General features: G+C 34.0%; 2 protein-coding genes across 2 annotated transcripts; one reads left to right on the top strand and one right to left on the bottom strand.

Moving 5' to 3' along the window:
- Positions 1-75,179: 75,179 nt before the first annotated feature.
- On the bottom strand, positions 75,180-114,065 carry LOC139521112 (uncharacterized). The gene is made up of 25 exons (XM_071314410.1): positions 113,684-114,065; positions 107,408-107,616; positions 106,804-106,899; positions 104,553-104,655; positions 102,468-102,666; positions 102,042-102,231; positions 101,280-101,375; positions 100,793-101,010; positions 100,245-100,362; positions 97,072-98,245; positions 96,106-96,195; positions 95,100-95,408; positions 94,520-94,680; positions 93,896-94,042; positions 93,068-93,201; positions 92,638-92,770; positions 91,697-91,812; positions 91,086-91,242; positions 85,119-85,244; positions 83,612-83,775; positions 82,571-82,676; positions 81,187-81,327; positions 80,129-80,268; positions 78,619-78,783; positions 75,180-77,786 (listed from the first exon to the last, which is right to left on the bottom strand). Exons 1-25 carry the CDS (start codon positions 113,805-113,807, stop codon positions 77,681-77,683), a joined length of 4,722 nt encoding a protein of 1,573 aa, XP_071170511.1. The 5' UTR covers positions 113,808-114,065; the 3' UTR covers positions 75,180-77,680.
- Positions 114,066-118,734: 4,669 nt separating this feature from the next.
- LOC139521110 (serine/threonine-protein phosphatase 2A 55 kDa regulatory subunit B alpha isoform-like) lies at positions 118,735-131,570 on the top strand. Its single transcript, XM_071314409.1, has 8 exons — positions 118,735-118,933; positions 119,054-119,125; positions 121,981-122,078; positions 123,133-123,298; positions 123,913-124,203; positions 124,642-124,806; positions 128,327-128,588; positions 129,370-131,570. The coding sequence occupies exons 1-8, from the start codon at positions 118,927-118,929 to the stop codon at positions 129,644-129,646; spliced, it is 1,338 nt and encodes a 445-aa protein (XP_071170510.1). The 5' UTR covers positions 118,735-118,926; the 3' UTR covers positions 129,647-131,570.
- The last annotated feature ends 12,609 nt before the right edge of the window (positions 131,571-144,179 follow it).

Genomic DNA, 144,179 nt, shown 5'->3' with positions numbered 1-144,179 from the left:
CTCTGAGTAAAAGTTGCAGGAAATGTACTTTATTGCGTGTTGATTGTGAGAATGGCTTGGGCAAACTGGTTTTCAAACGGCAGTGCGTTGTGTAGGTTTGCTATGTTTTGCGTTGAAACAAACGGTATAGTTTTTGGATTTAAAGTGTGCGTTCTAGTACTTTAGTATTTGATTCAATGTGACGGGACTGCAGGATTTTGGACATTTGTATGAACTTATGTACGTGTCAAATCAAGATTATTATATTAACCGAAAATTCATCTGAATGAAATAATCTAATTTACCACATCTTCCGGTTCCGTTAACTTTAGAATTTGTTCATTAAAGTCCTAAAACAATGTTTGTGTTTGTACAAGTTTTCCTAGTGTTGTAATGACTTCTACTTGATCGAATTTTGTATTCTCCTTTGTTTCATCTAATCTTAGGTATACCTTGAACTACACGTATTTTGCGACTGACTATCTGAACAACGGAACCGAAATTACGTTAGTGATTGCGAAAAGCAGATTAGCGCAAGTGAAAACCCTTACATAACCGCAACTAGAACTTATGGCCGCAGTTATTGGAACTAGACTAGCTTTTCATGTAAAATCGACCTTCTAATGTAAAAACGTGGCTTTCTGGTCGGATAGCTGTATAGTATTGCACTGGTTAAATCATCGAAACTGTTTAAACGATTTATTGTGAATCGAGCGCGAGGAATAACAAAATCTACAAAATCAGCATTAATGGAGATATTGCCCAAAAGAATGCAACCCAACCAATCTCTTAACACGAGGAATTGACGTCGATCAATACATCGATAGTGTCCTTTAAAAAAAGACAGAATTAGTTAACGGTATTGACAATTACAGAAAAAAAACGAAGACGAGGAATTTCTAAACAATGAAGTTCATACTGATCACTATGATATCAGTAACGTTATAGACAATTGGATATATTGAAATTTTCAGGAAAGTGATTTGAGTAACTGCTTACGTTCAGCGGTTCATATTTAACTACCAATATACCGATATACCAAACATCTGAGATAAAAACACAAGGCAATATCCTAGCACTAGACAATTGTGACTCTTCATAGATGACGGTAGCTTTTTGAGATGCAATGGAAGGATTCACAGCGAAATCATTTTAGAGAATACCAAATTTCCGTATTTATTACCTGCGAATCATTTACTTACCAAACTGATAGTGACAGACGCACACGAGCGTTCACTTAATTCTGACTCAATGCTACGCTTACTTACGTATTACAATCGTATTGGGTACCGATACTTAGACAATATGTTAAGGAGTAATTGATCAAGTTTTCGCTGTTGTTAATCATTGTAATGTTACGTAAGTGTCACGTGTTGACAATAGAGTCAAAATAGATATACATACATTCTATTCACTTTTGTTATTATTAGCTATATAGTTGTCCGATGTAACCTCTTAACGATATTGGTGTCAAGTGAACCTCTTAACGATATTGGTGTCAAGTGACCAGGATGAATTTACAGCTGAAATCGATACTAGCAGGACATAGTAGTGCCGTCTCCGGAATATTCCAGAAATTCGACGAAAAATGGGGAGAGCGGCACAAAACTTGTTGATTCCAATAACCTTCGAAACAGAAATCGTTAACTCTGATGATTATTTATTTAATTTAGAAAAAAAATACAGCCAATAGCAAAATGTATCTAAGTACAAACATCAACGCTAAACACAAATGCCACAAGTTCGCAACATCACGCAAACGTACATGAATGCATAATTTTACATACCTTCATACAAGAGCTTACGTTATTTTTTACGACAAAATTGAAACATATGTACGTGGTTTAGAATCCCTTGGTCAGACAGAGAATACATATGACCCATTATTGGTCCCTATCATATTGAAAAAGTTACCGGGGACGTACGCATAAATCTTACAAGACACCATGAATCAAATAGTTGGCAATTAAATGAACTACTACATATACTATCTCAAGAACTCAACATTATGGAGAGAGGCAATTCCTCTGATCATACGGAAACTTAAACCATTACAGCAGCATGTCACACCAATGCAAAGGTACGTACAAAATAAATCAACACAAATAAACGTAAAATCATGTGTACTTTTGTAACGAATCACATTTTCCTGTTAATTGCACTAAGATAATTGATCAAACAGCAAATATTTCTGTTGTTAAACAGCATCGTTTATGTTTTAACTGTCTTTGACCCCCAATATAGCTGATTGCAAATCACACAAAAGTTGCAGGAAATGTAAAATAAAGCAGCATACTAGTTTATGCATAGACGAGGTTAAAAAGATGAAAAACAGAGTAACACTAATGAATATATTACTAGTAACACAATTCAGTAAACACAACACAACGCGAAGAAAACGGGTACAGTTCTTCACTCACAGACACAGACTAAAAACTGTCGTAGCGCAAGTAAGTTCGGGCATTCAATGTACTTACACAAACACATTATTTGACAAGGGCGCACAGATGCCCTCATCACAGAAAAATAAGCTACAGAGCTTGATTTGACAATTACCAGACAGAAGACCATAAACTTGTCAGGATTTTGTGACACAAGTGATGGCACAGACAACGGCAAATTACCTATCAACGTTTTGATTGTACCAGAAATAGCTGTACCAATGAAGACTTATGTACGTAATATAACAAATTTAAAGTATTTGTTTGGCTTGAAATTAGACCATCCGGTCTCACATGACCCAATGGTTGAAGATTCTCTATTGAATTATATCTAATTCGATTATTACTGGTCAATTGTCGATGATAGAATAGTATGAGGAACAGGACCTACTACCGTCAAGTCGGAAATCCGTAACCTTCTGTCCGGCACAATCAATTGAATACCTGCAAATCCAGATCACACACTTACGTCAATGATGAACATATTAGTAGGTCACAGAGTTGAAGAGTAGAACTTTTATAATGGAGAAATTTATGGAAGTTGAAGCTGCTAGTATAAGTAATAGTGACAACAAATCTGAAAACAGACAATTCCAAGATGTATATAAATCAAATGGTAGAGGTTACCATATGAAAACATAAAGATATGTTGATAAGTTACCTTGTAAGGAGGAACACCACACCTTACTAGACAACAGAAGTATTGAATAACGGAAAACAAAAAATGTCATTAAGCGTCTTAATCGTAAACTTACACTTTTACAGAAAAACGGAAAAATTATTAATGAACAAGAAAAACGTAGATTTATCGAGAGAGTTGATGAACGATCAGCCAAAACAATTGTTCATTCCATACCGCACCATAATTTCCGTAAAAAGTCGTCAACCACGCCAATCAGAATTGTATTTGACTGTAGCTGCAAACCTTCACCTATTAATCTAAGCTTAAATGATTGTTTGATGGATCTTTGGCCAAACTTTAATGATTTAACCGGATTTTTTCTCCGATTTAGAATGCACAAATACGCCGTCTCGACAGGTATAGAAAAAGCCTTACTTATTATGGGCTGGATGAAGAGGATCGTGATGTTACCAGATTCTCTTATGCTTAGTAACCCGGATGACCCAAATAGTCAACTAACCGCAAACAGATTCAAGTCAGTATAATTTGGAGCAACTTTCTCTCCGTTTATCCTAAATGCTGTTATACGTAAACATTTGACTGCAATTCAACAGACTGGACAGCAATGTTAAAGAAATACTTTTATGTTGACAATATCATATAGAGCTTTAATTAACAAAGAGCTTTGTTAGACTTCTTCCATGCATCACGTTTAGTATTTGTAAATGATTTGTATGATGCGAGAGCATAAGGAATTGAACATTTATCAAAATCATCATGTAACCGAGAAGCTTAATCCTTATGGAACAATTTTGTTCGGTGGATGGTGAGAGAGATTGAGAGGAATAACGAAAAACTGAATTAAACGAGCACATATGGACAATAAAACACTCAACACGATAATGACTGAAGTAGAACGTTTACTCAGTGATCGCCCACTAACATACGTTTCATCGGATCAAACGCGGACGACGAACCCCTTACTCCGTCACATTTATTATATTGAAAACGGACCAAGACGCTACCGTATAACGGCCTTAAAGACTGTAGTTTACAACCAGGAACCAAAGACCCTACGCATGAACCAGTAACTGGCTAGACAATCGAAGTTTCTTTCATTAATTCTTAAAAACTACATAAAAAGATGGAAGCAGGAATACATAAATTCGCTTAGGAAATATTACCGATACACAGATCGAAACACATAGAACATTAACGTCGGAAATATGTAGTTCAGATTCAGGACTATGTATCTAGAGTAAATTGGACTTTGGCGATCAGTGACAATTTTTTTTACGGCAAAGATGGACTTACACGATCAGCCATAATTCGAACAAAAACTGGTTTGATATCTAGACCAATCATCAAACTTGAATTCTTTGGAACTTGAAAATATAGCAGCTCAGAGTGAGGAAAAGACGAAAATAAAAACATAGACTAACATGTGTTAAATATAAATCGTGAAAAGTTAAATGATAACGTGTGATTAGCATATGGACATTAAAATGAATTTAAACCGTGGGCTGTTAAATATTTTACATATAAATTTAAAATTTTACTAGTAATTTATTTTATTAATAATTAATGTTGTGATCACTTTCATTTATTTTAAAGTAATTCATGTGCGGCCCAAGTATGTTAAGAGCAAAATCACAAACGCAACGTTCTCGCTGCCCATATTCATTGTAACATGTGTGACATGTTGACATTAGAGCTTGAATAAAAAGAATTATTCACACGAGTCATTATATCAGAGGGAGAGGTATCCATTGCCTCAAAAATGACAAAAATCTTTAATGCCCTAGACTCGTACGACTTAGCCAGGAAAGGATAAGGTTGGTACCTTTATATATCACAAAGTCGAAATGAACTATTGCCAGCTGGCCAAACCAAGACATTTTCCACATGGGTCATGACACAAGAGGTATATGTAGTAGTTGTATAATGGCCCATAGTACTTATGTCCTAGACCCGTACAAGTTTGTCAGGAGGGGATAACAAGGGTTGTGGTACTCCGATTCATCACGAAGTCGAAAAAAACTATTGCCGGATGGCCAAATTAAGAAATTCTCCATGTGGGTCATTATATCAGAGGAAGAAATAGGAATTGCCTCTAAAATGACCCATACTACTATACCCTAGACCGTACGACCTAGTCAGCAAAGAGAAAGATGGGCACCTTTATATATCTCAAAGTCGGATTGAACTATTGACGACTTGTCAAACTAAAAGATTCTCCTCGTGGACCATGATACAGAGGTTAAGGTACTAATTACCTTTAAAATGACCAGCAAGTAAAAGTATGTTTGAATATTTTGATATACAAGAGTACTTCCCTTACCCTTTTCCTACCAATACGTACGGATCTATGATATACGATACATGGGCCTTTTTAGAGAAAACACCTACGCTAATCTTTTTGTTAGCCCACAAGGAGAATCTCTTAGTTTGGTCTTTGTGATATACAAGAGTACTTCCCTTTGCTGTTCAACAGGTACGGGTCTAGGACATAAGAACCATGGGTAATTTTCGAGGCAACATTATTCCATACATCTGATATGTTTGACAACGCAATCAGGGTTAGTGCTATGGCCCATATTAAAGGCAATGGCTACCTCTACCTCTGCTAATATGGTCCACGTTAAGATTATCTTAGTCGGTCAGCTGGCAATATTTCATTTTGACTTCGTTGTACACCGGGATACTATATCCCCCTTTAAACCGTCTGCTGACAAATTTGCACAGGTCTAGGGCATGATTGTTATGGGCCATTTTAGAGGAAATGCCTACCTCTAACACTGGTATAATGGCCCACGTGGAGAATCTCTTAGTTTGGCCAGCCGGCAATAGTTCAGTTCGAATTCGTTGTATCCGGGATACCATATCCCCCCATTTGAACCCTCTACTGACAAATTCGTACGGATCTAGGGTTTATTTTTATGGGCCATTTTAAAGGCAATAAGTACCTCTTCCTCTGGTATCATTCCCCACGTGGAGAATCTCTTCGTTTGGCCAGCCGGCAATAGTTCATTTTCGAGTTTGTGATAAACCAGGGTACCCCCTTATCCTTTCCTGACTAACTCGTACGGGTCTAGGGCATACGTGCTCTGAGCCATTTTATAGGCAATACCAACCTCTACCTCTGGTATGATGGTTGATGTGGAGAATCTCTTAGTTTGGCCAGCCGGCAATAGTTCAGTTCGAATTCGTTGTAAACCGGAATACCATATCCCCCCTTTTAACCCTCTACTGACAAACTCGTACGGGTCTAGGGTACAAGTGCTCAGAGCCATTTTAAAGGCAATAAGTACCTCTTCCTGTGGTATCATTGCCCACGTGGAGAATCTCTTCGTTTGGTCAGCCGGCAATAGTTCATTTTCGAATTTGTGATATACCAGGGTACCCCCCTTATCCTTTCAAGACTAACTCGTACGGGTCTAGGGCATAAGTGCTATGGGCCATTTTATAGGCCATACCAACCTCTACCTCTGGTATGATGGTCGATGTGGTGAATCTCTTATTTTGGCCAGCCGACAATAGTTCAGTTCGAATTCGTTGTAAACCGGAATACCATATTCCCCCTTTTAACCCTCTACTGACAAACTCGTATGGGTCTAGGGTACCAGTGCTATGGGCCATTTTAAAGGCAATAAGTACATCTTCCTCTGGTATCATTGCCCACGTGGAGAATCTCTTCGTTTGGCCAGCCTGCAATAGTTCATTTTCGAATTTGTGATAAACCGGGGTACCCCCCTTATCCTTTTCTGACTAACTCGTACGGGTCTAGGGCATAAGTGCTATGGGCCATTTTAGAGGCAATACCAACCTCTACCTCTGGTATAATGGCCGATGTGGAGAATCTCTTAGTTTGGCCAGCCGGCAATAGTTCAGTTCGAATTCGTTGTATCCGGGATACCATATCCCCCCTTTGAACCCTCTACTGACAAACTCGTACGGGTCTAGGGTATAAGTGCTATGGGCCATTTTAAAGGCAATAAGTACCTCTTCCTCTGGTATCATTGCCCACGTGGAGAATCTCTTTGTTTGGCCAGCCGGCAATAGTTCATTTTCGAATTTGTGATATACCAGGGTACCCCCTTATCCTTTTCTGACTAACTCGTACGGGTCAAGGGCATAAGTGCTATGGGACATTTTAGAGGCAATACCAACCTCTACCTCTGGTATAATGGCCGATGTTGAGAATCTCTTAGTTTGGCCAGCCGGCAATAGTTCAGTTCGAATTCGTTGTATCCGGGATACCATATCCCCCCTTTACACCCTCTACTGACAAACTCGTACGGGTCTAGGGTATAAGTGCTATGGGCCATTTTAAAGGCAATAAGTACCTCTTCCTCTGGTATCATTGCCCACGTGGAGAATCTCTTTGTTTGGCCAGCCGGCAATAGTTCATTTTCGAATTTGTGATATACCAGGGTACCCCCTTATCCTTTTCTGACTAACTCGTACGGGTCAAGGGCATAAGTGCTATGGGACATTTTAGAGGCAATACCAACCTCTACCTCTGGTATAATGGCCGATGTGGAGAATCTCTTAGTTTGGCCAGCCGGCAATAGTTCAGTTCGAATTCGTTGTATCCGGGATACCATATCCCCCTTTGAACCCTCTACTGACAAACTCGTACGGGTCTAGGCTATAAGTGCTATGGGCCATTTTAAAGGCAATAAGTGCCTCTTCCTCTGGTATCATTGCCCACGTGGAGAATCTCTTCGTTTGGCCAGCCGGCAATAGTTCATTTTCGAATTTGTGATATACCAGGGTACCCCCTTATCCTTTTAACACTAACTCGTACGGGTCTAGGGCATAAGTGCTATGGGCCATTTAAGAGGCAATACCAACCTCTACCTCTGGTATAATGGCCGATGTGGAGAATCTCTTAGTTTGGCCAGCCGGCAATAGTTCAGTTCGAATTCGTTGTATCCGGGATACCATATCCCCCCTTTGAACCCTCTACTGACAAACTCGTACGGGTCTAGGCTATAAGTGCTATGGGCCATTTTAAAGGCAATAAGTACCTCTTCCTCTGGTATTATTGCCCACGTGGAGAATCTCTTCGTTTGGCCAGCCGGCAATAGTTCATTTTCGAATTTGTGATATACCAGGGTACCCCCTTATCCTTTTAACACTAACTCGTACGGGTCTAGGGCATAAGTGCTATGGGCCATTTTAGAGGCAATACCAACCTCTACCTCTGGTATAATGGCCGATGTGGAGAATCTCTTAGTTTGGCCAGCCGGCAATAGTTCAGTTCGAATTCGTTGTATCCGGGATACCATATCCCCCCTTTACACCCTCTACTGACAAACTCGTACGGGTCTAGGGTATAAGTGCTATGGGCCATTTTAAAGGCAATAAGTACCTCTTCCTCTGGTATCATTGCCCAAGTGGAGAATCTCTTCGTTTGGCCAGCCGGCAATAGTTCATTTTCGAATTTGTGATATACCAGGGTACCCCCTTATCCTTTTCTGACTAACTCGTACGGGTCTAGGGCATAAGTGCTATGGGCCATTTTAGAGGCAATACCAACCTCTACCTCTGGTATAATGGCCGATGTGGAGAATCTCTTAGTTTGGCCAGCCGGCAATAGTTCAGTTCGAATTCGTTGTATCCGGGATACCATATCCCCCCTTTGAACCCTCTACTGACAAACTCGTACGGGTCTAGGGTATAAGTGCTATGGGCCATTTTAAAGGCAATAAGTACCTCTTCCTCTGGTATCATTGCCCACGTGGAGAATCTCTTCGTTTGGCCAGCCGGCAATAGTTCATTTTCGAATTTGTGATATACCAGGGTACCCCCTTATCCTTTTCTGACTAACTCGTACGGGTCTAGGGCATAAGTGCTATGGGCCATTTTAGAGGCAATACCAACCTCTACCTCTGGTATAATGGCCGATGTGGAGAATCTCTTAGTTTGGCCAGCCGGCAATAGTTCAGTTCGAATTCGTTGTATCCGGGATACCATATCCCCCCTTTACACCCTCTACTGACAAACTCGTACGGGTCTAGGGTATAAGTGCTATGGGCCATTTTAAAGGCAATAAGTACCTCTTCCTCTGGTATCATTGCCCAAGTGGAGAATCTCTTCGTTTGGCCAGCCGGCAATAGTTCATTTTCGAATTTGTGATATACCAGGGTACCCCCTTATCCTTTTCTGACTAACTCGTACGGGTCTAGGGCATAAGTGCTATGGGCCATTTTAGAGGCAATACCAACCTCTACCTCTGGTATAATGGCCGATGTGGAGAATCTCTTAGTTTGGCCAGCCGGCAATAGTTCAGTTCGAATTCGTTGTATCCGGGATACCATATCCCCCCTTTGAACCCTCTACTGACAAACTCGTACGGGTCTAGGGTATAAGTGCTATGGGCCATTTTAAAGGCAATAAGTACCTCTTCCTCTGGTATCATTGCCCACGTGGAGAATCTCTTCGTTTGGCCAGCCGGCAATAGTTCATTTTCGAATTTGTGATATACCAGGGTACCCCCTTATCCTTTTCTGACTAACTCGTACGGGTCTAGGGCATAAGTGCTATGGGCCATTTTAGAGGCAATACCAACCTCTACCTCTGGTATAATGGCCGATGTGGAGAATCTCTTAGTTTGGCCAGCCGGCAATAGTTCAGTTCGAATTCGTTGTATCCGGGATACCATATCCCCCCTTTACACCCTCTACTGACAAACTCGTACGGGTCTAGGGTATAAGTGCTATGGGCCATTTTAAAGGCAATAAGTACCTCTTCCTCTGGTATCATTGCCCAAGTGGAGAATCTCTTCGTTTGGCCAGCCGGCAATAGTTCATTTTCGAATTTGTGATATACCAGGGTACCCCCTTATCCTTTTCTGACTAACTCGTACGGGTCTAGGGCATAAGTGCTATGGGCCATTTTAGAGGCAATACCAACCTCTACCTCTGGTATAATGGCCGATGTGGAGAATCTCTTAGTTTGGCCAGCCGGCAATAGTTCAGTTCGAATTCGTTGTATCCGGGATACCATATCCCCCCTTTGAACCCTCTACTGACAAACTCGTACGGGTCTAGGGTATAAGTGCTATGGGCCATTTTAAAGGCAATAAGTACCTCTTCCTCTGGTATCATTGCCCACGTGGAGAATCTCTTCGTTTGGCCAGCCGGCAATAGTTCATTTTCGAATTTGTGATATACCAGGGTACCCCCTTATCCTTTTCTGACTAACTCGTACGGGTCTAGGGCATAAGTGCAATGGGCCATTTTAGAGGCAATACCAACCTCTACCTCTGGTATAATGGCCGATGTGGAGAATCTCTTAGTTTGGCCAGCCGGCAATAGTTCAGTTCGAATTCGTTGTATCCGGGATACCATATCCCCCCTTTACACCCTCTACTGACAAACTCGTACGGGTCTAGGGTATAAGTGCTATGGGCCATTTTAAAGGCAATAAGTACCTCTTCCTCTGGTATCATTGCCCAAGTGGAGAATCTCTTCGTTTGGCCAGCCGGCAATAGTTCATTTTCGAATTTGTGATATACCAGGGTACCCCCTTATCCTTTTCTGACTAACTCGTACGGGTCTAGGGCATAAGTGCTATGGGCCATTTTAGAGGCAATACCAACCTCTACCTCTGGTATAATGGCCGATGTGGAGAATCTCTTAGTTTGGCCAGCCGGCAATAGTTCAGTTCGAATTCGTTGTATCCGGGATACCATATCCCCCCTTTGAACCCTCTACTGACAAACTCGTACGGGTCTAGGGTATAAGTGCTATGGGCCATTTTAAAGGCAATAAGTACCTCTTCCTCTGGTATCATTGCCCACGTGGAGAATCTCTTCGTTTGGCCAGCCGGCAATAGTTCATTTTCGAATTTGTGATATACCAGGGTACCCCCTTATCCTTTTCTGACTAACTCGTACGGGTCTAGGGCATAAGTGCTATGGGCCATTTTAGAGGCAATACCAACCTCTACCTCTGGTATAATGGCCGATGTGGAGAATCTCTTAGTTTGGCCAGCCGGCAATAGTTCAGTTCGAATTCGTTGTATCCGGGATACCATATCCCCCCTTTACACCCTCTACTGACAAACTCGTACGGGTCTAGGGTATAAGTGCTATGGGCCATTTTAAAGGCAATAAGTACCTCTTCCTCTGGTATCATTGCCCAAGTGGAGAATCTCTTCGTTTGGCCAGCCGGCAATAGTTCATTTTCGAATTTGTGATATACCAGGGTACCCCCTTATCCTTTTCTGACTAACTCGTACGGGTCTAGGGCATAAGTGCTATGGGCCATTTTAGAGGCAATACCAACCTCTACCTCTGGTATAATGGCCGATGTGGAGAATCTCTTAGTTTGGCCAGCCGGCAATAGTTCAGTTCGAATTCGTTGTATCCGGGATACCATATCCCCCCTTTGAACCCTCTACTGACAAACTCGTACGGGTCTAGGGTATAAGTGCTATGGGCCATTTTAAAGGCAATAAGTACCTCTTCCTCTGGTATCATTGCCCACGTGGAGAATCTCTTCGTTTGGCCAGCCGGCAATAGTTCATTTTCGAATTTGTGATATACCAGGGTACCCCCTTATCCTTTTCTGACTAACTCGTACGGGTCTAGGGCATAAGTGCTTTGGGCCATTTTAGAGGCAATACCAACCTCTACCTCTGGTATAATGGCCGATGTGGAGAATCTCTTAGTTTGGCCAGCCGGCAATAGTTCAGTTCGAATTCGTTGTATCCGGGATACCATATCCCCCCTTTACACCCTCTACTGACAAACTCGTACGGGTCTAGGGTATAAGTGCTATGGGCCATTTTAAAGGCAATAAGTACCTCTTCCTCTGGTATCATTGCCCAAGTGGAGAATCTCTTCGTTTGGCCAGCCGGCAATAGTTCATTTTCGAATTTGTGATATACCAGGGTACCCCCTTATCCTTTTCTGACTAACTCGTACGGGTCTAGGGCATAAGTGCTATGGGCCATTTTAGAGGCAATACCAACCTCTACCTCTGGTATAATGGCCGATGTGGAGAATCTCTTAGTTTGGCCAGCCGGCAATAGTTCAGTTCGAATTCGTTGTATCCGGGATACCATATCCCCCCTTTGAACCCTCTACTGACAAACTCGTACGGGTCTAGGGTATAAGTGCTATGGGCCATTTTAAAGGCAATAAGTACCTCTTCCTCTGGTATCATTGCCCACGTGGAGAATCTCTTCGTTTGGCCAGCCGGCAATAGTTCATTTTCGAATTTGTGATATACCAGGGTACCCCCTTATCCTTTTCTGACTAACTCGTACGGGTCTAGGGCATAAGTGCTATGGGCCATTTTAGAGGCAATACCAACCTCTACCTCTGGTATAATGGCCGATGTGGAGAATCTCTTAGTTTGGCCAGCCGGCAATAGTTCAGTTCGAATTCGTTGTATCCGGGATACCATATCCCCCCTTTACACCCTCTACTGACAAACTCGTACGGGTCTAGGGTATAAGTGCTATGGGCCATTTTAAAGGCAATAAGTACCTCTTCCTCTGGTATCATTGCCCAAGTGGAGAATCTCTTCGTTTGGCCAGCCGGCAATAGTTCATTTTCGAATTTGTGATATACCAGGGTACCCCCTTATCCTTTTCTGACTAACTCGTACGGGTCTAGGGCATAAGTGCTATGGGCCATTTTAGAGGCAATACCAACCTCTACCTCTGGTATAATGGCCGATGTGGAGAATCTCTTAGTTTGGCCAGCCGGCAATAGTTCAGTTCGAATTCGTTGTATCCGGGATACCATATCCCCCCTTTGAACCCTCTACTGACAAACTCGTACGGGTCTAGGGTATAAGTGCAATACCAACCTCTACCTCTGGTATAATGGCCGATGTGGAGAATCTCTTAGTTTGGCCAGCCGGCAATAGTTCAGTTCGAATTCGTTGTATCCGGGATACCATATCCCCCCTTTACACCCTCTACTGACAAACTCGTACGGGTCTAGGGTATAAGTGCTATGGGCCATTTTAAAGGCAATAAGTACCTCTTCCTCTGGTATCATTGCCCAAGTGGAGAATCTCTTCGTTTGGCCAGCCGGCAATAGTTCATTTTCGAATTTGTGATATACCAGGGTACCCCCTTATCCTTTTCTGACTAACTCGTACGGGTCTAGGGCATAAGTGCTATGGGCCATTTTAGAGGCAATACCAACCTCTACCTCTGGTATAATGGCCGATGTGGAGAATCTCTTAGTTTGGCCAGCCGGCAATAGTTCAGTTCGAATTCGTTGTATCCGGGATACCATATCCCCCCTTTACACCCTCTACTGACAAACTCGTACGGGTCTAGGGTATAAGTGCTATGGGCCATTTTAAAGGCAATAAGTACCTCTTCCTCTGGTATCATTGCCCAAGTGGAGAATCTCTTCGTTTGGCCAGCCGGCAATAGTTCATTTTCGAATTTGTGATATACCAGGGTACCCCCTTATCCTTTTCTGACTAACTCGTACGGGTCTAGGGCATAAGTGCTATGGGCCATTTTAGAGGCAATACCAACCTCTACCTCTGGTATAATGGCCGATGTGGAGAATCTCTTAGTTTGGCCAGCCGGCAATAGTTCAGTTCGAATTCGTTGTATCCGGGATACCATATCCCCCCTTTGAACCCTCTACTGACAAACTCGTACGGGTCTAGGGTATAAGTGCAATACCAACCTCTACCTCTGGTATAATGGCCGATGTGGAGAATCTCTTAGTTTGGCCAGCCGGCAATAGTTCAGTTCGAATTCGTTGTATCCGGGATACCATATCCCCCCTTTACACCCTCTACTGACAAACTCGTACGGGTCTAGGGTATAAGTGCTATGGGCCATTTTAAAGGCAATAAGTACCTCTTCCTCTGGTATCATTGCCCAAGTGGAGAATCTCTTCGTTTGGCCAGCCGGCAATAGTTCATTTTCGAATTTGTGATATACCAGAGTACCCCCTTATCCTTTTCTGACTAACTCGTACGGGTCTAGGGCATAAGTGCTATGGGCCATTTTAGAGGCAATACCAACCTCTACCTCTGGTATAATGGCCGATGTGGAGAATCTCTTAGTTTGGCCAGCCGGCAATAGTTCAGTTCGAATTCGTTGTATCCGGGATACCATATCCCCCCTTTGAACCCTCTACTGACAAACTCGTACGGGTCTAGGGTATAAGTGCTATGGGCCATTTTAAAGGCAATAAGTACCTCTTCCTCTGGTATCATTGCCCAAGTGGAGAATCTCTTCGTTTGGCCAGCCGGCAATAGTTCATTTTCGAATTTGTGATATACCAGGGTACCCCCTTATCCTTTTCTGACTAACTCGTACGGGTCTAGGGCATAAGTGCTATGGGCCATTTTAGAGGCAATACCAACCTCTACCTCTGGTATAATGGCCGATGTGGAGAATCTCTTAGTTTGGCCAGCCGGCAATAGTTCAGTTCGAATTCGTTGTATCCGGGATACCATATCCCCCCTTTGAACCCTCTACTGACAAACTCGTACGGGTCTAGGGTATAAGTGCTATGGGCCATTTTAAAGGCAATAAGTACCTCTTCCTCTGGTATCATTGCCCACGTGGAGAATCTCTTCGTTTGGCCAGCCGGCAATAGTTCATTTTCGAATTTGTGATATACCAGGGTACCCCCTTATCCTTTTCTGACTAACTCGTACGGGTCTAGGGCATAAGTGCTATGGGCCATTTTAGAGGCAATACCAACCTCTACCTCTGGTATAATGGCCGATGTGGAGAATCTCTTAGTTTGGCCAGCCGGCAATAGTTCAGTTCGAATTCGTTGTATCCGGGATACCATATCCCCCCTTTACACCCTCTACTGACAAACTCGTACGGGTCTAGGGTATAAGTGCTATGGGCCATTTTAAAGGCAATAAGTACCTCTTCCTCTGGTATCATTGCCCAAGTGGAGAATCTCTTCGTTTGGCCAGCCGGCAATAGTTCATTTTCGAATTTGTGATATACCAGGGTACCCCCTTATCCTTTTCTGACTAACTCGTACGGGTCTAGGGCATAAGTGCTATGGGCCATTTTAGAGGCAATACCAACCTCTACCTCTGGTATAATGGCCGATGTGGAGAATCTCTTAGTTTGGCCAGCCGGCAATAGTTCAGTTCGAATTCGTTGTATCCGGGATACCATATCCCCCCTTTGAACCCTCTACTGACAAACTCGTACGGGTCTAGGGTATAAGTGCAATACCAACCTCTACCTCTGGTATAATGGCCGATGTGGAGAATCTCTTAGTTTGGCCAGCCGGCAATAGTTCAGTTCGAATTCGTTGTATCCGGGATACCATATCCCCCCTTTACACCCTCTACTGACAAACTCGTACGGGTCTAGGGTATAAGTGCTATGGGCCATTTTAAAGGCAATAAGTACCTCTTCCTCTGGTATCATTGCCCAAGTGGAGAATCTCTTCGTTTGGCCAGCCGGCAATAGTTCATTTTCGAATTTGTGATATACCAGAGTACCCCCTTATCCTTTTCTGACTAACTCGTACGGGTCTAGGGCATAAGTGCTATGGGCCATTTTAGAGGCAATACCAACCTCTACCTCTGGTATAATGGCCGATGTGGAGAATCTCTTAGTTTGGCCAGCCGGCAATAGTTCAGTTCGAATTCGTTGTATCCGGGATACCATATCCCCCCTTTGAACCCTCTACTGACAAACTCGTACGGGTCTAGGGTATAAGTGCTATGGGCCATTTTAAAGGCAATAAGTACCTCTTCCTCTGGTATCATTGCCCAAGTGGAGAATCTCTTCGTTTGGCCAGCCGGCAATAGTTCATTTTCGAATTTGTGATATACCAGGGTACCCCCTTATCCTTTTCTGACTAACTCGTACGGGTCTAGGGCATAAGTGCTATGGGCCATTTTAGAGGCAATACCAACCTCTACCTCTGGTATAATGGCCGATGTGGAGAATCTCTTAGTTTGGCCAGCCGGCAATAGTTCAGTTCGAATTCGTTGTATCCGGGATACCATATCCCCCCTTTGAACCCTCTACTGACAAACTCGTACGGGTCTAGGGTATAAGTGCAATACCAACCTCTACCTCTGGTATAATGGCCGATGTGGAGAATCTCTTAGTTTGGCCAGCCGGCAATAGTTCAGTTCGAATTCGTTGTATCCGGGATACCATATCCCCCCTTTACACCCTCTACTGACAAACTCGTACGGGTCTAGGGTATAAGTGCTATGGGCCATTTTAAAGGCAATAAGTACCTCTTCCTCTGGTATCATTGCCCAAGTGGAGAATCTCTTCGTTTGGCCAGCCGGCAATAGTTCATTTTCGAATTTGTGATATACCAGAGTACCCCCTTATCCTTTTCTGACTAACTCGTACGGGTCTAGGGCATAAGTGCTATGGGCCATTTTAGAGGCAATACCAACCTCTACCTCTGGTATAATGGCCGATGTGGAGAATCTCTTAGTTTGGCCAGCCGGCAATAGTTCAGTTCGAATTCGTTGTATCCGGGATACCATATCCCCCCTTTGAACCCTCTACTGACAAACTCGTACGGGTCTAGGGTATAAGTGCTATGGGCCATTTTAAAGGCAATAAGTACCTCTTCCTCTGGTATCATTGCCCAAGTGGAGAATCTCTTCGTTTGGCCAGCCGGCAATAGTTCATTTTCGAATTTGTGATATACCAGGGTACCCCCTTATCCTTTTCTGACTAACTCGTACGGGTCTAGGGCATAAGTGCTATGGGCCATTTTAGAGGCAATACCAACCTCTACCTCTGGTATAATGGCCGATGTGGAGAATCTCTTAGTTTGGCCAGCCGGCAATAGTTCAGTTCGAATTCGTTGTATCCGGGATACCATATCCCCCCTTTGAACCCTCTACTGACAAACTCGTACGGGTCTAGGGTATAAGTGCAATACCAACCTCTACCTCTGGTATAATGGCCGATGTGGAGAATCTCTTAGTTTGGCCAGCCGGCAATAGTTCAGTTCGAATTCGTTGTATCCGGGATACCATATCCCCCCTTTACACCCTCTACTGACAAACTCGTACGGGTCTAGGGTATAAGTGCTATGGGCCATTTTAAAGGCAATAAGTACCTCTTCCTCTGGTATCATTGCCCAAGTGGAGAATCTCTTCGTTTGGCCAGCCGGCAATAGTTCATTTTCGAATTTGTGATATACCAGAGTACCCCCTTATCCTTTTCTGACTAACTCGTACGGGTCTAGGGCATAAGTGCTATGGGCCATTTTAGAGGCAATACCAACCTCTACCTCTGGTATAATGGCCGATGTGGAGAATCTCTTAGTTTGGCCAGCCGGCAATAGTTCAGTTCGAATTCGTTGTATCCGGGATACCATATCCCCCCTTTGAACCCTCTACTGACAAACTCGTACGGGTCTAGGGTATAAGTGCTATGGGCCATTTTAAAGGCAATAAGTACCTCTTCCTCTGGTATCATTGCCCAAGTGGAGAATCTCTTCGTTTGGCCAGCCGGCAATAGTTCATTTTCGAATTTGTGATATACCAGGGTACCCCCTTATCCTTTTCTGACTAACTCGTACGGGTCTAGGGCATAAGTGCTATGGGACATTTTAGAGGCAATTAAATGGACTGGTAATGTTGAGATTAAAGACTCTTATTGATCTCCGTAATTTTGAAGAATTATGTCATTGAAATAGTAATTGACAGTTTCTATTTTTCTGTTTATTATATTCCTTCAACAAACTATGTTTCTTGTTTTTCTGATCTTTTTAATTGTGTGATACTATCGTATGTATTGTATATTTTAGTTTTAGAATTGGACTATATTTGTAGACAACGAACAGATTATGGAATGCCCATATGACAATTAATTCCATTTAATTACCCTATATTTAATCATCTTGTTTTAATTACTATAGTTTACATTGATTCAATAATAACAACATTTTAATGTTCATAATTGTTTTGTGTTGTGTGAGGCAATGCAATTAAACTTTTCATTTACTTTCATTTTAAATGACGCGGACCTTGCAGAAGACACCTATTGGCTTACTATTTCCTAATTACTTTATATTGCTATAAATAGCATAACCATATTGGATATTAACAGCAAAAGTTATTTTATTGTCACAATCTAATAACTACCCAAAACATTTCATCGAACGCGGTTTTGATCTCATGAATATTATTGACGGCTAGCATCATGAATATTAACGCCGGCTAGATCCACACTAGTGTCACACAGACACACTACAGTTTCGAAAAGTACTGTTAAATTTATTACACTGTCAGTAGAGGTCTCAAATTATCACACACACAAATGTACACATGGACATAGTTCTCTCATTAGCAGAAATAGTTCTGTAGAAGAACACATCTGTTTGGACGTTCTTCAATCATGGTTATCTTGCTTGCAACCACAGTAATCCTTCACAGCTCGATGGATTTCATTTATACCGTATGTGTTCTACTCCAATAGATCTATGGAATTTTAAGCTTAACATGCCGTGGAAAAAAGCCGACCAAAATTTGTATAATCATACATGCCATATTAATTAACAATATTTGCTGATACTAGCCAAAGGTTTTCATTCAACTTATTGAAGTTTTATCTTCATTTATATAAGTTCCGATTGCATGAATGGAAAAATGGATCATGGGACAGAGTAGCAACAGTACGGCCATAAATGTAGCTCTGCGTATTGTCATAAATGTATATACCTAGCAGAGCATAGCAAGCTTGTCTGGTGTGATGTTGCGTTGATTCTTTAACGTGTATAGAGATTAGCAGTCTCGAAATAATACCCTAGATCAAACGACAAACATGCAGATATTTAGAAAAAACCTGGCCATAAGTTTAAATTTTGACTGGTTTTAGAATGCTGCAAGCTTTCTGTTCGCTGAATCAGTGTTCATTTAATTTCGTGTGCTGGTAGAAAATACAAATGTTTTCATAAGCTAATTTTAAGATAATTCAGAATTTAAAAAATAATGCTTTTCAAGATTTCTATGTGATTTTTTTAAGTATAATATAATCTTGAATAATGCGTATTTCTTTAGAAAGCTCTCACTGAATAGAAACCGATGTAAAAGACCCGTTATTCATCTGCGTATTATTCTATTTCAATATAAAATATCCCGGTTATGTATCCCTGATCACAATAAATCAGTCACCAAGTTAATGGTTTACATGAAACGTAATGCACGATATGCATTAACACGATAAGTAATATTAAACCAGATGACTTCAGTAAAACATTCGACGTTAATCTGGCACTAATCGAACTGGCCTTGGCTAATAAATCAAGGTTATCAAATTTATCGAACTGGCCTTGAACAATGACACAAGCTTAAGTTTATCGTAAACTTGTATGTCATGCATGTCATGAATAGCAATAGAAAAGCATTGATTAGACAGGCTAAAGAATTTTAATACCAATCTATATGTTCTAAAAAATTTGAATAGAATAAAACTAAAAGTTGATTTTTCCAGTCTTCGTGCATACTTGGATTTTTTTTTATTGCATATCATAAAACTGAGAATGGAAATGGGGAATGTGTCAAAGAGACAACAACCCGACCATAGAACAGACAACATCAGAAGATCACCAACAGGTCTTCAATGCAGCGAGAAATTTCCGCACCCGGAGGCGTCCTTCAGCTGGCCCCTAAACAAATATATATACTAGTTCAGTGATAATGAATTTTTATCATAACTTACTTTCTTTGACCTTGATATGCCTGATGGTACATATGGCAAGGACAAGTTTTGCATTTTTTATAGATAAAGCGTTTTATAGATAAAGCGTTGATGTAGTATATATATATATAGATAGATTTAGTAATAAGGAGATGTGGTATGTCGCCAATGGGACATTTTCCAACGAAGGACGAGGATGTAATCAACGAAAGGGCTTCAACAGAAAGCAAAACCAATTGCGTAGAGTAATTTACCAAAGGCACAGATATCACAAAATGGGAAACAATTCAAAATAGAAAACCAACATGCCACAACTGTCAATACTTGAACCAACATCACAGTAAATCACAATAGTGAAGACTATTCATCAACTGTTTGGTTTGTGATAAGAGCAATAAACAAAAACGCATCAGACAAACAGTAACAAACAGCAACTACTGAACAACAGGGTACTGACTTTGGTAATATAGAATGTAGCAGAGTAAACCATGTGTGTAATTGCTCCACACTAGACTCTCTTAGTCTTAGAACAAAGCAAAAAAGACCACACCATAAAAAAAAAACACAAACAAAAACAAAAAACAAACAAAAACAAACAAAAATCAACAAAAAACTAGCACACTGACCAAAAAAGCTAAATAAGGATCCTAAATATACAGAGTAAGTTTGCTTCTGTATTAAGTGATTTGTATTGTATCTGAATAAGGAACACATTATTAGTTTAATTGTCAACTAATAAACAAACACGTCTGTTAAAATGTTTAGTCTTAGCTTATGATTTGATTGACTATTTACACAACGATTAACTATTCCATGGTCTACTCAGAAAACAACTGTACTCTTGGTTGTTGGTGTCGTGCTTTCGAGATACCCTTGTAACAAACAATGTTGGTTGATTAAATCCTACATAAATATCTGGACATTCTGCACTCCTTGGAATATATTATTCCATCAGCCATGTTCTTCCTATTTAATTGTCACGAAGATAAGCATTGTACCAGATATCGAGTAAAGACCTTCAGCACTAACTAATCTCATAGTTCGTGCACATTGAACCAGATATCGGGTAAAGATCTGCGGCACTTCAAAGTTCGTGGACCGACTTTGACTTACAATATTAACAATAAGAATAATGATATCTATGGAGTTAGTATACATCACTGTGGACAGCAACCCAACGACACAGAATATTTAGGATACAAGGACTATTATTAATGCCTCATCAGATATCGGTTATACGAACACGAGACAGGAACACTCAGACACAATACGCAAACAGACATATAACAACCAACATACGACCTGGAATGATGAATTATTGTAAACAAATGATAAATTTTAAAACAGAACTGACATAAATAATACTTATCCATTTGACCTCAACAAAAATATTTGATTTTATCAACTGTATTCTAAGCATAAGCACAACTATATATAATTGCACGAAATTGTAAACATAGATTTCAAATAGATGTAAATTTAATTTTACTTTAGTATTGCTTGATATTTCAGAACAGTCGTCATTTTAAGTCTCCCTTTCACCAAGGGTACTCAACTCGACATCATTTGTTTTAATTAAAGGCGAAGAAGTTTTTTAGATGGACAAACTATTCAATATTTTTGTATACATAAAGTTACAACGATTTAGTTCTCACTGACTGAATGATTAAACATTGTTATTTCTACTCTTCGGATGACGGTTTTTTTTTCTTTCGCTCACGACAGTAAAAAAAACTGTTACAAGGTTAGCTTTGATTTTTTTTTCTCGGAGACACAACTTAAATACAGATATGGTTGACTAACCTAGTTTGACCTATTTTTCTTCGCATTTTTAAATACCTGACGTGGAACTTTTCCACAAAGTATTTAATATTCTCAATATTGACCTAAATGTACTTGTTCTGTCCATTAACATGAATGAAGAAGTATAGAAGTAGACCATGTAATGCTAACTCCTGGAAAAGAATGACAAGACATCCTGACGACATTTATACTGCAGAGAAACATCCTGACGACATTTATACTGCAGAGAAGTTAACTCCTGGAGAAGAATGACAAGACATCCTGACGACATTTATACTGCAGAGAAGTTAACTCCTGGAAAAGAATGACAAGACATCCTGACGACATTTATACTGCAGAGAAACATCCTGACGACATTTATACTGCAGAGAAGTTAACTCCTGGAGAAGAATGACAAGACATCCTGACGACATTTATACTGCAGAGAAGTTAACTCCTGGAGAAGAATGACAAGACATCCTGACGACATTTATACTGCAGAGAAGTTAACTCCTGGAAAAGAATGACAAGACATCCTGACGACATTTATACTGCAGAGAAACATCCTGACGACATTTATACTGCAGAGAAGTTAACTCCTGGAGAAGAATGACAAGACATCCTGACGAGATTTATACTGCAGAGAAGTTAACTCCTGGAGAAGAATGACAAGACATCCTGACGACATTTATACTGCAGAGAAACATCCTGACGACATTTATACTGCAGAGAAGTTAACTCCTGGAGAAGAATGACAAGACATCCTGACGACATTTATACTGCAGAGAAACATCCTGACGACATTTATACTGCAGAGAAGTTAACTCCTGGAGAAGAATGACAAGACATCCTGACGACATTTATACTGCAGAGAAGTTAACCCATGGAGAAGAATGACAAGACATCCTGACGACATTTATACTGCAGAGAAGTTAACTCCTGGAAAAGAATGACAAGACATCCTGACGACATTTATACTGCAGAGAAGTTAACTCCTGGAAAAGAATGACAAGACATCCTGACGACATTTATACTGCAGAGAAGCTAACTCCTGGAGAAGAATGACAAGACATCCTGACGACATTTATACTGCAGAGAAGTTAACTCCTGGAAAAGAATGACAAGACATCCTGACGACATTTATACTGCAGAGAAGTTAACTCCTGGAAAAGAATGACAAGACATCCTGACGACATTTATACTGCAGAGAAGTTAACTCCTGGAAAAGAATGACAAGACATCCTGACGACATTTATACTGCAGAGAAGTTAACTCCTGGAAAAGAATGACAAGACATCCTGACGACATTTATACTGCAGAGAAGCTAACTCCTGGAGAAGAATGACAAGACATCCTGACGACATTTATACTGCAGAGAAGTTAACTCCTGGAAAAGAATGACAAGACATCCTGACGACATTTATACTGCAGAGAGGCTAACTCCTGGAGAAGAATGACAAGACATCCTGACGACATTTATACTGCAGAGAAGTTAACTCCTGGAGAAGAATGACAAGACATCTTGTCGACATTTATACTGCAGAGAAATTAACTCCTGGAGAAGAATGACAAGACATCCTGACGACATTTATACTGCAGAGAAGCTAACTCCTGTAGAAGAATGACAAGACATCCTGACGACATTTATACTGCAGAGAAGTTAACTCCTAAAGAAAAATAACAAGACATCCTGACAACATTTATACTGCAGAGAAGTTAACTCCTGGAGAAGAATGACAAGACATCCTGACGACATTTATACTGCAGAGAAGTTAACTCCTGGAGAAGAATGACAAGATTTATACTGCAGAGAAGTTAACTCCTGGAGAAGAATGACAAGACATCCTGACGACATTTATACTGCAGAGAAGTTAACTCCTGGAGAAGAATGACAAGACATCTTGTCGACATTTATACTGCAGAGAAATTAACTCCTGGAGAAGAATGACAAGACATCCTGACGACATTTATACTGCAGAGAAGCTAACTCCTGTAGAAGAATGACAAGACATCCTGACGACATTTATACTGCAGAGAAGTTAACTCCTAAAGAAAAATAACAAGACATCCTGACAACATTTATACTGCAGAGAAGTTAACTCCTGGAGAAGAATGACAAGACATCCTGACGACATTTATACTGCAGAGAAGCTAACTCCTGGAGAAGAATGACAAGACATCCTGACGACATTTATACTGCAGAGATTTCGTTACTTACTAACTCCTAGAGAAGAATGACAAGACATCCTGACGACATTAATACTGCAGAGAATTCGTTACTTACTAACTCATGGAGAAGAATGACAAGACATCTTGACGACATTAAAACTGCAGAGAATTCGTTACTTACTAACTCCTAGAGAAGAATGACAAGACATCCTGACGACATTAATACTGCAGAGAATTCGTTACTTACTAACTCCTGGAGAAGAATGACAAGACATCCTGACGAGATTTATACTGCAGAGAATTCGTTACTTACTAACTCCTGGAGAAGAATGACAAGACATCCTGACGACATTTATACTGCAGAGAAGCTAACTCCTGGAGAAGAATGACAAGACATCCTGACGACATGTATACTGCAGAGAATTCGTTACTTACTTACTCCTGGAGAAGAATGACAAGACATCCTGAAGACATTTATACTGCAGAGAATTCATTACTTACTAACTCCTGGAGAAGAATGACAAGACATCCTGACGACATTTATACTGCAGAGAAACTAACTCTCCTGGAGAAGAATGACAAGACATCCTGACGACATTTATACTGCAGAGAAGCTAACTCCTGTAGAAGAATGACAAGACATCCTGACGACATTTATACTGCAGAGAAGCTAACTCCTGGAGAAGAATGACAAGACATCCTGACGACATTTATACTGCAGAGAATTCGTTACTTACTAACTCCTGGAGAAGAATGACAAGACATCCTGACGACATTTATACTGCAGAGAAGCTAACTCCTGGAGAAGAATGACCAGACATCCTGACGACATTTATACTGCAGAAAAGCTAACTCCTGGAGAAGAATGACAAGACATCCTGACGACATTTATACTGCAGAGAATCTAACTCATGGAGAAGAATGACAAGACATCCTGACGAAATTTATACTGCAGATAATTCGATAATCCGTTCACATTTACCTTGCATGAAAGTAAAATACATAGTAATGTAAATTTTGTATACCCTTTCGTGAATTTGATGAGTATATATATGGATGCCTTTTGTTTTGGCGTGTCGGTTTCATTCATTTGTTTTCCACGGTCTGTTGACATGTCTATAGGCTCTCTGTAATCATTGTAATGATTTGATGATGTACTGAATGATGACAGAACGTCAGGTAGTGGACTAAGATACAGGTACTAGTATTAGAAAAGTGAAACAAAATATACCAAAGGGGCATTCAAACTCATTAGTCGAAAACAAACTGATAATTTGTCATGGCAAAAAACTAAGGACAAGCACAACATAGAACAATAAAGACTGAGCAATACGAACACCGCTTCATAAGTGTGTAATGGCCATTATAAATTCTATCAGCTAAATTATTGTGTTCTATTTGTATGATGATTGTATTGCTCTTTACTAACACTGTTTTCAAAAAAATTTAAAATCTTTTAAGATTTAAGAAATACATGTGTGCCTGAATTTCAGACCAAAAGGTCACACACTCATCTTATCTTTTTTTAACAAATTTTACCGTCTTTAGTTACAATTGTTATTACTAGATTTATTATTATCTTATCAATAAATAATGCCACTATATTCTTGTCCAAAATCTAATTTCTAATCTGAAACTTAGTCTCATTAAAAAAACATGTAAAAAGTCAAATCATAAAAAACTCCGAGGAAAAATTCAAAACGGAAAGTCCCCAATCAAATGGAAAAATCAAAAGCTCATACACATCAAACGAATGGAAAACAATTTTCATATTCCTGACTTGGTAGGGGCATTTTGTTTAGTAGATAACGGTTGATTTAACCTCGTTTAATAGCTGGCTAAACCTCTCACTTGTATAACAGTCGCATACAATTATATGCTATTGACAACGATGAGTGAACAAAACAAACAGATACAATTGATAAAAATGTAAAACAATAGGGGTACAACAGTCAACATTGTGTTATTATCTTAATCACTATAAAACAAACATTGGCACAATAATACAATGACGGGATGTAAATGTGCAGAGCCACAGCATGTGTATCAAAGAAACATGCAGACAAATCACATTTTTTTTTATAGCAAAAAGGAAAGATAACAATACAAAAATTATCATGACATAGAACAATAACACAATGATGGGATGTATAAGTCATAGCAACGTCATATGTAAATATAAACACAAAAAGGCATATAGACAAAGCATATTAGCAAAAATGGAACTAATTTGGGTTTAAAGTTGCCGTTTCACACCTCAATTCTTTTTTTATTCATGTATTCAAATAGTAATTGTAATTGCAATACAACAGTCTCTCTTTCAATCGAAAGCATTAGGCGCCATATAAAAATTCAGAGATTTTTTGTGATTATCATTTGTCTTACCTGCATTTAAATTAAACTAAGATCTTTATAATTACATATTTTTCAGTTACTTCTTAGAACAAAGAAACGCGAAACTACAGAATAATGCAAAGAACTGAAAAAAAGACGATAATCAATTAAGATAATAATACACCGATGACAGGCGTGTATAGAACACATGTCGATTCAAATACCAATCTTGATTTGCTGATAGTACTTATAAATACATATGAGCTTACTTTTATCGAAAGTTTCTCAATATTGTTGTTTTCGATTTAAGTTTTATTAAAATCATACAAGATATATAGCATTAAGAATTCAGCTTATTATGAAACACCGACATAATCTGTACTTCTTGACTGCTGCTTGAAATTATTTCCGTTCGAATGTCAAGGTTCCTGGCAGTGACTCAGTGTCTAACTTTCTTAGTGAAGTGCTTTATAGGTGTTTGTGTTTCATCATTGTAGTTTTAAGATGTTTATCGTATCAAACTACAAAACATAATTCAGCAAAAACTTTGCGGTTAACTCCCACATGAGGTAATCAAGATAACTTTAAACTGACTGACGTATTACAAGAAAATATGTAACAGGTGCGATGACTGTACGTGCCTGTGATGTCATCATAAAGATATTAATTGTTTCGTAGAGCAATCGGCAATTTCCGGGTACTTACGGGGAATGCAACGCAAGGAACCATATCTTTAACTATTTGTGGTTATATTACTCATGTATTGTTACTTTAAATATACCTTTTATTGTACAAATACACCTTGACAATTACTATTTTAATCAATACCCGTAGGTGTAACCGGCTAGACCTTGACTTTTCAACTTTTTAAGAAACTAAAAATATAATTCCAGAAACAGATAAATTATCTTAATTCTGTTGAATTTCAAAGTGATATACTGATGATTAATCTAAAACAAAACGGTGCAAATCGGAAAACACCCCTGATTAGAAAACACCCCTAATGAGGAAGGAGAATGGGAAAATGTATATCAGGTAAAAAAAAATACAGACATGACTTTCCCATGAACTATTATTACCAACACCGTTCTTGCCAGTTCTAAGAAACGTTTGATTACAGATTTTTGACTCCAAACATCGCAAACACTCTTGTCGCAGTCTATAACCTTTACAGAGCAAGTAAAAGCAAACATTAGCATTTATACTTCTCCTTAGAAAAAGAGTCTAGTTTAGAATCACCCAACACATGCGACTGAAGAATGAGTTGGAATGATTTTACATCAAGTAACAACTGATAAACTAATTCAATGTTTTTGTCAGTGAAAAAATGACGGAAATCAGAAAATAACAATTCCTAAACTGAAAACAAAACATCGGCACAGTGACTCTCATCAGATTGAAGTGTATATCAGTCTTAAAAAGCATCCTTCATATATGTACTGAACCCTACAAATAGTCATGTGCAAAATGAAGCATAGATCTAAAACGAGAGATACTATATATATACAATTCGGTAGTTTAGTAGTCAATGTGTCGGTACTGCCATGTTTTGGAACGTTGTTCCTAACTTTTGTGTGACATATTATCATGAAAATAAGGTTCCAACTCCCCAATTGGAAGTTGTACTTATTTGGATTAGTTGAATACTTTTGTGTGTCCTTTTAGTCATATAGCTCTACGCGTGTTTCTGTGCTTAAATACATTATTTGTTTTCAAATTGTTGTCTTGAAGCTTTAATTATTACTTTGCGGATAAAAAAAAATCAATTTTATTCTTTAAACTAATGATGTGCTTAATCAGCAACATGAGCCGGAATTCTATCCAAATAAGTAGAAACTAAAATAAGAAAGGAAATGTAAAGTCTACAAGGCAAACAGAGACTCAGAGATATTAAAGAAATAAGCTGTGATTAAAAGATACGAAAAGCATACAAATAAAGAAGAACAAAAACAAAAGAATACGCTGTCTTAAACAGTTACTGTGTATTTGTTACAGTCTTTTAATGAGATATTGACAACACTTTATATTAACATTCTGTTTGAATAAGAAAAAAAGCTGATCATGCATATTAATCACAGAATTATTCAACTCGATGCATCATTGTGTTATCAAATACATAATTAAACAATTATGCTATTTTAAAATATCGACAAAGAATATTTTGTCTCGGATTACATAAGTTATTTATAGATCATTCTGTGGTTTTCGGTACACCCACATATGTTGTTGTTTTTGGAGATATAGTGGGATGACGTGATTGCGGCATGTATGTTAGTACCAAAATGTGTGATGATGATGTATAATTATGATGTCATTCACTTAAATCACATGATGACGTATACTTTAACCGAACAAGGCAGTGTCAGGTACTTCAATTATGGTCATTTAATGTTATAAATATTCAATACCTCTAGTTTACCCTTTGCAAAATTAGATTATTGTTATAACTAATTGAAAAAAATGATGGTATTAGAATATAAACTTTGTACAATATGTACAAGTCACACCTTAATTTGCTGCAGACGTAATAATCAATGTGTCAGCTATTTGTTTGTTGAAGGGGGGAAATGTGGATAGTCAAATATATCATATAGATGAGAAAGCCAAAAAGCATTTTCAAGTTGACAATGAGTTTTTTTGTTTGTTTTCTTCTTCTTCTAGGATTCAAATGCTTTATAGGTATCCATCCATCATTGACTTTCAAAAGTTTTGGTCTTAGCATTCATAGCGAAGATTAATCAAGAAAAGCCCATGAAATCGGACGAACGAAAGGTTGAATTCGTTTATATTATATGTAATCTTTATATTTACATTCACATTTCTAGATTTGAAGTTGAATAACTTTTAAACTGTTGAATAAACTATTTGTTTTTGTTGCACTTAAGTTCTGTTATTCCGTTGTTTTCCCCTTATAGGTGTAATACCACCAAATCATGGTACGTCACATCTGGTTGTATACGAAAATATACGGAAAAAATATACCCTTGGATTTGACAGTTGTAGGTAATTAATCCTACATTTTATTGCAGTAGAAGATTGCTGTGTCATAAACATATGTCTTGGGTATTTCAAAGCACCATTATTTTTTTATTTTGGGATTTCTACAGAATATTTTGTAATATTGAGGTTACATGGTAACTAAACCTTGTACACTGATAAAATAAGGGGATAAATTTGATTGGTTAACTTCCAGTGATGGTTATTTTCTTATATGCAATGAAATGTTATGTGAATTTTTTTCTATAGTACTGGACAGGATAAAACTTTACTCATGCCAAGTATTTCTTTATTTGAAACAAAGATAAATTCTTCAGATTTTTTTTTTAAAAGTGCAAATTTAACAAAGACTAATAGGGAAAAATCAATGGTGGTATTACACCTATAGGTGAAGTAATTCCCTGAGTTTTAGTTTGTAACCCTGATTTGTTTTCTTTGAAACGATTTTGACCCTATGAACAGCGGTATACTATTGTTGCCTTTATTTAGTTACATTTTGCATCAAACAAGAAAAAAATGATATTGCTGATTAAAAGCATTTTCCTGAGTCAATGCCACTGTCGATGAAAGTTTCGTCTCGAGAGTATCACCAGCCAAGTAATCCGAACTTTTGTTGATTTTCTGTAAATTTCCTGTACATGATGTTGAATTATCATAGATTGCGTTAGCGGTATTTGGAATACCATTTCGGAACTTTGGTTTATAATGCTCTTCAACTTTGTTCATGATTTTACCTTTCAAAAGATTTGATTCAAGCGCAATTGCTGAGTTTAATTTAGAGAAAGCGCGATCTGACGTACCATACTATAAGCCTGGTATCTTTGATGACTTTAATTGTGTCGCAAATATTTAAATGCACTTTTTTGCCTCAACTGTAAAGGATAAGACTAGTGACAATTTATAAAAAAAGACAGAAGATCAAAAGTCAATACTAATATTGGATATTGATACTTATCTCCTTTGCTACAAGCGGTAATGCAAATTGTAACACTATCTGATAATGACGCTTATATTATTTTTAATATAATTGCGACGTTTCATGGTTTATACACCACTAACGTCAAAAAGATCACCATGTACCACTGAATATCACACCATATCATAATACAGATCTATGGGATCATCCTCACAATCATAAACAAATAAAACAGGTATGATTTTATCAAATAATCCTCCTTGGGGGAGATAAGTATATCAAGGCTTGCGTCGAATATTAAATCAACGTCACCGCCACTTCTCCTTTTCGTCATAGTAGACGATACAAGTTCTGACCTATATTTCGTCATGGTAATCATTGATAAGTATAGTTTAATTTTTGAGTAAACATTATGATTGGCATGTAGCAACCTTAATTTGTCAACCATTTTTATTCCCCCATATTTTCTAAAGGTTTTTCAGTGAATTCATTTAGACACCAAACATTTGAAAGTTGTTATAAATTGGCAGGAAGTTTTAAATACACATAAATGACAGAAAGCAGGTGAAAACCATACCAATGCTTATGTTATGTTAAGACTTGCTTGGGTTTTGAACGGATGTTTGAGAGGTTAATGAATTTATTGAAAAGGTTGCATTTCACATGACAGTATGATAAAGCCTATAAGACTTAGGAACATAATAGCTATTGACAAACAAAAAATAGCCAAGAACAAATTTCAAACAGCAGTTCACAAAATACATATTAGAGAACAAAACATTAAGCTAGCCTTTAGTATCCCATTAAAGGAGTGATTTGTGGATATTATCTGCGGCTACAACAATACTGTTCAAGGTAGTTAGTGAGTTATTTATTGAATTGGCGTTTGAATAAGAAAGCGCTGACTATAAATTGTAATTCATAAATCTTGATGCATCATCATTTTTTGTCAGATACAAGTTTAAACAATATAATTTTTAAATTTCGACAATGTTTATTTAATCGTAGACTACCAAGCTATTCAGAGTTCATTCTGTGGTTTTGGTAAACTGTTTTATGGTTTACACCCACCTGTATTTTTCTGGGTTGATAGAGTGGGCTGACGTGACTTTGGTATGTATGTAAGTAACTAAACATATGGTGATGATTTTTAATGATGATGTCAAAACTTCAATTACAAGATGACGTGTTTTTGTACTGAATTAAGCTTAAAACAAAAAAAATCACAAATATTGGATGTAAACGTAATGTAAATGTCATAGCCTCATTGAGTTTTACGTAATACGTTATTTGTTGTAATTTCAATATTTCTTTTTTATTACAAGGTCTATGAAAAGTAGTGATTTGCCATAATTAACATGGCTTTTTTTGCTATTTGTTATTTACAAAAAAATGAACTTTCCAAATCGACTTGTTTAGCAGGATTCAAGATACATTCAAAATAAAAGCCAAAATGTTCCGAAAGCCAAAACCAAATCATATTTCAAGCTACAGGATATTTGTTTTAAAGAATTCATGTTATATAATATCTATCATTAAAAATTATGACACATAGTTGAAGAACAACCTCCTACCAGCAGTATTTATCAAGTGGACGGGTGGAACAAGTTAGTGTGTGCGACATCTGTTATCTGTATTATTGTTTGCTTACAGTTCGTATATAAAAAGTAAAATCACAAAAAATCTGAGCTCCGAGGAAAGCCCCTAATCAAATAGCAAAATAAAACGCTCAAACACATCAAACGAATGGATAACAACTGTCATATTCCTGACTTAGTACAGGCATTTTCTTATGTAAAAAATGCTAGATTGTACCTGGTTCTATAGCTAGCTAAACCTCTCACTTGCTTTACAGTCGCATCAAATTCCATTATATTGACAACGATGCGTGAGCAAAACAAACAGACATAATAGATAGAAATGTCAAAAATAGGGGTAAAGCAGTCTACACTGTGCTAATCACTATACAAATAAACCAAATATGTAACAAAAAAGCACAAAAAGGCATATATCAAAGTTTGCTATGCAGAATTATAATGAAATATAGGCAATGAGCTCTTTCAATCATAAGTTCTTATACAACTAAAATCCATTAAAACACAGGATATACAGAATGTTAAAATAATATTTGTGATTCATTTTAAATAAATTGATATGGGCTGTTTTTTCATTTGCTGAGGGACTTTCCGTTTAAAATTTTCGGTATTTCTATTTTGTTATCTTGCTTTTTGGTTGTCCCTTCAAAGGCTTACTTCGAAGCTTGCATCGAATACCATAATCCTCGCTTAAAGTTGTAGTTCGGACTAGAAATACGGATTGAAACATAAAGAAATAAGAAAATAATACCTCTTGATTCCTTTCAAATAAGATTCAAACTAATTTGTATTTGATTATGGGATTTATTTTAACAAATTGATTTCAATGGCATGTGTATAAAACAACAAACAATTGTGCAATCTGAAACTTTTCAAGTTAAAAACATAATAATTCAAAGCTCTAAAAAAATTATGATTTGCGAGTGCACTTTTACTTGGATCTATCACAGTACACAATTTATTCAATTGTGAATGCTAGATTGACACATGAAGATGTGCAGTCTCATTCCTGCTTATAGTATTAAAAGGACAGTTGTGTGGTTGGCAGGCATCGCACATGGCATGAGGTAAATGTCTCTTTATCTTTAATAAAAGCTTTACTAAAAGTGCACGACAAATATAACATTCGAAAGCCTGAATGAAAGGAACTTTAAATATGCTTCAGAAATATAACAAAAGAAAAAGTGCAAAGGAACTTTCAGACGGTTTGTATTTTTAAAAATCAACTCCCCCTTTTCATATGTACAACCTTGACCAATATCTACAGCTCGTATTCGCATACAACAATTAATCAAATCTGTCAACTATATATTTATAACTGATAAAAAAAGTGCAATTTTACTCCTACTTTGTTTGATAAAATCATGTCCCCCAAGTGGTCTGACGTAATATGTGCAAGCTTTGGCTATAGAATATAGGTCAAATATAGTAAAATGAGATCTCTTTTCTCCAATGTCACTACTCAACCTATAGTATTGTAGATACTATAGGATACTAAGTAAATAGACAATTTATAAGGATTTAAAATGATAAATATAAATACAGAACTAAGCGTACTCTTTGTAGATAAACGTTGATATGACTATAGTTTCAAATACAGAATTTTAAATATTTATACTTGTGAATATTGTTAGGCGTCAGTATTGAATACAATGCATTGCGACGAGTACCCGAGAACTCTATTATCGTTCGAGAGTATTGAGTATTGTATAACAAAATGATGTTCGACTTTTTAGTTTCATGTTATGGCATTGTCAAAATTTATAACACACATTTCGTAAGTTGTCCGTTTATGAATTTATAAATTATTCCGAATCTTGGGTGTAAGTTCCTTCAGTCAAAGTTGACTGTTGATGGATTTGGCTATTAGCGTTAGGTCAATTTTTGTTAGATAGTTCTTTAACTGTATCTAACTTTTTTTTAGAACGCTACTTAGAGATTCAGGCAATTATCAATGGTAGTGAAAATGAGAGATGTCAACTCGGTGAAGAAGTACTAATCATACTTGTCGGCTTAACCGTACAATCCTCGGGAACTCGATCGGGAAAATATAAACTCAATTATGTGTATTTTACATATATATTATAGGTCTTTGTCTTATGGCATTCATTGTTATCCAGAACTATTTTTCAGACAGTAGACATTTATTATTTTCTCTGCCAAACAGTTGTGGCGGAATTTACTAATGCGCATCGAAAGCTGCTCTCGTGCATTTCAAACTACTTTTCAATGGGAATTATAATAAACAATTGACCGCACAAATTTCGAAAAGAAAATTCAATTTCATGTTATTTTAACAGGAAACCGATTTGTCGAGGGTCATGAAGGCATTCAATATTCGGTACTACCGAGCAATTCTCGAGTTGTCAAGTTGACATCCTAAGAAAATTCCGTTTCATATGTTTTTGCAAATTTTCGATTAATTAAAGCCCAGAAATCGTAATAACATTTGTTTGTGTTTCCATTTTTAAGTTATTTACTGCACGATCACTCGTTTATCGCTCGGTAAACCAAGGATTATCAGGTAGGTATTTCATCAGATGACGTCCCTAAAAATTTAAAGGGAACAAACAATCTGTAATTTGCCTTTCCTTCAATAAAAAATCTGTATTTCATGCATTGACGTTTGATTATGATGATAACGTGCAAATTGGCCTGTTCGTTATGCACGTTGTGCAAACATCTACAATCTTGACATACGTTACAGTTAAATATGTCTATCAAATAGAAGTGGTAAAAACTTTAATCAGGTTCTGACTACGTACTGTGGCTTTAATAGGCATGTTTTATAGTTAAACTAATACGTTTCTGTTGATATTGACACTAATGGATAACTTTAAAATATGTAGACTATCTACGACAAATGTGACAATATCGGCATAACTGAAATATATAGTCCAAATGCACATCTGGTGCACTGAAATATATAGTCCAAATGCACATCTGGTGCACTGAAATATATAGTCCAAATGCACATCTGGTGCACTGAAATATATAGTCCAAATGCACATCTGGTGCACTGAAATATATAGTCCAAATGCACATCTGGTGCACTGAAATATATAGTCCAAATGCACATCTGGTGCACTGAAATATATAGTCCAAATGCACATCTGGTGCACTGAAATTGGCAGCTGCCACAAACACTGTGAGTATAGTCAAAGATAGTTTTAAGGTAGCACAATACAAAGATTTTTCATCCCCAATCAGACACCTTTAAACTGATGTAATTCCACTCATCTTTCTTTAAATTTTATAAATGAGGTACCAAAAGAAAGAAGGATTAATCTTTCAAATTATGATAATTTCATTATGACATAATTATTACATAATTAATTGTTATGTAATAAGTTACCATATTGTGATGTCCATACTTGAATGAATTTAGCTTCTTTGTTATTCATAGCATCCCAAAATATTTTATAGATTCTTGCACAACACAGTTTGACCTCCAAAACTGTGTCTCAGATTTTTCCTATTTCATTTCATTCTCTCATAAATCTTCAATGAAGTTTGCAACATCAATTCATAAGTGACCACCAAATTCAATTGGGTATAAAATTTGTTCTATTGGTGTTTTTGGAAATCTGAGACACAGTTTTGGAGGTCAACCTTAATACCGAAGTTAAAAATAAAGACAAATAAAGTCAACGCACAAAAGCTGAGGGAATCGCATTAACTCAAAAAAGCGTTTCCTGTTATGAATGCACTATCCTCTATGTAAATCCACACTCAGTTCAAATTTCAAAACTAGAAAGAGGATACGATGAATAAAAATAACGAATTAAACTACTATTCTGGTACTAGTGTCTAAGGATCTAAGGCTGCTAAACATGTTGAAAGAGTTATTACGATTAGAAGTTCCTTCATAATATCAGTTCCAAATTGAAAAACTATTCTGGAATAATATTTCCACTGGAATACATAGCACACTACATGTTCCTAGCAGAATAAATGCTATAGAATATCTGTTCCAACAGGAACAGAAATTATGACACTGTTTATGACAAAGTTTCCAGTGGAACTTCTGATAGTCGGTACAAATATACGCTGACAGAGACACAACTATACATCGAACAGGTTATGGTAAAACCTATGCACTGTCAATTTCAGGCGTTCTTCCTCATAACTCTGCTGGACCATTTTTTGTAAGAAATATTCCCATATTAACGTAATCCGTTAATCATCATATTGTACGAGCGTAACGTATCAATTGAGATAAGTAAACACGTTGCGAGTAGAGTATTTGTTGAAGCGGAGAAAATGGAAGTTGATAAATACAGGTTCACATGATTCCTTCACTTTTCTCTTTTGTGTTGACTTGTATATTCTTTTAATATTGTCGAGAATATTACATAGATGTGCTACTATAACCTTAATCTTTAAAACGAGAGGCGAAAGATACACAAGGAAACTTTGAGGGTCTAAATCTGTTAAATCCGATTTCTTCTAGGATATTCCGTATATGGATCGACGTTGAAATTTTCAAATTATAAAAGTGCCTATATTACAAACATCATACTGTGCTAGAAAGACAACGCTATATATAAATTACAAACTTTTCTGCAAAGATGATGGCGTGATAAGTTAGTATATTTTCCTGAATTCAACTTAATGTTTTCATTTTATTACTTGATAGTACTTTACAAATATACACGTATGAATTTAATGGATGGTGAATGAATATGTATAATCGGAGTTATACATACCAGGCAACTTTTCAGACATAGATTACCTTAGCTGGATTTGGCAAAACTTTTAGGAATTTTGGTCCTCAATGCTCTTCAATTTCGTACTTGTTTTGGCCTTTTTAACTTTTTGGGATTCGAGCGTCACTTTTGTAGACGAAACGCGCGTCTGGCGTATATACAAAATTTAGTCCTGGTATCTATGATGATTTTTTTCCGACGTAGTCGGTATAGTTTCGGTTAGTGTCCTTTGAACTTAAGAACGCTTAACTATGGCAACAGAATACGCATGCTCGAAAATCCTTTCTGTGATTGGACAGAATGCTGTCATGGTGGGTGATTTGGTTGTGTTTGAAAAAAACGTCTCTTTAATTATATCGTGATGGAAAGCAAGTGAAAAACTATAAATATTTGAGCTAGATCTTACAAAGATTTATATTTTTTCAAAATAATTGTTTCTCCAATAGCTATTTGCATCCGTGACAGCTTTTTATTCGGGACAATTACATAATTTTTAATGTAAACTTTGTTGTACGAACGTATATGACTTTTAGAACGCACCTACGCATGTGAGATTTCCGCGGGATTTTGGTGAATGTAAACAGAAAGATACGAGGACCGAGAATACTGAACACAAACAGAGAAAACGTTATTTAAATGGTATCGTTGTGCTTCTGAAGGTTATCGAAATGATAGTTTTAAACATATACTCAAATTTAAATACGTCGGATATCTTTTTTAAAGATAGTTCTTGTTTTACATTTGTACATAATAATATGTCTGTTTGTTTTGTTCACGCATTGTTGTCAATATAATGGAATTTGATGCGACTGTTATACAAGAGAGAGGTTTAGCTAGCTTTGAACCAAGGTTTCATCCACTATTTTCTAGATAAGAACATGCCTGTACCAAGTCAGGAATATGGCTGTTGTTATCCATTCGATTGATGTGGGTTTTATTTTTGATTTTGCCATTTAATTACGGACTTTTCGTTTTGAAGTTCCCTCGGAGTTCAGTTTTTTTGTGATTTTTACTTTTAACTTACGTATGAGTGAATATCGGCATGTTTGTATGTATGTGTTGGACATGAACATACGTCCCATATGTATTGTTGTATTGTTACAAATGGTTACGTATTGGGGAAATATTACGAATGGATTTATTTTATGAAGGATTGATTGTATATAAAAATTAATGATCAAGTTAACAATACAAAAATACTCTTGTTTGTGTTAGATTCTTAAAAGAGAGCCGACAGATACCCGAGGGAGTTCAAATTCCTAAGTCGAAAACTAACGGACAACTAAATGGATAAAAGAGGAAAAGACCAACAGACAATTAATAGTAAACAAAACACAACATAGAAAACTAAAGAGTGACCAACACGAATCCATTCCATAATTTGTGGTGACTCAGGTGTTGAACAGTCACCTATATAATAAACAAGATCTATATCTGCTAAGTTGAATGTCTCCCAAATGATTGGAAAAAACCCGCCGTAACCTTGACTTAATAGTTACTTTATCTATTGGAACATAAAGAATGAAGAATAGGACGTATGTTAAGCCTTCTTAGCTTATAAAGTCTTTTATAATTGGTTTTTTTATTGACATGTGTAATTTTTCTCTTTTACATCAGATGGTTGTTCCAAACCAGGTCATATTGATAATTTTCTATTTTATATGGCATTTTCTTTACTGGAGGAATTTCAGTCAAACAAATTTATTTTAAAATCTTTCTATTTTGTATCGTATTATTTCGGCAAATTGTGGAAATTTTCTAAGCATATCAATTCATTACTAACAAGTCTAATATTTTGTTGTTAAGATAATCTCTTCGATACCCTATTCGCTCTTTTTTATATTTTCGATTTGGATATTGCGCAGGTTCAGGTACATTATCAATATATAAAATGTATTCTAAATGAAGTGGTTTGCAATAAACTTATGTTATTTCGGTTAATATTTTGTAATTCCCATGCTTTCATAAGTTTTAAGTTTGATGAATGTAAATCAAGAATATTCATTCGGACGGACCATTAAGTGTAACTTTCAATTTGAAATAAATGATTATCAATATAAGATCTGTACTAAAAATTGGTCGGTTCGGCAATACACACAAATTATGAATATTGAAAAACCAGATAAAAACTTATGCACTAAGTCCCCTGATGATTGAGAGCGTAACTTGTGGGTTCAAAACTTATTTTTAAACATGCAACATCATCATAGCTATTCATACACATACAATAAAAATATATTGTAAAGTAAACCATCAAACAAGTTTATGTGCCATGGTTGGCTGAACCAATAATTTCTATATCTTAGCTGACCCATTTATCTTACAGTCGGTTAATTTATTACAATTAAACAATCTGAGAGAGCAACTTCAAAACTGCCTTAATTGATCTTCCCTTGATTTGTGAATCCTATTTGTTTCAGAGTCTTAGTCTTTCTTTGCCAATTGTTATGCATTGTAGACGCCATTAAACATGATACAGAGATATCCCTTTAAAGGCACAAATCACGAGCATGGTGCGACGCAAGCATAACATGATATATAGTATACATTAATAGATAATCACCTTATGTAATGATAAAAAAAACCATTGTCTAATTATATGTTTAAGCTTTTCATTGAGATTTTTTACTACCATTGATAATTTTCATCTTACCTCTCATAATATAAGGGCCTTAACCCACTTAGTCTTCAAACGATCATCATGGCTAAAATACCAGAAGGCAGTGCTTTCAAAGAAAACGGTAATAGGTTAACTCATTAAAAGGATGAAAAATATTGCACAATGGTTATACGGCTCAAAGATTTAGATTATTATTGTACTTAGAAGACTTATACAAGGGGATGGAAATATTACGAATTTCTTTAATTCCGGCTGAAAAGTGAGATAAGTATAGTCAAATAAAGGCATCAGTAGTATACCGCTGTTCAAAAGTCATAAATCTATCGAAAGAAACAAATCAGGGTTACAAACTAAAGCCGAGGGAAACAAATCAACTATAAGAGGAAAACAACAGAACAACAGAAACATCTGAATTGCAATAGAAACAAACGTCAACATCAATAGAAACGGACCATTTGATAATAACTACAAAAGAGTAGTAGTCTTGTCTCATTTCTTATAGTTTTGGGTATTTTCTTAATGATTTTTTTTGTTAATAAAAGTTATTGATGAATTGCAATTGGTACTAAAGGTATGGGGCGTTGTTTAGCTCATCTGAAAATTTAAACAATATTATAACAAATTTAGGTAGATTTGAAACGGTGTGTGTCAAAATCTTGCAGGATATATTATTTTATTTATTCTTTTAAGTGTTCAAGGTAATAAGCAAAAATAATTGTTTAATTTGTGATTTAGGGGCATCAACTCTAGCTAAAACTTGCTTTTAATCATGTGTAGATCTGTTTGCCTAATCGGGTAAGCAGTTTGAAAATTATATATATTTGGACTCTAGCCTAAAACGCAAATAAGGGTTATGTGGACCTTTAAGGGCAACCCCCCATCAAAAGTCGACTGATACTAAGTTACATAACGATCACCTGTTTGTAATAAATAAATTAAACTAGACAACTGATTTGCAAAAATAGAAAATAAAATCATGTAAATGATGCCCTATTTACAAGTTAAAAACTGAACATTTACAGAAAGAAAGATACTATTTATATAATTTTTATCAGCAGCAAAAGCCGAACTATGATGTTTACTGTGAAACTACCTTTCATTGAAGGGCTATGAAACTTAGATTCGAGAAGTGTTTTCAGCAATCAATAAGTCATTCTGTGATATTCAACTGTGTTCCTCTTTTCTCCGACTTGTTTTTTTATTCATAATAGGTGGACTTGATACAGGAGCTTCTACGGAAGACATTTCATATTTTAGGTATATCCTTGAACTTGGATGAGAACTTTTCCTTAAATCGTCAAAGTTTTGTGTCAATGGTCCATCGAAATAAAGGATAAAACAGATACATGTAAAAGACAATGAGGTCCATTATATACAAAACTTTTCGACAAAAGAGATGAGTTCAGATCCCGATTGTGAACTGTCAATTTCTATGTAGCAAAATTGCAGCAGCACCTGTCTTTGAAGAATATTACCAAGTTGATTCGCTATCCCAAAAATAGCAGTTCCTATCATGCATGACCTTCTTCAAGCACGGTTGTTGATTATCAGGAAGCTTTTGTCCAAGAATTACAAGTCGGGGGGGGGGGGGGTGGTTGTTTCTGCTACAAATTTGTGTTAATCTGAAATATGTTAATCATCACATTGAAATTAATTCAGTGCCTTTGCGCAGAAATAATTTTTAATGGCTACAATGCAAATTTCAGCAACACACGTCAACAACCAATAGTCTGATATCAGTCACTTTTACATTTATTTTATACATTTGGTCAGTAGAAAACTCAATCGATTAAGAAACCCACGATACATACGATTAATGATTTCGGACATTCTGTCTTTCTTGTAGATATTGTTTCTCTGATTAATTTTGCCTATCAAGTCTCTATATATTTCTTTTTTTTTTTGCTTTTGTGATACCGCTCGATGGTTTGATCACCATGAACAATTAAAGTTGGTCCTAATTTTCTGAAAATGTGTTGCAGAAGACGACAATTTCGAACTAAATGAGTTAATAAAAGAATCTCTTAAACACCTCATTTAAATTCTATATCATCAGACGGGAAAAATTCTGTACAATATCATATCATGTTTTAGCAATACTATTCGGGCTTGGATTAAAAAAATAAAACAAATCATTCCCGTCAAAATGTACAAACATTGCAAGAAACTGTTTCACCGGTTTTGTTTTTAAATTTTGGACGTCTGAGAACATAATACTCCAAATATCTTATTTTCTAACTTTTGATGCAAAGTTCTTAAAACTAAAACAAAAATGCTAAATTACGTACACTTAGCCAAATATATGTTTATCTAAAGCCGGCTCGTTCAATCATGTTTGTCTTTAATTCAGAATGTTGTATAAGCAATCCGTGTTGGTGTCACACCAAAATGTCAAATTGCAATTTGCTACTTCTCCGGTAGTCACGCAAAATTGCGGATAGAGTGCGAAGAGATGTCTGCTCTGAATCAAAATAATATGCCGGGTAAGTGTCATGTCGTCATATGGACTGTTGTACCTTGAACGTACACGTTAAACTCGGCTTTGCTTGCAATTGTTAGTATATTGCATAAATAAAGACAACAGTAGTATACCGCTGTTCGCAAATTATAAATCGATTGAGAAAAAATAAATCCGGGTTACAAACTAAAACTGAGGGGGACACACCAAATATAAGAGAAACACATCGAAGCAGCAGAAACACTTAAGTTCAACAAAAAACCAAACGGCAATAAAACACACACAGAAACGATAACAATTGCTATTTTCCTGACTTGGTAAAGAATATTTTAAGAAAAAAATCGGTGGGTTGAACCTGGTTTTGTGGCTAGCCAAACCTCGCGCGTTAATGGCAATGTTAAATATAACACTAAAATGACATAATTAAATGACAGGACTACAATAAAAATAAATGAAAGAACATTCAGGACAGAGAAATATACAAATAAACAATACAATAGAACATTACGACATGCTAACAGTTATCAAAGGTACTAGGCTTATAACAAAGTTCATTTACATGTGCATTGCACATTGACATGTTATAGTCCAGATATATTCCCGTAATATGTGACACTTGTCGTCAAACGTCTTCATTATCATTAGAACTTATCTTACTATGTTCCTACAACTTTTAAGGGCTTACGGTATTTAGGAAACTTTTGTTATTTCATCATTCATCGTTCTCATATTTGATTTGTTCTCGGACTTTAAATGGGAGGTTGTTGCTTGTTGGCTAATATATTATGTCATTTTCCTACCAAGCCGGAAATCAAATGCCCAGTCTTGTCCTTCCCATAGGCGTAATATTGCATGTTCATATTAGCATTGTACTATTATATACTGTAATTCGGAGCATAGTTTACTTGTTTCCAATCTATTTTATTTACAGTATATAAAGTATGTTTAAACTATAAAACTATGAATGGAACTGTTTTCATACCTTAACATTCGTCAATCACGACCTATAATATATTTTGGTCTACCTTTCTTTTCATTTTTAACCATATTATAACATCTTTGCAGACTTGTTTGACAGCGCTTATTTGAAATGTTTATATCTGTACCATTTACTTGCGCGTGTCAAATGAAAAACAATAGGTGTTAAGTAAGAGATTTTTTTAAATATAAAATTATCAATGAAACTGTTTATAGGCCTGAACATTCGTCAATCATGGCCGATATTGTATTTGTGTTTCACTTTTATTTTTATTTTCCATCAAACAATCACACCTTTACAAATTGTTTTGATTGCACCTATTTCAACGGGTTTTTTCTTCAGTTATAGAAAAGCAGTTGTAATTCAATATTTTAAAACTATAAAAGGAACTGTTTTCATGCCTATTACACCTTTACTATGGTGCTTGATAGCGCTTATTTGAAGGTTTATCTGTACAGTTTGTAGGCAAACATAAGTCAGAGTATGGCGTTCATTTGTAACAACATGTATTATTCAAAATTAATAAATCAACAAAATACATAGGAACCTTGAACATTGTCTTTTGTATATAACAGCTTTAGAAGTTCAATATAAACCTGGGTGACATTGGAAACATCTGTATACATGTAGCACTCATAAACGTTGGGTGATCTCAGGTGCTTTGGAAGGGTAAGCAGATCCTGCTCCACATGTGGCACTCGTCGTGTTGTTCGTGCTATAACACACCCGGTATATAGTCTAATTCTCATTGTCTTTCAGTTTGGAATGAGTAATACTTGTGTAAAGTGTAGAAAAGTCAAATGTTTTAATAATATTGCAAGATGAAAGATCTAGAGTCCTAGATATTATGTACTCTAAAATATCTTAAAAGGCAGTTTCACAATAACTTATACTAAATGTATATTGAATTGTTTGTCAGATTAGAAATTTTTCCGAAAATTCATATTAATGCATACCAATAAAATATTATTCATGCTAACACAATGATTTTTTCATCGCTGACAGAGTTAACATAACTGACAATGTGGATATGCTGTTATATAAAATTTCAATCCTGGTATCTATGATGCGTGTATTTATCCCCAAAAAAGGGTCACGTGGACTGAAGATCTTTGTCACGTTAAGAGCAAAGTAATGGAATCCAAGTTGTGATAAAAGTAATTATTAATTGACTGTATACCATCATTGTCTTTTATTTGCATTACTTATTACAAATATACACTAACCATTTTCAAAACTGTTTAACATATTTAAGTATATTTTAACGCAATCATGTTTTGTATTGACTATTTATGTGTAAATGAGAAATAAATGCTTATGCATGAAGACCGACAACCTCACTTTCAAATTCCTTTTTTACTGATTATGGTTTTTAAAAAAAAGGGTCGAAAGATACAAAAGAAAACTGACAATGCTAAAAATGAAGAAAAAAACAGACAACAACAGTGCACAAAACACAACACAGAAAATTAAAAACTGAGCAACACGATATTCCAAAGCTGGGGTGATCTCAGGTGCTCTAATAAGATTAACAAATCCCGCTCTACGTGTTGCATAGGTTGTGTTGAGCATATAATTACCAACCCGGTAATAAGTCTAATTCGGTAGGGGACATTCCGAGAAAAGAGGATGTGATTGTAATCACGGACATAGAAACGTATCCGTTGTCATCAGTAAAACAGATATTCCATATCGGTCATCCAACTCGTATTTAGCGTTCGTTAAATCTACATAAGGATGATTCACTTCATCATTTGGCTCTCTTAAAGTTACTTCAATCAAAAACAACTTAGAGAAAATAGCAAAACTTTCAATATATCTCTTTGCTTTTATCTTTTCAGAGTGACAAAACAGGTGACGATTGTTTGCAATTATTAGCGTTGAGAAAATTCTTCATTTGTCAGATTGTATAAAAATTATATAATGTAAAGGAAGTAACTCAAATTATATTACTTCAATATCAAATAAGATTAATGTCTAGTCATTACTATGTTAGATAATTCAAATTGCATCGAAAGTTGTAAACATTGCAATATGTTTCATTTTTGTATAATTTTGAACCAAAATTAAATAAACTGAAACATATCTAAAATTATTTTTACACATAAACGTTTCTTTACCCTGATTGGAGAAAACTATATATAAATGAATAATATTAAGAATACATTTATACAAAATGGAGAAAAAATACACCTTACCAATGTGGAAAAAAAACTAAAAGTAGGATTGTCAAAATTAATAAGCATCGGTTGTTATATAACATATTGTTGTACACAATACTTTATTATTTGTTGTTATAAAGGCATGAACAGCTGTTGGAAAATTGTACTTATTTTATTGTTGTTGCATAATTCAGAATTTTAGTTCACACCTTAAGAAATTTGATTTCTATAATGGGCATATATTTAAAAACGATTATTTCAGCATAATACAAATATATGATTTGAATTTTTCACACGAGTCTTTGCCCTACATGTCTATAAATAGTTTTATCATTTGGTATCATATAGGTTTTCCTTATTTAGTATTTTCATACGGGATCTTTGCAATGGTTACCAAAGTGTTTAATTTGATCCGTCAGACAACTGACGAAGTTGCAAGTGTAACTTTGATTATGTGAATAAATGCTTGTGGTAATAGATTAAGATTCTGTTGTTTATCTTATTGCTTTCTTCTTCTTTTTTAAAATTTAAACAGGTTGCCTAGATATTTGTGAAGCAGGCTAACGGAAATCATCAATGATATCAAGCATAAATAATTTTGTAGTGACGATTTTCGCCGATTATATTTTGGATAAGTATCAAAAACGGGGTTCATTGTCTCGCATGTTTTGAATGTCGAATAGATAGCATTTTCTATTGTTGAATAAAACAAGTTTTCTGAATATTAATGGTTTATCGAAAATATTTGTTAATATTACAACGGATATCGTCATTTCTAACATTTAAAAAAGCTTTAGTCTATTGCAAACTTTAAGTGAACTTTTACATGCATCAGTATAAATTTACAATTTTCAGTCAATGAATTAACCCAACAGTATGTTGAAATACAAAAAAATGATAAATAAGACATTTTAAGGATGTTTTTAAGTCAGGTTTAGGAATTTGTGTCAGGACTACTTGTTTTTTTCCACTTCCCACTAAATTATTCAATGTTTGGTGTATTTGCTGAACATATCTATCCTATCGAACTTGCAATAAAGGATACAACACATACAGTTAAGTTTAACTTATGTCATAACTTGAATTTAGAAATTGACATTGAGAAACTCATCGAACCTTTAAACAAACTTATAAGTAAGGGTTGTCGTACCAATATTGTAATAAGATCTCTGAATATAGTTCACATTGGCACTAATATTGATATTGTCATTAGCAAATTAAAACATAACTAAATTTCATTATCTTTTGAGGCGAGATGTATAGAGACACAGACACGTTAACTTTTATTTCTATATAAGTCGCTCTTCACTATACTACTACCTGTCGATACATTTAATTTTGGCATTGCACAAGTCATGTCTTCTTTGACTATTAATGACGTTAAAATACTAAATCCCTGTGATGTGTTTTAGTCGATTTTAGTCTCTGATGCATGATTTTTTATTATTAATTGGTTTTGGCTTTTAACTAGCTGTCAGTAACTGCGAGTACTCTCAAATCGTATTTTCTTGTTAATTCGACCTGTTGATACTGTTTATAATGCTTTTTTGTTATTTTTTATTTATATGGATCTTGTCTGTACACCAGCTTTGATTATTTGTAATATCTTCAATTTTTCACTTATTCTTACAACATTTGTATAAACTTCAAGATTATAAAAAAACCGGTTTTTTTCTAAAGTGAACATTGATTGGTTAAATATTTCTCAGTCATGTCCTGTGTTTGAATTTGTTTGTTAGCTTTTTGGTCATGAATGTTTGTCTCTAATATTTAATTAACTGTGCTTTTGTATTCAGATATCGCAGATCAAATTTATTCGTTCATTGTTTAATCATACGTTTTTTGATTGAGTTAAGTCTGCCAATTGATATTTTATCGTATGTTTTTCTTTGTTGTGATGTTATGCTATTGTTTCAGAAAAAGGGAGAAGGTTTGGATCCATTAAAACGTTTAATCCCGCTGCAAATGTTTGCACCTGTCCTAAGTCAGGAATCTGATGTACAGTAGTTGTCGTTTGTTTATGTAATATATACGTGTTTCTCGTTTCTCGTTTTGTTTATATAGATTAGACCGTTGGTTTTCCCGTTTGAATGGTTTTACACTAGTAATTTTGGGGCCCTTTATAGCTTGTTGTTCGGTGTGAGCCAAGGCTCCGTGTCGAAGGCCGTACTTTAACCTATAATGGTTTACTTTTCAAATTGTTATTTGTATGGAGAGTTGTCTCATTGGCACTCACACCACATCTTCCTATATCTATTGAGAGCCGGTTAAAAACAAAACTTTACGAAAAAAGATGATAATTTTCTAGGAAACAACATACAAGCTGCGCTTGAGTATGGAGTTTAAATACATTTATCTCACTGTGATAAGATTGTGTTGTAACTTCAATCCATAATCTTTGTTTTCCCCAATGCCATATAACCGAATTAGTTGTATAAACGAATTTGTTCTTATATGAGCAACACAACGGATGACATGTGGAGCAGGATCTTCCGATTTCACATTTCTGACCACCTGCAATCATCCAAAGATTTCGAAAGGGGTTGTGTTGCACCGTCTTAAGGGCATCCGATACAGTTTCTCGATAAAATGTCATTTTCATAATTTTGTAATATGTTGTAGGCCTTGGCGAGTTATAAAATAAAACACAAAATAAAACATAGGTCACCGTGCTTGTTTTCGAGAAAATTGAGGCTGAAAATTGGGGATTTGTGCAATTTTGTAAAACAATTAGGCAATGTTATAAATTTTATGGAGCAGATATTTTTCGTCGTAAATTATTAAGATCGGGTTCAACCTGAAGCTGTGATAAGTGACAAAAAGGAAAAAAATAAATCACTACACGAATAACTATACAATTATTCAAGCCTTGCTTGACATTGCGGACCAGATGCTCAAAGAGGTATTTTTTTAAACCTAAAAAAATGGAAATAAACTGTTTCTGAAAATGTCATTTTTATCATTTTTCTGCATAAACTGCATTTTGTCATGCTTTCTCCAAATCTCAAATAAAAAATATAGGTCACCGTGCTTGATTCCATGATAAACGCGATTTATCCTAAAAATTGCGTCCCCCTTTGTAACCTCAACGTTAGCGCTAAAGTGCACGACGTCGCTGGCAGACAATTTCGACGTTATCTCTGCAAATTACCGGCGACATTTTTCAGATGTATAAATATTGCTTGTAAAGTACTATCTATAAATTGGTTATATTGTTTCCGGAAATAAAATCATGTGAATAACAAATACCTCTCTCTGTTTATGGTCTAAGTGAGAAACATCTCAAGAAAAGTTATAACGGACTGTTGATAATTTTTACGACTTTTAAAATTTAAGACTCGGCAATTCAGAACTTGACATACAGGTACATTTACTGTACACACTCGTATACTATTTCATACCGTATGTCGACCTCTAGATTTGTTTTGTTTTGTTTGGTGGGCTGCTGTTTAATTACAATTATTTCTTAAAATCTTTTTATTCACGTTATAATCACTGAGAAATCCGTTTTTGTTGATATGAATTAAAAGTTCACGTCGTTTGGACAGTAAATCAAATTTAACGCGCATTACAATTCGAATTAGAATTTACATTAGGACGTCAAACATTTCGAATGCGAATTAAACTAATTCGAATTAGTTAATGCGAATCGAATTCGAATTACGTGTGAACTCAGCATTATTCTGCAAACGGAACTTCTTTTTTTGTACATAAATTGCAGCACATACATTAGGCCGATACTTTTTTTCGTCTGAATTGTTTTACATTGTCATTTCGTGACCTTTTATAGCTGACTATGCTGTATGGGCTTTGCTCATTGTTGAAGACCGTTCGGTGCCCTATAGTTTTTTAATTTCTGTGTCATGTTTGTCTCTTGTTGAAAGTTGTCTCATTGGCAATTATACTACATCTTCTGTTTCATGTGGTCAGAAAACAAAAGCAAACTCTTATAAAGGAGAATCTTCAATTTCCTAAAGAATGCTCTTGTCCATGCAAACAATGAAACTGTCACTTTGAAATTTTTGATTTGGCAAAAACGATTGGATTAGTTGCGATTAAAATCCTTCTCTCATAGCGTTATTTTATTGGTAAATAACTATATATTTTTTTCACCATAGCGCGTACATAAAATATCGCACGTCAATTCCTCTGTCTGTCCTTCCGGTCCTTCGGGTTAATTACATTTTTCAAGTGAACAATTCTTGCCAACTTTTTATAAAACTGATATCGTATGGATACGTTCGAAAATCAGTGCATATCAAATATTCTTTAAAAGAGTTATACCATTTGGAAACATTGATTATATTGGAAATTGCATTGTATTTGCTGTCATTCCGTCATTTCTCTAATATATTTACAAAAATATAAAGAACAAAATAAACAGCTGCGCTACGAGCGCATGATACGCCCGTCGTGTTATGAAAAAAAAAAACACATTGTACATGTTTTTAAAATAACACGGGGGATGTACAGGAAGTCATGCTAAGTATATCTTGACTCATTCATTATTCTTGCTCAATAGCAAGTTTGTATATCACAACATGTTTTATATGATCCCCAAATTGAAGCTCAATAAAAATTCAAGAACTAAAAAATGAATTGAAGAGCCATCACGAAAAAGTATACAGATCTTAAGAATAATTTAACTAAAAAGTATGTGAAGTTTTATGCAATAATTATAAACAGTTTCTGAGATACGGCGCGACATGTAATAACCCCCACTTTTTGTCATAAACTCAATAACTCTAAAATCAAATTTTGAATCATCCTCAAAAAGTATATACAGATCTTCAGATTAATATAACTAAGAAGTGTGTAAATTTTTAAGTAATAGTCATAAATCGTTTTTGAGTTACAGCGCGAACTGTGAAAAAAATCTGTTTTAGTTGCAAAGTCCTGTACCTCAAAAAGTTCACCAAAAATTAAACAGATCGTTTGACCATCATGAATGAAAAAAAAAACATAAGTTCAGTTTAATGAAATTTGGATAATATGCTGTTCCATGTTTACGACGGACATCTGTGTACCATAATACGTCCCGTAAAAAAAATTACGGGTGTATAAACATATTGTTGGCTATTGCCTTTAGTTAGATAAAATAAGTGCAACGTTGAGGAAATAATAACTTTATTCTTTTATATTAGCGGCGTGTACCTACATTTTCGGTATTAGTTTAAAAATATCATTGATTTCCTGTGCTGCAATAAAATGTCATGGATGATGAATGATAATAAAAATGATAATTGACATGCATGATATTAGTTACACCAAAAGGGTCAGTCGTCTTGAGATTGCTCTCTTTACATTATTTTATTGAAGATCTCAAAGAAACAGTAATTTGTTTTATTTCTTATGATGTTATTAGACTGTTATCCTGTTAGAATCAAATGCACTAATATTAATGGCGTAGAAGTTAGCATGCGGGAGAAACAGAAATTGAAGCATCGAAATTCCACATTACGTTACTTATTACGGAAAATTACACGCATTACGTCCCGCAAAAAGTGACGTTTTGCGGGAATTCAAACGCTTAACGTCGTGCCAAGAGTTAACTCCCTTGAAACTGTATCGGATGCCCTTAAGTTTGATATATGTTATGTTTTAAGGACTTTTGTTTTCCTTTTGTCTTTTCTTTGCGAAGACGTTGTCAGTTTATCGTCGACTTATAAGTGTGAATATGACGTTGTCAGTTTATCGTCGACTAATGAGTGTGAATATGACGTTGTCAGTTTATCGTCGACTTATGAGTGTGAATATGACTTTGTCAGTTTATCGTCGACTTATGAGTGTGAATATGACGTTGTCAGTTTATCGTCGACTAATGAGTGTGAATATGACGTTGTCAGTTTATCGTCGACTAATGAGTGTGAATATGACGTTGTCAGTTTATCGTCGACTTATGAGTGTGAATATGACATTGTCAGTTTATCGTCGACTTATGAGTGTGAATATGACGTTGTCAGTTTATCGTCGACTTATGAGTGTGAATATGACGTTGTCAGTTTATCGTCGACTTATGAGTGTGAATATGACATTGTCAGTTTATCGTCGACTTATGAGTGTGAATATGACGTTGTCAGTTTATCGTCGACTTATGAGTGTGAATATGACGTTGTCAGTTTATCGTCGACTTATGAGTGTCAATATGACGTTGTCAGTTTATCGTCGACTTATGAGTGTCAATATGACGTTGTCAGTTTATCGTCGACTTATGAGTGTGAATATGACGTTGTCAGTTTATCGTCGACTTATGAGTGTGAATATGACTTTGTCAGTTTATCGTCGACTTATGAGTGTGAATAAGACGTTGTCAGTTTATCGTCGACTTATGAGTGTGAATATGACTTTGTCAGTTTATCGTCGACTTATGAGTGTGAATAAGACGTTGTCAGTTTATCGTCGACTTATGAGTGTGAATATGACGTTGTCAGTTTATCGTCCAATAATGAGTGTGAATGTGACGTTGTCAGTTTATCGTCGACTTATGAGTGTGAATATGACGTTGTCAGTTTATCGTCGACTTATGAGTGTGAATAAGACGTTGTCAGTTTATCGTCGACTTATGAGTGTGAATATGACTTTGTCAGTTTATCGTCGACTTATGAGTGTGAATATGACGTTGTCAGTTTATCGTCGACTTATGAGTGTGAATATGACGTTGTCAGTTTATCGTCGACTTATGAGTGTGAATATGACGTTGTCAGTTTATCGTCGACTTATGAGTGTGAATATGACGTTGTCAGTTTATCGTCGACTTATGAGTGTGAATATGACTTTGTCAGTTTATCGTCGACTTATGAGTGTGAATATGACGTTGTCAGTTTATCGTCGACTTATGAGTGTGAATATGACGTTGTCAGTTTATCGTCGACTAATGAGTGTGAATATGACGTTGTCAGTTTATCGTCGACTTATGAGTGTGAATATGACGTTGTCAGTTTATCGTCGACTAATGAGTGTGAATATGACGTTGTCAGTTTATCGTCGACTTATGAGTGTGAATATGACGTTGTCAGTTTATCGTCGACTAATGAGTGTGAATATGACGTTGTCAGTTTATCGTCGACTAATGAGTGTGAATATGACGTTGTCAGTTTATCGTCGACTAATGAGTGTGAATATGACGTTGTCAGTTTATCGTCGACTAATGAGTGTGAATATGACGTTGTCAGTTTATCGTCGACTTATGAGTGTCAATATGACGTTGTCAGTTTATCGTCGACTTATGAGTGTCAATATGACGTTGTCAGTTTATCGTCGACTTATGAGTGTCAATATGACGTTGTCAGTTTATCGTCGACTTATGAGTGTGAATATGACGTTGTCAGTTTATCGTCGACTTATGAGTGTGAATATGACGTTGTCAGTTTATCGTCGACTTATGAGTGTCAATATGACGTTGTCAGTTTATCGTCGACTTATGAGTGTGAATATGACGTTGTCAGTTTATCGTCGACTTATGAGTGTGAATATGACGTTGTCAGTTTATCGTCGACTTATGAGTGTGAATATGACGTTGTCAGTTTATCGTCGACTTATGAGTGTGAATATGACGTTGTCAGTTTATCGTCGACTAATGAGTGTGAATATGACGTTGTCAGTTTATCGTCGACTAATGAGTGTGAATATGACGTTGTCAGTTTATCGTCGACTTATGAGTGTGAATATGACGTTGTCAGTTTATCGTCGACTAATGAGTGTGAATATGACGTTGTCAGTTTATCGTCGACTAATGAGTGTGAATATGACGTTGTCAGTTTATCGTCGACTTATGAGTGTGAATATGACGTTGTCAGTTTATCGTCGACTTATGAGTGTGAATATGACGTTGTCAGTTTATCGTCGACTTATGAGTGTGAATATGACGTTGTCAGTTTATCGTCGACTAATGAGTGTGAATATGACTTTGTCAGTTTATCGTCGACTTATGAGTGTGAATATGACGTTGTCAGTTTATCGTCGACTTATGAGTGTGAATATGACGTTGTCAGTTTATCGTCGACAAATGAGTGTGAATATGACGTTGTCAGTTTATCGTCGACTAATGAGTGTGAATATGACTTTGTCAGTTTATCGTCGACTTATGAGTGTGAATATGACGTTGTCAGTTTATCGTCTACTAATGAGTGTGAATATGACATTGGTATCTTCACCCTCCCGTTTATGAAAACAACTTTGTTGATCGATCCGATGTTTCTGATTCTCAACTCACTAGAAACATGTTTTCATGGTGTATAAACTCATCATGAATACAAGAATTAAAATCTGGTATTTGCGCCTGACGCGCGTTTCGTCTACAAAAAAATTAAAAAAAGGCCACATAAAGTACGAAGTTGAAGAGCATAGAAGACCAAAAATTCGTACAATTTTTGCCAAATTCAAGTTAGATAATCTATTCACTGAGGTAGATTGATTGTTGGTTGTTTAACGTCCAGTGGCAAATATTTCATCCATATTCAGGACGAAAACAAGTTCACAGTAAATACAATATATAAGTCTTGTCATAATAGAGCCCATCTGGGATGATGGTCGGGGAAATTTGGACTGCCACTGGACAATGAAGATACCTTGCAACAGGCCACCTTAAATGAGTTGTTGCAAGGGTTCTAAACGTGCAAAAAGCATGGCACTCTCTTTACACGAGGCATCGAATTCTGACCGGACGTGACTGTGAACTTGATACACCCAGCACAGCCAAACGGACGCCCCACTTTGGCAAGCGTTTTACTGCCCAGTCACCCTTGGGGTTTCACTGAGGTAGAAAAGCCTAAGTATTTAAAAAAATTCAGTTTTTTAAACAGTTAATTTATAACTTTGACCTGACCATAGCAATGATAATTCATGTCAACATGTGCTTACAACTGGGCTGGTGATACCCTCGGGGAATAAAAACCCAATCAGCAGCGGCATCGACCCAGCGGTTGTAAATAAACACATCATAGATACCAGAATTGAAATTTAATATTTGCAACGGCTGTTGCCTTGAATACAAATGATAAAACAAGGCAATTCATTCAGGAATGACAAGAGGAGTGAAGAGATCTGTCAAGTAAAGCAAAAGCCTTTAGATGTTAATGAAACTCAAGTTAAGGAAGAAATACAATAAAGGATGTTTTAAGATTCTTTTTATTTGTGTGGCTTTCACAAGTATACATGATGTGTACGCAGAATGATATCAGAAAAGCAATACATTGGAAGAAAATATAATATTATAGAGCAATACAAATATGTGACAAAGAGAAAGTACAAAGTGACTGAAATTATAAAAAGAACATTTTCAACAGTACAACACGACACTGAATATTGGGGGGCGGGGGGAGACTCTACTTCAATCTTTATGCGTTTGTCTGTTTAATTCAGAAGGAATTTTAGTTTATGCAACCAGGTAAGTTCAAACCTAAACATTTGAAAAACCAGGGATGCGTAAATAAGTTTTAACTCTAAGGCTATTATGTAATCATGAGAAAAACAAATTCATGTTATTGATAATTTTATCACCAAGCCACAGTGAAGCCTTGTATGTTGAAAAAGAAAAGCAAAATATATCAAAGGTACATTTTTATACGTCCACAATAAAACAACAAAAAGACATGTATAAAACACAGCATGAAAAACAAAAGACTGAGCAACACAGACCCCAACATATATATGTGGTCTCACTAGTGCTTTGGGAGATTATACAAATCTTGCTTCGCATAAGTCATTTGTCGTATAGCTCATGTAAGTACAAACCCATTGAAAAGTTTAATTCGGTAGGTCACATTTAAGTAAAAGAAGGCGGCACTGTCGTCATCTGTAGAATATTACAATTCTATATAAGTATGTTAGATGAATTGTGCCACTGAGACTTAAATATTAAAATAACACGTTACAATCAGGAAACGCACTTATAATTATCACTTTAGTATAAATGTTAAATTATCACTTTTAATATGTCTGCAAATAGTTTTATGTAATGCTAAATGATCTGGTGTACGTGCTTATAAAAAGTTACTTCTAAAACTGAAAATTTTAATCAGTCAAGTCTAGCACTTTATAATTAACTTCAACTTTTGCAGAATTCATCTATGATATTTGGCCTTCATTTTTGAAGTTAAGGATTTCATGATGAACGTTTATCTAAATATACAAACCAAAAATCTATTCGATGCAAATCTGACATTCTTAGCAATTTAGAATTTACTTGTCAAACACTATTGTAAAACTCATCTGTGTTTTCTAATAAATTAGACAAGGCCAGTTCAATATCGACAAGCAACTTAAAAGAGGGACGAAGGATACCAGAGGTACACTCAAACTCATAGATTGATAATAAACTAACAACGTCATGGCTAAAAATAAAATTCTATATAGGAAAACTTCAGAGATGTAAACAGACAATTTTCTGCATTGGAACAGACAATGTAAATCGGGGAGGTGTTCAATGTTCTTCATTTTGGGGTACTTATTCCTCAACGTTTTTATATTGATATCAGTGGGATAATAATAGAGAACAAACGAAGGCATCGTGAAAACAATTTATGTAAATGACTTCATTTAATGACAATAATTTATCAGTTAAACTCGAATGAGAATAGTAACCTATAAATTGTAAAATATTTTAAGATTTTATTCAGAAATATAAATATGTTACATATTTTCCACCATTAATCGACTATTTTCTGTATCAGAAAATGCCTTAACCTAGTCAGGAATATCACAGTTATTACACATTTTGCTTGATAGCCCTCCTTGGTGTGTTTTAGCTTTTGATTTTGCCATTTAGTTGGGGATTTTCTTTTTGAATTTTCCTCGGAGTTGAGTTTTTTGTGATTTTACTTTTAACTATGAAATAATGATAGTTCTGATATGAGTATCTTTATCTTCACAATTGCTTTTTAGATCCTAATTTATGTATTTTACAAGAAGGGTTTAACTGGTGTGTTGGTATATTTTGACAGTTCTTAAAAAATCTTTTTCATTGATTTACAAGAAAGGTAATTTTGGTGTGTTGGTTTATTTGACAATTGCTTGCTTTTCTCAATTAATGTAATTTACATAAAAAGTCACGCGGGAAGGTTGATTTATTTTGAATGATGATGGTAGGTACTCCCTTATGTTCTTTTTTTTTTTTTGACATTCGCGATTTTCCATCTTTCATTGACGGTAAGGGTTTTTCCTAATTTATAAACGCTTTATAAATTTTGCGCACCCGAAGCTGTATTAGGGATCTAACTTCATTAGGAGTTCTAAACCCAACCCCGCTTTTACGGAATCATGAAGAAAACAAACATTTATGTTATTGGTCATCCTCATTACAAAGCAATGTAGAGCCGTGTATGTTAAAGAAGAGAGGCGAAAGATAAAGGGACATTCAAACTCATAAGTCTTTAATAAACTGACAAGCCCTGGCGAAAAAAACAGAAATAACAACAAAAAAGTATTTTTTTTCAACATAGAAAAACAAAAGACCTAGCAACCCTACTCCAACTATAAATCGGGGATCTCACTGATGATCCGGATTAGTAAACCCATCCTGTTTCGTATGTAGCCTCCGTTCGTTTATGTAAATTCTGTACCATTTCAGGAATATGATTATTAAAATTGTTATCCTTTCGTTTGTTGAACCCTGTGACATGTGACTGTTCCCACTCGCGTTACAATAACAGCCGCACTGCCCATGTTTTTACTGGGGATTTAAACATAATTTAACATGAAAATCTTCGAAAGGTGATTTCTCATTGTCCTAAGTTAAGAGAACCCTAACACATCGATTGGAACCATCACTTCAAAATTATTATGAATTCCATGGAGAAATACGCCAGAGCATGGGCTAAACGAGAAATTTAAATTGGACACTTTGTGTTAGAATGGGTCAAAATAATCAGGTCTCTGATAAAACGTCGCATTTATAATGAAAAATAAAACTGCGTGAATGGTCGACCGACGTCCCTTTTCAGAGCCAAAGAGGCCGTGAAATGTCTATCATCTCTTAATGATAAGAATGTTGTTGTTCCTGCGGACAAAGCTTCAAATAATATTGTCTTTGTATGTAAACCGTATTACTACGAATGTCTTATAAACGAATTAGGTATAAAAGAGGGACGAAAGATACCAAAGGGACAGTCAAACTCATAAATCTAAAACAAACTGACAACGCCATGGCTAAAAATGAAAAAAGACAAACAGAAAAACAATAGTACACATGACACAACATAGAAAACTAAAGAATAAGCAACACGAACCCCACTAAAAACTAGGGGTGATCTCAGGTGCTCCGGAAGGGTAAGCAGATCCTGCTCCACATGTGGCACCCGTCGTGTTGCTTATGTGATTACAAATCCGGTAAATAGTCTAATTCGGTAGGTCACATTCATGCAAGGGAAGGGGATTGTAGTTACGACGTAAGGAACATATCCGATATCATTTGTGAAATGGCTATTCCATAACGGTCAACCAACTCGTGATGGCGTCCGTAAAATTTACGAAGGGATGATTTCAACTTCGCCATTTGGAACTCTTGGTTTAATAGCTTCCTTGTGAGCAGTAACCCTCCATCAAGAAAATCATGATGGGACATGCAAGCACGGGAATATCGTATCAATTGGGAGATATATACCCCGTATGCAGGTGCTGCTGGAATGTTGCTACTTAGAAATGGAAAGTTCACAATTGGAAAGCTGAAATCATCTCTTTTGTCGTAAAGTTTTGTTTTCAACCGACCCTCATTGTCAATTTCTAGATGTAAGTCAAGATATGAAGCCGACTTAACTGTATCTGTAGTATCCTTTATCTCCAATTCGATGGGATAGATGCGTTCCACATAGTCACCTATGGGATAGATGCGTTCCACATTGTCACCAAATCAACATATAAATGAGCACTCAGGTAATCATAAATACAAAGACAGATCATTTGTATGTATTGGATACCTAAGCTTCACAAAATTCCGTATAAACAACGGTGCATTGCCGGCTGAACTGCATGATCCACTAAATAATTTTCCATTAGATTGACTGTAATTTTGTCCGTAGTGAAATAGGGTCTTCAGAAATACAGTGAAACTGTTTACTCGTGTAGTGGTAGTAACCGTATGTTGATTCTTAAAATTTCTAAAAGTACTTCTGGATTATTCTTAATCTTTGGTTTTTTTCTGAAATTAGTTCATGAAAAACAGTATTTTATTCATTGCTGTAAAAAGAAATTCCCATGTGGGACTAAACCATGATTATGCCATTAGTTCTATACAAAAAACTTTAGATTTTTCAACCCTGTATACCACCATACGCAATGTGAAAATGGAAAATCGCCTGGAAAAAATAATCCACATTGCCTTTCAACATAAAAATTGTAGCATACGCTATACGCTTTAAATTTATTACTTTAGGATATCATAAGGCATATTATGTTAATAGTGAACAAAAGAGTAAAAGATGCTACATAGAGGAACAAGTAATCGGTATGCTTGAGTTTCTTATCGACAACAGATTTGTTAAATTTGGAGACTTTTTCAACAAATTGTCGGCATTCCTATGGTAACGAAATGTGCGCCTCTGCTTTCCGACCTCTATTTATTTTCATACGAAATGGAGATCATTCAGACACTTGTAAAGAATATCAAAGAAGCTAAATTATTTAATTTCATTTTCAGATACATTGATTATGTTCTTTCCATTAACAATCCGAACTTTTCTGATTGGGTTTTATTAGCATATCTTCCAGAACAATACATTAAAGAAACAACATACATTGCTTTTCATTTTTAGACTTATATCTCGAATTTGACATACACAGTCATCTCAGTACCAGTATCTATGACAAACGAGACCATTTCAATTTTGACAATTATCAATTTCCCCCACCTAAGTAGCAATATACCAACTTCACCTGCATATGGGATATACATTTCCAATTTTATTCGATATTCAAGAGCTTGCAGGTCCCACTCAGACTTTGTAAAACGTCACCAGTGTCTGAACAGAAAGTTGACGATCAAGGGGTATGTCAAAGAAAGTATCGTCCTTTTTCTAAAAAAAATATTATCGGAAGGTACCAAGACCTTGTTAATAAATATTCCATATCACCAACACAAATACTACATGATGGTTTTTGTGTATAGATTCTGCGTAGTAACGTTGTTTATCATCTTGATAACGTGTTATATTCTTCTTTTATTTGTCTTTGTTCTATAATTAATATTACTGTTAATGTTTAGCATGTGTTCGGTGCTATCCATTTGACATGGCTCGGTACTTATACATCCCATCAATGTGTTGTTTGTATTATTTCCTTTTTGCTGTTGTGTTTTGTACGTTTTTGTGTTTATCTGGTACATGATGTGTCTCTGTACTTTTAAACATCCCTCCAGTATGTTATTGTTAAATTATAATGCCATTATGTTGTTGTTCTATTACAATTTTGAAAATACAAAATTATTTTATATCTCTTTCCGTGTGATGTTTGCATTCTGACGACAAACACGGAACAATACACTAGAGTTGGTGTAAACCTTGCCACTCAGTCACAGTATTTCAAATATTTCAATCCTTTATGGGTTGATTTAAAATACATATATAAGTATAAAGCAATGAAAAGTGGTTGTTAAAATTGATAGGTTCTTTTTTGTGCTTCTTTGTTAAATATTTGTTTGTTTTGTTCTTATTGAGATTGTGACACAGTGATGACTGCTGTACCCCTATTTTGACAATTTTACCTATTATGTCTCTTTTGTTCACGCATCGTTGTAAATATAATGGAATTTCATGCGATTGTTATACAAGTGAGAGGTTTAGGGCTATAAAACCATGCAGGTTCAATCTTCCATTTTTTTTTTTTATTTTGCCATTTGATTAGGGACTTTCCGTTTTAAATTTTACTCGGAGTTCAGGACTTTTGTGATTTGACTTTTTTCAAACCCGTTGATAAGTTTAATCGAAAGGTCACATTTGAGGAAAAGTTTACAACATTCAGTCTGTTAAATCAATTATGTAAATGAAACTAAAAGAAGAAAATTACAAGATGATGATGTGTTGGTATAATTTACCAGTTGTTGGTGAGTAAAACCAGGTTTACACATTATTTTCTTCGGAAAAATACATGTGATAAGTCAGGAATATGAAAGTTGTTTTTCGATCGTGTCGTATGTTGACTCTCTTTTATGTTATTACCTTGGAGTTGATGACTCCAAACCCCAATCAAATACTCAAAAGTAAGATATAAGTAACTACCCTGCAATATGAGTTGACAAATTCATTAATGTCTATCTCTTCTTGATAGAGTTGGAACCTTCTTTTCTAAACAGCTACTTAATCTATAAATGAGAAATTTAATAAAAGAATACAAAAATCATGCACATTCTTATTTAGTGCATGAAATGATAACTTAAAATTTCGTTCTTATGATGTGCCCTTCTGAATTTAACTCAACCAGTAACGCTTAAACCCATCGAATCCATTTGAACATCGGTATACTACTGTTGCCTTTATTTATACCCAAATCATTGAAAGATATGGAGGCTTAAACACGCTGTAACGTTATGAGCTATTTTCTGAACAAAACCCAAAACATACAAATACATTGATGTTTGCTTATCCTTTTCACAAAGTAACAGTGAACACTTCCATATATGTTTGATACATAAATTGTATCACTTTGAATAAAAAATACAAAATACCACTTTCCAAACAAGAAAAACACTCATTCATTATCACATTTTTTAAAGGTTCACTTATCACTTTCTAATGTAATTCATTTGTCAAATTTCTCGACTGCAAATGTGTGATGCCAATTATCGAAAGGTATGTGCTAATTAAACAGTTTTACTGACATTGAAATTGTAAATCGGTCAGGTCTATCATTTTATAATTTATTTGTCACTAATAATGTAGAACTCATCTGTGATATTTTTTAAAATGATAAGAAAAGACCAGCCCAATATCAACAATAACTAGCAAATATCTTTTAGCAAAGTCAAATTATATTTAAAACAACCCACGGAGATGTAAACAAATCAAACAACTCACAAATTGTCTGTACATGAACTGACACATAAAGATGAGTCTTGGAAAAATTCGCTTTTTTTATTACGCATTCTGACGAGTGTGTTTCAATTAGTCGGACGGGACACACTTGTAAAGAAACAAACGTATCATGAAATAATTTAAGGTAAACAACTTTAATTTATCATATGTCAGAAAAACTTGAATAGGAAAATTAAACTTCAAAATGAAAATCATACAATCGGATACTGCAAGACATCACAAACTACTTGATTTGCTTACATTAAAAAAACACCCTAACACCTTTATACTTTGTCTATTTGAATATTTGGGTATCCGACTTTTTGGATATTCCATACTGTCATCCAAGTAGGAGTTTACATAAGCTGTTTATCCAGTTCTATGCTATATACACTTACTGGAAATGTGAAGATAGGATTGAAGGTTTAAAGTTTCTCCTGGACAGCATATATGTACGTTTCGGCGATAAAGTGTATCGACAAGTAGTCGGTATTCCTTTGGGCACTAACGGCACCCCTTTCATAGCAGATTCATTCCAGTATTGCTTCCAATCTTAGTTTATCACCAAACTCAGTAACGACACGTCATTGTTACATTTAATTAATACATCAACAATACCTACAGTTATCTTGATGATAATTTTTCGTTGAATAATCCAGAGTTATGTTCGTCCTTCAGGAGCATCTGAGATCATACCCGGTTTTTGGTGAGGTTCGTGTTGCTGGTGTATCCCTATGTGTGACACTTTTACCTATTGTGCCTCTTTGTTTTGTTCACACATCGTTGTCAATGTAATGGAATTTGATGCGACTGTCATGCAAGGTTAAGCGCTTTAAACCCAGGTTTAATCCACTATTTTCTACATAAGACAATTCCTGTAACAAGTCAGGATTATGAAAGTTGTTGTCCATTTGTTTGAAGGTATTTGAGCTTTTGATTTTGCCATTTTATCAGGGACTTTCCGTTTTGATTTTTTTTCGATTTAAATATTGAACATTTTTCTTGTGTTTTTGATTGGGCCAAATCTTATCTTCATCAACGAACGAAAAAACAAAATATCTGTTAAAAATCGTGGAGGTCCCAAATCACTGACTACAAAGCTGATGCCATCCTCTGGGACTAACAATTTCGACAGCAAAACACGTTTGCGCTAGGATTTCAACGATGGTATATATGTATGATAATATTCAGTTTCAAAATGACACTGGTTGTAACAAATTCATCTTTTCGTTGTGACTTTTTAATCAGCCACCGAAATACATATGGAATTCTTACATTTTTTGTTTAGGTAGAATATCTGTATCGACCCAGTGCTAGTTAATAAAATAAACACTTAAACCTTTCATTCATTCTAAGAGGTTATTCGGAGTTACCTCAACCAAGAACATTGAAACCCAAACACTTAAACGCTATAAATGCTTTAATATGAAATACATTTATGGCTCAACAGAACCAATTACAAAAGAGAACATTGGTGTTTTTGCGTTTCCAGTTCACAAAACAACAGTGAATTATGACATGTCCATATAAGTCTGTAATAAAAATTGTATTACTTAGATGAAGAAAAAGAAAAATTTACGTTTCCAGCAAGATGCACAATCCTTTAAAACAAAGATATCAAGAAATTAATGTAACAGATATGTGTTGCCAATTATCAAAGTGAAATTGCTGATTATATATTATTTTTACTCAAACTGGAAAAGTTAATGGTCATTTCTAATATTTCAAACTTTACCTGTCATATGGCAAATAATATCGAAGATCATTTAACATTGTTAAATCTTATATAGGATAATCCAAGAGATGAAAACAATGGAAACAACTGACAAAATTTCTACACAGGAATAGACAATTTAAAATGCAGCAGTGTTCACTTTCTCATATTTTGAGTATTAAAATCATTTATTTTGGTTTGGCCCAATCAGGGGAATAATAATAGCGAAAACGCGAAGGCACCATGAAATATTTCAAGGTAAATAAATAATTTCATTGTATCATTTTATTCGACGTCAGAGAAATTTGTGAATTAATATATTGAGCAAAACTATTTCAAGCAAAAGTGGCAGATACTTATAGACCATCGTCGGTGGATTGATTTTCGAACATGAGCCTGGACGGAGAAAGTGAAAAAAACATACGAGTTAAGATGACCAATTACCTATATCGACGTTGAATTTGACATTGTATACGGCACATGCGCCCTTAGTTTCTAGCGATAATTTGTTATAGTACTCTACGGTGCTGAGAAAGAATATTATCACTCAGTAAAATCGAAAATGGCGTTAATGAAAGAAAAGTTTGACCATTTAACTATCTCGTACTGTCATTTACGTTGGAGATTATGCCAGCTTTAACAGAGGGACAGTCAAGCTCATAAATCGAAAATAAACTGACAACGCCATGACAAAAAATGACAAACGACAACAGACAAACAATAGTACACATGAAACAACATAGAAAACTAAAGAATGAGCAACACGAACCCCACAAAAAACTAGGGGTCATCGCACGTGCTCCGAAAGAGTATGCAGATCCTGCTCCACATGTGGCACCCGTCGTGTTGCTTATGTGATAACAAATCCGGTAAATAGTCTGATTTGGTAGGTCACATTCATGAAAGTGAAGGGGATTGTAGTTACGACGTAAGGAACATATCCGAAATAATTTGTGAAAAGGTTATTCCAATACGGTCAACCAACTCGTGATGGCGTCCGTAAAATTATCGAAGGAATGATTTCAACTTCACCATTTGGAACTCTTGGTTTAATAGCTTCCTTGTGAGCAGCAACCCTCTATCAAGAAAATCATGATAGGAAATGCAAGCACGGGAATATCGCATCAATTAGGAGATATATACCCCGTGTGCAGGTGCTGCTGGAATGTTGCTACTTAGAAATGGAAAGTTCAAAATTGAAAAGCTGAAATCATCTCTTTGTGGTAAAGTTTTGCTTTTAACCGAAAATTATTGTCAATTTATAGATGTAAGTCAAGATATTAGTCCGACTTTACTGTATCTGTAGTATCCTTTATCTCTAGTTCGATGGGATAGATGAGTTCAACATAGTCACCAAATTTTGAACTATTTAGTGAAAGAACATCATCTATATAGCGGAAAGTAGAGTTAAATGATATTATTATAATAAAATTGAGAATGGAAATGGGGAATGTGCCAAAGAGACAACAACCCGACCATAGAAAAAAACAACAGCAGAAGGTCACCAACAGGTCTTCAATGTAGCGAGAAATTCCCGCACCCGGAGGCGTCCTTCAACTGGCCCCTAAACAAATATATACTAGTTCAGTGATAATGAACGCCATACTAATTTCCAAATTGTACACCAGAAACTAAAATTAAGATAATACAAGACTAACAAAGGCCAGAGGCTCCTGACTTGGGACAGGCGCAAAAATGCGGCGGGGTTAAACATGTTTGTGAGATCTCAACCCTCCCCCTATACCTCTAGCCAATGTAGAAAAGTAAACGCATAACAATACGCACATTAAAATTCAGTTCAAGAGAAGTCCGAGTCTGATGTCAGAAGATGTAACCAAAGAAAATAAACAAAATGACAATAATACATAAATAACAACAGACTACTAGCAGTTAACTGACATGCCAGCTCCAGACTTCAATTAAACTGACTGAAAGATTATGATTTCATCATATGAACATCAGGCACAATCCTTCCCGTTAGGGGTTTAGTATCATACCATCAGAACATATATGAGAAGAACATAACCCGTGTCATGCCAACAACTGGTTTTTGAATAAATGTGTTTAGTTCCGATGCAAAGAGCCTATAAGTGAATCAATATTAACGCCAAAATATGCAATCTTTAATGACCTGACAACAGTGTCGTAACTATATCCCTTCTTAATAAGTCTATTCAAAGGTTTTGTTAGGTTTTGAGGTGAATACTGACACCTTTGTGCTTTATAAAGAATATTTCTAGAAAATATATAGAAAACTACTTTTAAGCACCATTTATTGGGAAAATGCGTTTACCAAGTCCTTTCATCTCGTTGTTTGATCAAATGTGTGTTTCTGTCAGGTTTTAAGAAATTACACCTTTTTCAATTTTGCTTGCTTTTTATTTCATGTGATTATTTCGTCATTTTAAAAGTCTTTTTGTAATTTAGCTAATCATGTCTACGAATTGATACATCTGAGGTATATAAATGTTCAAGTTTGGACTTTCCTGATGAAGCAGCTTCGTTTGAGCGGAGTTTTAAAGTGTTGTACTATATGTTATATTCATTAATATTTATTACTGTTTAGAAGATTAATTGTTGTCATGTGGTATTTGAAGCCCATTCGGACTACTGCCACTAGGAACGCTCAGACGAAAACATTTTAAAGCCAGGTGTGCAACAATAAGCTGAAATTTTTGGAGCAACATAATACAAAAAGACACAAACATAACATCCAATCATGAATGTAATGTCAACGATTTGGGACCTTAATTTCTTAAAGTTTAAAACTTTTTATATTCATTTTGAATAAGTAGGGGTTAAAATTCATGTCGGTACCAAAGCACTGGCTAATTGTTGAAGATCGTACGAACGTTATTTAAGGATCGTCATTCGTTGCTGTTTAATATGGGTTTATTTTTTATAAATAGCGCTTTAACTGTTCTCAGGTTCTAAGTTTTCTCGTTCAAATCGTTTCCAAATTGTCATGTCGGGGCCTTTAAAGATTGCTGTGATAGATTTGTTTTGATCATTGTCGAAAGCCACTCGGTGACAAATAGTTGCTTACTTTTATGTCATTTAGTGTCTGTTGGTGAGTAGTCTCATTTCCAATCTTACCGATCCTTCTTAGTTTGATACTAAATAGAAAGTCTTCGTTGATGTGCTGGCATATATTGTCTAGTGTAGTTTTACAAGAAAGGCATAGATACACATATACACTAATATGAGCAGCAAATCTGGTATTTTGAAACTGAAGTTAAATAATAATTGTTCCCAAGGTGTCAATAAGTTGGGTTTGTTTTGTCCAGCTATTGATATACATTTTTGAAATAGATTAGATAGCCTAGAAATGCATTATATAAACCAAGTTGTACAGATGAGCAAGAAAGAAGGGAAATGTTTATCGTTGTTAAAACAGATCAGATCAGTACTGTTGGACATGTCAGACTGATTCACAATTATGAAATGCTTTATTCATTATCATGATTTCAATTATCATTCAAGTACTCTTTGGTTCTGAACAGACAATATCGATCATTCATGACCATTATGGAATAACCGTTTCACAGATGATATCGGATATAATTCTTATGTCGTAACTACAATGCCCTTCATTTTTCACGCATATGATCTACCGAATTAAACTATTTACCAGGTGTGTAATTACATGAGCAACACGACGGGTGCCACATGAGGAGCAGAATCTGCCTACCCTTCCGGAGCACCTGAGATCACCCCCAGATTTTGGATTACCTGACGTGCGGCTGTACAGTTATTCATTCCATTCTCGTTTCCAGAATTCCTTAAAACAAATGTAATGTTATGTTCTTCTCATATATTTTATGATGGTATAATACTTAACCCCTAACAGGAGGGATTGTACCTCAAATTCATATTCTGACGAAATAATCTTTCAATCAATTTAATTGAGGTCTGGAGTTTGCATGTCTGTAATTGCAAGTAGTCTGTTGTCATTTGTGTATGATTGTCATTTTTGTTCATTTTTTTTTTGTTTCATATTCTGACATCGGACTCGGACTTCTCTTAAACTGAGTTTTACTGTTCGTATTGTTGTGTGTATGCTTTTCTACATTGGCTAGATGTATAGGGAGAGGGTTGAGATCTCAAAAAACATGTTTAACGCCGTCACAATTTTGCGCCTGTCCCAAATCAGGATCCTATGGCCTTTGTTAGTCTGGTATGATTTTTAATTTTAGTTTCTTGTGTATAATTCGGAGTTTAGTATGACGTCCATTATCACTGAAATAATATGCATATTTGTGTAGGGGCCAGCTGAAGGACGCATCCGGGTGCGGGAGATTCTCGCTACCTTGAAGGCCCATTGGTTGCCTTCGGATGTTGTCTGCACTATTGTCTGGTTGTTTTCGCTTGACACATTCACCATTTCCATTCTCAATTTTATTGACATAGACAAAAGTACTAACAAACCCATGACTTCAAACAGACAAATAACTATAAATTAAGCAGTAAACAGGAAGTATTACTTAAGCAGTAGAAATCAAGTCTATTTCAGAAGCCAATTTTAGTACAGAGTAATCTTTTTTGTAGGGGAAAACACTCATTTTAATACTCAATTGAAGTCAAAAGCAGGAACCTATGCTTAAGTGGAATGAAATCTAGTTTAGGGAAAACAATTTTTTCCAATACACTAAAGTGTCAAAAGGATAAGTCTAAATGAAATGAACTCTAGTTTAGGCAAAACACGTAGAACAAAGTTGGGTACTGAGGCTTATATGAAGACTGACACAAATATTTTGTTCACTGACTGTTCGATCAATGATACAACCAAATATTTATTGTGAACGGTTACACATGAATGTACATAATGTAATAATGTATTTTTTCAGTTGTAAGTGAAATCGCCATAATTTATAACTTTACACTTTGATACAAAAGTTAAGATATGATCTTTTACATGTACCCTCGAAGCAATATAACATCAAACAAGCGGGTTGGGAAAGCCAGTAACAAAGTAGTGTAATGAAAAGTGATAAAACACGATTTACTACCGACCTAGATGTCTACTACTAAATGTGATTGTCCTTTCTCAAGGACATTGATTGATTTAGATATCGTAATATGAAAAGGTGTAACCATGATGCATTTTTAAAAAGAAGGATTTTATTCTTTAAAAAATGTTTTATATTTGAGTTTGAACAAAATATGTTTTACTTAATTAAAGTCATTCTCATACAGGAGATTAATGGTGAATCTAAAGTGGCTGTAAACAAGCCAAGGACGTTCAGCGTCAACAACACATCAAGTTCATTACACTTGTATCTATTTTCAAATGGATTTTATAGTTTGATTTCCTATAATCCTTGGAATAACAATATATACGACTCTTAGAAGAGACTTTACAAATTACACATATTATTCTCCTTGTAATGGGTATCACAAGTAAGTCAACGTTTACTAGTCGAGCATGAAAATAATTTGAAGACCCAAACCTTTAAATTTGTTGATGCATAGTTAAACAATTTAAAACAGTGGACGACTCTTCATGCAACACCTATCAGGTGGTGACTATTTAAAAAACCAAACGCAGTAATGTTCTGATTAAGAACTTTTTACCTAGAGTACGTTAATAGAGAGTTTTAGTCTTTATGAACATCCGAAAAACTAGTCACATCTGGGAAAGATAACAAAAACATATAAGAAAAGTATATGTTTTTTTTCTTTTTATTTGTTCTTGAACATTTTCATTGCAATGATGCTTTAAGTATGTTGTTTTTCCTGATTTTTACCTATGATTTTCGAGTGGGGTTTCCCAAAACATTTATGTAAGTGTTTTCCTATGCATATGACCTCGCCATTTCAATGAAACAGGTACGATTACAAATCTAGGTTCCCGAAAAAAATATGTTTGTGATTTTTATGTATTTCCTTATTACCAAAAAAGAGGGACGAAAGATACCAGAGGGACAGTCAAACTCATAAATCGAAAATAAACTGACAACGCCTGGCTAAAAATGAATTAAGACAAACAGACAAACAATAGAACACATGACACATAGAAAACTAAAGAATACGCAACACGAACCCCACCAAAAACTAGGGGTGATCACAGGTGCCTGGGAAGGGTAAGCAGATCCTGCTCCACATGTGGCACCCGCCGTCGTATCAAGTTACACAGTAAAACTTTAGTACTGAAGTCAATCTAATTCCTTTTTCCGTTCCTTATAATAAAAATAGTAATAATTAAATCTATATTTGTTATTTTACTTATTATGCAGTTATAAAATGTTTTTTCTATAAGGCTATTGAGACAGTGAGTAAGGATAATATTAACATTTTATTTAAGGAATGTACAAGTATTTATCAAAGCAACTTAGATCAACGATAATACAACTGATTTGATGTTTCTAGTTGATTGCCTTGACATCAGTTGTTAATATCTAAGACGAAAAATAAAATAAATAGTTTAATTGGTAGGTTCTATTAAGACGACCAACTTGGATGAAGGGCATGACTGGCACTTTTTTCATCTGGGCATCACTAGTTAGTCTTGTGTGGACGAAATGCACTTCTGGCGTATTAAATTTTAAACCTGGTGCCTTTTGTTAGGGTATTATTCGTGTGTTTCTCTGTCCTATATGTTCTCCTATTTATTTCTATTGTAGTCCTGTAATGTTATGTTGTCATTTTAATGTTATATTTAACATTGCCATTAAAGCGTGAGATTTGGCATGCCACAAAACCAGGATCAACCCACCATTTTTTTCTTTACCAAGTCAGGAAAATGGCCATTGTTATATTATAGATCGTTTCTGTGTGTGTTACATTTTAACGTTGTGTTTCTGTTGTGTCGTTTGTTTCCTCTTTTTAGTGTGAATTCGCATTGCTAAAAGACATGTCACGGTACTTTTCTTTCCCAAGTTCATTTATTTAGTTTTGATGTTATATTTGTTATTCTTCTCGGATTTTTTCTAATGATTAGTTCGTTTCTGTGTGTGTTTCATTTCAATGTTGTGTCGTTGTTCTCCTCGCATATATGTAATGCGTTTCCCTCAGTTTTAGTTTGTAACCCGGTTTTGTTTTTTTTTCTATCGATTTATGATTTTCGAACAGCAATATACTACTGTTGCCTTTATTTACTGTACATTGTATACGTTAGTTAAGGACAATAATAGTGTATTGCAACTGACCACCTTCGGACCCCACAAAGAATTGTCCCACGGGTAAGGTGTAACACAAAGAAAGCGTAGAACTCTAAAGTGCATTTCAATGCCGAATGGAAGACGTTTATGGATGCCCTTTATCAATACCAAGGTCAATTTTATGGAGATAAACGAAACCAATAGACTTATTATGCTTTGATTATGTTTTTGGTAGCGTTTCATCAAATTTACGAGTTACGTTAACGTACAATTAAAATAAATTATTCAAATGATATTCTCATATGTTCCCTTTACAACGCTGGAATCGCATTTCTCAATTCATTTTATTTCCGTCATTTTTTTCATAAATAATTGAACAGAAGCTCAATTGAATCAATTTTTCCTAAATAAAGTGTGTATTGACATAATACCTCCGACGCAGACTTTAATTATCTGAAAATAACTTAACTATACATTTGTTGACATATCATTTCAAATTTCAACTTTTTATAAACACGGAAATTGTGTTATGTGTTATTTTGGCTCGACAAATGGAATTTATTTTCGGCACAATTGAAGATTTTATATATGTTGTAAAAATTACTTTGCAACGAGTACACTTTTAAAATTGATAATTTTATACTATACTTACTTTTTATAATTGTGACATCCTAGAAAAACAATTGTTTCCATTTCGAGCAGCATTTGTCTCAAATCAATATTATAAATAGAAAATCGTCATATAAATCAACTGTTTAATAGGTCTGAACTGAAAATACACCAACAACATAAAGGCATCAGATCATTAACCGGAGCCTTCAATACAATAAAGACAAAAGAAATCCTCATATCGTCCACCAGAACCCTAAATAAACCGACGGCTACAAGGCCTCATATCATCAACTTGAGCCTTAAAAACACACACGAGCAATCTAAAACAGTCAATAGGCTTCCGTGTAAGTATTAGAAAGTATAATAACAGCTGAGTAATGATAAAACGGAATCTTTATGCCAAAAAAAGAGGCGAAAGATACCAAGGGGACTCTAAGTCGAAAACAAACTGACAACGCCACTGTGAAAAAAAATGAAAGACCAACAGACATTAATGGACAAACAATAGTACACAAAAAACAGCATAGAAAACAACAGTGAGCAACACGAACCCAACCAAAAACCTGGGGGTGATCGCAGTTGTTGCGGAAGTAGACGTCTTGAATAAATATTTACTCCACAATAAGACATCATTGTATTTTTTTTTAAGAATAGCAATAAAATCCCTGCTCCTTTTCTAAAGCGAGTGCAGATAACTGATGTAATGTATTAAAATACATATTCTAACATTTTAAGTTTTTGATTGAGAATTAACATCAAAACAGTTTGAAAATAAAAAACAATCTCAGTATGTGCAGATGCATTCTCTAAATACTAATTCTTTTATACCTTTATTTATTTGTTTATTCATCTAATTTGTTTTATAATTTCTTCATTTTTGTTTTTCATATGGTGGTCAAGTCTTTTGCTCGTATACGGAAAAGTTTGTTACCTCATAATTTTGTTTGATTTTATTGATGCGATATTTTATGCTCCAGATATTCAAACAAACTCTTAATTTAAAACGTGACCGTTAACTAAAGTATTAGATTACTTAGATTGATCAGTGAATTAATTGTTTGTACTTTTATTCTTCGTTTAGAGTATTAGTAATTATCTCAAACATGGCATTTGACGGTTACAGAAAAAAACAAATGAACTCCCACTCAGCATAGTATATTTCTATCCTTGTCCTAAATCCTGGAGAATTTGTTGACAGATTAAAACCCTTCACGCAATGCCTCCGACGCAAATTCAATTGACATTCCAGAAATAAATCTAAAGTAGTTAAGTGTTACCCTTATTTAGCCGCGTTAACTTATTGACTTTAGTTTTATGTCATTAATGTTTTTATAGAGTTGCAGAATAATAGGCTTAATATTGATTAAATTCCAGTGTTTTAATTGTTAAAGGTTAAAGATAAAACTGGACTAATGTAACAAGGTAGCTGGTAAATGATTAGTTTTCTGAATTCTTATGCATTTGTTGATTCCTGATCCATATCATTTCTAAATAACATTTTTGCTGTGATAAACTATTATCAGAGTCTCTAGATCTCTACCTTAACAGTGAATAACTGTTTTACAATTAGACCAGTACTTGTCTAAAAGTAATCATGGGGTTTTTTTTCTACTTTTTTTTGTGTTTTTATTATGGTACCTGGAGCTTCTTGTGCAATGTACCTCGCCTTTTGGAATTGGTCTTTAATTTTTGCTTGAGGTCGTACATCTATCGTGTCCTTTGATCTACAAATGATTAATTGTATCGTTAAAAATCATGCATTTCTTTATTCCTATATAACAATGATGTTGATATATTTAGCATTATAATATATTTACTTGTAACAAACACGAATAAAATAATACAACATTTTCATAGCAGCTGTCTTTTCAAATGCTGACATGAAAAAGTCCAATCAAGTGGCATTTGCTGTACATCTGCCTTATCTACAGACAAGAAAGTAAAATGAAAGATTTTAAGGTTAAAACTAAAAGTAGGATCGGTTAACAATAACTATACATGTGTATTTTATGTAACTGCTTTTGATGAATCCGTGTCCATAAATATAAGCAACAGCAGTATACCGTTGTTCGAAAGTCATAAATCGAGTTGTATGAATAGGGATATTTATATTCATAAAAAAAATTCTGGTTACAAACTAAATCTAGGGAGACACATCTACTTTTAAAGGAAAACAACAAAACAAAAACAACCCTGAAGTGCAACAAAACACAAACCTTGGATAAGATCATTGATAAAAACTAAATATCTGACAACAACATCATATTCTCATCATTTATACAAAAATTAAATGAAGTCACTCATTGTCGAAAAATTTTAGTTATGATTTGAGAAAATATAATAAGAAATATATCACATACTCCAACTGTGACATTTTTAAGACGTTTTTGTTATATTTGTTACTGGTATGACTTCTTATAGATATAGTATATATATATATATGCAGGATCTTTTCTAAACTTCAAAACTTTCTACTGTGACGGTCTCACTATCGATGAAATTGACTAGATGCATGACATTTATAAGTGATCCTTTAATGGCATCGTCTAAACTGAACGATAGATTATTGCTTACATAAACACTCTTGGTCTATTTTAGATAATAAGTACTTTATTAGTACCACTGAATTTTATATTTTCACTTGTGTTAGAATTTTATCATCTTTTATACAGTATATATTTGCTTACCAAAACAACAAGAGACGGCAAAATTAAATACACAATTACAGATTCAGCATATATTTACTTATATAGACTTGCAAACAAAACTTCAAACACATCTTGGTCAATAAGAACTGAAACATGATGATCTGGAGGGAGAAAAGCTTGAGGCTGCATGTAGAACTCGAAAACAAACCTGGAAGGTCTACTAGGTGCTCCGGAGGGTCACAATTAAACAGGAGACATCAAGGGGAAGTCAAGCAGAAATTCCTGTAGATATCAAACAAACATAATTTTTACTTAAAAAGATGTCGATTAAAACACTTCTCGGCAAATCACTAAACAGAAAACTAAAGAATGACCAACCCAGGGAGAAGCCGTTGGTGACCTATGATGATTCGGGGAAATATTCATTTCCTTTTCCATTTGATTCTCGTGTCGTTGTTCACCACATGTACAATAATCCTATGCCGGTATCAGTCTGAAATAGGGAATGGGGGATGAACATGTTCTTTAGAGAAATTGAATTTCCCATGATGATATGTGGCACAGATATTGAGTAACTTGGCATTTGTTAAGGAGATTATTCCGCTGTAGCAAATATAAACCTTGGTTAAGTTGCTTTCCTTTGAAAGTAAGGTGTCCTAAGAGAAACTAATATTGTTGACTTTCGTAGTCGTATCAACTAATACAAAAAGACATAAATTTATAGAGTAGAGAGTATAGAATTGAAACGGGAATATGTCAACAACCTGTTAAGAAAGCAGAAAACAGCCCTAAACCACCAACAGGTCTTCAGCGTAGTGAGAAAATATCACACCCGGAGCCAGTTCTGCTTTTTGTCCTTGGGGACAAGGAACCATTTACAGCACTATTATATTTTTAGACAGTTGACTTTTAGTTTGAGATCAGTGTTCAGAGTTAATATCCAACTTGGAAGATAAACAATAGCCCAACATTGGAGATCAACAACAATAAATAAATTCATATACAGGAATTGTGTGGAAGAAATTAATCTAAATTTATCCATGTTATCCTTTTATTGTTTTATTGATGGTATCAGTAGTGACGTGCTATAGGATTATAGTTTAACTTTAAATGATGTTTCCTCTGAGAGAGGATTACGTTTACGGATTTTAAACTCGGACACAATACGTCAGCAGAACCAAGGAAAAATTAAAAAGAACTGCATTAAAACGTTTTTTGCCTTGAAGCTATCTATTTTCGCAGATTGATCTAAAAAAGGAATTGTAAATCTGCTGTCGGATACAAACTCATTGATTTGTTATTTAAAACTGTTTATCCCGAATCTCTATCAATTAGTTTGTTAGGCATCTATATCGCGTCCGATATTATTTTTGTATTCTGGTACTGCACGACCAAAAATAGCTTACAATTGTGCGTCATTTCAAAGTGCCTACGTCACATAAAATAAGCCAATGATGATTATCGGAATTCTGTATTGTTTTGGAATATTGATTGGCAAATTTCAGGAACAGATATTTTTATAAATATTACCTGAGACTATAGAAATTAATCAATATGGCCTTTTTATGTATAATTATGAATCGCTTTCCATAAATAAGAGAGAACATTACAAATATTTACATAAACTAGTAGGATTTTAAAAATAAAGCATGCAACATCAATCAGGTAGAAAAGCAATCGACTTAAAACATGCAATTTAAACTGCTTGTGACATTTTGGTACTCAATGTGAAATCAATACCTACAAAATTAGCTGTTGTTTCTTTTATCACTATATAAATCTATCTTTACTTCGAATTAAATTTTGTCGCATTCATTGTTGATTTCTTAAAGTTTCTTCATACACTTTTCAGATGTCTTCAACTTTTCTTAATATCTGTCAATTTGGCGAAAGATATTCTATTCATGCAACTAAAATAATGTTGTTTTATTCTTTTTTTTAAGTGTGGGGGTGAAGGATAAGACGTAGAAGGTAGTGAACCAGCTATATTAAAGGCATCAGATAGGAGGCGAAAGACACCAAAGGTATAATCAAACTCATGTCGAAAACAAACGGACCGTGCAATGACAAAAATAAACGACAAAAACAAGCGACAAACAACTATATCCAAATCAACATAGAGACAACCGAGCAACAAGACGTTCACCTAGATAAAATCATCATAGATACCAGAATAAAACAATTTGTATGCAAGACGCGCGTTTCTTCTATAAAAGATTTGTCAGTGACGATCAATCAAAATGGTAAAAGGGCTGCATACAGTATGAAATAACTGCGGACGATCTCTGGTGCTCAGGATTCATATAAGTTCCAACAAAATCAATTACAGATGGGTGAAAGAATTGTTAATAGAATCTTTTCATTAATTTGGAACCAGAAATTAAACGACTCGTACTTCCCTGATTCATATTTGTGAATCTTTTCATTAACTTGGAACCAGAAATTAAACGATTCGTACTTCCCTGGTTCATATTTGTAAATCCTTTTCAAAAACAAACCTTCGAACCATGGAATATTGAATTATAATTTTGATACCACGATAGAAAAGGAGCAAAATTCACATACACTGATAAATTTCATTTTGACCTTATAAATGTAAAATTGGGACAGTTTGATGACCGAACCATCAGTGAACCTAGATATTATCTAATAAAATTCCCATAAATCATAAATTAAATCGCTATATCACCTTTAAAGCTGCTTTTATTCATTCACTCAAACCAATGATAAATGGACATTATGAAAGACATATCATTTTTAACAATACCTAGCGCATACATTGAGGTCAATAACACACTTAAAAAGCATTTATTACAGCCAAGCAAATAAATAAATAGATAAATCAGTTAACAATGATAAAAATAGCACTTATTATTTTACAAATAATTTTATATTTCTACTCTATAAAAAGATTGTCAAAAATTGATCATAATTTGTTGAAGTACACATGTGTGTACATCTAATGTTGGTTATTAACAGTATAAATATGAACAAGTTATAAACTACTTTAGATTTCAACAAATACAAATTAACTAAATTCATATGCAATTAAACAAACAAAATAATGCACCAATAGTCATTGCTTTGACGCACTGACAATGATTCTTAACCTTCCTTTTGTGAATAGTCAGTCGATTACCTGTGACTTTTATGAAAATTTATGTGGCTTCTCACGATTTTTTGGGTTGAACTATTCTGAAAAACAAACTATACATAACTTATTTCTAACTTTTCAGTTTCATAACTAGCACGACAGTATTGCCATGAGAAGCAAACATAAAATTAGAGAAAAGACCGGACGGGTGTCACAGTAGAACAGGAACTTTCTTTCCGGGAAACATTTGCGTACTTTGAACTCACCAAAGATATCAGGCTTACAACAAAAGCTACCATGCTTATAGCGCACTGTTTTATCAAGAAATTCGAGTTCTTTGGCTGTTTGTAAAATCATCTCGTATATAAGGACTTTTGTGCTTTTGATTCTGTTTTTGATCAGGAACTTTTCCGTTTTGAATTTTCCTCGAAGTTCAGTATTTTTGTGATTTTCCTTTTTATCTCTTTTTATGTGATGTTTGCTGTCCTTCAACTAAATATTTTTGTCTCTTTTGGTATTTTCCTTCTTATATTTTGCCTAATACGAGTGTTAGGTAGACTAAAAATGAGAAATAAAACACAACAAAAAAAAAAGGAAAACATTGACACACAGTGCAAGATGTTCTTTCCAAAGAACACTTACACAACAAGGAGGAGACTGACTGTTACTTGTTTAATCAAACTTGAATTTTCTTGGTGGTACACATGTCTTTTTTCATTTCATTTCAGTCAATTTTGTTTTAATTTAGCAATACATTCTATGACTGAATTTTAGCTCTATAAATACTTTAACAAAATAATATAATATGACATGTGAAAAACTATATGAGAAATGCTCTGAAATTTAGATAACATCTTGTAATGTATGACAATTATGTGCTATAGTGTGAAATAATGTGTCAATGAATCATATATAGATGCTAATATTCAGATTTTACAGCTTGATAAAACATTGTTAGCAGCAGTCATCCTTCATCAACGAAAATATCACTGTATCCAATAACTTTTGAAAATCCAAATTTATATGTTTATATTTGTTTTTTCTTTAAATGGCATATATTGTTTCATAAAAGCTGTCAATTCCATAAAAATCGTATGAGAAAACAAATAAAATCATGTTAATTTCAAATTTCAACTTGTGTCATTTGATTATTTTTATTTTATTTTTTTTTTTTTTTTGGGGGGGGGGGGGGGGCTTCCCCACTTTGAATTTACCTTTGAGTTCAGTATTTTTTATATACTTTTTGTCTTGAAAACTGTCTCTGTAATCACTATAAGTCTTAATGATATAACTACTTTTTATCAGACTATTAAATACGTAACTACTGTATGCATAATGTCTGAATGTATTTATTCATATATGTGAATTGTAATTAACTGTTAAATGTGTACTGTATACGATATAAAACTAAAACAGACTTATTTGATTTACTCATTGCACACTATCACACTGTAAACTAACTTATTTTGGTAGAATTTTTATTTCACGTTTAGTCATTTTCATTCCACTTCGCGGCGAATTAAATTCACGATTTTCTAATTCCCCTGTTTTAGTTAAACTTTTCGGTTATTTTGGCTACTCGCGAAAGTTGGTAAAATGAATCGCCGTTGAAAATTTTTTGTTCACAGCGATTTCGGAGTTCGGTATTTTTGTTATTTTACTTTTTATTTGATGGTACATGTTTCTCGATCTTTTTCATAAAAAGCAAGTTACTCACTACATTTTTAAAACTAAGTTATAAGATTTGGGGGACAACATAGTGCATTCAATGTTAATTCAAGTTGTAGCATTACATGTATTCAATAGTTTGCACATAATAAATTGCCATAACATTGTATGAAACCAAAAAAGAATAATATAACACGTAACTAAATTTGTTGATCGATATATATAGTACAAATATATACCACTACTCTTAACAACATTTTTTATCATTATATGTAACCCAAAGTGTAAACCATTGCATGTAACCAAAATGTAAACATTACACGATACTAATATTGGTTTATCATAACATGTAACTACAAAATATATACCATTACATGTAACAAAATGATATATATCATTAGGATTTTAATATACAATGTTTCCATTAACAAACTGGTTTATCTTCTTTGTCCATTTCATGAAGAACATTTGTTGATCTCTCACAGTGTTGTAGCTGATGACTCTCTATCACAGCTTGCAGGTCAATTGGTCTAAATAGAAAGAATACAAGTTTTACGTCATATCTATTTTTTTTCATAGCCAATTCACAAGGTTATTTTGTTTAACATTAAAGAATATAAGTTTTACGTCATATCTATTTTTTTCATAGCCAATTCACAAGGTTATTTTGTTTAACATTATAGCATGTTAGGAATATGTGGCAATTGTAAATCATAATTTTTTTAAGTTTACACACGCTATCTCTCATATACTTTTTGTTGTCGCATTTCAATAAAAAGAATTATCATTGATAACTCCCCAACAATATGTGAAGTTGCATATGTGCGTAATTTGTCCGATCGTTTCTCCACCAGATTGTAAATAATAAGTTTATAAAAGAAAGTTTTTCGCTTCAATATATTTCATTTTGCAGAATTCTTTTTAAATTGGTTTATTGCATCATGATGTAGAATTTATAGACCAAACCATCTCAAAAGTGTCACAATAAATCAAAAGTTCAAGTTTGAGCTGTTAACAACAAGCATCAATTTTGTGGGTTTTTTTTTTGTTGTTTTTTTTTACTTTGAAACTACTTGTAATCAAAGACACCAGACTTACATTTTAGAACGCCATACGCACGTTTCGTCTATATGATTTCAGTGACGCCAAAATTAAAACAGATGGAAGGTAACTCAAATACGTAGTAAAAAGGGATTTCATACTTATCTTATTGATAAACATCAGCATTATACTTTTTATTCATATCATTATTTCATTACGACTTTTATACTTGCTATTTTCATCATATAATGTATATATCTAATTGTTGGGTAAGAGGAATAACTCTGAACAATATTTAGAATATTATAAAATTTAACATACCTGTCATTAATGATCAAAGATGAAATTCCTCCTTGTAACGTAGATGTGTCACTATCAAGAAGTCCACCGACAGCGACATCATAAAGTAGTTCCTTAGAAGAAAACCATCTGTATGGTACGTCGTATGGTACCTCTATTGATGATGTTCCTAGACTCACAAGTAACCTTAAATATATCATTTTGAGAGATGTAGAAGTACTAACATCAAAGAATATTTACATGATTCACCAATACCTTACAATAAATACTGTAGATTTATTATTATTCTATGGATACGAGTTTACGAGGTTTCAGGGGTTCATGTGAATTACGATTTTAAATGTTTAACGTTACCCACGAAAACAGGTTTATCTCAATCCCGGAAAAGTGGTAGCCACGAAAATAATTGATTTCAGAGTATATCTAATGTAAGTGCAATTATTGGTAACACTGAGACAGAGAAAAACAAACTACAATCTTGTATGTATTATCCTGGAAAACATGCATGCATTTTACTTTCGCAAGAATTACTTATAGGTTATATAGCAGTATAAAAAGTTGTCAGTGTTATAAACATACCATACAGACAACACAACAATTACCTAATGTGACTGCAAAATATCAAAAGAAGTCCTTCTTGAAAGTTCAAACTGTATCCATTTTTAATCGATATAGAATATTAAGCGATTTGGATGCATACACATTTTGAAGTGTTGTTTTAATTTTTAAATGCGGTTTACTAAAATTAGATAAGTCCCTTCAAAACTGTAATTATTATTATATGTATATCATATAATGGTACATGAATAATTTATCTTAATATTTGAAGATCATAAATTTGCAAGTAAGAGGACATGCCAAGTGCTGAATTCCAGATTTAAAGAAATAAAGCTACAAATAGATAACTAGAAGCTTTATCAGTCCCGAAAACAGCTACAGATAATTGATTGAGACTGAACTAGTTTTAAAAACAAAGTCTATAAATAGATCATTTAAAGGACATCAGTTTTGATAACAAATCTATAAAGAAACACATTTGAATGGCATAAGAAGTTAAGAAAAAGTAAGCAATTTAAAACATGTTTAAATTTTCGGAAATTACATTATAATTTTTTTGAACGAACTGATTAAGGATTCCTTAGGTTTTCATTAAAAAACATGTTATATAAAAAATAAGATGATGTGGCATGTTTGTCATTGAAACAATTTCCACCAAAAAAATTACGTAGAAGTCGGCAACTATAGGTTATACAGTACTGCCTTAAAAATGTCAAATTTTTCAACACATATTTTCATTTCCAAAAATAGTAATATACTTCATCTGTTTCGATCATGTCGATTCAAATTTAAAGTTAATGTCGAATTTTAGAAAAGAAATATGATCAATATGAGGACAGAGTAAACTGTTTCCAATTCTTAAGTTAAATATAAAATTTAATGCAAAAATGAATTTTTGTCATGCATGCGGTTATTTCGTTGTTTCTTATAAATGACCATCAAGTTCAGAAGCATAACCATAGTAACTGTGTACCTTTCGTCACCAGTGTCCTCCACCGATATAACATGCCAATCCTTGATAGTATCGTCTGAGTTCAATTTGTATTCCTTATTTTCTTTGTTGTCTGATATTTCCACTCCTTTGCTTTCGACAAATACGGTCACATCAAAATCCTGAAAATTACAACAGAGGTATAATGACATCTTACAATACATTACTTATATAAGAAATAAGATAATTTTGTAAACGCTCAATATTATGATATATATGTCTCTCAACACAACACACTTACATTTATCTTAAGATATCACAATACTGGTATTCGTCTTATAAAATTAAGAAATTTTACCGATTATAACTTATTTCCTGATGTCAATGGCTGATTCTTAATCCGCATTTGGGGTGATGCATGCATCTCAGGAGAAACTTACCATGTCGATGCCACTGGCCTCGCTCTTTTTGGAGTTGATGTTACCCTCTGGTTTTATTTGTTATTTTGATTTGTCTTTATATTCGATTTACAAGATTCCAACATCGGTAAAATACTGATACTATTAGAGTGAATATTAAGTCAATATTTTCGACTCAAACTTCCAGTAGTAAATGTCGCCGGTTTTTTAGAATGTGTAGCAATATTTAATTTTTTTTCTAGACCTTGTGAGTCAGTTGTTAATACGCATGTATTCAACATTTATACCTGTCTCGTGTTTTTAATTCCATCGTTTGTGTTATGGGTTTTTATACTTCTGTTTTCGTATCCCCTTTATTTTCCTTTAATCACGTTTTGTATAGAGCATGTGTCTGCAAAGTCCAATTTTCACTCACTTATGTAGTGAGTATAATTATCACATGATCATTAGTGAGAAAAATATAGAATAAAGGTAATTATCGCGTAACTATGATATATGCAATTATTTATAAGGTACCTTTCTATATGCAATTATTTATACCTTTCTATATCTTTCTATATGCAATTATTTATAAGGTACCTTTCTATATGCAATTATTTATACCTTTCTATATCTTTCTATATGCAATAATTTATACCTTTCTATATGCAATTATTTATACAAACTATACTATTAACTTACCTCTCCTTCAATCCGTTTGAAATGTAATAGTGTACCTAATGAATCCTTCCCAACAATAATATATACTTTATTTACATCTTTTGATTGCTTATATACAATAGGTTTACTCTGCTCGGTAAATTTTGCACATTTTCTCCAAATCTGAAATATGTATAAAGATGTTATTAATCTTTATTTTGTTGTTATGATTCGATGGATGGTTCAATTACGTTAAAACAGTGTAGCATAACTCAAAATTGCCAGTTCTTTTGTAAAACGACAAATTGTGTGTTGCATAATTTGTTAGTAAATTGATTGAGATAGAGACAGGGTGGGTTGTCATCTTAAGGCTATGCGCTTTTCTGTTTCAGTATAACAAGTGTTCGTAAAAAACTGTAAAAAAGGAAGAAACAAATTTAGGGTCAGTGTGTTCGTTTTTCGAGATATGAGTCATTGAAAATTTAGCGGGAAATGAATATCTCTAGAATTTTTTTATACATTTAACATTGTCACCTTTTTAGAAACTGTAAAAAAAAACAAGGATTTTATGTAATAATCAAAAATGTCTTTTTAAACTAGGATTTGCAATAACATTATAAACAGAAAAGTAGGGGTTAGCGGGTAAACAATGTTGAAAAATTTACATGGATAAAACCAGAGGATTCAGAATATCTGATAATTATTCAAAAACATGATGAGCGAAAAGCCTAAAATAACAGGTTTAGCCAACTTGCATTTTCATTTTTGGGGTCACAAACCTCATCAGTTGTATTCTGTCATTTATTAATTTATTTTTGTGGTTTTTTTTTAATATCATTTGAAGAATGTGACGTTGATGTATGAATTTGTAAGACAACATATATTGAACTCAAGTTGTCTTTCTAAATTTCAGTATCGTAAGTTTGCTGTTCTTCTGTTGTATACACCTCGCCTCGGTTTTAATCCTATCTTTAAGTTATGAGTTACATTCACGACTCAATTGTTTTGAAATTTGAAATGATGAAATCAAAACTATGTTAATGTCCAGTACATATGTTAATGTCCAGTACAACAACAATACAAATTCAAAAGCTATAGCATCGAACAAAGGTTAATGTCATGGTGAAATTAGCGGTTGCAATTATTTAATGTTAACAATTTGACAGTGTACATGATTTACGTCTTTTGGTCTGATAACTCTTCGTGTGTTTGTATCCTTATACATCTTTGGCCTTCAATAGTTTTAGATGTGTGCGTTCCTCATCGAGGTAATCAGAGTTTCTCGTCTTCGGTGTTCTGTTTTCGTTTAAATATATAGCATTTGCGTTTTAATACACCTTAGAGTTCCTGTTAGAGAATTGGTATAAGGAGTACGAGTTTTGAAACCATGTTTTATTCATCGGTTATGTATTAGTGTAATACTTACATTTTCACTACATTTCCCATAATATACGTTTTTACTTTCTTCAATCATATATAAAGGTATTTCATTTTTGCTTATTGAAAATGATGATATACAACCACTAAATGATCTGCAATAAAATTACATCTTTTATTCAACCCTTAAATTATTAACGGCGATAATTACATAATAACAACTAAATGTATATTATGCAACTGTTATTTGTTTCATATATAGATATAGGAAGATGTAGTATGAGTATCAATGAGACAACTCTCCATCCAAGTCGTAATTTATAACGGTAGTCCATTATATGTTCTAATGTCTTAAAGTTTGTACAATTTCACAAAGACAACTGTCAATGTCAAAGAAGAGAAAAATATCCGGTATAACTTATCGATCTTTGACAGGTAGCTACCAAATGATGCTAAATGTTAGCAAACCAATCGTAATAGTCTTCAAACGAAATTATCTGCCGTATTTATAACATTCTCAGTGATTGCAAAAACGGCTTAAAGTTCTAAAATTTAAGTTTCTTACAAGAACCAAAACTATAAGCCCTGTAATATTTTCTTTATAAGGTTTTTTAAGATAATAGATAAAAGTTGTATTTTAACCCTATGTTCTGTTTTTGCCATGTCGGCCATATTGGTAAGCAGGTATCTTCGGACACATTTATAAACGAGATACCCAGTGATGATGATTGTGGGTTAGTTTGGTTCAAATTGGCTGTGTAGTTTAAGAAAAGATTTTCGTAAGAGTTAAAGAAAGACGACGGCTACGGACCGTTTTCTAACTTGACCTTACGGGTCAGGTGAGAAAAAGTCTGGCATGAAAAATCAACAATTTTACTATTAAACATTTAAAAAATTAAATACAGCATTCCGAAGAATAAATGTGTCGACTTACAAATAATCTTAGGTGTAATTGAGATTCTGAAGAAATGAATTCTGGAATCACTCATTGGTATAATCTTTATAACAAATTACTTGTACAATTTCAACTGATGGCTTGACAAAAGCGGTCTAAAATCATGTGGTTTTTTTCTATGGAGAATGTGCAAACCTTAGTTTTGCTTTCCCTGACAGAGAATGACTCTGAACACCCAGTCCACCCAGATATATTCCATCAGCAATACGTGATGTGATCTCCTGTCGGACAAGTTCCTGTTCAAATGTATCATCCAGGTGGTCAGTTGTCGCTTCTATCACATCATTACCAAATACAACCTAAAATATAACGAACAATTCTGTGTTGACATGAATTGTTTATAGTAAACACTTTTTATCAATACATATAAAGCATGAAAATGCTACTTTATAAAAACGACACATAAGGCATTCATAGAGATGTAGAAATGGAAATAACAGTGTACATTATATTTTCCTTTTTATAAATCCAAATAAAATAGAATTATGCATCAATTATAATTTGCCTCAAAATACAAACAAAACTTTCATTGGATCATAGTGCATAATCGCATTGATATATTAATCTTATTTTTTATTTGTTAATATAAATATGTGTCCATAAAATACTATAAACGTTGGAACCGTCCCATTTATATGAAATTGGTTCATAACTTGTTTGGCATATAGTTCTAATAAATCAAATTCAAGTTCCAAGCTTATAAAACAACAAAACCCATCCTAATTTACTACCTTAACAATTATTGTAAATAAAGGCAACAGTAGTATACCGCTGATCAAAACTCATAAATCCATGGACAAAAAACAAAATCGGGGTAACAAACTAAAACCGAGGAAAACGCATTAAATATAAGAGGAGAACAACGACATAACACTAAAATGTAACACACATAGACAAAATCCAACGAGAATAACAAATATAACATATATATATATAACATTAGAATGAACTGATTTCGCACTATAGCATTTGTATGTTCAGTTAACAATGAATATAAACGAACTCATAAATTGACAAATAATAAAAGTAAATGAATTTTTCGTTGTGACCATAATTTCATAATAAATAACCTTGCCCTCATATTTTAACCTGATTCGGGACGAACAAGCGGACGGAAGAACAAACGAAAAAACAAACGGAAATCATTACACTTCCTACTAACGTAAGCTGGCTATAAAAAGTTGTGAATGAAGATCACATGACAAACAATGACATTTTAAATTTAACCTTTTGCCATTTGATTCATCTAGAAGTGTATATAGATAGTATTAAAAGGAGTAAATAATTATGTCTTGTCATTCAATATCTGTAAATATTCAGTGTCCAAAAGTTTATTGACGTCTTAACGCAAACAACCCACTCATGTATTGCATGAAGTCTTCAAAAGGGTTACCCTCAAAGTTTAATATAGCTTAATTTTATGCACAATCTGTAGTTGTAATCACATCTTCTTATTCTTTAGCTTACATTATGCAATTTTAACCACATTTCCTATTATTTAGACTAATTTTACGCAATCATAACCACATCTTCTTATTTTTCTGCTAATTTGCGGTGGATTTTTTAGGATAACGTATCAAGACTGCAACAAAATAAACCTTGTAATTCAATATAACTACGAGTGGTAATGAGTTTTACTTACGTTCAACGTGTGATCAGCTCCATCATGGTAAGTATCTTTTGAACTTCTGAGGACAGTTGTTCCCCGTCTGGTACTCACTTCAATATGTAATGCTCCCTCACTGAGCGATATAAGAACTTGCAATGTCTAAAAAAAAAAGAATCAATCGTCGGGGTTTACTATTTCCAATTAGATCGTATATTTGTTGTGTTTTTCGTGTTAAATTGTATTCAATTATGATCGATGACCAAACCTTTAAGGTTTTTTGTAGCTAAATGAAGATTTGTTTTCAGAGCAAACATATTTAATCAGGGCTTGAAACATCTTGACAAAAACATACATGTTTTCAGCAATTGACACATTTCTATGTTATTGTGGTAGATTTTTACCACTGTTCACCACTTATTGCGGACCTGGTTCTGTATTTTTATGAGTTACAATTTATGACTAAATTCAGCAAAGACCCATAGAAACAACTTCTGACTTAAAAATTTAATAATACTTTTAGCTATTTGGATGATATATTGGCTCTCATGAACTTCAGTATGTACACTTAATAGTCCTTTTGAACTAATTTTAAATAAACCTAACAATGATCACTGCCCTCTCCTGGATCTTGATATCTTTATCATTAACAGGAAGCATAATTCCAAAAATTATGATAAAAGATATATGATTTTACATTTCCTTCTGTAAAATATCACTTTTTAGATGTTGACGCCACTGATTGATAATGAATAACTAGTATCATTAAAACGACGTTAACAAAAGACGCTTGTAGGGTGCAGCGAAAACGCTTACTAGATATAACCCATTATTTACAGGAAAAAAGGATTGTGAATTAGTAAGAGAAACGACGAGGTTGGACACTAAGTGATGACAAATTGTTTCACTTTCTCTATCAAAAAGTTTGTGTTGCTCTAAACCTTCATTCACATTCAACAAAACTAGTCAAACTTTGGGTTTTATATGCCAACCTGGTATCTCCTTCAAAGTTTGTGAACGTACATGCAAATATTATGTAGTTTGAGAGGACGAAGTGAACCTTTAAATAAACATGTCAAAAAGGTTGCTGACCATTTCTTTGTGAAAGTCTTTTGTTACGTACATTTTTTTTTCATTACACATTTATAACGTTATGTCATGTTTTTCAATGCAAAAGAATCATTACAACTATTATATACTATATTTGAACTGAAGTGGATTGTTTCAAATTGGCAATCATTGCACATCTCGTTGGATATAAAAGTAACGTGTCCACCCTCGTCGAAGATCCATTTAGTTTCTTTTGCAAGTGCAACGTTCCAGAACCATGTGCATATGGAGGGTGTACCTCCAACCTAGTCTAGGTCTAACATTTCCTTTAAGTATTTCTTTAATTGAACCCGTGTAATAAGCCTTTGAACTAAGTGTTACTGACGACACAGGTGGTGTAGAATACTTATAAAACAAATGAACACTGATCTGATTCATTGATCCTTCGCATAATTCCACCCTCTGTTTCTATTTTTTTCACCATGGGCGACTTCATCCCCTATATGTTGGTTTTTGTGTGGTCTAAGGGGTTCAAGTGGTACAACCTTTTTTCTTTGTAGTGTTTTGTTTACTGTTCCTTGGACTGGCTTGTTTGTTCAGATTTTTTACGGGGGGGGGGGGGTGGGGGGGGGGTTGAGATTCTCGCTTCGTCGATTTACGATTTTAGAATATTTATTTGAATTGTTTCCCCGTTTTTTGCCTTTTTGTTATTATGTCCAGCTGGTAGCTAGAGCAACGCTTATTTAGATATCATTTTTTAAGTGATAATACCCAAATCCTAGCGTGATATTTGACAGTTTTAAACACTATTAGTTGTAAACAATTAAAATAGATTGATTATTATCAGAATGGTATTTCAATATCGCACCTATATCAAAATATGAAGATGCGTCAATGATTCAACTATGTATGACGTACAAGTTAGAAACTATAGGTCACAATACGGCCTTCGGCAATTATAAACATCCATTCACAGCATAGCAAACTGTAAAATATCCCGACATGACAATTAAAAAACAATTCTAACGAGAAAAATAACGACCTGATGTATGTACAAAACACTTTACTGAAACCGAATGTGGTTTACAGCCACTTACAACTACCCTCAATTACAGGCTCCTGACATCAGCCAGGGACATACAGAATGTGGTTGACAGCCACTTACAACTACCCTCAATTACTGACATCAGCCAGGGACATACAGAATGTGGTTTACAGCCACTTACAACTACCCTCAATTACAGGCTCCTGACATCAGCCAGGGACATACAGAATGTGGTTTACAGCCACTTACAACTACCCTCAATTACTGACATCAGCCAGGGACATACAGAATGTGGTTTACAGCCACTTACAACTACCCTCAATTACAGGCTCCTGACATCAGCCAGGGACATACAGAATGTGGTTTACAGCCACTTACAACTACCCTCAATTACTGACATCAGCCAGGGACATACAGAATGTGGTTTACAGCCACTTACAACTACCCTCAATTACTGACATCAGCCAGGGACATACATAATGTGGTTTATAGCCACTTACAACTACCCTCAATTACTGACATCAGCCAGGGACATACAGAATGTGGTTTACAGCCACTTACAACTACCCTCAATTACAGGCTCCTGACATCAGCCAGGGACATACAGAATGTGGTTTACAGCCACTTACAACTACCCTCAATTACAGGCTCCTGACATCAGCCAGGGACATACAGAATGTGGTTTACAGCCACTTACAACTACCCTCAATTACAGGCTCCTAACATCAGCCAGGGACATACAGAATGTGGTTTACAGCCACTTACAACTACCCTCAATTACAGGCTCCTGACATCAGCCAGGGACATACAGAATGTGGTGGGTTAAATATGCATACAGACATTAGAAAATAACGTGTACTGATAAACATAAACTGACCTTTTAACATAAACACGACTAAAGCTGAAAGATCTGACAAGTATTAGTAGCAAACTGTTTTCCCATATTCAAGCTGTGCAACTTTTTACCAAAAAAAAACTATTAGTCTACATTACATTCATTACCCACAAAATAACGTTACACATGCCAAATGATAAAAAATGTCTAAATTTTCAAATTTTGTATATCTCAAAGATCGTTACATTTTGTTCGAAGATTTCGATACAATAAATTTTATACAAATGGTGTTTTCTGACTTTTAAAGATTACATAACTTATAAAAGTAAAACAGTTTTTCATTTTCATTTTCATTTTTAAATTTTTAAATAGATTTAATTCTGTTGATGCTTTATATTGCCTATTTTGTTTTTGTTATAATACAAGGCCAATTCGATCGTTTGAACAATAAGGCATGTAAGGTAACATATAGTTGTTAATTTCTGTGTCATTTGGTCTCTTATGAAGAGTTGTCTCATATGCAATGAAACTCCATCTTCTTATTTTTATATGACACAAATTATTCACTGCTTCATTTTTTGTTTACTGTAAATATTTTGGCAATTGTGCACGTTGTATTAATTGTTGGCTATTGATTATGATGGAGCTTTTTAATTGATTCAATATATGGCACTGCTTCAATCACGGCGGGGGGGGGGGGGGGGGGGGGTAACTTCGATATTTTTTTGGTAGGGTGTGCCATTTTTGCCTAAAAAAACGTACCCATTTTAATATTACATTCACTGAAATTCAGTACCTATAGTTATATAAATATTGAAGAAAGAATGACCTATACTTATATACAATATTTAAAATATGACCCATGCTTATATAAGCAATAACTCATCATCACTCATAATTCATAAATTTACAAGAGCTGTACCCTTAAGTTTTTATATATGAATATAATAATTGACCATTATTAATGTAAGATTCTCAATAGCATATTTATATATGATATGTAGATCATACCCCAAATCAATATACAGTTATCAAACGTAAATGCATTTTAATATAGGATGTCATTAAAAAGGAGGGTCATTTTTATATAAAACTCGAAAATTATGACCCATATTTTTGGCACATCCCCGTACAATACCCAATAATAGGAAGTTAGCCCCCCCCCCCCCCCCCCCCCCCCCCCCCCCCCGTGGCTTCAATACCGCTGCTAGTAGAATGATCACCCGGAATGTAAAATTATAAATCATCATAATAGTTTTTTTACTGACATTAATTTTATCGTACTTTCTTAATTTTTCTTCGCTAATAAATTGCAAACTTATCAATATTCTTAGATTGTAATGTATGAAATAATATCTGTTGTGATTTAAGGAAATACATTGGCGCTTTATATCCCCTAGGTTTTTGGTGTGGTTCGGTTGCTCCGTCTGTAGTTTCTGTGTTCAGTTTTGTGTTCGTTCTTAGGTTTTTGTTTTTTGTAGTTTTATAAAAATCTATAACTTTTTAATGTTAAAGTTAATTCAACGGAATAACCTCGAAACCGAAATTTCGATGTCTACGTGATTTACTGTAACATTTAGATATGAAAGATTTATACTTTTGCATCTTCTTCCTGTTTAATAAGGAGGATATGTCTATGTGTGGAACATTAAATCAATGATACCCGATTATCAAAGAGAGGCTTGATATACCAAACGGATATTCAAACTCAAAACTCATAATTCGATATCAAACAGACAAGGTCAAGTTAACATCAGTTATCACTTACATAAACCTTTTTAATATAATTATCGGGTTTAATCATCACTCTACTCTGACGTTAATCAATTGAAGTGATAATATGTTATAATGCAAATGTGAAGGATGAACAGAAAATGTTACAGAAAACTGATAATTGCGGAAGTGGAATTTAAATGAAGTTTTTCAAAAACAATCATACAATGCATTGCTTTGGTAACAGTACCACATTTTGTTTTTAAAGAATGGAGATATGTATTGGACATACCGTTTAAATATGCATTAGAAATTAAAGAAAGATACAACAAAAGACCTTTTCTTTTTGTTTGCAAATCATAACTCGACCTTGCCCCCCCCCCCCCCCCCCCAGAAGTTATATAAAATAAACATATTCAACTGTGTGTGTTACATTGTCGTTTGGGTTTGTTTTTTTTTTTTGTTGCACTTCAGTGTTTCTGTTGTTTCGTTGTTTTCCTCTTATATTTGTTGTGTTTCCCTCAGTTTAAGTGTGTAACCGGGATTTGTTTCTTCTTAATAGAATTTTAATTTCGAACATCGGTATACTACTGTTCCCTTTATTTATTCATGACAGATCAACACTTTTTGTTGGAATTGGATTCCAATCCCGGAATTTTGATTAAAAAAGGTGCCTTATTTCTGATTTTTTTTTAAAACAATATAATAATAAAAGTAGTTTTTCAATCTTTTTTTTAATCACTAAGAATGGGTTAAAAATAAACTGTTGGTGTTAAATTATTGCTACTTGTGTTCCTGTTATATATTAACGATGTCAATACAATCGTTTGAAGGATAAGACGTGACACAATAGATTCGTTGCTTAACTTTTCATGTATTGTAAATGTTTTGACAAATGTTATTCTGATAAAAAAAAAACCTGATGAAATTTCAAAACTCATATATGTTCATGGACTAACTTCATAACCCTTGCCCACTTTTCGTATTGTTAACTCTAAATATGTTTGTCTATCTAAGAATTAAATTTGCAAATTTTTAGGGTTTTTGGTGGTCTTGATAAATATTGCATTGTCAGTTTAATTATTATCGATGAAGAGGTTTAAATATTCATTTGGTATCTTTCAACTCCCTTTTATAGATATACATAATTTAAGTCGAAAATGCATGTTAACATAACTCATCAATGATACCATGCGTATAATGTTGTATGCCAGACGGGCGTTTCTACTGTATAAGACTCACTAGTGATGCTCTAATTTAAAAAGTGAAGAGGCCATTACGGCTACAATTCGATTATTTGACAAATACAGCTACGGTTATTCAATCCTTGTACACTAATTAAATTGAATAATTTGATTACCTTAAGTTTATCATTGATAAATAAGAGAACACCTCCTTTCTGTGTCGATTGAAATCCTAGATGAATGTTGTCAATGTATGATGCATCTATCAGATACAAGGAGAATTTGGCAAAGCCATCACCTTCAAAAATCATCGACTTCAAATGTTTACTCTCACTGAAATTAAAAGTTATATAAATAAACTCATCATCGATACCAGGATTGATTTTTTTAATTTACGCCAGACGCACGTTTCATCTACCAAAGACTCATCAGTTTCAGCATATTAAAATTAAACACTAAGCAATTATATTTCTAGACCCTTTTTGCCTTACTAAACCCGGCAAACTGATACCAACCCTTAACGAGACAGAATGTCTCGATTAAGCTTTAAAGAGCATATCAAATGTGCAACTTGCATTCTGTCCATTATAAATAAACTCATCATAGATGCCAGGATTAAATTTTTTATTTACGCCAGACGCGCATACTTAATACATATTTGTTCAAAATACATCATAGTGGGGCCTTAGCAACATATTCATGAGGCGACATTGAAGCAAAAGATTTTTTCAAAGAGAGAAATTTATCAAACCATTACTTTCTATCTTAGACATATTTGAATACGTACCATCCTGTTCCCATGCAGTGTTTCATAGTCCCTTTCTTTTTGCTCATTGCTAAATGTTGTCCGTTGACTACAATATCACTTACACAGCCAGAAAAAAGGGGACTTTCAGAAGGTATCTGAAATATGAAAAATAGAGGCTAAGATATAAATTAGAAAACCCTAATAGTAAGGAACCTGGTGTTCAGTGCTTTTCATTTGTTGATGTGGTTTATTAATTATTAGACCGTTTGTTTTTCTGTTTGAATGGTTTAACACTAGTCATTTAAAGAGCCATTTAAAGATTGATGTTCGGTGTAAGCCAAGGCTCCGTGTTAAACTACGTACTATTATTGTTTATGACCTTAACAAGTGAAGGGTTTATCTAGTTATAAAACAAGGTTTAATCCACAATTTTCTATATAAAAAAATGCCTGTACAAAGTCAGGAATATGATAGATGTTGTCGTTTCGTTGGTGTGTTTGAGCTTTTGATTTTGTCATTTGATTAAGGATTCTCCGTTTTGAATTTTCCTCGGAGTGCAGTATTTTTATTATTTTACTTTTTACTTTTGCAAATTGTGACTTGGATGGAGAGTTGTCGGATTGGCACTCATACCACTTATTGTGTCTATAGACTTTGGTTGATTACAAATTAAGAAAACAGATTTATAATAAATATTTAGATAGTGAAAAACAGATTAAAAGAATCACTTGTACATGAAATTTGAACTGAATATTGTGGTAACCATTAAAGAAAAGAACATATCAAGCATATGAAAGACAACAGTTTATCAATGTTTAGATATCTTTAATCCATTCATAATATACAAATCGGAATTAAAATAAAGACGAAGTATTCACAAAAATACGGCACTCCAACGTAAATTTAAACATGCGGAATTCTATAAGCTAAATTAACGTATATCCATATTCAAAAATGAAGTAACGATTATAACCACTTACGGATGTTTCCCCGACAACTGCTCTTGTGATTGTACTCTGTAGAATGGATAATCCTGGTATATATGAATCTTCAACGATTTCCTCTGAGGTATCATTCAAGGATTTCAGTCGCAATTCAACAGTCCGACCATTTCTACATTAAAAATACAATATTTGCATCAATTCTTTAATGTTTCACCCGTCACTTTATATATATTTATTATTCTTTGCAATAATTACATTACAGGGACGTGAATGTGATAATGTTCAAATTTTCTTGGTCAACTTATTTTAGTCAAATACGTGTACCATTCGGGTTAGAAGGTCATTGATTATTTTTATAAAAATAACATCTGTTGATAATTACTATTGACCATAAATGGAAAAAATTTCGGATTAACCACAATCTCGTTATTGGTACCGCGAATTGTACAAGTGGATTATCTATTACCTTCGTATACTGATGGAATACCACTGGTCTTTCTTTAAAGGTGATGTAAACGATATAGTCTCCAACTTTGTATTGTCAATGTCAGTGATTGTCAAAGCTGGTTTCAACTCATCTAAGAAAACTGAATAAGATTGCTGCAAATAAATAAAAGATTAATAAAATAATTGAGTAGTATCAATTTTGTATATGAAAAACAAAAATGTATTCAAAGTGAAATACATCGGAATTGAATAGAATTAAAAACATACTGCAAACCAAAACTGTTTCTCGTATTTCACGTCGGACCTTTCATATCTTACTATATAGTTTTGGGTTGGCTCATTGTTGAAGGCCGTTCAGTAACTTTAAATCCGCTTTATTTAGACTTTGTGTTATAGTTTTATTATTGTCAATTATACCAAATCTTTTAAATCGGCTACTACTAACGAAAGAACTTTGATTTTCTGAAGAAAAATAACTGTTTAGTCGCGAATGTGGGTTACTTTTCACATTTGCGTTCAAAATCTAAAATATTAAGATCAACCATACTAGTATGAATATGTTTTTATTCATTATTGTCAGTTTATAAACCAAAGAACAAATGCTAAGTCGAAGATAACAATTTGCTTTCAGATAGCGTATAGTAATTGCTAGCCTTTATTTTTGGCAGGTACTTAGTGTGTTGCTTGTTCTCTTCATATCAAATCTTCTTCGACTAGATATTTAGTATACAATGACAGAGGCTCGTATAAACAAACTCACTCATGTACACACAAATACACACACTAACACTATAACAAACATAGAAATTTATTGAGCTCTGTTGATTTTATGAATTTAAAGACTTACTGTTGAATTTCCATAGAAAGTGGCAATTTGCATATTTTCACTTCTAGGGTTTATACACATGTCAATTATAGATGACGGTGAAACTGGTACTGATTTATAAGCAAATGACGCATCCAAAACCTCTTTGCCGTTCATGGATACAGACAACTGCAATTAAAATTTAAAAGTTTAAGACATTTTAGAACAAGTATTCATGATAAACCAATATATCTCAAATTTAAAGTAATAACGTAATTATTACATCTGACATCCCCGCCTCATTCTTTATGTGACTGTCCCAAATCGGGAGCCTGTAATTGAGTTGTAGGTGTGTATCAAATTTTCTTCGTTTATTGTTATCTACATAAATCAAGCAGCTAGTTTTCTGGTTTTATTTGTTTTATATTTACCATTTTGGTGCCTTTTATGGCCGATTTTGCGATATGGATTTTTTACATTTTTAATGGTGACCTTTAGTTGTTGACCTTCTATGTCATTTGAAGAGTTATGCCATTGTCAACCATACGAAATCTTCTTATTTTCATATTAAAGTCCACAGAACATCAATATTTAACACTATCGAATAAATAAAATGATTATCAAAGTTTATTCTATATAATGTTTTTATTATTATGTGGTACTTACTGGAATAGATGACGTTATTGTCTTAGCTTTATCTATCTTAGATCTGAGCTGTGCAATACTGCTTCTTAGTCTAGTTGCTGTGTTCTGGACACCCTTACATGGAGCAGGGTTAATTTGCTGCAATCTAGCTATTGCTTTTGAGTTCTGATCTACTGTTTGAACTAGAAAACATGAATTTTATATAAATCTCGTCAACTTCAGGGGGATCTTTTATGTAAAAGAATTGTATTTAAAGATTAAAGAAAGTATTACATTTTGATAAATGTTGCATTAAGAGGCAGATTCTCTGACAGAATGATGTATTGTGTCATTACTTTTTCTTACGCAAAACAAAAACGTGTTTTCTGAATTACTAATAATACTCTCAAATGATTTAAATTATGTATAAAACATTCGTCGACTGTCAATCGGTTGTTCGCTAAACGATACTCTCGAGTATATAAATATATTTTAGTAAGTAAAATGTTAAAAGAGTATAAAATCTTTTGAAATGATAAGAAAAAAATCGTTCATAACATAAGACCAAAACCCTTGACATGCTTAACCAATTGAAGAACGTATTTTGGTAATAGGCAGTTACCATTTGATATCAAATCTGCAATGAAAGCCGGACCTTGGTCATCGTTGCTAGTTTTAGACAAACGTGTTTGCTTGAGCTGTAACATCTGGTTTAGCTTTTCTTCGATGACGATTAGTGTATTTTGACTTATGTTGACAGTTGTTTCAGATTTGTGAATGATATCTAATGACTTAGTTGGTAAGGTAGTCATTTTGTCAGTAATGTATGGTTCTATTGTGTTCCATGATATTCTAAGACCTTCAGCTGCAGTGACGTAAGCACCCAAATGATTCAACTGTTTTGTCATGTCTCCCCATCGATTCTGCACATCTGGACAAAAATATTATATAAAAGAGAACTATTTCATATATGTAAGCTTTGATTTAATAAAAGAATCTAGGCAAATGAATGTGAGAAAATTTTATAAAGACATACATGAAGGTAGCTAATGGGAAAGTATGGGTGCAAGAATAAAAAAAAGTAACATATCCTTTTCCTGACAATTCATTTCTCTTAAGCAAATACATGGGTTTTGGAATAGCAAACTAAAGGTTTCATCATTTCTGATGAACTTTTATATGTTATTAGACATAACTCATGAAACGTTGATAGCTGCAAAACCTGAACTAGTCTTGCTAAATTGTATTCTTATTTGCCAAATAAAATAATCCTTAAAAATCAGTACATTTGATGATGTTTGAAATTGGAAAGGAAACTTAACTTTAACCAAAAAAATATTTGATATCTTAAATTCTAAATTGACTTCAATCTTTCGGAAACTGTATATTTTTCTAATATTTAACTGAAACGCCAATCAAAGAGAAAATCAACTGTATTTTATGCTCATAGTACTTATCCCGAAGTAAAATATAATAAGGACACAAATTAGATAAGAATTCAATGTTGGGTCATAATAATTACGAAACGGAATCAGGCAAACGGATCGACATAAAGACATAGTGTTTACTATGTTCCAACAGAACTAGTTTTCATTATATAATTTGTTGTTTATGTTTTCTTGAGTTACCTTTGAAGCCAGTAGAAACATTCACCCATTGATTAAATATCTTTTCACTTTTCATCCGGGCATTGAATGCCTGTGTTGCTAGTTTTTCTTCTACAAAAGACAATAATAAATCTAAAAGCTGAATCAAGATCATTATTTTTTTATTTCAACAGATAAGTAGAGACAATTTTCTCATAGGAATAGTAACGAAAATCTCCTTTCGGTCTGAATGGCTTACATGGATGTTTTTGTCTAAATAACAGTTATAGCATTTCTTCAGAATCAACGTCATACAATTATTATGGTAAATACTGTCATGATACATTATCCGTAAAAAAATAACGTTATGTCTGATACAGTTCAAATGAAAGGGTCCAAAAGATTTATTTCCATACCAATATAAGTTGATGTTTATAAGGTACTATAATGTTTGCTTTAGAACTTTCAAATTGTAAAATTCAACCTATTACCTCCCTTATAATGTATTTGTCGTTTGGTTACTATCGCATTGACTAAGGCTTTTCTTTCTCAGGAATAGATTACTGTAGATGTATTTGGCAAAACTTTTTAGATTATTTGTCCTCATTGCTCTTCAAATTCGTACTTTATTTGACCTTTTTAACTTTTTTTAATTCGAGTTTCACTGATGAGTCTTTTGTAGATGAAACACGCGTCTGGTGCAAATATAAAGTTTCAATCCTAATATCTATGATGAATTTATTTTAAACTATAGGCAACATCTGATTTTATGCACATACAATATAGGATTATTAAATAACAACAAAATTTTGTATCATCCTGTTTAAGAAAACTTGTGTTTATTGAGTTTTCATTCGCTTATTAAACTTTAGCGTGAAAAAAATCTAAGTTTTTCTCAAAAAGAGTTGTAAATCTCACTAAATACACACAGCTACAATAATAACTCTTAACATTATCAAATTTTCCAGATATAAAGAATGTAACTGATACAGTGTACTTCACACTTACTGAAATCTTGCTGTGGATCATATAATACATTCGGATCATCATTCCACGACCACCAGGATCCTTCATTTTCTTCTTCTGATTCCTTCTTCTTATCCTCCTCTACTTTTATCTCAGTTTCACTCTTCCCACTCCCTTCCTCTAGTGTCTCGTCGTCAGTCACTGGCTGTTGTATCGTGGTTTTCGTTAACATTGTCGTTGTTGGTCTTTGCGTTGTCGTTGTTGGTTCTTCGAATATAAAGTCATCATCTGTTCGGTCCGACTCAGAAGTTGTTCCACTTCCTTCTATATGTTTATCTGTCATGGGCGTCGGCGTTGTTGTTGACGTTGTTGTTGTCGTCGATGATGTTCTATGTTTGTCTGTATCTGGTCGCTCGAAAACAAAATCGTTGTCTGTGTCGTCTGAATCGCCATCTTGAGTAGTTCCGCTTCCCTCTATCGTACTTTCAGTAGTTTGTATAACAGGTGCTAACGTCAGTTCAACTATTTTAACAGTTGCTTTATATGCTGTTGTTGTTGGGTTTTTTGTTAGAGCTGTAGCTGTCCTTTTAGTTGAAGACGATGTTGATGTCGATGGAGTAGTTGTTGTTAATGTTGCTGTTGTTTTTGGGGTTATTGTCGTTGTTGGAGCTGTTGTCGAAGTTGATGTTGACGTTTTCGTTGATGTGGAGGTAGGATCTGTTGTTGATAGAGATGTTGACGATGTAGATGTTGATAATGATGACGTATTTTGAACGGGAGTCGTCTTTGCAGAAGACGATGGTATACTTATTGTAGTAGGTTTCTTGCTAGTAGTTGTGGTGGGTGTAGTTGTCGATACAGTTTTGGTAGGTGTAGTGCTAGTAGGTCTAGATGTAGTTGTTGGTGTAATGCTAGTAGATGTCGCTGCAGTCGTTGGAGGTTTAGTGCTAGTAGATTTCGCTGTAGTTGTGGAAGGTGTTGTCATTGATGTAGTTTTTGTAGTAATCATTTGAGTAGTTTTAGTTGTGGGAACCGTACTTTTCATCGTGAATATTCCATCCTCGTCATCAACTTCCCCAGATCCAGAGCCTTCAAAGACACCATATGTTTCACATCTAATTGTTTCACTCTCACCATTCAACTCCTGACAACGTGCTTCTAAAATCTTAGTGTCGTTTAAAAATACTCGTACATCATCCATACTGTCATCAAGTTTCTGTCAATATATAATTTTTTCAAGGTGATTTATTTGATAAAAAAAACATAAAAAGGCCAAGTTTTATTTTAAAATGAATCTTGCATACACTTTTCAATCGTTTAAAAAACGTATACTAGTCATCTTAGTGGTAATATTATATTCAATCATCATCGTGATTGTATTTCTATCATTATTAGCAGTAATAGTATTAAAACTTATGTAAAATTTTATCAAATGCAATTTTTAATATCGTTTACAAAAATATATCGTTGACTTAGGTTATTTCTATAAAGCAGTTGAATTACTCTGATTACTAGTATATAAACTCATCATAGATACCAGGACTAAATTTTATATATACGCCAGACGCGCATTTCGTCTACAAAAGACTCATCAGTGACGCTAGAATCAAAAAAAGTTTAAAAGGCTTGAGTGTTTTCAGCAAAATGTGCCTAACAGTTGATATTATATGATTAAACACGTTAAATCCTTATAACAACTTCGTATAAGTCTAATTAGATAGGGAAGGGGGACGGAAATGTAGTTACGATTGAAACATATCCGTCATAACAGTGAAACATATAATAGTATGCAATTTCAGTTTAGAAAGTAAAAATAGTATTCATCCTTAACTTATCTGTTCTATCCTTTATTTATAGTCCGGTATGATTAAAGTAGTCACCAAACGTCTTTATAGCGAAACATGAATTAAGAGGATAATGCTACCTTCTCTTCATTCTTCCAGAGAAGCTCCTGTGTGAATTCATTCTTATATGAAAAAGTGACAAGTCAGTAGAAAGGAGCACTGTTGGTTCCTTTGTGAATGCCGATCGTTTGTTGAAAACACGACATCCGAACGTAACAAATATGTTATCAATTAAGAAATCAAGCATCTTGATAATGTTAGTTTCAGAAAAGAAATTGTTTAAATCAGTGATTTTTAAAGAAGGACGATTTATCTCTCTCTAAGACAATACTTGTATCTACATTTGGCTTTTTTTATGAAACAAAGCAGGAGCAACTCTTTCGATTTGTGTTTTATTAAGGAGGTGGGAATGCTTGTGTATAATAAAGCAGAGTCAAGTGTTTTAATAATATTTTAAGATGCAAGAGTCTTAGATTTTATGCATTTCAATAGATCTTTGGAATGTTTATCCAAACTTTAGTCACACCGCCTCTATAATAGGGTGTTTCGCAATAACTTTGATGTCCGGCTTTGATTGCTGATAAAATTAATATTGATAATTTAGAAGAAGGTTTCGTAGAGCTATTGGACGTCACACCAACATAACGTATGACACTTATGATAATTTATGTATTCAATACAGTGACGATCCAGTTCTTCATATTTGATTGCAGTTCTTAACAGAGAATTGACCCTTGATTACCTAAACTTTCCTCCATTGTCAATGTCGTGGGGAATATATATTGAAATTCCAAGTCAGTTGTCAATTCCTAGTTCATGTATCAACTGTTTATGTAATGCGATTTACACACAAACACGATTTTGGTTAGATTTTACTTGAGGTGACAACAATACATTTTTCATGGAGTTTTTAAAAATTTGGGTCTTTAAAGATTTGATTCATGTGTATTCATAGACTACTAAGTATTTAGGTTATTAATTCTGATTTTTCAAAGACCTCACAGCCCTTGTCAATTTGAAAAGAGTATCTGTGTCTTTCCTTCTCGCGTTTAACCCATTGCCAGGCATTATCCTCGACTAAATCCATCAGCATTTCGAAGTTGTGTTTCCATTTAATAGAATTAGGCTCACGATATTTCAAGTCTTTGAATAGCACATTTCGAACAAAAGTGTCATTGACAATGTTTAGGACCATTCGCTTTCAAGTATTTTGTAGATATGTAAATAAACTCATCATAGATACCAGGATTGAAATTTAATATTTACGCCAGACAAGTAAACCATATAAGAGTTATATCAAATTGAAGTGAACTATAAGTAATATCTCCAGAAATGTGTGTATGCTAATTAATCTTGTATATATCTACTTACAACTAACGTGGCTGAGAGTTTTTCAATGATATTTCTAGTCTGTGAAAGGGTACCAGCATTTCCACTTTCCATATTTTTGATAAATGCACTAGCTTTTGAAAGAAGGGGTACCAACTTGCTGAAAAATGTAAATGCATGTATTAATCATTGCGTTATAAACCAGGAATCACTTCACTGTCCAATTAAGGATATTTCAGGAGTTTCTTTTGCCCCATGTCAGTGTAAACGTGTCATATGACTTTGTATTATTCTTTGGGACGGTTTCTGACTTCTCTTCTTACAGTTATCATCTCAGTTTGTTCCTTGACTTTTATTATTAAAAATAAATTACAACTATCAGGTTATTTGAATATAAGAAGATGGATGAATGCATGAGTAACTTGTTATATACTGGATTATACCAGGACCTCAACAATTCGATATCAGAATGACATTGAATATAACAATTCTAACTCAATCTGGGCCTCATATATTTGACTTATAGAATATCAGACATGTCGTCTATATGATTACCTATTTACACTATTAGACAATCCCTTTTTTATTACCTGTTTATGACATTAGAGACTTCCTCTAAATGTTTAGATTTTCTAATTGCCCTTTGAACAAGAACCTCTATATAGGCATGTTCAGCAGATCTTCTATGACGCCTTGATACGTGGTGTCCGCTTGCTGGGTTATTCTGTCCGGTTGCTGGGTTATGGTGTCCAGTTGCTGGGTTGTGGTTTCCGTCGTTTTTCTTCCTGTCGTGGTATTTCTTGTTTAACTTCAAAGAATAGTTTAATGTTTTAAAAGTTGATCTTTTAATAATTAAGTCTGAAACGTTTGTTATGCTTTACAAAATTGAGTTGCACTGTTATGCATTACAGTGAATATTGCAGTAATTTGAAACAATCAATCTGATATTTCATTTGACCACAGAAAGGATACTCAAACGTCTTGCTTGATTAGTATAAAAAAAAAGAAATGATGTGTTTCGGTAATGCACTTTTCAATTGGACTCTGCTACATATTCATTCTTATGGTATGTCATACCTGGAACGTATCTCTAGCTGTCTTTGTTGCTCCGTGTGCCAGACCAGTGAGATATCTCGCGTGCTTTACTCTGTCTGATATTGTATTCTTGATTGTCTGTAAAGAACAAAATACATAAACATGAGACAATCGTATTACAGTAATCGAGAATCCTACAACCTTTGGGGTGTTAACATTGACATTAATATGGTATATATAGTAAAATGAAGAGAGAAAAAAATAACAGATAAAAGAGGGACGAAAGATACCAGAGGGGCCGTCAAACTCATAGATAGAAAATAAACTGACAACGGCATAGCTAAAAATAAAAAGACAAATAACAGTACAGAAGACACAACATAGAAAAATAAAGACTAAGCTACACGCGCCCCACCGAAAAACTGGCGGTGAAAAATTTAGACCCTGGAGAAAATTTGAATGAATTTAATATTGCAGATGATTTAGGTAAGTATTCAGTTAATACATAACTTGTAATTTATGTGGGGTTAGCTTTTTTATAGCAAAAAAACAACTTGTCAAACAGGGTTTACAGTGGTACTTGTTCTAATATCTCGTTCGGATATAATCACAAGTGTCAATGTGTCAATTGGTTACAAACTAAATACGCATCACTGACGTAAAGTCTAAATAGAAAACAAGCAAACTGTGAACAAGTTATGTATAAACAATCAACCTGATATGCTGTAAATCGTAAATCTATATTAAAACATTGAAACAATAGGGATCGTCAATCCAGCAGATTATAACTAATGTGCGCTTTACCTTATATTTCATTAAGCGTCTACGAAGTGGTATAAAAACATTTCCAGACAATGTGTCGACCTTTTGAAGTATCAGTCTCACTTTCTGTTGCAGATCATACATTTCAAAATACCGGAATTTTTCCGACAATGATTTATCTTTTATTTTGCTCATGACATTCGTCTTTGCTGCATCTTGTTGTACTCCTCTTCTGTAAAATAAAATAATATATAAAAATAAGTATGCACAAAAAATGAACTAACGAAACGTCAATGATAAAGCAGCTCATGATGCCATAGTATAAATACTTTTCAGTCATTAGGAATTTTATTGGTGCATGTGTCTTTCATGTTTGAACTTGATTTGTAAATCAATAGACATATAGTAATACCTTCAAATACAATAAACAATGATGAAACAGAAAACTTGTATTATCATAAATCATACCTTTGCAAATCCATAACACTATTGTAAACTTTTGATGCATTCCAATCTGTCATCTGATAGTGTCTAAGTTCATTGTTTAAGTTAGCAAATGTTATCTGTGGAAAACTTCTGAGAGACATGGCATTGGCACCGGCATAGCCATTCTCGTGTGCTCGTCTATAGACATACCGGACTAGCTGTGACACATCCAATAGAGAATCTGAAATTGGTTTGATTGAAAGTTGTCAATTGTGATAGATTAAGGGTGATCTAATTGCATAATTTGAATAATTTGTAATATATGCACAAGAATAGATCACATAGGAATGTTTGTTTTAAAAAAAAAAACAGTGGATATAAAGTAAAATAGCAAAACTACCGAACTCCTAGGAAATTTCAAAATGGAAAGTCTTTTATAAAATGTCAGAATCAAAAGCTCAAACACATCAAACGAATGTAAATCAATCGACAATTTCCTGACTTGGTATAGGCATTTCCTAATGTAAAAAGGGTGGAGTAAACCTTGTTTTGTACCTCAATCGTATGAAAGTCGTATATAATTCCATTACAATAATTCTAGAGCAAATCAAACTGACAAAACAATTGGGGTATAGCAGTCAACATTGTGGTATAATCTTAATTACTATGAAGCAAACATCTAAGGTTTGGTTAGCCATTAAACCAGGTTTTGCCAACCATTTTGTTCGTAAAATGTGCTGTAACATGATCCGGAATGTGGAAGTTGTTACGTTTCTATATATATTAATGTTTGTTTTGGTTGCAGATCAGTGTTTCTGTTGATCCGATGTTTTTTTTTTTTCTTATAGTGGATGTGTTTCCCTCATTTTTGATTTTTGTGACCCGGATTTGTTTTCGCTTAATCGATTTATGACTATTGAACAGCGGTAAACTACTGGTGCCTTTATTGTTCAACACAGAACAAACAAATTAACATATAGACACTATATAGGTAAATACATTAGCAAAAGTGAAAAAGATGAATACAAAAAATGGCCATAGCACAATAATCTTTTGGGTTAGTTCTTATATCTGCATTGAATTTTAAAATGAAATTGTCGGAGTAGTTGGGATAGATTGGTAATTATAACTATAATCCTTATGCACTACAACGTATTCGATCGGATTGAAGGATGGGAAGTTTTAACTGCAAAGGAATATGAGAGAATGTTGGATATGAGACCGACATTTGTCAATTCAAAGGTCCACTTTCGGACCCCTCGGAGAGTGGTAGTAAAAATTATTTCATGTGCGTAGAGCGTGGCACTCTCTCAAATTGAACTTCCCCATTATGACGGTAAATACTTAGCTACCGGACATTGGAAGTCCGAGTAATGGACGGATTTTCTACATGTCCTTCATACTTAACTGAAATAACTGTTGTAGTTATAAACAAATTTTCACCTTTTGTCTATTGACTTCAAAAACCCTGAACATTATCCATTCAAATTAGGAAGTGTTGTTTCCAGTTCATGTTTTGAAGCCCAGAGTGTGTATTGGGCACATTTCGTAGAGAATCGTTGTTATTAAATAGATCGTTTCAATGTATGTTGGCATTTGTTTTTGTTGCACTTCAATGTTCCTGTTGTTCCTTTGTTTACTTTTGAACACCGGTAAAGTACTGTTGCCTTTATGTGTAACGTTAATGTCACCAGTTATAACGTGGTAAGTCAGGGAATATATGAATGGAAAAGATTCAGTATTAGAGCACCTCTGTGGTGATATGTATTATCATGATTAACTGTTTACAAAACTTTAAACTTTTCGAAATGCTTAGAATTTTCTACTCCAAGAAAAGATAACCTTAGCTGTCTTTGGAAAACCCTTTCGAAATTCTTATTAAACATTTTCTGTTGAGTTTTACTAATGAGTTCATATATTTTAGTTTGATATTCGCTAGATTATAATTCATATCATTATTACATAAACCTTTTGGTTGTAATTGATTTGCCCAAACCACTATTGCGCATTGGAAAGTGTTATTGTATTTGCTTTGTGCAATATATGTTTCTTCAAATGGGTACATTGGCAAACACTAATCTTTTCTAACAAAGTTCTTGAACAAGATTACTTTTTTCAAATACTGACCATATATGTCGTTGTTTTCCTTTGTAAGTTCTTCTAACTCTTTTCTGACTTCCATCATAGCGTCACGGGACCTACTCCCCACCGTAATATATTCATTGTCAACCTAGAATGGTAACATCAAAAAGTCAAATATGCAAAATTCTATGTAACTGCAAGTAGTAACAACTATGGGTCCTTAATTTTGAATGATTTTTTAATATTTTTAACAGAAAATAGTACAATGTCCGAATTATCAGTACAAGCTACATTCCTTTGATTATAAGCGATTAAGGTGTTATATATTGGTTGATAGTTATTGATTATACACCTTGTATTACCAATGTTAGCATTATTCAAAAGGGAAACAGAGGCAATAATATTTCTGTTGTTTTGCTTTTGGTCTCGAGAGTACTTGGTGGAGGTTATTTCAAAAACACGTGTCGCGATCCTCGCGGATATTGGTACCATTCGAGTTTATGTTACCTTTTGATGCATGGATACCACTTCTTTTTTATCATTAGGGTTTTTTCTTCAGCATATTGGGTTCTACTGATGGTGGATTGTGAGTACGATATGTTACCATTATTCCAGCAGCCAGTGCTTATTGAGTTACTTTGATTAAAATGTAACATTTTGATTGTAAATGTTTATTATGAATTGCACCTTCAGTTTATGAAAAATTATTGCATCTTTCTCATTTTATGAAAAACTATTGCATCTTTCTCATAGGCAAAGTTGATTTCCTGTCATTTTTTTAAGACCTCAAAAACATTTCATGTGTTAGGCTGCAGTGAAGCTGGTCTCGATATTATTTATATTTGAGCACCGGTTTGATGTTTAATGCAGCAGGATCAATACATAAGATTCCTAGGCTAAATAATTTATGTACTGAATTAAGTAATATTTGTTGTTGTGTATTTTTTAAATATTCACATTAAAAGATTTAAATTTTAAAATGCACTTATAAATCTGACAATTATTATCTGTACATTACAATATGACAATAGTTTTATGGACGTACAATCTTGTTTTCATAGACTAAATAAACAAATATTCGTAATACCTTGACCCGGATTAAGGACTATGTGTGAATTAAAAAACATATATTATAAATAAACATGTTTCCTAACGCTATAACTCGTGCATGTTTTTCTTTCATCGTGTGCAGTGAAATGTAAAAAATATTAAACATATAAGTAAATTTTGTATTTTACTGTTTACGTGTTGGAGGATAGGCTGGTTTGAGATGTTAATGTTGATGTTTTCATTTATCGAGGAAGAAGGTTTGGTCGATTTCTTGGTAATTCAAAACATCCTTCATGGAAAATTTTAAAGGCAATGTGATAATTATATCATTTGACTTTCAAACGACCCGGTAATGTTGAGTATAACACAATCAAAAATATATTTAACCTTGTTCAATTTCGTGGACATTGATTGTTGAGTCTGACTATTATGTAAATGTACCATCAGTGGACTTTATGTTGTTAGTTATATTATCTGATGTTAACATGTTATTATCGGTGTTTATGCTTTTTGATTGACAATTATTATGACTTGTGAACATGTTTCATAACAAACAGTATGCATTCCTAACCAAAACATATTGTAAAATTAAGCAATCATTTATTTTGTTGAAGGCCCTATGTTAACCACTACAATTCGGGGAGAAAGGGGGTAGGTCGTTGTGAGGCTGAATAAAGAATCGAAGAAACGTGTTAATTAGGAATCTACTTAGAGATCGTTTCTCTATAGCATGTGTTAAAGTCATTTATATGTGATTTTCAGTAGCCATAAAAGTTCTCGCTCAATTTGTTATTCTTGGATGGTGCTAATGGCTTCGTTCGTCATTTGTCTGAATGAAATTCCAACAGATGTCTTATAATTAAGCAGGAATTATTTTTCCTTCCTGACAATCTGAGTTTTAAAATTACTCATCTATTTTATTGGTGGTAATTTTCATACATGTTGCTATATTTTTTATCTGTATCTAATTGTTTTAAGAACGCTTAGATGGGACTGTATAAGAAAATACTAAATTAATTAAAATAATGCAAGTATTGCATTAATGTAGTGTGCACATTGCTTAAAAGAGAGACAGTCAAACTCATAAATTGTTTAAACTCAACATTTTCTATCTTAGTTCAAATATGTTTTTCCAATGGACTATTAAGGCAAACATATACAAATTAATATATCAATCTAATGTCGTTAGCTTAAAATAGTATGTTTAACATAAGAACAAGCAAGTAGTAATACAACAAATACGTACATTTCTGATCTTGTTTTGAATCTTTTTCAGGATTGATTGTAAATTATCCATAAACTCTTTTGCAGCATGCCGAATATTTGGATGCAATCTGTGCTCCTGTTTAATAAAATAGAATACTAGCGATAAATAACAAGAGAACATTCAGACACCGTTATATAATTGAATTTTTAAATGTTCATTAAGGGATGTTGTTTAAAAAGATTTGAAAATGAATTGTGATGTGTGTTCATATCATTATTTGCAGCGATAGAACTATTTTTTAAAACAAGAAAGAAATTTAAACCATAGAACAGAACAGACTAGAGAATGGAAACTTGGAATGTTTCGAAGAGACACAAACCCGACTAAAGATCATTAAAAAAAACTTTAAGTTAAAAGTATTTTAGTCTAACACTTTTTACACTTTAACAGTTATAAAAATTCAATACAAAATACCAGTTGACATCATTTATATTTGTCAATTTTTTATGTAAGAATACAACTTGAGCTGGCAAGCATGACGATTGAATGCGTTGATTATTATACTCTTAACATTTTGCATGGTACAAATGAAAATCGTTTTATCGTTCAAGAAGAACAATTAATGGTAAAACAAATCGATTACCAGTCTTGACACTCCTCTTGGGACCTGAGAATCCATGTTCCATCCATATGCTGCACTATGATCCTCTCCTTGTAATTGGAATCCCTTGGACAGTGGAAGTTGTTTTGTGTTTTTCTTTCCATGTCGTCGTTTCTTGTGTGATCTGTGTGACCTGTGTCGATGTTTCTGGTGTTTGGTATTTCCATTCGTATGGATTTGTTCTTTACAATCTAATAAAAAAAATTGTTTTCATCGTTAGTATAGAGCATTTTACATTTTTTAATACGGTTATTAGAACAGGGGCAATACCTTATGATAAATCTGACTATGTTTTGAAGTGGAATTATGCCCCCTGTAGGGTTGACCCGTCCTGTTCCACTCTCAGCAGCCGTTTAACTGTTCAATATCCATAGCCAGTGGTTTTATTTTTCAGCATGGTTTTAAGCCAAAATCTCTGTGAGAACGAATACATTTAAGGGTTTCCCTCTGTCGTACCAGTAGGGTAGCACGGGCTTTTAACCTGCAATTGGAGTTCATGTTTCTTTTCGAATCTAGTTTTTTTAACTAATTTTATATCTAAATTTCTGTAACTTCTATTGATGATATCAATTTTCGTAACAAGGGGAATTGCAAAATATCATTATTTTTCGAGGTTTTTTTTTAATTTACATCTTGTTTATGGTCATATATGATTTATATGACTTTTTTGTACTGATCGTTTATGGTGTTAAACATTAGTAACAACATTGATATAACTAGTGAAGTAAATTAAACATCTTAAGTCAGGCTCGCTGTGTTGTCAGTCTGATATCTTCCTGTTATCGTTCTGTAATCATGTTTTCTAAATCATTTTAGATATGGTCAATTTTGTAATATAAGTCTGACTCGTTACGATAATTATAGACCTTTCTCGGTAATAAACAGAATGTAAAATTACCTATATAGTTATTTTTGAAACAGTATTTTATAATCCTTCTAGAGTCGGTGTATTTGAAACTTGTCCTACTATCATAAATCTAAGCCCAATATCCATGTGATAAAGAGGTATTTCTTAGAAACGAACTCCCTCTTGAGAACTACAATTATTTAACACCAAAAATATAAGGACATACTATTACGATGAAATAAAATAAGTCAACCCTATTCTCCGAGGTTAAAAAGTACATCCTCTGTATTTTCATAAACAATACCTACATCATTATATTTTTTCTCACAATATATCTCGAATAGTTCTGATATACCGGTTGTACTTACACAATTCCCCCAAAAAATATCTTATTACACATGTTTAAATGGTAATTTACCCGACTTAAACCCTTCAAATAACATTTTAAAACTGTTTACATACTTTTTCATACAGTTTGAACTATCATTTTATGTAGGCGTTTTATTTCCTTCTATCTAGTCAAATTGAACTTCTTGAATATCAAGTGCGGTCAATATGAACCTTTTTGGAATTTCATTCATAAAATTTGAATATTATGGGCGTTTAAACTTGCAGAAAGCCCATTGACTAGAGGATTTGGACCGTATGATATGGTGTGATCAAACAGGTGATTTACCTGGACTAAATATAATTTTACTCTTGTTGAAGTGAAAGTTATGTAAATAATCTACACAAATTCCGGTTCAGATTAAATAATTGAAAAAAAATCAGGTTGTTTGATTAAAAGGTTACTCATACTTAGTTTCTCTTTGCAGTTTGGAATCTTTCCAATTAGAACAATAGTACGGTTCGATGTAATTTGTAAAAGATATAATTCAGTTTGAATATGTATTTGATAAACAGTGAATTTCAAGGTTTTGCTTATAAAGTAAAAAGATCTGGTTAGTGTATATAACTCTACAGTAACGATCGATATTGTAAAAAAATAGTCATAAACAGAATAGAAACATGGTTCATTTTGCAGTAGCGATGATCGGGTCAATAATTATAAATCTTCATATTGAACAAAATTTCACACTGTTACCCTCCTGATGTTTCGGTCGTTTGGTGGCTCATCTTAGTTGAGACTCGTTCTGTTTCAAGCCAACATTTTCTGCATTTGAAAATGCCTGTTCCAAGTCAGGAATACGACAGTTGTTGTCCATTCGTTTGATGTGTTTTATCATTTGATTTTGCCATTTGATTAGGGACTTTCCGTTTTGAATTTTCCTCGGGGTTCAGTATTTTTTGTGAAAAGAAATTGTTTTATTTTTTTTTATTTTTTTGTAAATTTGCTTTTTCATGATCTAGTACAGGAAAGAGAATATGTCTAGATTTGAGCTGTTAAGCATTTCCCTAACCTGCGACATTAGTGTAAAAAAAAACTCATTAGGAACAAACCGCCTATTCAATAGCAAATTATTAGCCTGATCAGAAGCACAAAACAACTAACATGAAAACACAAAGACACAAAGTATTGATCTATAAAAGTATTCGCAGTTACTTAAAGCTAGTCGTCTGATGACAATTTATTCTTATGAAGACATATTGGCCCGGTGGTTCAAATGACTAGATAAAGTTATTAATTGGATATCTTCTATATGCACTGAATATTTTCTGTCCAATTGTCAAATTAGGTTGTTGAAAAAATTTCCAATTGCTCATTAATGTTAACATTGTTCTTGATACTACATTCTATAAAATCTTTAAAAACAAATTAACAAAAGTAACGATCGAACTCAAATGTTAATTCAGAAAGGGGAATTTACATGTATAGCTATCAAAGGTACCAGGCTTATAATTTAATACGCCAGACGCGCGTTTCGTCTACATAACACTCATCAGTGACGCTCAAATAAAAAAAAAGCCAAACAAGTACAAAGTTGATGAGCATTGATGACCCAAAATACCAAAAAAGTTGTGCCAAATATGGCTTACGTTATCTTCGAGATAAGACAATCCTTATTATTTCGAATAATTCCAATTTTTGCAACAGTAAATTGAACAAAAATGACCATATAATTGATATTCATGTCAACACCAAAGTGCTGACTACTGGGATGGTGATACACTCGGGGACGAAACGTCCACCAGCAGAAGCATCGACATAGTGGTGAAAAATAGTTATCAAAGGTACCAGGCTTATAATTTGATACGCCAGGCGCGTGTTTCGTCTACATCAGACTCATAAGTGACGGTCAGATAAAAAAAATATAAAGCCAAACAAGTACAAAGTTGATGCGCATTGATGACCCAAAATACCAAATACGGCTAAGCTTATCTATGCCTGTGATAAGAAAATACTTAGTATTTCGAATAATTCATATTTTTGCAAACATTGAATTTAAAAAAAAGACCATATAATTATATAATTGATAGTCATGTCAACACTAAAGTGCTGACTACTGAGCTGTTGAAACGAAACGTCCACCAGCAATTGCATCGACCCAGTGGTGTAAGTAGTTATTAAAGGTACTAGGCTTATAATTTAATACTTCAGACGCGTGTTTCGTCTACATAAGACTCACCAGTAACGCTAAGATAAAAAAAAAATAATAGAAAGTCAAACAAGTACAAAGTTAATGAACATTGATGACCCAAAATACCAATCCAAAACAAATCAAAATACGTATAAAACCTGACAAAATTAAGCCGTGCTCGGCTATATCAACCAACCGAACGAACGGGACTGTCATATACTGACTTGGTACAACAGTCATATACTGACTTGGTACAACTGTCATATACTGACTTGGTACAACTGTCATATACTGACTTGGTACAACTGCCATATACTGACTTGGTACTAACATTTTGTAAAGAAAAAAGCAATTCTGTATCTCGACAATAGTGACGGAAAAGAAGAGATCTGGTGTTCAAAATGACTGTCTTCAACTACTTTTTTCATTAAGATCTGGTGGTAACTTTGTTCAGATGGAGAGGAAAACACATCTAGTTAGTCCTTTTTTTCTCAGTTCATTGAATATATACATTTACGTTTGGTTTGGGTTTTTTTTTTGGGGGGGGGGGGAGGGGTCGCTTCAAACAACAAGATTTAGTATATTTACTACTAGTATATAGGACTATTAATTTAAACTATTATTTTGTAGGTTTTTTTTCTCAGGACAGAGTATTATATTATCTTTTCGTATATTTTCTATGTGAAAATTACAAGAAACACGATAAACAAACAAAAAGTCAAGTGAAATGAGAATAATTATCTTGTGAAACATATTTTTTAATAATTATCTTGTCAAACATATTTTTTAACATCCTTTCAAAGGTCATCAACATTAAATGGCCTATTGACATACCACCTTATGATAGTCTTTGTCAGATATTATGTGATTAAAGTTGTACGTTTTACGAAGGCTATCTCGTTATAGGATAAGATAAGATAAATGTTGTTTCCAATAGAGGACCCGTTATAGACTTGAACAGTACAGTGATTTTTAGATCAAACAGTTGCAATATAGACAATACACAAGAAATAGTGCAGTGATCTTTAGATTTAACAATTGCAATATAGACAATACACAAGAAAAACAACTCATACATAATAGAGAGTGATATATACCGCCATATAAACCATAATGTTAAGTGTTCATTGACCATGTACTAAAAACAGCATCACATCCATTATAAAAAAAGCTTTTTTGAGTGAAGTCTTTCCTCGTGGCCGATGCATATGAACAAACAGTATTGCTATCCATATGTAGGAGTCACCAAGGAACACGCCAGCAAATACGCACAAATAAGACTATGTGTAGAACATTTACAAAGGGACTTGCATTTTGGTAGTCTTCAAGTCTTAGGTTGTGGTTTCAAAGAGAGGGACAAGTGCCTGTGAAGATTTAACGGTAGTGAACAGAAGATTTATTGATTCTCAATAAAGATTGAAGATCTAAGAAGGTGATATAATGACCTGCGTTTCCCAAATATCAGAAATTATGTAAAATAGTGACTTCATGGTTTTATTTATGTTCACTTTGATTTACTTGTAAAATGTTCTCTTACTGGGATCATAGACAGCGGAGACATGGGTACAACAAAATAATGTCTTTTGGTATAATCTAAAGATGTAGCAATGTTACTTAATGTAAACATTATTTATTTTTAAGTTACAGTCTTTATTATCATATATTCTGACAAACTGTCTTTTATAAATCTGTTTTCATTAATTCATAAATAATATTATTTCTGAAAAGCAACTGGTTTATCAATTCCTTTTGTACCTAAAAGTGCAAAACATTTCTCAATAACTGAGACATGAATAAGTGAAAACAATTATCTACAGGTATTCAATACTCCTGAGTAATTTTTGGAATATATACAACACAAATTTCTCAGTAAACAACATGAATACTAGCTGTCGACGGAACTGGTATCGCACCATTTAGAATTCATGCGATATTAAATGCAACATCCATTGAAAATGATAAACAAGTATTCATAATTCCAATTGACAGCTGCACGAACGGCATGATACTATCTGTTTAATGAAGTGAACTTGTCTTTGTTTTGTATCCACACCATTGATGCAGTTAATTTTATGACAATCATTTAACTTATGTTTGTCCTCATTGAAGCAGATTTGACAGACAGCTTAAAAATGATTATCAGCCATGCTCAGGGACATATGAACATATATAGTAAGTCTGTATTGTTCCAAAACATTATATCATATGTCAGGGGTCTTATGGTTGTTAATAAGACCACTCTATAGGTCACTGGCCAGCATGATAGGGTCATACAGCAATGATTTATGTGAAAACATCGTTTGTTTTTGCTTTTCTTATACTAAGTGTAACTCTAGAACTTTTACAAATCCGAAATGTTCTATAATCAGAGACATGTTTCAAGACAGCGAATTTTTTTTATTATATATACAAATGCACAAAATGATTTAATTTCTGTATACAAAGAAGAGGATTATGAGATGGTTCAATTTTATAGATGAATTATAAAAAGTACTTTTGTTCAGTAAATCCGGCACTTGATAATATGCAAATATCATATTAGGTAGACATTAACAAAATTGATACCTATTTTCATATGTTCATATCTTAGTTTATGAGCAACTCGTTATAGAATATCCAACAATTTAATTGAAGGAAAAAATCAAATCTTTCGCCAGGAATGAGTTAAATCAACAAAATCCAAATAAAAAAAATGAAATAGTTCAAGCGAATTTGTTTTTTAATAAAGTTCCAGAAATAGTTTAATAATGTTTGATCATTGGTCCACCTTTGTACATGAAAACTTATCGGTTATTATTAATCAATATGTTTGGTATATCTTTATACTTTTATATTACTAATATGGTCCTAGTGTACAATCTATATATTAAATAGTAATTAAATACAACCTACCTTTATCTAAACAAGGTGTAAAGTTGATAGATCCAGAGTTTTCTATTTCACTTTCTTTACGTTTTATATTCCTACATTCCACAAATATTACAAGAAAGAGAAACAAACACAAAAAACGTATCATGTTTTACGAAAAAATATGATCATTCATTAATTTGTACATGTGGAATTATGTCGACTTGTCACAGTCAAATCGTCCGATCACGTGGTTGTCGTTGAAAGGTATACAAAACGGTTTTAAAATTTAAACTTTACACAAACGTCATATGATCAAACAGATAAAATACATATGCACCGTGAGATAGTTTTAACTGACATATTGTATAGTGACCTTATGTAATAATTATAAATTCCTTGCCGTTACGGTGTCTAGTTAGTAACTGTTGTACTGCACATTTTAATAAATCATTTTATTTTAAGTTTATTTATTTAACAAATTACATATTTGTGGTTTAAAAGGTATAACGTGTTAAAATGTACACATAAGCACAAAGGATTGAATTTCAATATAGCTAAATTTCTGCTCAAATTAGATATGATGATCAGGCAGTTAGCGCCAGTCTTTGCTGTTGCAGTATACATTAATGCAGTATCTACAGCTATCAGGTTACAACGCAATGTCTTCTTATTACCTTTAGCTATTTAGGAGCGTATAACGATTTTAAGACCCAAAAAAACTTGAATTTTTGTTTCAAAGTACGAAAAATTATCTGAAACTGACATGATTAAGATTCTTGATCATTCTTGATAGTTTGAATAACAGCGTAATTATAAAGGTGTTTGGAGGACGTGTTTTTCAATTAACTATCGGCATTCCAAAAGAACCAACCGTGCTCCTCTTCTTTCCAAGCTTGTGTAATTATGCATACAAGGCTGATTTTATACAGGAGCTACTTAACATTATTTCCCGTAGCGACCGCTACATAGATGGTGTCCTCTCGCTAAATAATTCAACGTTTGGTGACTCTTTTGAACGCACCAATCCCATGGAACTTGATGAAAAGGATACAACAGAGTCAAGTGCGCCTGAAATTTAGACTTACATCTAGAAATATAAACAACTAGGGTCGATTGAGAACAAACTTTACGACAAAAAAAGATTACTTCAGCTTCCCAATTGTAAACTTTACACTTCTATGCAGCAACATTTCAGCAGTACCTGCATGCATATAAATCATATATCTCCAAGTTGATACGATTTTTCAGAGCTTGAATTTCTATCATGATTTACTTGATAGAGGGTTGCTGCTAAAAAGGAAGCTATTGAACCATAAGTTCCATGTGATAAAGTTAAAGTCATCTCTTCGAATTCGAAGTAGACTTATCAACGGGTTTGTACTTACATGCGCAATACAACAGGAGCTACATGTGATACAGGATTTCACCGGATTTCGTGTTTACTTGTTGTCATGGCATTGCCAGTTTGTTTCCGACTTGAGAGTTTGAATGTCCCTTTGTCTCTTTCGCCTCTCTTTTAGTAAAAGTATTTACCATGAGCAGTGCAAAACTACGAGGGTTTATACGTCTTCATAATGCAGATGTCATCAACTGACGGCCATTCAGAACAAACCACACAACTAATTTTATTTCATCTAAGAAATTGTCCCTCTGTCAGAGACGTCCAGTGATAATAGTGCTTTAATATAAGTACTTAGTAATTGATAAATTCTAAAGTTCAAGTAACTACACAAGAGGATCCAAGGAGCCTCTGTTGCTTACCAGTCATTTTTTATCAAATAAATTATTACAATGCAACAAGAGTATGTGTGTTGAATGGAAACTAATGGACCAAAATCTGTCTTGGTTATTTTGGCCTTACCGATTAAATTTCTATATATCAATTATCATTACAGAGATTATAAGCAGAAATAAAAAAAAAAAAGATTGGATTATATAATTGTGGCGTTTTCGAAAGAACAAAAAAATAATAAAAAAATGTGTAAAAATCGTCTTCAGTTCAAGGGAAACAACTATAAGTTTTCCGTTGAATTATCATGTGCTGACTGGTAAATGGGTCTTACTTTAATGATTATTAAACGTTTTTATCTATCTGCTATAGTTTCTGAAACAAATTGGTAAAAAATCTACTTCGAGGACAATAAGGAATCTACATTACAATTTCGACATTGATGAAAAAGAGGGTCGAAAGATACCATGGGATATTAAAACTCATATGTCGAAAATAAACAGACAGCGCAATGGATAAAAAAGGAAAAGACCAATAGACAGACAATAGTACAAAAAACACAAAGTAGAAAACTAAAGACTGAGCAAAATGAATCCCAACAAAAACTGGAGGAGATCTCAGATGCTTCGGGGTGGGGGGTAATCAGATCCTGCTCCGCATGTGGCACGCGTCGTGTTGCTGCCTTGTTTCCCCTATTTGAAGATCTTTGTGTGCTGACCATCTTTGCTGCTTTCAGATACCATATCATTTACAAAAATAAAGGCAAAAATTAGTAAAATCGTTATTCATTGACAAAAAGTCTTATTAGAAGTCAGTGTCAATAACATCATTTACAAAACTAGTTTTGTTCACTCCACCATGTTGTCTGATTTTCATATCTTTATTTTTTATCTGATCATTTTTTTGCTCTTGGAATATTCTCTCTATCAACTATAGATTCCACAAAAACAATAATCCTTTAATGGCAATAACTCCTATAAAGCACCAATAGACGATTTCAGTTTAAATTTACTAGAGGAATAGGGGAGGGTAAAAATTTTAGAAAACATGTTTTACCCAGTCGCATTTTTGCGCATCAAGTCAGGATGGCTTTTGTTAGTCTTGTATGTACATTTTGGGTAATTTATATCTTTCGGAGTTTAATGTGACGTCCATTTTCACTGACCTGGTACACATTTTTTAAGAAGCCAGCTGAACCCCGCCTCAGGGTGCGAGTTTTTCTCGTTGCGTTGAATATCCATTGGTTGCCTTGTCAAGTTGGGTTGTATATTCTGCTTTTTTGTTAGGTTGTTGTCTCTTTGACACATTCCCCATTTTCATTGAAACTTATTTGATATTTTTGCTATCAGTGCTATTCACAATGTCTCTCTTCCTCTTATAGCATCTACCTAAAAAAAACATTAAAAAAAACGTTTTCAAGGATAACAACTCCTAACTTATAAGGAGCCAACTAACGATTTCGTCTGTAGATAATATTTTGCTGAAACTTTTTGATGTTTATCTATTAGATTCACAGTAATAAAAAAAAACAATACATGTACAACTTTTTTTTTTAAATCGGCGTCTTTCAACTCCTATAAGTATAGTCAATTGACGATTAGGCAGTTTTGTCTTTTGTTTATATAGTATATTATTGTTCTGGTACTGTTTTTTCTATTCATTATTCTCTCTAACTTTAATTCATTTATGTTTCATTTTTTCAACAGCGGACATGGTTGTTGGTGATTCGGTTTCACACAAAAAACTTACAGCTAAGATTGATCGTAAGTCATGAACAATTCAGTATACTTACGAATATAAGTCCTAAGATTTTTTGTGAAACCGACTCCATGGCCTTTTTTAAGCAAGTCATCGAAATTATAATAACAAAAAGACTAGTATATTGTCGTCTGTATAATGATATACGGAGTAAACAAACACAAATATGTTTATGTCTAAATATGTGACATGTTAACGACAGTTCTCCATCGGATAACCTGTAATTATTGAGGGCTAACACCGTGATTTATATATACTATACTTCGTCTAAAATTTAGACCAACAATGTTCCGGATCTGCACTGAAATTTGCGCAAGAAAGTTTTAGTTTTTCCCTCAGCTGAATTCTAACCCCTGTATATGAGACATCATGACAACACGGCCTATGTACTGAATCTATAATTTATCTTACCTCCTATACATTTCCAGGAATATGATTGGTTAAAAGCGTCCGCGTGCAAACCGTGTATATTTTATATTAGGTTAGTAGGTAGGCGGGGCTTATCTCATACACGGTTAGTAGTGGAGTTACGTCCCTTCATATTCCATAATGTCCCTTTGGTATCTTTCGTCCCTCTTTGAGGGTATCACCAGCTCAGTAGTCAGCACTTCGGTGTTGACATGAATATCATTTTTATAAATTTTCTGTTTACAAAACCTTGAATTTTTCGAAAAACTAAGGATTTTCTTACCCCAGGAGTAGATTACCTTAGCCGTATTTGGCACAACTTCTTAGAATTTTGGATCCTCAATGCTCTTCAACTTTGTATTGATTTGGCTTTTTAACTATTTTGATCTGAGCGTTACTGATGAGTCTTATGTAGACGAAACGCGCGTCTGGCGTATAAAATTATAATCCTGGTACTTTTTATAACTACTAGGTAAGAAGGGGGCGGGGCTTATTTCATACACGGTTAGTAATGGTGTTATGTCCCTTTATAAAAACGGTACTGTATATATGGGGTTAGTAAGGTCACTAGCACACACAATGTAACTAATATTATAGGTATATAGGGTCCTATAGGGGAAACAAATAATGAGACAAGTGCCTGTGATTATTCCCTAGAGTTCAAATGACGAAGACACTGAAAACGTCACCGTATCTGATCTGGTAAGAACTGAAAATGAATAACCTTGCCTAAAACCGATTGGAAAATAAGAATATCTGACATATATAAATGATTGGTACAAAATTTTCGATTCTGTCAAAATAATCCGGCCGATGATCTTAAATTGCCCCTCCCCCTTTTAGAATATCAAATATGGATGTACCCTGATTTTGTTTTCTTCTAAGTTTAATATGTTCATTAAGAACTACTTTCTGCTCCTCGAAATTAAATCATTTGTTTTAGAAAGGAATGGTTTTACAGGTTTTTAAAAAACATGTGATCTTTTTATATAACTCCAGAGAAAAATTAACTTTCCATTTTTATTCTTGTAAAAAAAAAATCATTTTTTTGAAATTTCCGTCACAATTTTTGGTTGAATTGTTTTTGGAGGATGATAATTTTTTTTCTTATTTGAATTTTCATGTCAAAAAGAATCAAAAGTGTAATGTTAATTTGTGTCCCTTATTTTTGGTATTTGGTGGAACTTTCTAATTTATTATTACCCAAAATTCTTATACTTGACGTCATGTCCTGAATCTAAATTTTACGCCATATTGAATAGGAATCAGGGCACTGGCCTCCGATTCCAATGTCATCGGAAGCTAAGAACCTTGAATTTGATTAGAAATTCCTAAATTTGCGAAGTATATATACTAAAGTTCCTTTGAGTGTGTATATTTTTGTGCCGCAATGGCTGGTAAGTAAAATATAAGTAATATAATCTTGCACTTCCTGTCTTAAAAAATATCAGAAAAATGTCCTCAAATTATGGATTCTCGAGAACTTGACGATGATTTCTCTTGTTATTTCTCTGTAGGCAATGGTGCGGATATACAGTGGTGTTTCTCTCAAGTGAAAGGTGCTATTGAGACGGAAGATATTACTGAAGGTTTGTATCTTAACCAGTTTTGTTAGTTGACGATTTCCCGCCCCATTAGTGGAGACATTATATATTTTCGAAATATCCAACCAAAGAGATCCCAATTATGTTCCTTACTGCAGTCATTATAGATATTAACCTGAATCAAATAAAGAAAGGAAGTTTCCTGGTTTAGGATAATAATTTCGCGTATTTTTTAACGATTTACAGAACCAAGACACTGTCATTTGATAAAATTATGATTACAATTTGCAAACAACTGCTTTCACATTCGTTAATCCTGCATGGTGTCCATTCCAGGGATTTACAGATACAGCACACTATAGTCTAAATCACTCGTACAAACTGGCAAACAACTGCGTTTACATTTTTTACGATTTGTAGAACCAAGCACAGCTGTTATTTGATAAAATTATGATTACAATTTCCATACAATTTGCAAACAACTGCTTTTACCTTTGTTAATCCTGTATGGTGTCCATTCCAGGGTCAGGGATTTGCAGATCAAGCATCCTAAATCACTTGTTCAAATTGGCAAACAACTGCATTTACATTTTTTACGATTTGCAGAACCACTGTCATTTGATAAAATTATGATTACAATTTACATAGAAATTGCAAACAACTGCTTTTACATTGTTAATCCTGTATCATACATGGTTTTCCCTGTACAGGGATTTGCAGAGTTGGCAGGCTAAATCACTCTAATATTACAGTCTACAGTAAAGAACATGTGAAAACCATTCCAGTTGATTTGTTAATATAAAAAACATTCTGTACAGGAAAACGCACATTGACATATTTATGATAATTCAAATTAAAAAAAACATGCTAAGTCACTTGTGAAATCGAAATTAATCTTCCATTTGAAAGACATTCTGTGTTGATATCATACATGTATTTATTTCAATTTAGTTGTCCAAGGCATCTTCCAAAATTCACTGTTGGAACCCTACAATTTGTGTCCTTGCAAATTCAAAACATATTAATTTACGCTTTTTGATTGAGTTAGTATTAAAAAGATGTGGTATGATTGCCAATGAGACAACTATCCACAAAAGACCAAAATGACAGACATTAACAACAATAGGTCACCGTACGACCTTCAACAATGAGCAAAGCCATAGATGCCAACCATTACGATTTTTCCGTAGTTTTTCCGATTTTGCGATAAAAACTACGCTATTACGGTCAAAGTCGAATAGTTACGGATTCCCAATCATCGACGTTCAATTTTGTAAAACGCGGATTTTTATCATTACTTTTCCGTCCTGGTCCAGTATTTAGGAAACGCCAATGTAATGCTTACGGTTTCTCGGGAATTATCAACCTATTGTTGGGTAACCGAAGAGGCAAACTTGCATTTTATTAAGTAGCTTTCCCCCTTTCTCTACTTCTCCTTGACAAAACGAAAATGTTCGAGTCGAGAACATCTGAACAATTAATGAATGGAATACATACTACAGACAACATGTTCAATGACAAATTTTAGTGTACATCACTTTGCAACCACTCGTCAGTTATTTTTATTGGTAAATGCACGTTTATGAATGATTACTGAAAACTTTCAAAAATACGGAAAATTTGATAGTTTGTTACTGATTGTGTCAAAAGGGGGTTGGCATCTATGCAAAGCCCATACCGCATAGTCTGCTATAAAAGGCCCTAATAAGACAATGTAAAACAATTCAAACGAGAAAACTAACGGCCTTATTTATGTAAAAAAAAATGAACTAAAAACAAATATGTAACACTAGGCCTGCCAATTGATATTTTAAAGTGTGTTTTTCTATGTTGTCTGATGTTATGCTATTGTTTCAGAAAAAGGGAGAAGGTTTGGATCCATTAAAACATTTAATCACGCTGCAAATGTTTGCACCTGTCCTATGTCAGGAATCTGATGTACAGTAGTTGTCGTTTGTTTATGTAATTTATAAGTGTTTCTCGTTTTTTTTTTATATAGATTAGACCGTTGGTTTTCCCGTTTGAATGGTTTTACACTAGTAATTTTGGGGCCCTTTTTAGCTTCTTGTTCGGTGTGAGCCAAAGCTCCGTGTTGAAGGCTGTACATTGACCTATAATGGTTTACTTTTTTTTTAAATTGTTATTTGGATGGAGAGTTGTCTCATTTGCACTCACACCACATCTTCCTATATCTATGTTTCGGAAATGTCACTGTTTTTGTGTATACTTTTCTATAGTTTCGAGTTGTATATAAAAAAGGGTGTAACTTCCAATTTTAAATTTTGAATAATGCTTAGCAATTCACTGATGTTGAATCATTCCTTCCCCTCTAAATTATTTTACATTAGCCCTGAAGAATACTGTCAGAATCCCAAATTCCCCTTCTATGTGGTAGATTTCACTTTGCTTGCACTGCCAGGCTTGGCCAAAGTTGTTACAAATACAAGTAGTTCATGCTGTATATATAATTTATCTTGTTGTGTCTACAATTCATACAGAATGTGAAATATATTTCAAAAAGCTTAACACATGGACATAAATATGAACTGAATGTAAATTTAAGTGAAGTTCCCGGGTTGGAAAAAAGTGCCAGGCCAAGTACATGTATAAAGTGTCCGCAAACATTCAAGAATTGAATAAAAATAGTTAAATATCTTTTGTCTTGATAAAGCAGCTGATCACAAGCTTAAGTTTTACAATAGCAACTTAAGCACATGTACAATGTACCAGGGTATTGGTCTCATTATGCAGACAGCTCTTCAGACTGGTTCTTTTCACAAACATATTTACTGCAGTTCATTACACCTACATTTATCTGCATGATCTGTGTCTTTTCCATGCTTGTGTACATGAAACCTGAATTTGATATTTATATACATGTATGATGTCCTTTATTACAGCTGATATAATATCTTGTGTGGAGTACAACAATACAGGCGATCTTCTGGCTACTGGTGACAAAGGGGGACGAGTAGTTATATTCCAGCGGGACAAAGCAGTAAGTTCAAAGTTAAAATGTGCCTTCCTTCAAAATTGTTCCAGGTCTAAAAAAAAGTGATGGTCCAAAGGTCCTGACCATCAAAATTTGGACAAACATCATTTCACTAATTTGCAATAGAGATACAATGATAGTTAGGACTAGCAGTTTTCTTCAAGGACCACTAGGTGAAAATAGATTTCGAGAACTTTGTATTTTCACCGACATATGAATTTTTGTAATGGCTAGCTTTTTGTCAAAATGTCATGAATATGTTAAGAAATTATAATTTTAAAAAAAACATCATAAATTCATGCATAGACAAATTACAAATGGCTAGAGTTTCCATATATAGTAAACATGTACTCTTATTTAATTATAGACCAATGTATAAAGAACCTGATAGTTTCTAGATTTATTCTTGTAATTTGTTATGAAATGTCATACAGTTTTAGGGTTATGCCCCCAAATAGAAAAATTGATTTCAGTTCTCCAACTTTAGTTTGCATCAACCAAATGTCGTGAAACTTGTTCACAATGCTTATTACTACAAAACTCAGATCAATTCGATTCATGTTTACAGTTCTTGAGTTATGTCAATTTATAATGTTGTATGCAAGCAGGATATCATCTGTGTCATTTTGTTCCCCATTTAATTTTTTAAGAAGCACAAAAATTTTCTTAAAGGGAGCTTTCATTTTTTTGTTATAAGTAATTTCATCTGGACTGTACAATGTCAATAGACCACTTGACAAACTTGGCAATAAGATTTAGCTTTCGATTTAACATGCTCAACATGTAATTAGACAATTCACTACACATGTGACAATACACGAAATAATAAAACCTGAAATAATTAGTAGAAAAGAGCTTGACGAACATCAGATAGTTGTGATGATACAATATGGTTGTTGATACTTGAAAAAGAAGACCTTTTATACATTGATTATGTTGAAAAACTTGCATGGGATAGATGTCTTGTTTATTGCATGTTGTGACATAATGTCTCATTGATAATAACATGAAATCTGCATCTACTTTCATATGTAAATTTTGTAATTGATCTATTTTACAGGGAAAGGTATCTGTTCCACGTCGTGGGGAATATAATGTATACAGCACTTTCCAGAGTCATGAGCCAGAATTTGACTACCTGAAAAGTTTAGAAATAGAAGAGAAAATCAATAAAATCAGATGGTTGAAAAGAACAAACCCAGCAAACTTTTTACTCTCTACTAATGGTAAACAAAATCAGCTCATTACCTAAACATGTCAAATGCTGGCTACACTACATAAAATAATTCTGTAATTTATTTCTGTTAATGATACAAAAAATAAGGATTAACAAGATCTCCACCCTGTTCAATTTGTATATCCATGCAACCTGAAATTAGTTTCCATTCTCTTTAAGTTTGTCTCTACCTAATGTTATATAAAACTTGTACAGGATTCTTATTACCACAAAAACAGATCAATATTGAATTTGAATTATTTGGGTTATTTATATTAAGGTAGCATCACTTTCACCTTTCTTAAGTTATGTCCCTTTATAAATGACAAAAATTACTTCTAACTAACTGTTTCTGCACTCTAACTTTACTTTGCCTCAATCAAATGATATAAAACTAATGCATCCAACTACCAGACACAGATCAAGTTAGAATTATGCTGGAGTCACTTTGACCATTCTCAAGTTGTGTGGGTTCATAAAGCAAGTGTTTTAAATTACTGATTAGTTTTACAGTTTGATTTGATTAAACAAATTGCAATTGAGAAAGCAGTTCCAATGGAACCCACCACCACAACAAGTTATAGTAATATATTGTATTTGTATTCTGTTTGACTTATATTTCAGATAAAACTATCAAGTTATGGAAGGTTACAGAGAGGGACAAAAGACCAGAGGGGTTCAACCTGAAAGACGAAACTGGCATAATGAGAGATTCTACCTCTATTACATCCCTGCGGGTCCCCATCTTCAAGCCCATGGAACTAATGGTGGAGGCCAGTCCTCGTAGAATATTTGCTAATGCTCATACCTATCACATCAACTCTATATCAGTTAACAGTGACCAGGAAACTTATTTGTCTGCTGATGACCTTAGGATTAACCTTTGGCATATGGAGGTCACAGATCAAAGCTTCAGTATCCTTATTTAATTTTCAACAGTTTCATTGGGGAAAAGATGTTTCTGTTTTAGATAGAATTTTAATAATTAAGCAATTTAGGGTGAACAAATTTTGAAAAAGCCAACTTCAGTACTGTTGTTATAATTTTTGCGGTCGTATATTGGTTGTCCGAAGACGGATGTTTTCCGGATAATAACCTAAGTATTATAGTAAATAGAAATCAATAAAATTTCAACACAATGTTTATAACCACATAAGCAAGTTTGGAATTGATTTTGGGGGTTATGGTCTCTAAGGTTTAGGAAGAAGGGGCCCAAAACAAGCATCTACTAGTGTCAAGACAATAAGTTGTGTATATATACTCCAGTTGTTCTGAAATTGTACCACAATGTTTAATACCATAAGTAAAAGGTAATTACTAATTTGACATGTTATATAACCTTAACCTAAACAGATATTGTTGATATCAAGCCTGCTAACATGGAGGAGTTGACAGAAGTGATTACAGCAGCTGAGTTCCACCCCCTAGAATGTAACTTATTTGTATATAGTAGTAGTAAAGGAACAATCAGGCTTTGTGATATGCGTCAACAAGCACTATGTGATAAGCATGCCAAATGTAAGTTGACTGGGTCGGTATGGATAAAAAGAATAGTCTTGTGTTTATGGTAGTACTAGAATCTATACTAAGCTATCTTGAATTGCATTTAATTAATCCTGATTCTTAATGTTTAATGAAATAAGAGAAATGTGAGTTATTTGATGAATTTTATCTTGCAGCTAAAATATTAAACCACTACCTAAAATCTCTTGTGTTAAAAACATTTTATAAGGGGAGATAAATCACAAAATTATGTTCAATAACAGAGTTAAATGTCAATTCTACCATTATATTTAACTTTTTAATTGTTTCATTTATCATTCTAAAAGTTGAAAATAGTGTAATCAATCTAGATTTAGATTTTATGACAAACTTATTTGTAGAGCAAAACTGCACATGTTCGACTAGATTTTTTTACACAAAAAAAAGATGTTATTTGTACGTGTTCTTGGAAACCAGCATTCAATTTCCATTGGGGTAACATAAAGATGAATTGCTCATGGCAAAAACATTTTAGTACAGTACATCTACTCCAAAAAAAACTGCTGATCTCCTACACTAGTCTGTTTCCTTTAACATATCAAAAACAATCCACATAAAGAAAACTAAACCCTTGAAATTTGAAACATTTAATAACATATTCATTAAACTTTCATAATATTTTTGGAAAATGACGCTATCAGCGGCGTGTTTCCGATACCATCAACCAGAACTTACGAAGGTCGTTTATATTTCTGCCTGCCGCACTCGGTTTCATATTTCCTATGTCACATACTAATTGGAATCTGCTTGTATTACATTACAATCAACAAAGTGTTGAAGTTGGATGGGAACCAGTTTACATACTTTATTTTATTATACCCCACGCAACGAAGTTGCGGAGGGTATAATGTTTTTGGTCCGTCCGTCCGTCAGTCCGTCAGTCCTGTTTCTTGTCATCGCAACTCCTCTCAAACCACACAACAGAATTTCACGAAACCTTATCAGATAATAAGGACATACTATGTAGTTGTGCATATCGATGGGAAATTGCGATTCAATTTTTTTTCTAGGAGTTCCGCCCCTTGAACTTATTTACTTTAATGTATTACTGCAACAGTTTGTCATCGCAACTCCTCTCAAACCACACAACAGAATTTCAAGAAACCTTTTCAGATAATAAGGACATACTATGTAGTTGTGCATATCGACGTGAAATTGCGATTCAATTTTTTTTCAGGAGTTACGCCCCTTTGAACTTATTTACTTTAATGTACTACTGCAACAGTTTGTCATCGCAACTCCTCTCAAACCACACAACAGAATTTCACGAAACCTTTTCAGATAATAAGGACATACTATGTAGTTGTGCATATCGACAGGAAATTGCGATACAATTTTTTTTCTAGGAGTTACGCCCCTTTGAACTTATTTACTTTAATGTATTACTGCAACAGTTTGTCATCGCAACTCCTCTCAAACCACACAACAGAATTTCACAAAACCTTTTAAGATAATAAGGACATACTATTTAGGTGTGCATATCGACGGGAAATTGCGATTCAATTTTTTTTCTAGAAGTTACGCCCCTTTGAACTTATTTACTTTAATGTATTACTGCAACAGTTTGTCATCGCAACTCCTCTCAAACCACACAACAGAATTTCACGAAACCTTTTCAGATAATAAGGACATACTATGTAGTTGTGCATATCGACGGGAAATTGTGATTCAATTTTTTTTCTAGGAGTTATGCCCCTTTGAACTTATTTACTTTAATGTACTACTGCAACAGTTTGTCATCGCAACTCCTCTCAAACCACACAACAGAATTTCATGAAACTTTGTACATAATAAGGACATACTATGTAGATGTGCATATCAACAGGAAATTACGGTTCAATTTTTTTCTAGGAGTTATGCCCCTTTGAACTTATTTGCTTCAATGTACTTCTGCAACAGTTTGTCATCTCAACTCCTCTGAAAACACTCAACATAATTTCATGAAATTTTGTAGATAATAAGGACATACTATGTATATTGACAGGAAATTATTATTCAATATTTTTTCTTATACTTATTTAATTTCTCCAATGACAATGTAGGGACGTGGGGTATGTGAGCGTGCTCACTAAGGTTCTTTAATTTACAAAAAAAATCTTGACCTGTCCATAGAAAGGCTTGTATAGTCTGTGGTTTTATTCTCCAAAATTTGACCTTCCAGAGGGGGTGTAGACTATAGAGTACAATAAGCAAGAAATTAGAGAACAAGTTCAATTTCGCGGCGAGGTGGTTTGTTTATGTTCCTCCATCTTTGTTATTGATATTATAGTGGGCGCTCTCATCATTTTTCAAACTAACAATATCAAATTAAAACTGATAAATATAAAAACTAAACCATTCATTACAAATTTCTCTTTTCTTTTCAATGCATTGGTTAAAATAAACTGGTATCTGCTTGATTGAAACAATACAAACATAGTAAAAAAGACAACTGTAAACCAGCTTAGAATTTGTAAACTACAAAATGTAATCGTTTAATGTTCATTCCGTTTTGGTGTGTTATACTGACTAATATGGTTTGTATTAGCTAAAGACCCTTCAAACATTAATGTGATAGGTATATTAAAGACTTTTTTACAAAAGGATGGAACTGTTTTACTCTCAAATTCATATTATAGTGATATCTGTCATGTACAGATTTTGACTCACTGGTTAATATCTTCTTTTACACATGCTTTTTAAACTTCCTGTTTAAACATACACAAGTTTCTAAATTGTTTTTTTAAGTAAATTAAACTTATTTTAACAATCATGAAACTTTCTAGAATCATTTACAAGCAGCTGCAGTTTCAGGTTCCGTCTGATGATGGAAAACAGGTTTTCCCAAGAAAATACCGCAAACGATCGCACAGGATTTGAAATTACCTGAGTTTCATTAGACCTTTTCTAACAGTAACAAAAAGTTTTTTTTACCTAAAATTTTGTTGAGAGAAGGGGGTCGGACTACGTACCAGTGCGAACTATACAAGCCTTCCTACGGTATTTATTTGTCCAAAAAAAAAGCCAGTAGTCAATGGATACTGTAGATCATTCAGGTAGTCCTGACCTATTCATTTGTACTATAAAAAAAAACCAGCCAGTTGTCATCTTCACTTCACACAGACACACATACGAAAAATCAATTAATCAAGCTAATTACGGTATGTGAAAATCAAGACTTGCATTAAAAATATCCCAATATTAGAGACAGTGGCGTGATTTTTCCTCAGAGCTTTCAGCTCTTTGAATCTGAAACTTGGACAGAAGGTTCTTTGTGATAAATCAATAGCATCTTAAGTAAAAAGTTTGAAGTTTTTCTCTGAAATTTGCTGACGAGTGCACATGTTCCCATAAACCATGTACAAATTTGTCTGCTATTATTCTAAACCAAGAAATCTTAAGTATTATTTGTAAATTCTGATAGCTTTTAATATCTCGTCTCTTGTTATGTTTTGTAATTGCAAACTAAAAAAATCTGTCTGAATTTTGCTTCATTTTTGTCCTATTATATTTACAGTATTTGAGGAACCAGAAGACCCTACAAATAGAAGTTTTTTCTCAGAGATTATATCTAGTATATCCGATGTTAAATTTAGTCATAATGGTCGCTACATGGTGACTAGAGACTATTTGTCTGTGAAAGTATGGGACCTGCAAATGGATACAAAGCCAATAGAAACATATCAAGTACATGAATATTTACGAAGTAAATTATGTTCCTTATATGAAAATGACTGTATATTTGACAAGTTTGAGTGTTCATGGAGTGGTGATGATAGGTAAGGAATATTAAAACTATTATAGTTCATGTAGTTGTAATTTAAAAAGAATTCATCATTATAATTACTGTACAGTTATCAATTAAAGGCAAAAAATCTTATCCTTATGCAGTAAAAGAAATTCATAAGCCATGTACATGAAAATATTGATTAGAATTGCTAATCAAAAGTTGGGGCTACAGAATTGATATTTATGGAATATGTAAACAAAACCAAAAAAAAAAAGAACCTGTGAAGATCAATATCTATATGGTCCTCAGCAATAGAAAGTTACACACTTATAGAACTCTTAAAAGGTCAATAGATGATGAGAATATATTATATGGAAGTTATACTTAATGTTAATATAAATTTATTGTGTAAAAATAATGCAATCATAGAATTCTACTGGAAAAATTTTATCAAACCAGCTGAGAAAGGCAGTCGTATAAAAGAAAGGTATATCTTGATTACTTCCCTTTGTTTATTAAATGACGTGTATAATTGTATACTAAAAAAAGATATTTTACCTTTACATGAACAAAGCATTTAGAAATTTTAACCATATATATATATAGATAGAATATAAAGGAGTCTAAATTGAAAATTACGTTCAAACCTATGATTGCGTTGGATAAAACCGCAATTTTTATACGTGTGCATGTAAAACAAATTTCGATGTAGAAGGGTCAATACACATAAGAATAAAAAGGAGTTTTGTTATAAGTATAGATATTTTCTATTGAATGGGGAAAAACACTTATATTTACAAGCATTGAAGTACTTTATATATCTATTATAGGAACATTATGACTGGGTCATACAACAATTTCTTCAGAATGTTTGACAGGGAGAGTAAGCGTGATAATACTTTAGAGGCCAGTAGAGAAAATATGAAACCTAGGACAATTCTAAAACCAAGAAAAGTTTGTACGGGTGGAAAACGGAAAAAAGAAGAAATAAGTGTTGATTGTTTAGACTTCAATAAGAAAATTCTTCACACAGCTTGGCATCCTAATGAGAATATCTTAGCTGTAGCAGCCACAAATAATTTGTACATTTTCCAAAGTAAAGATTGATGTGAATAAGACGCATAGTTAAAATTTCATATAGTGCTGATACTACTTGAAGGACCAAGGTCCATAAGTGCTACTGGACATAAGTGCTAACATCGATGGTGAGAGTTCTTCCATAGTCTACTTAAAGAGTCAGTTGGTGTCACTCCAGAATATTGACAGATAAGCTGTAAAATGAATGGATGTTTTGTATTTTTTCAAACAATTTTATAAATGATAATGTGAACAATAGTCATGTATATTGTAACAAGTTGGACCCTAAATATATGTGATTATTTACTACAATAGTCATATATATTGTAACAAGTTGGACCCCAAATATATGTGATTATTTTCTTACAGCTGCAGGTCTGCTGTTACTCAAATAATATTTGCCAAAGAATTGTTAAGTTGGTTGAGTTCTGTGACTGTGCAATAGTATTGTGTGTGTTCAGATGAACTCAACTTAATGCTCAAGCCTAGTCAGTAAACAACTTAGGTTTATATGTTGCTTATTTAGAATTTTCATTTTTGAAAGCTTCCAGTAAGGTCCAACTTTGTTCCTCAAATAATTCTTACATTAAATTTGACCTTTAAATAATTCTGAATAAGTTCTTCTGTCTCTTTATAATGGGATTATTCTAAAAATATATAAAGTAAATATTCTAGAGATGGATGGCAGAATTAAATGAAATGGCAAATACTTGGTGCAGATGAAACACATATATAAAATAGTTGGTGCAAGTATGAGGGTGAAAAATATTCTTTAAAGAGATCATTTCTCATGTAGAATGTAGTTAGTATTTAATATATAACTACATATTTAGTGCTCTCAATATATCAATAACAGAGGACCACTCTAAACAACATTAATAATGTGTAACTGGTGTATGTGTATGGTTGTAAACCAACTACCTGGTTAATTAATTCTCCCAAATCAAGTAAGGAGACATATTGCAACTGTCATCCCCAACCACTGCCATAAGAATATTCAAATATCTTGAAAATGGTTGAGGTCTGCCCCTTTACCATATATTTTCTTGTTTCACATGGCAGGGTGAATTGAATGATATAATGGGTGATTCCTTGGCCTGGGGGTATTTATATTTAGGGGGGTCTTGGGAGACTGAAACTTTTATCTTTTAATCATTTCTTCAATTTGTATTTATTTCAAATTGACAAACCTTGCCATTAACTAAAAGTACAATTCCTGGATTAGCATTTTATGCCCTGTCATAAAGTGGAAAAGTCATGCATGGCGTTGCTCCTTTTGTAGGTATATCTCCTGTGGTAAAGAACAATCTTCTAACCCTATCATACTCCTATTGTTTCCATGTTAGTAACAATACAAATCCTATATCTTCATAATCCTCTATAGTTATCAACATCTGCATTCTGTTGGGTCATCATGACCTGCAATGCATTCCCATAAAAATACATGTATGTTTGAAGTACAATGTTGTAATAACTACCCATGAAAAACAGTGTTTTATTGACATCATTCTTTAGTACACAAAAAAAAAGATTTTTACATATCATTGTTACAAAATGTAGTCTGTACTTTCTAAATTGAATGTCTAAAGTTTTACTGACTGTCTTGTCTTGCCTGTAAAATACCATGGGTTATCTCCCTTAGATTTCAGGTATTTGTGATTTATTTATAACATTCCAGGAATAGAAACAAAACAACAAAGTTAACTGTCTACCCTATATTAGGCCTCAGCATACAATTCTGGGGTTCCATTAAATTTTGAAATGCCAAATGTGCTACTAGGATTGATTAGGTTCGACTAATTATGTATCTGAGATTAACAATAATGATCATGTACCTGATTGTGAGAGTATTGTTATATTTATGTGAACAAATATGTTTTTTGTTGAAAAGTATTATTTTTTATGTCAAACAATAAAATTGCAAAAAAAAAATTAATAAAAAATCTGAAGTATACATGCTTTTCTCTTTAGTTTAATGTAAGTGTCATGTACAAGGTCTTGTAGTGTCTAATTGTTTGATGAGTCTCTCATCATAAACTTGTTTTCTAGCAACCAACAGTAAAAAATCAGTGTCAACAGTTTATTTGTCCCCTATTAAAGAGGACTTTAGGTTTGCACTTTGTCTGTCTGTCAGGCGGGCAAATTAGTTTTCCGCACTTTTATGCGACTGCAAAAATTTTAAAAAAATTGGTCGTATATTGGTATCACATCGTCCGAAGATGGATGGTTTCTGGATAATATCTTTAGTATAAGTGAATAGGTATAGATTATAACATGCCCTTTTCCATATTGGCCCGGGTATCATCCTGAGACTCCCATATCGGCCTCGAGGCTTTAGCCGAGGGCCGATATGGGTCGAGGGATGATACCCGGGCCAATATGGAAAAGACATGTTATAATCTTTTTATCACATATTTAAGTTCTGCAGAAAAGAGAAAAAATCGTAAATTATATCAATTTTATGATACATAAAAGGTAAAATATTAAGCAAATTATCACAAACGTGTTTTTAAGGATGCAATGACGTCACATCATTAGGAACAGGGCACAATATGGATATGTCTTTTTTGCCCCGGGCAATTTTGAGGTTATTGCATATGCAAAACCTAATGTATTCATAACAAATATGTGATAAAAATCAATATTATTTTAACACAATGTTTGTAACCACAAAAGGAAGGTTGGGATTGATTTTGGGAGTTATGGTCCCAACGGTTTAGAAATTAGGGGCCCAAAGCAAGCATTTATGTAGTTTCAGGACAATAAGTTGTGTATAAGTATTTCAATTGCTCTGATATTGTACCACAATGTTCATACCATAAAGTAGAAGTTTGGGATTTATTTTAAGGGTTATGGGGCAAACAGTCGAGTAATAAAGGGCCAAAAACAAGCATTTTTGTAGTTTCGTGACAATAACTTGTGTATATCTGTTTGGATCTCTTTGACATTGTACCACAAGGTTCCATATAATGAAGGGAAGGCTTAATGTCAGTTTGGGGTTAATATCCTTGGAACATTTTGGAATAGGGGCCAAAAAGAAGCATTTTTCTAGTTTACAGGCAATAACTTGGGTTTAAGTGATAGAATTTTGTCCTGGTCTGATGATTATGTGCAGAGTTATATATAGTCCTTGTACTTCACTTAAATAGTCAGTTTTCAAGTCTTCTTTTCGTCATGCTCATGCTTGAAGATATTGACTTGATATTTGCTACATGTATATAGTTTGCACCATGACAATTTATAGATCAAGTTAGAATTTTGTTCCAATAAAATTTATTTTTAACTGGTAGTGACGGACTATGTTTTTGCCATGCACACTCTCAGAATGCTTGTTATCTTATTTTACTATCAAAATTTCATACAGTCTAGAGTCTAGACCTTTGTACAACATTTTGTGAAGTCTTGTCGGATGACCCTGCTGGCATGCTAAAGGCCAAAATATTGCAGTGAAATGCAAGGTTTGTCGTCTTGTCCTATTATCCGGCTGTCATTCAAACGGCTAAAACATTGGGGTGCAATGCAAGGTTAGTCGTCTTGAACCTACCTCCAATTACAAATATGTTGTCCCTGCAGATAAAGCCCGAAACAACATCGTTTTTGTGTTTAAAACTCATTACATTAACTGCTTGATAAACGAATTAGGTATTGACGATTCACTAGGAAACACGACACTTAAACCAAAGAGGAAATCCTGGATAATCAACGGTCCTTTGGAATTTCAACAAAACTGAAGAAGTGGATCTGCCATCACTGTATTGGATATCTAAACTTCTTAAGTGTCCTTACAAACAATGGTATATTGCTGGGTCTTCCAAGTGCTCCTCCAAAAAACCTATCTCTAAATTATTAACATCAATTTTATCAGCAATCAAAGCCGGGCTTCAAAGTTATTGTCTATTCTAGAGTGGCGTGGATACTAAAAAAATCCAAAGCAGGGCCGTAACTAGCCTCGTCAAATAGTGAGGCAAAATATATTGCCGAGCGGAGCAAGGCGAACAAATTTTGGCGAGGGAATGGGGGCCGCTCAAGGCCCCCAGAAGCTCTGAGAAAAATAACGCAAAATCGTGCATTCTGAGCGTTTCCCGGACTCTTTCTGACATTGAAACGCAATTAATTTTTAGCTTTTTTCGACAAAATTCTGGTCTGAAAGCAAAAACATAAGACTAATTGTAATTTAAGACTTTAAGGTTTTATGGACAACATTAAAAGACCGATATGTAGGACAAAGCAAAATTCGTAATTCTCATAATCATTAATACCGGATCTGTCTGTCTGTTTTAGTCTTGTATTGTGCTTAGATTTTGGTGATATTTTTATGACTAGATTGAAATATAGTGACAGTGCAGTATTATGCTTTAAATACTAGTACTGCTTAAGTCGACACTAGGGACCATCTTGACCCTGTTTTACGGTATTAATGATTCTTTTATTGTTGAAGACCCTCCAGCAACTTTGACCAAATGATTGATCATTAGTATTTGTTTTATGCATTGACTTTGTGTGCGATTAGGTTTCGTGCACATTTACTCCATATTCCTTTATTTTCTGTAAAAGGGTCTGAACATGACTTAATGCAAGTTTAACCCATCAATGGAAATGGTCATATGGCAATACATTATTGCTTTGTTTTCAAATTATTTGATACCGGAAAATTGGTGACCTTACTTTAATTTAAACCATGTCAGCTATCTAGTTTTATCAACCAAAAGAAGCCAGTTGTGAATTCTTTGATATCAAATTCAATTCTCCATGCAGAAACGACAATTTTTTCTGTGTCTTTTATATTCTTAAAATATTTTCTCGCACAATATCTGGACATCGGTGGGCATGCAACATTGCAAAACCACACGTTTACAAATGAAAATCAACACTCAGACTATATTGCCATAAAGTAGGACAATAAATGAGCAAAAGACAAACCCGGGACACAGAAGTTCAAACAATAGACTATCAACTCTGATAACTAAAAGTAAAAAAGAAACATGGATCACGAAAAACATGCAGGGGCGACACCAGAGAGTGAAGAGAACTTGCTTCTTGTTAGACACTTTCCGTGAAAACAATTTGATATTAAGACAATCTTTTTTTTCATTTTTTTTTTTTTTTAATTTCTAACATGAGGCATTTGCCTCATTTGCCTCAATGTAGTTACGGCCCTGCAAAGATCTTTAAGAGTACATGTAATCTAACTCTCTTTCATCTTGCAATAGTATTAGAACATTTGACTTTTCTACACTTTACACATTCCAAACTAAAACACAAAGAAGTATCTCGTCTTAGGGAGGGATAAATCCTACTTTGTAAAGGATCACTCTGATTCAAACAAAAAATTCTCTGAAACTGACATTATCAAGATGCTTGATTGACAAAATATTTGTTACGTTCATAGGACATGTTTTTCAAGACTCTGTATTCCAATGGGAACCAAATTCACCAATTGTGCCCCTCTTCTTGCCGACTTGTTTCTCTATTATTATGAGACTGTTTTCATACAAACTAGAGATAAAGGATACAACAGTTACAGTTCAGTCGGCCTCATATCTTGACTTAATCTAGAAATTGGTAAAAAGAGATTATTTCAGCTTTCCAATTGTGAACTTTCCATTTCTAAGAAGCAAATTCCAGCAGCACCTGCATACGGGGTATATATCTCCCAATTAATACGATATTCCCGTGCTTGTATTTCCTATCATTATTTTTTTGATAGAGGGTCGCTGCTCACAAGGAACCTATTAAACAAAGAGTTCCAAATGGTGAAGTTGAAACCATCCCATCGTAAATTTTACGGACGCCATCACTAGTTGATTGACTGTTATGGAATAACCATTTTACAGATGATATCGTCAGATTTGTTCCTCATGTCGTGACAATCCCCTTCCTATTCATGAATGTGATCTACCGAATTAGACTATTAACCGGATTTGTTATAACATGAGCAACACGACGGGTGCCAAATGTGGAGCAGGATCTGCTTGCTCTTCCGGAGCAGTCCTGAGATCACCCCTAGTTTTGGTGGGGTTCGTGTTGCTTATTCTTTAGTTTTCTATGTTGTGTCATGTTTACTATTGTTTGTCTGTGTCTTTTTCATTGTTAGCCATGACTTTGTCAGTTTATTTTCGATTTATGAGTTTGACAATCCCTCAGGTATCTTTCGTCCCTCTTTTGAAAACAACAAGATAAAGAGAGAAAATCTGACTTATGGCAGAATGTTTTAAGATCTGCCTTCTCATCTTCTGTCTTTTTGTATGAAAACTGACGTTTTTGAATGCGAGTTATTTTCATGAATTTAGTTTTTTCTCTTTGTTCAATTTTGAGTTGTAGACCTTTCAGTTAAGTTATTATAGAATTTGTTTTTATTTTGAGTTATTTTCCCTTAGAACAAAAATTTTCAGATCAGTAGATTTATTTCATCAAAAATTGAATTCTTTAAAATTGATATGCTGATAATAGAAATGTTTCCTTAGATTTTGGATAATGGACCATAATAGGTAAATGTCCAATTTCATTTTTTTACTTCTTAGACCACATTCATTTTGTGTCACAAACCTTTGCTCTGTCAAATATTCAATCAAAATCCAAATTCAGAGCTGTTTTAAGCTTAAGTGTTGAGTCCATTCTTGCTCAACTGTTAAGAGTTCGACTTCTGCAGGAAAATTTGGTTTCATTGATGAAGGTTTGTTTATTAATGCCAAGTTTTCATGATTATGTTAGTTTCTCTGATATTTAACACATTAGACCCTCTATAAATGGTTTATGACATGTTTGCATGGTGCACATCACTGGAAGGGTTTATCTGATCTTGACCCTGTATTCGTGGTTTGTAAATTTTAGGTTTTCATGGTTATATCTGTTTAGAATATAGGCAATTGGTCAACTATATTTGGTGCATGGAATGCTGGTTAGTTCATAAGTTAATCATTATTTGTAATTACAAGTACACACCCGTGATATCGCGGGTCCGTGACTGAATTAAAGTATATAACTATGCCTAAGCCTTATTTTAGTAATTGGTATTGTCATCTGATAAGTCATGTCGATTATAAGATACACAGTTTTCTCTGCTTTCAAATCTTTCTGTTTGAACCTGTCGACCTTGAACTTATCAGTTATTGGAAATATTAATTATTTGGAAAAAAAAAGGTCCTGGCTATCCAGGAATGGAGTATTTGGTAATCAACAGCATTGTCCTATATTAGTTATCTTAGAAAGTTTTGCTGATTGCTGAATAAAACTACAATAGGGAACAATTTGACAATGATTGAATTTAGTAGTGTCAGTCCTTTGATTATGACCCGTGTATTTTGCAAAATTGAATTTAGTAGTGTCAGTCCTTTGATTATGACCCGTGTATTTTGCAAAATCCTAAATACACCGTTTGGTGGTGCGCCTGTCAAATGCGGAACGTACAGAGAAGGTAATAGCTGAATATACTATTTGTATCGGTATCGGATTCGACCCGGAACTTGTTAATTATTGGCAATATTAATTATGCTGAAAACAAAAGGGTCTGGAGTGGTGTAATTTTTAATCTACACCATTGTCCTTTATTAGTTATATATAGAGTTGAATTCTTTGATTTGTCGTTTTTACCCGATGACGGCTGACAAATTGGACCTCGTAATTTTAGTATTATAGATGTCTTTCTCAAATACTATAAGCAAATGAAATGGATAACTATACTTGGTATATGCTATGATTTTAAGGTGTGCACATCTTTTCTAACGGGGCTCATCGGACCATGACCTCATTTAACATTGATAATGTTATGTTTATGGGGAAATAAAATTGAGAATGGAAATACGGAATGTGTCAAAGAGACAACCCGACCAAAGAGCAGAAAACGGCATAAAGCCACCAAAGGGTCTTCAACACAGCAATAAAATCCAACGTGTCTCATTACCAGATCTTCATTTTTAAAACCCAACAGATCAATGCCATCGTAATGGCACAACTTGATCTGAAACTATCCATAGTTTGGAATGCTTCACCCTAATTAAGAACTAAAAGTGATTCATATTATCCCAAGTGCTCACAAATTGCTGAATAACTAACATCTTTGTCAAACCTCCCCATTATCTGATACGATCACATGATTTATTTTCCCCTTTGTTACCCCTTAAGGTTTTCTCAAATATATGCTGCAAAACTAAATCAGAACAATAACTTAATTCCTTCCCCTCTTGTGACACAGCCATAAAAAGATCATTTGTACTACCACCGGCAAATGTTGCAATTTCAGCCAATCTTTACTGATAAACCATTTAAACCATTAGTTTTAATTTCTTTGCAATAAAAAAAAAAAATTAAAAAAAATCATATTACACTACATATATATTGGCCTAGCTAGCTTCAGTATAGAAAATGGCTGTTCATCCTTTACAACTTGAAACATTCTTTTTTAATCACATAGGCAGATGGATGGGTCTCCCAAAATGTTTGTCTTTAAAGATACTTATCAGTTGCTGTTAACAGTATAAGAGAATAAGCGCCTAGTAAATGAGCACTCAATGTTATCCTTTTGACCCAAACAATTTCATTTAACCTCATATATAATACTAGAACACACCCGTGATATCGCGGGTCCGTGACTGAATTAAAGTATATAATTATGCGCAAGCCTTATTTTAATATTAGTATTGTCATCTGATAAAGTCATGCCGATTATAAGATATGCAGTTTTCTCTGCTTTCAAATCTTTCTGTTTGAATCCGTCGAACTGGAACTTATCAATTATTTGTAGTATTAATTAGTTGGAAAACAAAAGGTCCTGGAATGGAATATTTTTTAATCAACAGCATTGTCCTATATTAGTTATAAAGTTGAATTCTTTGATTCGCTGTTTTACGTCATGCCCGCTAACAAATTGAAAACTGTACCTATACGCCTTATTTTAGTCGAGATTTTTAGTATTCGTATTGTTATCTTAGAAAGTTTTACTGATTAAAATGCTACAATAGGTAACAATTTGACAATCTAGTAGTGTCAACCCTGTGAATATGACCCGTGTATATAGCATATTAATCCTGAATACACCGTTTGGTGGTGCGCCTGTCAGATGCGGAACGTACAAATAAGGTAATAGGTAACAGGTGAATATGCTATTGGTATCGGTATCGGACTCAACCCGGAACTTCTCAATTATTGGCAATATTAATTACGTGGAAAACAAAAGGGCCTGGAGTGGTGTAATTTTTAATATACATCTTTGTACTATATTAGTTATATGTAAAGTTGAATTCTTTGATTCGTCGTTTTTACGTGATGACGGCTGACAAATTGGACCTCGTAATTTTAGTATTATAGATTGTTGTTTGTAAAAGTAAGTGTGCAAATTAAGACGGCAACCTTGAACAAATAAATTTACGAGGATATTCAACAAATGTTTCTTAAGACTTTTCCTTACCTTCGAACAAGATGAAGATTATGTTTTTCTATCAAACGAACTCACATCTTCCCTGTTAAGCATGCCAGTCTATATACTATTAGTTACACAGTGTGCAATTGTCCTAATACAGGAATTTATCGGGTCAATAAAATTCATATCGGGTGAGGCGAACACGGAGCCTTGGTTCACACCGAACAGTAAGCAATAAAGGGCCCCAAAATTACTATTGTAAAAACATTCAAACGGAAAAACCAACGGTCTAATCTATATAAAAAAGGAGAACGAGAAACACTTATGAACCACACCAACAAACAGCAACTGAACATCGGCTAAGGACAGGTGCAAACAAATGCAACGTCTGTAACGTTTTAATAGGTACCAACGTTCACTCTTACCTAAACTAAACAATAGTGTAACATCACAACATAAAAACGACAAACTATGAAATATCAATTAAAATGGCTTTACTATAACAAAAGACACATTAAAACGAGTGAACACACACTGAACGAATAAATTTAATCTATGACACACAATGTCAATGTAAATACAAAATCAATACAATAAGGGTTGACATGTTGAACAATTTCAGAAAGACAACCAGAACCTTGATCAAAATGCCGCCAAATAGAATAATGTATATAGGTAAACGAAAATAATTTGTTGTTAGGTATACAGTAGTGGAGAACGAAAAATTAATATATTTTACAAAACAAATAATTTTGTTGATCATAAGCATAGTAAGAGAACAGAAGTGAAAATTTATAGTCATACCAAAAACTTATTAAAGCTGGTGTGTGGCGTACTCAATTCCATCTAAGATTTGATGGTCAGTTCTTTAAAATCAGTTTAATGATCTTTCATCTTGTTTAATGTGACACTTTATACGATACATTAGTTGCACAGTTGAACTGCAATAGCATTTACAAGTTTATCCAAATAATCTAAGACCATTAATCAATGCCTTTGCTTACATAAATTAAGATCATGTGTTTATAGCTGGATTTTGTGAGAAACTTTATGTATTGGTCAGTTATATTGGAGTAGTAGCTTGAAGTAACATGTTGTTTTATAGAGTTGGAATTTAGTAACGTTTTGTATTGGAAGTTATAATTGTGAACCTTCAAATATATTATATATATACATGTACTTTTATACGATTAAACATGTGAACATTAAGGAGACTTAGTTCAATTCTAACAGTGACTTTATGGTGGCATATATACTATAGCTAGTTCCCTATATTAACGGGCAACATGGAGTTATCGATCCCGATGATACATATTCCCGAAATGACATGTAGTCCCAAAACACTTACAGCACACACAATAAAGACCCGTTATACCAGAGACGAGATATAACACTAAATAAGTTAACATTAAATAACAAAAAAGCATTACAAATTGTATCAACAGGTCAAATGAACAGGAAAATGCGATATAAGATACATGTTCATGTAGATTCCATACAATTGATGTACACCGTCAAAATGAAACCCGAAAGGTAACACATATAGTCACCAAAAACAATAGTTTAAAGTACAATCTTTTTCTGTGAAGATCCCCTTACCTCTCTACTTTCGCCCTTAAAGCTTTAAGTAATTGGGACCATAGAAATAAAGGATTTTATTCGAGAATCACTATAGTAGAAGAGACACCATTGCATTATGCTCTTATTCTAATAAATACATCAAGAGTGTCAGTGAGTCTTGAATTGTCTTGACTGGGTACCAGCAACATTCTGACAAGATGGAATAAAAGTGATCAAAAGTAGAATCAAATCAATGCAGATCAATTTTAAAATTGCTACAATTCTAAATACTAGTATTCATTTCATAATGCCATTTTTGGCCCGACATTTACCGCCCTGACTATTCCATGACCTTATTGCTTTCATTTTATCACTGAGTCAGCAGGTAGGTCAACACATGGATTCCCCTCAATCCTTTTACTCGATTGATCTTGTGTCAGTATCATACCCACAACAAGTTTCTCCTCACTTTGCAGTACCAGACTTTAAGATACCCACAACAAGTTTCTCCTCACTTTGCAGTACCAGACTTTAAGATACCCACAACAAGTTTCTCCTCACTTTGCAGTACCAGACTTTAAGATACCCACAACAAGTTTCTCCTCACTTTGCAGTACCAGACTTTAAGATACCCACAACAAGTTTCTCCTCACTTTGCAGTACCAGACTTTAAGATACCCACAACAAGTTTCTCCTCACTTTGCAGTACCAGACTTTAAGATACCCACAAAAAGTTTCTCCTCACTTTGCAGTACCAGACTTTAAGATACCCACAACAAGTTTCTCCTCACTTTGGAGTACCAGAGCAATATTCATATAACCAGGTACATTCGCTGACAATTCGACCTTCTTGTCAAAATGAAGCCTCCATTTCGAACAACCAGACCAATGATCAATGTTTCGCCAGTTATCTAACTCTTCCTTCAGAGCTCCTAATACTTAAACAACTGTACTCATTTTCTAATAGAAAAGAACATCGCTGCTATAAAATTCCTACATAAAAAATCGCTGCATTAATATGTCTACAAACAAACAAAAAATACAACACGGTTCAGCCAGCGACATAAAAATGCAAAACCCACAGAATCTTTGCAAATGTTTATCTGCTTTCACGATAGAATAAATTCTTAAATAACCTTTAGGTTTTTATTATCTGCATGGTTGTAAAGATAACCAAAGCAAACTCTTACATGAAGCTGGTGAATATCAGGTTTTTATATAGGATTTGTTTTCAGAGACAAGTGCTTTTACTACTGGTGAATCATGTGATATCTCATCCGACGACCTTTCTAAAAATTTGAAAAAAAATACCTGATTTTTTTTATTTTATTTTACTCCAGTGGATTCTGACTCGTTTTCGACTTTTTATTTTTATTTTGGGATGCTTAAGCATGTTATACGTTAAGGCTTGATTGTGCAAGCACCATTGCGGAGCTGTTCTGATGTAACAGTATACAAAGCAGTAGATGTTATGTCGGAATTCCTTTTTAAATAGTCTCCCCTTGATTGAATATTGTTTTTAATCGTGGTTAATAATTCTTATATTTGTATCGATACTACATGTCTGAATAACGTTTCATGCCCCATTTATGAACAATATTTTTTTGGTCTGTGCGTCCATTCGTCCATCTGTCACGCTTCACGTTAAAGTTGTTGGTTACGGAATTTTTTTATGAAGTTGAAGTCCAATCATATTGAAACTTAATACACGTATTCCCTATGATATGATGTTTCTAATTTTAATGCCAAATAAGAGTTCTGAGTCCAATTTCACGGTCCACTGAACATAGAAAATGGTCATGCGAGTTGGGTATCCATGTGCTATTGACGCATTCTTACTCTTCTCTGTCTTCCTGACAATGGTCGGAACATGTGCTATCGGAAAAGGCAACATAAAACAAAATTTCTGTGTCTGGGTCTGATATAATAATGGTAATGTACTCATACCCAAGGATTTGTATAGTAAAATCTTACTATCCTTGTCATACCGCACAACTCGGAGATACAAAATTGGCAGAGAACCGTCGTCATTCCTTATATATGTCTTACTTTTGATAGATGTACATCATGCATGGAGTAATGTGTCGAACCTGTGTCATGCATGATAGCTCCAATAGCTCTCAAAAGATCATGAAAACACGATTTCTATCAAATTTAAGAACTTGGGTATAATCGATGAACACGAATTTGACAGGTGATATGCCCCCTTTCAGGCTTTCGAGACGTTTCGCTATTCCACAGGTCGTTTCGGCCACACTATCAGTTCGACAACAGTAGTTTCGGCCTAAGACTATTCGGCCATATTTTTTCGTATTGTTCTTATATATGCATTAGCAGAAGTTTGTTAAGAACAGATATTTTACATAACAAAAAGTAATTCGATCAAATCAAATAAATAGATCAATAAAAAAGTATGATATAAAAAGTAAGAAAAATTGTAAAAGTTGATGAGATACTGAAAAATTGTATGACCAAAAAAAGTATTAATTACAACAAACTAAAAAAAAATCATCTACGTTTTGACAATATTCAATAAATCATAGATTTGCAAGCATGCGTCGGAAAGTAAACATTTGTATGCTTTAATTTCCTTGTTAAGAACAGATACGTGATCTGTTCATTTCCAAGTTGAAAAAAAAGATAAAATTTGTAAACATTTACAAGAGCAGCTGTTATTTTAACAAATCTTGATACATATTTTATCAAGAACAACAAATTGTCATGTTTTTTGTCTTCATAGTTATATTAAATCAAGATATGGATTCAAGAACAATACACAAATTTTTCAGAGTCTATCACCCAGTTTTATGACTATTATAGTGGCATCTTGGGTACCTCTAGAATAGTTTTGGGAGAAAATAATTAGTCAATGACACTTTGTATCAAAAATCGTTTGCAAAGGAAATAAAACATGACGGTAATTATATATAAAATAACAGCTGCTCTTGTAAATGTTTACAAATTTTATCTTTTTTTTTCAACTTGGAAATGAACAGATCACGTATCTGTTGAGAAGAAAATTTTGATATTGAAAAAACTCTGTTATATCGGTTCTAGATCTATTCATTATTAGAAGTAACTTTAAATATTATATAATATTTGAAATCAAAGAAGTGAGTGTAACGCTTCAAACTTGAATGAAACAATAAGATATACGATGTAAATAAACTCATCATAGACACCAGGACTAAATTTTAAATATACGTCAGACGCGCGTATCGTCTACAAAAGACTCATCAGTTACGCTCGAATCCAAAAAAGTTGGAAAAAAAGGCAAATAAAGTACGAAGTTGAAGACCATTGAGATCCAAAATTTCTAAAAGTGTTGCAAAATACAGCTAAGGTAATCTATGCCTGAGGTAGAAAAGTCTTAGTATTTCAAAAAATTCTAAATTTTGTAAACAGTTAATTTATAAATATAACAATATCAATGATAATTCATGTCAGCACAAAGTGACGTATCTAAAACAAATACGTTACCATAGGAAACAAATATGTTACTGTTTGCACCCCGAATTACAATACTTTAACATTATTTTTGCACCCTGAATTACAATACTAAAAAGTACTTTAACATTATTTTTATCCTATAGTTCCTGTATTTACAAAATTCAAATGTCTCATTCGTATCTATGTGATAAAATATCT

Source organism: Mytilus edulis, chromosome 4, assembly GCF_963676685.1.
Source record: "Mytilus edulis chromosome 4, xbMytEdul2.2, whole genome shotgun sequence".
NCBI lineage: Eukaryota > Metazoa > Mollusca > Bivalvia > Mytilida > Mytilidae > Mytilus > Mytilus edulis.
This window is presented reverse-complemented; position numbering and strand designations above follow the sequence as displayed.

Bases quoted from the DNA above. Each gene is read 5' to 3' on its own strand.
- LOC139521112 (XM_071314410.1), bottom strand. From the start codon at position 113,807: ATGATACGTTTTTTGTGTTTGTTTCTCTTTCTTGTAATATTTGTGGAA. The intron at 94,043-94,519 runs GTAAGTACCACA...TTTTAATTGCAG, and splicing joins CAATAACGTCATCTATTCCA to TTGTCTGTATCCATGAACGG. The intron at 81,328-82,570 runs GTAAGTATTACA...TACATATTTCAG, and splicing joins ATGGGAAATGTAGTGAAAAT to ATTTGGAGAAAATGTGCAAA.
- LOC139521110 (XM_071314409.1), top strand. The intron at 124,807-128,326 runs GTAAGTTGACTG...TTATATTTACAG, and splicing joins ATGTGATAAGCATGCCAAAT to TATTTGAGGAACCAGAAGAC. The intron at 128,589-129,369 runs GTAAGGAATATT...TATCTATTATAG, and splicing joins TCATGGAGTGGTGATGATAG to GAACATTATGACTGGGTCAT.